This window comes from Herpailurus yagouaroundi, unplaced genomic scaffold (assembly GCF_014898765.1).
Source record: "Herpailurus yagouaroundi ecotype Mexico unplaced genomic scaffold, PumYag 198, whole genome shotgun sequence".
In the NCBI taxonomy this organism is placed as follows: Eukaryota; Metazoa; Chordata; class Mammalia; order Carnivora; family Felidae; genus Herpailurus; species Herpailurus yagouaroundi.
Genome location: NW_024412429.1, coordinates 11,595,043 through 11,739,221, shown reverse-complemented (window position 1 = coordinate 11,739,221; position 144,179 = coordinate 11,595,043). Strand labels below are relative to the sequence as shown.

At 43.6% G+C, this 144,179-nt stretch overlaps 2 long non-coding RNA genes across 3 annotated transcripts; both read right to left on the bottom strand.

The window, feature by feature from the left end:
- Positions 1–29,308: 29,308 nt before the first annotated feature.
- Positions 29,309–142,967, bottom strand: LOC121013268 (uncharacterized). 2 transcript variants are annotated; one of them, XR_005782607.1, is made up of 5 exons: positions 142,137–142,967; positions 141,489–141,606; positions 138,575–138,609; positions 34,326–34,451; positions 29,309–30,828 (listed from the first exon to the last, which is right to left on the bottom strand). It is a non-coding gene; the product is annotated as an uncharacterized LOC121013268 (long non-coding RNA). The 2 variants fall into 2 exon arrangements; XR_005782608.1 differs by lacking the exons at positions 29,309–30,828; positions 34,326–34,451 and adding an exon at positions 87,042–87,834 and having other exon boundaries at positions 142,137–142,966.
- LOC121013270 (uncharacterized) lies at positions 49,573–62,153 on the bottom strand. The gene is made up of 3 exons (XR_005782611.1): positions 61,747–62,153; positions 52,811–53,103; positions 49,573–50,050 (listed from the first exon to the last, which is right to left on the bottom strand). It is a non-coding gene; the product is annotated as an uncharacterized LOC121013270 (long non-coding RNA).
- Positions 142,968–144,179: the final 1,212 nt, after the last annotated feature.

Sequence of the window (144,179 nt, the reverse complement as noted above, 5' to 3'; positions counted from 1 at the left end):
TCTACAGGCAAGATGGCCTGCTGGAGGTGAGGGGCAAAGGACCAATGTGTCCACATCTCATTACATCCACTGAGTGTGTGGCCTCCGTCCCTTAGAATGAGAGAGGACTGGGGACCTGAATGGCACTGCTAACTGTTCCCCCCAAAACATTCTCTTCTTTCATAGCACATAGCTAAAAGCACATAGTTACCCCACAAATAACTTTATTTCCCTCACCTCTTTGTAGCTAAGAGTCTGGATTCAGATTTAGGTCTAACATTAGACTAAGTCGCGTGAGTTTAGAATGCCAGCAGGTGGGGCACACTCTCTTCGGGGTGCTGTTGTTGGTCGCGGGGTCAAGGCTTCACCTCTGCGCCGTGTCTCCCGGCCGTGCCCCAGGTTGATCTGACCTCGTGTCATTTCTTAATCTCAGCATCATTTCCCACCTGGAGAGGGAGAAAATGTTCAAAACCAACAAGTCCTGCCTCCTGTCTGTTTCTAACAGTCTTTCCTGTACTTTCTCTCTCCTGTCTGCTTCCAATGTCCTCAGCTACAGACCAGCCGGTTTGTCGGGTGCACTTTTCACATCCATGTTGATACAGGTGAAAACCTCGCTAAACTTTCCACCACAAAGTAACAAGTAGAGTTTGCAGTGAGGTTTTCCTTGCTTTTCTTTAAGCACCCCGCCTCCCCTGACAGCTTCCCCAGAGACTGCATTCGTTTTATTTTTTAATTACTCTTAATGTTTATTATGTATTGAGAGAGACAGAGTGCGAGTGGGGGAGGGGCAGAGAGAGGGAGACACAGAATCGGAAGCGGGCTCCAGGCTCTGAGCTGACAGCACAGCCCCAACCCGGGGCTCGAACCCACAGACCGTCAGATCAGGATCTGAGCCAAAGTCGGATGCTCAACCGACTGAGCCACTGAGGCTCCCCGAGACTGAATTTCCATGGGACATTTTTTCGTGGCTTTTCAAGCTTTCCCGCACTCCTCAAAGTCTTTCCAGCCTCTGTCCACTGTCCCATTTCAAAGCCACTCCCACATGACCCGGGACAAAGCACAAGGTAGGCACGGGGAGCAGGGGACATGCTGCCCCATCTTGTCATAGAACGGACATGTGTATTCACTCCCACCCCATCTTGTCATAGAAGGGACATGAGGGGAATTCTGGTGTAGATAATTACGCGTGGAGAAGAGGCAGGGAAAAGGTCCCCACGTCCTGGCGTCCCTTTGTTCTGTCCTGAACAAGGAACACGACCTGTCGGGTGTTTGTTCCAGAAGCACCCCACTTCCCCTTCTGTGCAATAAATTAACCTCAAAATGTACTGGTTTAGGGGCACCCGAGTGGCTCCATCGGTTAGGCGTCGGACTCTCGGTTTCCGCTCAGGCCATGATCTCACGGTTCGTTTGACCGAGCCCTACATGGAGCTCCGTGCTGACAGTGCCGAGCCTGCTTGGGATTCTCTCTTCCTCTCTCTTTGCCACAAGTGGGGGAGGCCCCACCTGTGCTCGCTCTCTCTTTCGCGCTCTCTCTCTCAAAATAAATATAGAAACATTCAAAAAGATTAGGGGCTTAAAACACAGTTTCCTTGGGTCTGGAATTTGGGACTTAAATTAAGTGGTTCTGCCTCAGACTCTCTTAAGCTGGCAGTCAGGATATGTTATGGACCCCATGCCTTTGTTCTCCTCAGATGTGTATGTCGAAACCCTAACCCCCAATAGGATGGTATTAGGAAGTGGAGCCTCGGAGAGGTAATTAAGTAGAGATGAGGTCTTGAGAGCGGAGGCCCTGTGACGTCAGCATCCTTGGACTTCCCAGCCTCCAGAACTGTGAGAAGTGAACTTTTGTTGTTCCGGCCACCCGGCCTGTGGTATCTTGTTATAGCAGACCGAACTAAAACAAGATGTCAGCAGGAGCTCGGTCATCTCAAAGCTTGACTGGGGCTGCAGTATCTAATTTCTGCAGAGGGTCCATTCACATGGCTGTTGGCAGGGAGCCCCAGCTGCTTTACCACTTGGGCCCTTCCGTGATTCTGAGGCCAGGACAAAGTAAGTACGAGATGATCCTAGAATATCTTTTAGCGCCAGAAAGAAAGGAAGTGCTAAAAAAATTTTTTTTTTAATTTTAAGTTTATTTATTTAGAGAGAGACAGAGAGAGGGAGCAGGGGAGGGGCAGAGAGAGAGAGAGAGAGAGAGACTCCAAAGCAGGCTCCATACTGTCAGCACAGAGCCCAATGTGGGGCTCGAACTCACAAACCGTGAGATCATGACCTGAGCTTGAACCAAGAGTTGGAGGCTTAACCGACTGAGCCACTTAGGCGACCCTAAAAGAAATTTTTTTTTTTTTAATGAGGGCATGTTGAAAGGACCGAAGAACCAAGCTTAAAGGCTCCCAGTGGCCTAAGCTACTATGACTTGAACAACATAATAAATAACAATATATTGGATTATCATCTCCAAAAAAAGAAGTATCCATAAGCCTATGTTTATATAAATAACTGAATAAATAAACAAAAGAGATAGAACAAATCTTCCTGAAAGAAGAATTTCATTTAACAGATATAGAAGGAATTAGGGAAATAGAAAATCACCACTGGAACATCACCATAATCATTGCTGCAGGCAAGGTTAATTGACAATTATTAAAACTAGTGGGTGAACTTTTAAGAAGAAACAAAAGTGCTTGCATCCATTTGTATCCTTCTTCAAATTTACTAATTACGGCTGTGGCTTGAAAACACAACCCCAAATTCTTTGATAGGCCTCCCTTTGGGAGGTGGGGGTTAATTCCCCTTCCCTTGAGTGTGGGCCGGATTTAGTGCCTGCCTCTAAGGAACAGACTACTACGACAAGGGGGAAAGAGTAACTTTACAGCGCAGAGAGCTAATGGACATCACCTTAACCAAGTGACCAGGGTTAACATCACCTGTCATTAGCCTTCTTGATATGATGTGCTCGTTGAGATGGTACAATGAGAAAGGCAATCACCTTTGTGATATCCTTCCCCCAAATCCATGACCCCAGTATATTTCTGACAACACGTCAGATAAATTCAAATTGAGGGGCATTCTTCAAAATACCTGACCATTAGTCTTTAGAATGTTTGAGGTCATGAAAGACAAAGACACAGAAATGGTCCCAGATTGGAGACCCTACAAAGACATGACGCCCAATTGTCGTATGATATTTTGAATGGGATCCTGGAACAGAAAACGCGGATTAATGGTAAATTCAAATAAAGTCAGTAGTTTAGTTCATGGCATTACCCCAAAATTAATCTCTTAGTTTAGATGAATGTGCCATGGTTTGTGAGGGGTTAATCTTAGGGAAAGCCAGGTGAAGGTGTATGGGGACACTCTAAAATCTCTTAGTAACTCTTTAGTAAATCTAAAATCATTTCAAACTAAAAAGTTAAAAAAAAATAGATCTGGTCTCAAATAATTTGGTGAGAGTTGTGGATGATGAGATCTCTCACCTGTGAGGTAGGGAGTCAAGTCATTTGCTGAGAAAAATAAGGATAGAACAAAGACTTGCTACAACATCTATTCTGCATTTTAACAAATTATCCAAAAAAAGTCACTGTGCCATGCTGCAGTCAGGCAATGTCTCCATATATCTGCCACCCCTGTGCTCCGTGGGCATGCTGTAGTGATGTAAAAGTTCAAACCCATCTTTCCTGCAAAAGGAGAAGTTACCAGCTTGGCGCTCTGAGGCAGTAAATGATGACCTTTCACCTGGGCCAAGCACGAATTCCAATGTCCCTCTCGGCGACACGAGGAAACATTATCTCTGGTCACTGAACCCAGGATCATGTGTTTAACTATGTAATGCCCCTGGCATGCGAGGTGCTAATCATTCACATAGCGCTAAGATTGGTAAGAAAAATATACTGTTTATCCAAGTAACATCCTTATAATACCCTGTTACATTGGCATACAGTTCAAATCTTCCATATTAGTAGGTATGTCACTAACATCTAGTTGAAATGCATAAAAGCAAGTAACATTTAGCACGAGCATTTAGCTTCACGGTCTAACTGGAACGATGTCTTTATTTTTCTTAAATATTTGATATATTACACCATCCAGATAGAAAATAAAACACAGAGTGTATGATACCCACATACTAACCATAAAAACAACCATATTGTAACAGCAAAATATATTTATAAAATTGGTCAAGGAAACTGAATTTAACATATGCTGTTATCATACAAGTATTTTTAATGGAATAACACTTCGTATTTATATAGCACCTTTCGTCTAAGGAGCAAAAATATGGCACAGATATTATTCATTCTCACACCATCCTTGACAGGTGGGTAAGTAGCAACATTTCTAACCAAGTCTTTTAATCGCTAGGAAACCAAGACAGGCATAGACAGAGCAAACAAATCACATACAGGGAGCCAGAAACTTGGAATTTTCCAGCCCCTAACGCCCAATGTGTTCTACCTGCTTTATTTTCTGAAATCTTAACAGCTGGTTTGAATACCAGTGGGGGGAAAGAAAAAAGAACAGCGGGGGGATAAAACAGGTATATGCCAGCCTCTTAGGAAGCTAATGATAGAAATTAAACTGGAAACTGCTGGAAGTTAGAAATAGTGCCCAAACTTCAATCCTGTACTTGGACCATCAATACTGCAGCCCAGGAAAAATTAAATCGTGGCCAAGGTCTTCTGTTGTCGTACCAACTGAAGTAAAGCCCATGTCCCAATCAATTGTCATATAATATGTGGGTTGATCAATAGCATATCAACTAGCAATAGAGGATAAATCGATTTAGGGAGCATGGGAATTTTTGCACAGAACATAACTTCAACCAGATAGGCGATGTTACATGATGCAATCCTGAGAAGCCCTTTAGAAAATGTTTCAAAGGACTAAAAAATTCTCTTTAAAGATAACTGCAACTTCTAGTTGGAGCTTAAGGGGATGTCTTAAATAAGAAAGTCACCTGAGGATGAATTCCTTAAGAGCAGAAATGTCTTCTAAAAGGTTTTAATATATTCAATCTACAATGACATCTAAGATTTCCAAAGGTACAGAGCCCATGTTTTGTTTTTTTTTTTTCAAATAATAGGCAGTGTCTGAGAACATTAATCAAAAATATCTATGGATTCAACCAATGTCGACAAATCCAGGGGAAAAAGTCATACACAGAGGGAAAGATGAAAATGCTCTCAGGGGTAAATTTCTGAGTCAAAGGGTCAACAAAGGAAAGTCACATTATATTCTAATAACAAATTTCAATAATATAAAAAAACCCAAAATAACAGCCCGTATTTACTACACACTTTTTGTATACCAGGACGGGTAGGGTGGCAGGATCACACACACATTATTTCATTTCACCGTCACAAACCTCATTTGAGATGTTGCCATCTTCTATATTCAGGGAGGTTAAGAAACTTGTCAAAGGTCCAGCAGGTGCGAATAGCTGTCTGACTCCAAACCCATTCACTGAAGCTGCCTAGCCTTTTCTCTGGCTTCTCAGTTAGTGCAGAGAACTGAGTCTTATCTTTTGTTTCTTCCCTTGCACTGAGGAAACATCTAAAAGCCATCATTTTGTAACATTAAAAACTGGGAATCAAAAACCCATTAAAATCTTACTTATAGAAACTCTTCCCAAAGTCTGATAGCAAGTAATTCAGATAAAAAGCACATATTTCCACTACTTTGATGTTCATGAGTTTATACCACATGACACTTATTTTGAGCTTCATCATTCCCTATCCAACTGCTTTTAAACCTAGGGTATTGTACCATGAAGCCTCAAAGACTGTTAAAAGACTGTTAAGGAATGAAAAAAAAAAAAAAAGAAAAGAAAAAAACCACAAAGCAACCAACTTCAAGACAGTTGATGATTCCCCCTTCAACAGACTAATTTATATGAAATACAGTGAATTACAATGATACACTTTAATTAATTAATTTAATTAATTAGTTAGTTAATTAATCAATGCCCCTGGCAGATAAAGTTTTCTTATCCAGAGACCTTCTTGGCCACAAAGGAGAAGGAAATGTAATGATCCTTCAGTAGTGTCTGAACTTCAGGACAGCTGGCGGCCCACCTTGAGGGGAGCATGTCCTCTGTGAGGTCACAAAGAAAATTAGGTCTTCGAGAATGTACTGCGCAATCTGCACACGGGCCTCCAATGAATCAATTAGGAGAGAGATCCATTGTTACAAATAAGCGAATCACACCGGTCATCTTTTGCTTGCTTTTAAATCTTACTTCTACCCCTGGATAGATTTGCTTATAATCTGACTAATCACTGAGGTTTAGGACTTCCCTCTTCTTAGGATCCAAAGCAAGAAAAGGAGGAGGAGGAGAGGCCCATCTCCACAGACCGCATCCTTGAAGTAAAGGTCTTTTCCCTTCACCTCCTTGACATCTACTACCACTGGGCTGTTTTCTTGTTACTACCACGTGGGCGCCCCATCCTATTGGGTGGTTCAAGCCTTGGCATTCCTTGGGCCTCCCGCCCAACACCGAACGCCACTGTGTTACATCCGTGATAGAATTTCTCTTCCACCCGAACCACTCTTGAGTGGCCCTCTGGTGCTTTCACTTCCAAAGACTGGAAGACCTTTCTACTGGGTTTGTCCAGGTCTTACGCTTACATTCAAGTCACGAGGCAGGCCCCCCTGGATATCCGTGAACGCACAATTTCCCCAATTCTCATTCTCCTCGCACAAAGACCAGGGTCTTCTCTCCCTTTTCTCGGCCTCCTTTGTCAAGTCTTTTCTGGCATTTTTGCATGTGTTTAATCTCCTAACAAATGTTCAGCTATTTAACAGCCCTCTACTATGGACTAGGCACCCAACTATGTGCCAGGAATCAAAGATGAATAAGACACGTAAGTAAACTCATGCTCTTGTGAGGGAGATCAGTTTTTAGGCCATTAGAGAAAGGGCAGAAGTAGAGCTGAGCCCAGGGCCCTCAAAAAGGGCCAACCCTCCCCCACCTGGGGGCTCTGTCTCGCTCTCCTTATTCTTCAGGTTTTGTGTGCTTCCAGAGCTCAGTTTCATTTAAGTATTTAAATATTCCCCTTTTCTCAACCTTCCCCCACAGACACCAGATCAACCTGCCCACTTCTCAGTCTGAATCCTTCCCAGCCAGCAAGTCATATATACCTCGACTCATCACCTTCTCACGAGCATCAGAACACTCAAACCTCCCGTAATCAAACCCACCGCAGCCCACGGATTGCCTTTCTTAACCCACGGATGATTTGGGGAAGGTGAATTTCCAGTAGAGTGTGCTTGAGATTATCTTTGAAGTCCACAGGCATTCACCTTATCCTTTTTGCCTCAACTTCTGATCTTCATAAAGATGGGGAAAAAAAAGAAAAAGAAAAAGAAAAAAACCCCTCCGTTCATTTTCATTCTGCATACATCTTCAACCACTGGCCTTCCTTTTACCTAGCTAGTTTTGAATTGCATTGGCTAACTTCAGAGAAATCATCTTTACTAAATTGGCTCTGAGAGTAATTGAGGCAGAAGACATATGCGGTCCCTCCGACCCTGTCTTGGCTGTGCCCTCAGTTTTGAAATCAACAGCCTAATAAGGGGTCAGACACACGGGGTTTAAAGCCTCTGTATTTATCATATATTCAAAACCCTTCTTCAGTTTATAAGCCTCACATTAAATGTCAGCTGTCATTCTGTTTCTCACCATGATTCCTTAACAAACCAAAATAACATTATATCGTTTCTTTTCGAGAGAAAAACATGAAATGTGAACGAAATAGAGTGATGGAGATGGGGACAGAAGCAGGGGTCTGACCTGCAGAACCACTTTCAAATCCTGCCCCACCTCTTATCATCCTGTGATCGGCCAGGAGTTATTGAACCTCCCTGAGCCTCAGCTCCCTTATCTAGTAAATGAAGAAAATAATCATTCCTGCCCCATGAGGTGTTCATGAGGAAAGGGGGAGGCCCCCTGGCCGGCCCTTCTCTGAAAGCCTCTGCCCCCTGAGCAGCCCACACTCCCGTCTCCTGCTGCTTCGGCCGGCCTCTTACAGGGGCCTCCACTCTGAGGTTTCCTCCCACCAGATTTCATGTTTTCGCCCAAGACTTTCCCCTTTCCATTTTACAGGCTCTCTGGGAAATATCTCGTCCTCATCGGTGGCTTTGATTTTCAGTTTTGTCTGAAATTTGAATTTCAGACCCTTGGGTGCAAGCATTTACACAGTATCTCCACTCAGGGACATCTCGCACTCAGTAGGTCTAAACCAAGCTCAAACTCCCTCCCAAAGGGAGAGTCCTCCCCCCAGCTGCCATCTTCGTCTGGCGGTTACCACCATTCACCCAGCCGTGTGAGCCAGAAACCAAGGAGTCCTCCCCGATGCTCACTCAGCCCTCAACTCCAACCATCCTAAGCCCCGTCCACGCCGGCTTCTAAGTAGCTCACAAATATGCCTCTAAACCTACCTCTTCTTCCTCCCACACAGGCGGGCGTTACAGTCATGCGTCTCCTAAGCCCTCCCCTCGCGCACCCATTCCAGCACTGCAGCTGGCTCACCCTTCCCCAGGCACCAGTGTCATTGCTCCTGGAATCAGAAATAAAATTCTTTTTTTTTTTTTAATTTTTTTAATGTTTTTATTTATTTTTGAGACAGAGAGAGACAGAGCATGAACAGGGGAAGGGCAGAAAGAGAGGGAGACACAGAATCCGAAGCAGGCTGTCAGCCCAGAGCCCGACGCAGGGCTCGAACTCACAGACTGCGAGATCATGACCTGAGCCGAAGTCGGACGCTCAACCGATTGAGCCACCCAGGTGCCCCTAAAATTCTTCACAGGACTTAGATGATCCCCCCACGACCTGGCTGCCTGGCCAGCCTCCTCTCCTATGCATTCCCTCCCTTGTACACCCTGCCTCCTTGCCACCTTAGCCAGCCACCAGATCTCAGTTCAAGCTCATTCTTCCGAAAGTTCTCCTATGACCCCTCAAACTAGTTTAGACCCTTCGTTTAGATGTCCCATTTCATCACACAATTCTCTTGCACGGCACTTATCACAGGCTATTGTATACTAACGCGTTCCTTTTCATCAGCGTCAGTCTCCGGGGCTAGAATGTATGATCTAGGAGAACAGGAAATAAGTATGTCTTGCTTATGCTTGAATTCCCAGTGGCAAAGCCCCTGTACAATGTCAATATGTATCTATTGCATTATTAATGGAATTATTTATTAAATTATTAATTACTTCTTTAATTAATGAATATTGAGGTAGACCGGCAGAGTGGTTAAGAGCCCTGCCTCCTCAGGCAAACCGCCCGAATCCTATTTGTTGTGTGAGGTCGGTCAAGTTGCCACCGTCCCCAACACTCCCTCTCCAAAACTGGGCAGCTTGCGTAGGAAGTCAGCAGGACAAAAGACAGCCAGGTAAAGCAAAACCCAGTCTTTACCACAGACCAAGAATACATTTTTTTTTAAATGCCCTTAGTATGGGGCGCCTGGGTGGCTCAGTCGGTTGGGCGTTGGACTTCAGCCCAGGTCATGATCTCATGGTCCGTGAGTTCGAGCCCCGCGACAGGCTCCGTGCTGCCAGCTCGGAGCCTGGAGCCCGTTTCCGATTCTGTGTCTCCCTCTCTCTCTGCTCCTGCTCTGTCATTATTTTTGAATAAATGTCAACAAAAATGAAATGCCTTTAGTAAACGTTAGTTGGCTGTAGACGATATTATTTTTAAAAAAGAAAGAAAGGGGCACCTGGGTGGCTCAGTCGGTGGGGGGTCCGACTTGGGCTCAGGTCATGATCTCGCCACTCTTGAGTTCGAGCCCCGCGGCGGGCTCTGGGCCCCCCTGCAACCCACAGGCCGACAGGGCTTCTCCCCCGAGAGCAATACAGCCAGGAACCAGGCCCCGAGCCCCACGCACAGAGCACAAGGCTGGGCCGGGCCCCTCTCCTGCAAGCAATCAGCACAGGCCCTCAAGCATGAGATTTAATTGCTTGTTCATTATTTTAGCTCACAGGGGCTACAAGGAAGCGTGGCACCTCCGAGCACACCATCCAGCAGAACCCCGGGAGCTGTCAAGACTAAAAAACAACAACTGCCTCGACAAAGGGGCCCCGTCTGGAGCTGAAGGCCTCCAGTCCAGGAGCCCCCTGACTCCGCGACAGGGCCCCCGTCAAAACCCACCGCAGCCCCTCGCTGTTGGCCCTGCCCTTTCCGAGTCTATCTGAGCGGGGAGGAGAGCGCCACAAAGGGATGAGAATTTGAACTCACAGCCCCCCCGAGTGCACCCATGTCCCTTTTCTGCCTGATTGTATACTTAAAGTGCCTGTAAAGTCAATAACTTCCCATGGTTTCGCAGCAAAGCCAAAAGATTAAAAAAGAGACACTGTCCTTTTGAAGATGTGGAAAGTAATAAGTGAGCAGGCTGAATCCTCTTTGGGTTTAAAAGCCGGAGCAGTGCTAGGAGTTCTCCTCGAAGGTGTCAAAATTGCCTTAAATCTTTCGCTTTGTTATACCCTACTGCTACACAGATGTAATAGAGCCAGCCTGACGATCTCAAACAATTTGGAGATCATTGTTTCTCTCTAGAAACTTTGTTGAAATATATATATTAGCCCAGACTTTTTTTCTTAAGATTTTCTGTTTGGAAAAAAAAAAAAAAACAAAAAAAAAACAACCCCACACACTCTCTTTTCAGATGCTCCTTCAGAGATCAGGGTAGCCAAGCAGCAGCTAGCTTTAAAAATAAAATAAGATAAAATAAAATCCTATGCCATCTCTCAGGTTTTGAGCACAAAGGTTACAGCCGGTTTTCCTCCCCCGTTTTATTTCCTCCGTTGGAGCAGATTTGACCTCGTCTCTCTAAAGGCAGCAAACTTCAACAAAGGCGGGAGGGCTATTTTAAGTGATGAAAAAGATTCTGAATGAAGGATTATGCCTTTGATGAAGCCTGAAAGAAATGCAGTGCCTAGGAAGTGGATAAAAGTCAATAGCAGCCATTCTCTGCTGTGGATGCAACCTTGAAGGCGCGCTTTCCCCCAGTGATCTTAAAAATAAAAAAATAAAAACAAACAGAGACCGGTGACCCCTCCAGTTCACTGGTATGGGGACGTCCACGTGATGGGAAGCACTGAATATTCCAGAGGGTCCCTGCCAAATGCCAGGCTCCGTGATGGATGGAGAGTCTTTAAGACTCACTGCACCGGGAGAGACGTGAGTCACTAGGTTCTGGGTGGGAAGAGAGAGGTTTCTCTCCTCCCTCTCCCCTCTCAACAGAGAAGGAAAATCCCGGACATACAGACACCTTTCCCTGTCCATCCAGCTCCGGATTTGACTCTCTAGCTGGGGCCCGATGGTTACCTTGCCCAAAAGGAGGCGAAAAGGAAAGCAAGGGCCTCAGACTGTATCCCGTCCGGCTCAACCTTCCGTGCCAGAAAGACACAGGACGGTGTTTCCATGTGTCTACCTGCCCTGTGTCTGTCGGTCTGCGAACCCTTTCGGCACGAAAACTAAATGGTCTGGACAGTGAGATTCCCCTCGTGTTTCTCTCAGGTGCTTCCAGGTGAATATTTACTCAAAAAAAAAAAAAATCATCTCACAAATCTGGTCTGTGCATCTTGAGGCAGAGGAGACAAGGTGCATACAGGAAAGTAACTAGCCTCACCTCCGGCTCCTAGTCGGGCTGTAGCTCTTTGCTTTATTCTGTTGCTATCGTCGGGGTGTTGCGTGCTTTCGCCCCGACGGCCTCAGCCGGCTGCAATCATTTTATGTTCAGACCCAGCCACTCTGCCAGGGTCCGCATTTGTCTGTCCCGCCTCAGAAGTCAGGCTCACCAGAGAGAGCAATTTCTTAATGGAAAGAATTTGTTATCAGTTTAGGCCACGAGCCTGAATCTTTGAAACAGCACGACTCAGATATTTCAGCACTCAGAGAATTAAGGTTTCGCATCCCTTGGTTTTATGTGAGGAATCTTACTCCCTTGAGGATGACGAAATTCAACTACTGGGGCCACCTCGCTGGTCCTTCACGCAGTATTTTCCAGCACCTACTATGTGCAAGAGGTAGCGGGATGCACACAGATTAAATTTTTAATGAGCAACTATCTTCAAGGAGGCCAGCTAGCTTATTGATCTCAGAATCATAAGGGTTAGAGACAGTTTGGAGGGTTTCTTTGTTATCCAAGTGCTTTACTTCGCAGATGAGGAAATAAGGGCCTGGACTATTCTGTAACTTCTCTAACAGATGGAGAGGTCATTCAAAGACCCAGGTCTCCTGACTGAAATAAGACTTATCCCTTTGCTATTTCCTGATCGTCACCAGGCTCCAACATCACCAGGTCACAGAGGCCTGCGTGGCTTGCGAAGTTGGTGCCATGGTGGCCAGTCAGGAGCACACCCCCCCCCCCCACGCGCAGCCAGCACACCCACACGCCTGCCTGTAAGACCGCCCATGTTTGTGGGAGGGTTTCCTATCCCAGCTCCACAGGAAAGAAATCTGGGCACAGAATGCTTAGGCGATCTGCTCAAGGTTAACAGGAATGAGTGGTGAATCAAAGACTCCACCCAGCATGCCCTCACCCCGGGCCATTCTCTGCCCCCCCGCCCCCATGCTTCTGGAGCCTCCCGTGGCATCTCCTTTTGTTGTTGTCTCAGCTCCACGTTATTTCCAGCACCCCTCGTTTCTACCAAGTAATGAAACATAGAATTTTAGAGACGGGTTGTTTTTAAAGACCAACGAGCCCCAGACCTCTCATTTTACAGGTGAGGGAACTGGCCCAAGGACTTGCCTGTGGTCACCTCACTAGGGTTACACAAGGTCCAGAGAGCGCACATGGAGTGAGAGAGAAGCACAACGGGCTCCTTCCCCTCCTGCCCACACCAGCCCATCTGTGGTTTGGTGCAACATGGTGTGAACCTGGTTTCCCCAAGCCTCAGCTACCAGCGGGTGTGAAACAGGTCACATTGTCAAGAAAAATAAATAGGTATAATTCAATAAAATACGTGTAGAAGACATGTACATGTCTTTAAAAAATTTTTTTTATTAGTTTTCTTTATTTTTGAGAGGCAGAGAGAGACAGAGCGTGTGTGGGGGAGGGGCAGAGAGAGGGGGAGACACAGAATCAGAAGCAGGCTCCACGCTCTGTGCTGTCAGCACACAGCCCGATGCGGGGCCCGAACTCGAGCCGTGAAATCAAGACCTGAGCCGAAGTCGGTCGCTCAACAGACTGAGCCACCCAGGTGCCCCATGACATGTACATGTCTTTGTGTGGGTGCAGGTCACATGGGTTGATGAATCTCCCACCCCTCTCAAGAGCTTCCCCTCATTACCCTTGTGTCCTACTGGCTGTCTCAATCCTCCCCACCCTTTGTTGGTGCCCCCTACCTCAGATGCCACTTGAGGATAGCCCTTGATCATGACCACAGTGCTCAGACCCTCCCTAACAGTGTTGCCGCTCATGGGGAGGGCTCTCTTTTTCTGACTCTGCTGGTGTCTTCCTTGTCTGAACTGCATGTTCCTGGTCTTCAAGGAACAAAGGCTACCCTGTGGTCCATGCGTGGAAAGACCTGTCCTTCTGGGTTTCCTAGAAGCCAAGATAAAAAGTAAAACGGGGGGCTCCTGGGTGGCTCAGTCGGTTGGGTATCCAACTTCAGCTCAGGTCATGATCTCACAGTCCATGAGTTCGAGCCCCATGTTGGGCTCTGTGTTGATAGCTCAGAGCCTGGAGTGTGCTACAGATTGTGTGTGTGCCTCTCTCTCTGCCCCTCCCCTGCTCTCTCTCTCTCTCTCTCTCTCTCTCTCAAAAATAAATAAACATTAAAAAGTAAAATGAATGCATTATAGAGTTCTCAACTATTATCCATCTAATAGAGTAATACAGTATCTCATGTAATATCTAAAAGCCTACCATCACATGAAGAAAGAAATCAACTGTATGGCTCTTTGTAGAAAGGAAAGAAATCATCCAGAGAACAAGGTCTTCAGGGGCATTGTCTGAGTGGTCCCCACCACATGTCCCCCAACAGTTTTGTTTAAGAGGCCGAACCAAAGTTCATCTGACTCCTCCTCATGCAAAACACAAGAAAAGTAACATCACTCTATTTAGCAATAGTTCTGAGGAGGTCCCTGAAGGACCCATTGCTCTGTACAAAACAGCATTCATTGCCTGATGGGCCCAGCTCCCTGGGCCGACCACACAGATGGTACAAAGCACAGTATAGCGCTCATTAGAGCCTGGCTTAGGTGATCCTTGGTATTTATTTTCCTCATAATTTGCAGCCTACGCTAGCTCTTCTGTATCTCTAACACATAGAAGGCATGTTTTTAACTCCCACTACTCTATATTCCCTCCTCTACGAGCCCAGAACCAAAGCACAGAAAGATGCTTGGACTCTGGCTCTGGACCAAAGTAACCCTATGTGGCTTTTTGGGTTCAAGGTCACTGCAGAGACCTCATGGCTCACTTAAGCCCAACCCCAGATACCCAGAGTCAGTCTCAAAGGCAACATCTTGTATGGCCAAACGCATGTGACTGGAGGGACATGGGGAGCAGAGGACGGTGCCCTAGCTTTGAGGAGCCTAGCGAGGGAGGCATGGCACGAAAGAACAACCAGAAAACAAGATTGTCCGGCCAGCTGAATAGTATAGGTCAAGAGAGTAGTTCTGGAGTCAGGAAGGCCTGACTGTGAACAATGACTTTACTCTTTACTAGTGTTAAGAAATTAAAGAATGGGGCGCCTGGGTGGCGAAGTCGGTTAAGCGTCCGACCTCAGCCAGGTCACGATCTCGCGGTCTGTGAGTTCGAGCCCCGAGTCGGGCTCTGGGCTGATGGCTCAGAGCCTGGAGCCTGTTTCCGATTCTGTGTCTCCCTCTCTCTTTGCCCCTCCCCCGTTCATGCTCTGTCCCTCTCTGTCCCCAAAATAAATAAACGTTGAAAAAAATTTAAAAAAAAAAAAAAAAAAAGAAATTAAAGAAGACAATTTAGGTGATACAAACAAACCGTATTTAACACATCATGAAATGGACAGTCTCCTTTCGGAGAACTGCCAAATGGGGCAAAAAGAAGGCAGGAAGCTTTTAGAGAAGAAAGAACAAGGAAGAGAAAAACAGGAAATATCTGATTGGCTGGGGCCACATAGTCCCCCTTGTGTGGGGTGAGAAGACCCAGCATCGGCTTGGCATTCGGAACACGTACAGGGCCATGAAAGTTATCAAAGTTTCGGCTTGCTGATGTGGTACCCCAGGCAGGAGTGGCTCCATCTTGGGCCTGGAAATTTATTTCAGCACTAGCTGTATGGCTTTGGGCAAAAGAGTGAACGTCTCAGTGCATCGGTTGCTTCATCTAGAAATAGCAAGCCCTTCGCTTGCAATTTCAGCCCTTTGCTACATTCCATTGGAAGAGCAGACTGAGATAATGGATGTCAGGAATGTAGCAAAGGGCTGGCCATCAAGCAAGCTGCTGGCAAACTTTTGCTGTTAGCATCACTGCTTTGTGGCCACCACAGCTCTCACTCAAGTGTTAGGAAACGTCAGGGAAAGAGAGATCCCTGGATGCCAGAAATACAGAACACTTCAGGATTTCCCATGGGTTCTAGAGTCAGAGGGGCCTGAATTTGAATCTATGTTTGCCTATCTAAACAAATTTACAGAAGAAACTCAATGCCTCTGAAGCTCAGTTTCTTCCCCTGCCAAGTGGGAACAGTAATCCCCACTATGTATGTGAATTATGCGTTTCTCTAAGGGAAAAAAGAATGTGTTTAATTGCATGCATCCATTTGTTCATGCACATATGAGAGAAAGACCCACACAGGATACCAAAATCATAGATGCAGCATACAAACCACCCTTACTGCAGTCCTTGGCCTTAGTAAACCCTGAGCAAGCAAGAGCTGGTATTAAGAATTAAGACGACTAGATTCAAGCATGGCCTCAAGGAATGAACAGAAATAGATGGGAAAGGTGGGTGGAGAGGATAATGCAGGACGAGGGGGCAGCGTGAGAATCAGCACAGAAGGAGGAGTAAGCATAGCAGATACAGGAGGGATTCAGGAGAAGGGCTTGGATGGCGAGAGGGATTCTTTGGGGGAGCAGTGACAGGTAAGATCAGGTAGAGAAACAAAGGACTGACACACCAGGAAGCAGACCGAGGCACCAACAGGAGGCGGCCATTACGAGCCCTGGAGCAGGGCAAAACTGGATGAAATCAGAGTCCTGAAGGACCAGCAGGGCCATACTTCGCTCAGTGGATGGAGCAAGGAGACACTTGAAGGTGTAATCTTCTACACGTAGGGATAGTAGATGAATCAAATTCTGAACGCTGCCGGAATGTACAGCCTCGCTCTCCATTTCCAACTTAATTGGATTTCACGTAGACACCCACTTCCCCCATTACTCCCCTCGCTATTCCAAGACTCGAGGGATTTGTATGTACGGATTCCATAAGGATTCTAGTCACTCACCTTCCACTGATTTTTAGCTTAAAACACGGTGGAAAATTATTGACATTATTTCCTTGAAAACCCTTCCCTGCCTGAACATGTCTGTGTCAATAATTGTCATGCTGGCAATTGGAAATGGGCCTTTGGCAGCTCGCCTAGGAATGTCAAATAGTCTCCATTAGGTTTTAAAGCTCTGAGTTTCAGTAATGGGTTGATACTCTACCTGATATGATTGTACAAAATTACATAATTGATTTCGGGGACACTGCACCACACAAATTTTATAGGTTTCTTTTATTTTGTGCCTCAAAAGGCAAGTGTGCTTACGTTCATTTTCCTGAGTAAGAGGATTTCAAGTCTTGCTCCTGGCTGGTCCAGATTAAACTCCGGTATTTTATAAGGCTCTCCACCTTTTTTTCTCAGTTATTTTACACATCAAAGCCTGTGATTTTCCATTCGCTTCTAGGAGTTGGAAACTAAAATGTGGGTCTGAGACCGCTAAGTCTCACCAACTATAGTTGCACAAAATATATCATTCCTAGAGCAAAAGAAGTAATGAACATCTCTTAATTGTTGCAATACTTCTATGGTTTTCTTCAGCTTTAAAATTGTTACAAATATAGCATTTGTGACATACCTTTAAAGCATATTTGGTGAGTGCAGGCATTCTCTTCTTTAAAAAACTAGTTCTTTCTAACCTCAAGAAAGCCTACAGTCAGGGAACAATGAAAGCTGAGAAAGAATTGGCTTCCGTGCGATCTATTCTCTGTATCGATGGATAGAAGGACTAATGGGGCTCCCATTCAGGCATGACTGCACTGCCTGGGCCAAAGCAGAGAGGAAAAGCTGAACCGGCCACATGCAATGACACTGGGTAATTGTACCTAATATTTAAACAATGGCCATGACAAATCCAGTGCTGGGGTGGGTCGGGGGTTTGTGGTGGAGGAAGGAGGCATTGGGCTGAGTAGGAGCTGGGAGCACTGTGAATGCATTTGAAAAGCAACATCTTACATGAAGAGGGAGAGAAATATTATGAAATACAGAAGGCATATAATAAGAATAATGGAATTCTTAAAGCATGTTGAAAGGCAAGAGGAATTGAATTCAAAAACGAAACTTCTGAATGAAAATTATTTCATTTGTTTAATTAGGCTCACAAGCTGAATGCTGAACTGAGCCACAATTAACCTGTATTCACGTATCCTGATTTTCAGGCATGATTTTCATACTAAGGATGTAAGAAAGCTCCTTTCTTCTCCTTGGGAAGTACATTTATTCTAGATAGAATGTCACAAAATAGCCATCAACAGAAAAGGCCCCAAATTATTTTCCAAGTAAGAAAAGTGATGGCGTGGGAAACACCACATAATCAGGACCTAATATCTACCTTGTTATGCAACGTGCCCACATGCATGCAGGAATCTCTTACCAAAGATGTAATACAATCTTCACTCTGGTGTTGAAGGGAATCTTCATATGACCATCCCCCAAACCGCATAACAGATATGGTTTTACTGTTTGTAATCGTGACATTACCAGAAATGTCACATTATTTTTTTTATGAAAATCAATTGAAATTAAGTTTGTTTTGAGATTTTTCACAACTTGCTAAGAAATACTTAGGACATACGCTGGGATGTTATAAAACCAATGTTCATTCATTTTTCATGCTCACTCATCATTAAATGTTTATTTTGGTCAATATAAATAGATTGACTATTCTATGCTGGGCACATTTGAGTAGGCAATAAGGACTCATGAATTAAAAATTCGTAAGAGTCGCCACCCTCATGGAGCAGAGAAACAAATACCCTAAAACAAAAAGTCCACTCATTTGTTCTTAAAGTCAAGAAAGATCTCCCTAGACTCCCCAATAAATTTTAAATAGATAAAAGAAAATAGAGAAATAAAAATCTTTAGGAGAATTCAGCTCTTAGCCAAAGACCAAGTCACTGGCAATCTCTGTTTTATCCAATTTCATAAACCTTAGAAAAAAATATCCCTTCTTAAAAAAATGAGTGATTTCTCAATGTAGGTTTGAGATGAGAGGACCTGCCTTGACATATTTGCCTGAGACGGCCGTTTTTTTGGTTTTTTGTTTTTTGTTTTTCGGGGTTTTTTTTAATCAGATGGTTTTGCTTTCTTAGGCAGGTGTTTGAAATTCAAATGTAGTTTTGACCTTTGAATCTCTGCAGCGGCTAATAATTCTCAACCACATCCCATTCCCCTGTCATTCTGGTCACACAAAAGACCTACCTTCCTGACCTCCTGGTGGGGTGCTGAGGAAATGGACTATGCCTAGTTGAGACCAACGTGTTGTCCACGCAGGAGCATTTAATTGTCCACGGACATGCTCAGCATTCCCTTTTCAAAATTATACCATATTCTCTTCAGTGGGTGATCTTTCCACTTAGGTCCTGGAGACAGAACAGCATGGAGCAGAGCTCCCATGTGACCTTGCGAGACATAACCTTTGGATGTAATAAGCCACTGAAATTCTGGGGCTATTTGTTACTACGGCATAACCAAGCCTATCCTGACTGATACTTTCTTTTACCTTCACTCTTGAAATGCTCCCGCGTTTTCCGTCTGAAGAGAATCGAGAAGAAGTAGAAAATGAAAGCCCTCAGCAGGCCTCTGCTGGGTTTGGGGGCCTTTGCTGATGTGAACTTTTTGTATGTTTCAAAGAAGACAGATGATTTCTTACATCCAGAGCATATGGAGTTCCGCCCATTACCCTACAAGGGAGAGGAAGATTTTCTTTTCTCCAGTTACCGACACAGCCCTCCTAGGCAGATGGCTCAGGCTGGATAAGGTTGGATCATGAGACAGGCCTGGAAGGAGGAACACCAAAGGGCACTGTCAGGCCCGGAGGAGCCAACACCGGGCATGATGGATGGATCGGCTCACCAGCTATGTCTCCCAATAACCTTTAGGTTGATTCCTTGACATTTTGGAATGCCATGTAGTGCTGGACACCGGACCTGCTTTCCACTATGAAAGCCCCCAATTTTCCTCCATCTTCTGTGTTCTGACTCCCCATAAACACTCACACTGGGCAGGCTTTTCCCCCAATACACTGTTCTTCCAGACTCTTGAAACTCCTCAGCCATCCTGTGCCAGATACAGACCCACCTGCTGAATCCCAGCTGTGCAGCAGCTCACAATGAGTGGTTCTCTCAACACACTGATGGAAGGAGGTTCAGATTCAACACAGCCGGGTGCGGCACACCCCCCAAAACCCTCACTCGCGACTCCCCTGTGCAGGCAGGGTTGAAAACCACTGTTGCATAAACCTCTTTCCTCTCAGGTCACTGAGGAAATAAACAACTAGCAATAATAATTAGTTGTTTATTATTTTATTAGTTGTATTTTGTTATCATATGGTATATGTGGTACATAACATAAATTATCTATAATATTTACTATTATTATTGAGCATATACAAGCAACTTTTAAGCACTAAACTCCCTTAATTCTCATACCAACCTTATGAACCAAATTCTGATACTGTTCTCGTGTTATAAATGTATCCCACACCACATAGGAGTAAGTGGAACCTGAGACCATCGAACTCTGAAGGCTTTCTTTCCCAAAACAGAATCCAACTCCTTCCTTTAAGATTAATTTCTTTGCTTTCTATTAAAACACAGCCACACCCAGGAGAGGCATCAGACTAAGAAAGTTTTCCTGATTCTCCCAGTGGGTACTGGCCTGAGGCTTACCTATCTTACCTGGGGAGACCACGCTCCAGGCCCCCCTTGAACATAGGCTGGGCCTAGGAGACCAGGTGCTGGCCACTAACCGTGAGCCCTGTCCAGACCTGGCCAGAAAGCACCTTCCAGTCTTGTCCACTCTGGCTCTGCTCCTTCTGCATCCATGGAGGTCACATGTGTAACATGGTGGCATCTCGGTTGGACGGGGCAGGACTTCCCAGCTATCTCTTAGAGAAGGGCTTCCCAGAAGAGTGCCCAACCTTCTGATTTTGGAAAGCCGTTAAGATTTCGAGGTTGCCCTTTTGGCAGCTTGCGCTCCTTGTCTTGATAAATATACTCCCCGTGGTAATAAGAGGGAAAAACCCATGAGTGACTTCTAGTTCAATTTTTCAAATGCAGCACAAATATTTCAAATCTCAGCCTCACCAAGAAGTATAAGTTTAGCAACCACTGAGCCAAGACTCTTATTAACTAGCCAAAACAGTCCAACAAAAACTCACCATATATCCTAGGACCCTCTCCCCCAGTGAACTGTTGCTTCTGGATTATTTCTAACATAAGCAGCTTATTCATGTTCTCTGATCTTACCTATTTTGAGTCCCACCTTAGAAAAACACTTTGGAAAATATCTTTTCAAAATTCTAGAAACCACCACATGCGTGAGTTAGTGAGTGAGTCGTGCCAGTTTATTTCAACTGCTCACAGGAGACAGAGGTTGAAGACGCTGTTCCAGTTAATCAATTACAACCCATCTGGGGCTGTTTTAATGAGTGCTTCAAGATGCACCTGGCAATAATTACCTCTCATAGGTAACAACAGCAAGACGATCGAAAGCGTTACCGGACTGTTGCAAATGGCATGTTCATTGTGCATCACCTGAGGTTCTCAGGTGTCCCACAAGCAGGAGCCAGGAGCACGTTCCAAAGGAAATAAATGATTTTTCGTTGCCGTTGTTCTCTTCATTCTAGCGATCACTGTATACAACTCGATTCCCACAGCACGGTGGCCAGGAGAACTGAACTTCCTACTGGGTGATGGCTCAGGATACTCCGTACTCACAGGATAAATTTGTCATTACAGATGTTCATCCACGTGAAGTATTTTTAAAGAAAGTTTGGCAAAGTGCAAGCCTGGGATGTGACAGCTGTATGACAGATCTATCAAATAAAAAAGGTAACAATGGAAACTCTACATCACTTACAGCACAAAAATTAGCAATGGGCTGAGCAATCTGAAGACTCAATTCAGGGTTTAATGTTCTCATATATTTAAGTTATTGAACGAATATTGAGATTTAGTTTTTCTCTTATAATAGGGTGCCCAGAGACGGAGGGAGAAAAACTTCCCAATAGGAGTATTTGAAAATAAAGAATGACATTTCAACCGGATGAATTGTACATGCAGCAGTATGCCAGAAACTAGGAGAACAAAACTGTGTAGACAGCCGGTGCCACTCCAGTGATACCTCATCTCAGGAACGTTTTAAAATAGGCATTAAGTTTGCCATATATGCAGGACTGCCTTATTTAAAAGGTGGCACCTTGGTCAAAAAGGTCCTTTCTCAAAGAGTGGTCCAAGGATGCTATACAAGAGAGTCGCCTTGGGTGTTACATAAAAACCATACCCCTTAGCTTCATCCCAGACCTAATGGGGCCTTGGCACAAAGGATTTTAACAATCACCAGGTGACTCTGAGGACCCCTAGTAGAGACAGATCACTTGTGAGAGATCAAGTAGGAGAAGCATAATGCATCACAGACAGAAAGCATTTTCCCACACGAGAACCCAGAGAAATTAAACTCCGATAGAAGTGGTATTTTTTAAAAACTGAGATTTTCAAGATCAGAACAAATGGGAAGTCATTAAACGTGTCCATCTAAATAAAGCCGAGATAGATGAAAGGGTATTATGAGAAAATCATTCCGCTTCCAATAGAGACAAATTTGATGTTTAACTTTTTTTATTCTACTAAATAGAAATAAAGATCTTAAAATTTATATAGATAATAACTAGAGACATAGACAGACAGATATTACAGTCCCTACTGTGATTAGCAAACAGCTTAAAAGAGTACCTTTTATTCTTTATTTTATATTCTTCCCACTGTTAGCTTCCTTCTGTTTTTAACAACAAAGACTCCATACCAGTCAAAGGGGAAAGGTTTTGAAGTAGCTATTAGAGAGACAGTTTTTCCCAAAAAACAGCCTGCACAATTCATCCCTCACATATCAGAACTGCTCAGTGGGAGGTTAAATTCTGTAGAGCTATTTGGTCAAGATTTAATATTACAACTTTCCATTTATAGCTTGGCGTCCCAATCTACTTCATTTAAGGTACTGAGTACCCAGTCTCTCCATCATTGTTCAAAATCTGATGCCAAGTGCCACTGGAAATGGATGTCGCTTGAGCAATGAAAACCATATTTTCAAAGGAAAAAGATGAGATGTCTCGCACTTTTTAGACCACAGGGAAGTTTCAATATATCTGAACAAGAATATTAAGTATAAGAGCAAGGCAGAAGCCCACAAATGAAAACACTGTAAGAAACCTGATTCTCTGTATGTGGAACAGATTTCAGCAGCTCAGCACAGTTCATGATGGCAAATGTCACAATGCCCAACTGTCTGCATGACATTCTAAGGTGCAGTTGAGGGAAACCTATAAAACATGTCAGTACAGAAATGAGCATATGGTGTCCCTATAAAGAAAGTGACTGAGGACACCTGGGTGGCTCAGTCGGTTGAGCACCCAACTCTTGGTTTTGGCTCAGGTCATGATCCCAAGAGTCATGGGAATGAGCCCCATATGGGGCTACAGCTGAGCATGGAGACTGCTTGGGATTCTCTCTCTCCCTCCCTCTGCCCCTCTCCCATGCTCACTTTTGCTCTTTCTCTCTCTCTCTCTAAAATAAAAAAAAAAAAAAAATTAAAAACAAGACAGTGACCATATCATTCAGCTGTAAGTACATGAGGGTAGGCACATCTTTTTTGGCTTTTCATGGAATCTCCAGTGCCTTGCACACTCCTTGACTCTTATAGGTGTGCTTAAATACACACACACACACACATACATATGTACATACATACATACATACATACATACAATTTGAAATGATAGAAAATGAAAAATCAGTAAAAGAAAATGGGTTTTCCTAAATCTATCTTCCTATCACCTATCTTCCCACTGAGTCTTACCAAGTTACTTCCTAAGTATCTCAAAATGTTCTACCTTTCCCCACCCCCGCCCGACTGACCTTAAGCTCATCCACCATCAGCTCTTCCCTAGATAATGACAAGAAACTTTTTAAAAAATTCCCTGCATTCACTTGAGCGCATCTTCAATCTTCTGTTCTTATTTGAACCACAGTCATCTTTTTAAAATATAAGTCACACACACACACACACACACACACACACGTGCACACCCCACACAAACGACACTAAACCATTTGATTCTCATTGGTCTTAGAATCAAGAATAAAAATTTTAATGTGGCTATCAACATGACTGGGCTCCTCTATGCCTCCACATGGTCATCCTACAGGGTGTTCTGGCCTCCCAGACCGCCCTTAATTTCTCTAACATGCCGTGCCCTCCACCACAGGCTTTGGCACTTGCTGTGCCCCCTTCCCGGGATGCTTATTCCCCTCTACCCTTCCTTTGATTTTCATTTTTTTGTAATAACCATGCTTTTAGATCTCAACTCACATATATCCCCCTCAAGCAAGCCTTGGTCGGCATCCATGTCTAGATCTCGTCCTCCATCACATGGTCTCAAACCACCATGGGTCCCTTCCATGACACAATTACAAGAGTCATATTTTACGTTCACATATGTGATTCTTTTATTAAAATCTATCTTCTTTACTGTACTGAATGCCCTATGAAGGCAAGGATTCTGCCTTTGAATTTTATTCACCAGTGTATCCCCATCATCCAGCAAAGTGTTTGGCATTATAGTACGTTCTCAATAAATATTCATTAAATCCATAAATTAATTAGAAGACCAATGATTCATGAGTATCCCTTATATCTGTTGGTTCCACATTTCTTACCCCAGGCTTGTTGTACTTGTTGTTTTTAAACCATGGAAGGTTTCCTTTTACTTCTCTGACCAATACGTACTTAAATAATTTCACCAAGCTGGTAATGATGTACAAAAAGACCAATCCAGACATCTGTTGGAACCAGAAGTCCAAAGCATTTCCTAGCAAAGTGGGCAGATTAAGGAATTTACAATAACTACATCCACAACATTTTTAGGTCCCTGGGAAGCTTCTTGAGTATTTAGGCTAAAGCAGCTGGTTCTGGAATGGATATCATGGAATCTGATTCCAGAAAGTTCAGAAAACAAAGTGTGGCATTGCAAGTCAAGTAGCAGGATATCAATGGAAATCACTGGTATTTTCATGGGATTAACACAGGAAAATTCATTGCTAAGACTCAGCTAACCAGCTGAATGTCCACGTGCACAGAATGCTTGCAAGGTTTGTTTTTTCTCTTGTTTTTAATAAAATGTCCTTTCTTTGTGTCCTGATCCCACCCATGTGATATTGCTTGACTATTTGAATCAGTTTACCAAGTACCTCTGCAGATATTTTTAACTTCCAAAAATCCACCAAAATATTTACCTTTAATAAATATTTAATAAATAATAGAAGTATATACACACACATGTGTCTACATATAAACACATGCACACATACAGAGAGAGAGAGAGAGAAGATTCGGGACTTTGCCTTGTACAATAACTTTGGAAGATAAATAAGTTGGTGTCATTATTATCACAGTTATATACATGAAAAAAAAACCAAAGGCTCAGTTGTCTGGCTGCTAAGTGCCTCAAGGTGGATTCAAATCTATGTCCATTGCCCATGACCACCACCATTCCTACTTCCCCATAAAAAAGAAAATGTGCTGATCGGCTTTTCCGATATGGTATATTAAACATTTTAGATCTATTCTAAGATGTATAAAAGTGATCAATTTCACACCACCCAGGTTTTTCCGTTAAAGATATTTTTCCATAAAATATTCCTGGAAGAAGTGTTTAAGCAGGGTACAGAATTTTATTCCACACTGAGACAAAGGATGAAATGTCTTCAGAGTTCTAAGCACGTTCCTTGCTATTTCACTCACACAGAGGTCTGCTCTTAATTTTTTTTTTCTGTTTCATTCAAAAAGCAATTCCACTACCAACCTGAGGTTAGCTACATTAATCTAATGTCAACTCCATTATTGTTAATTATTTTATGGTGGCTATATTTTAACAGAAGGGGTACAAAGATCCCTCATGTCATTTGATAGCCCACCAAGAATTATATTGAAATAACTACATTGATTTCCAGATCTCAGCAAGCAACTAGGACATAATTAAACTTTTATCTCTGCAAATTTTGCTGTCTTTTTTTTTTAACCTGGTTACCTATTGTTCGGTAGACTAATCTTATTTTGCTTCTCAGGTGGGCCTAAAATTTCATTCAATGCTTAAGAAATAAATTAAAATGAAAGACATGTAATATCTGGACGTTTCTCAAATGAGAATTTCCATTGGCATATTTTCTCTGGGTTCATTTTTTTTTGCCTGTTTCTTATTTGACTTTAATAAAGCTATACTCTATTGAAGTTAAATAAAAGCACTCCTCTGAGCACTTGGAGTTAAATTAAAATAGCTATAAATCTGAAGAAGCAGCCATTTAAAGATTCTACTTGACCTACCTTAGAAGAAATAACCTGTAGCTATAGAAAAGGTAGGTTCTACTGAGACCTGCTCTGTAAAACCAGCTCAGGGTTCTCAGGTCTCTCCCTCCTACAGAACATCTGTCATGTCTCTTGCTCCCCCAAACAGTAGACCTTAAACTCTATGAGAAGGAAACTTTCCTTAGACTTCTGGAAATTTTTTCTTCCATTAAAATTAAAAAAAAAAAAAAAAAAAAAAGCAAGTGAAGGAGCAGCATAGTAAAGTAGAAGCAAAGAAAAAGTAAGAAACCCACCAGACTGAAAACACACTTGCATTCATATTCTCCTTAATTATCTATGCCACTCTGGAGAAGCCACCTTGAGCTCTGTGCCTCCGCTTTCTCATCTGAAAATCAAAGCAGCTAGATATGAGCCAGGTCCGGGACTCAGCATTCACCGCCCATGCAAAACGTACAGGGGCTCCAAAAATGAAAATTCACGCAAAAAAAAATCCATGATGAACAAAATATCAAATGCTTCAATTCAATAATAACAGGCTGAGAGGGTTACTGATTTTCCTGGTCTTGACACAGGTCTGTTCCCGACCAGATCCTCTCTAAACACCATCTACCTCTAACATTTCGGGGCTAGACTTCTAGTCTCCTCGGGCACATGGCCATCTTCCAGCCCCTGAGACCCGGACAGGGAGGTTCAACCAGCAAAACCCCTTAGGAGCATTTCAGGGCGACCGGTGAGAGAGACTGGCGCCTTCCTTCTAATTCTCCTCCCGTTGTCCCGGGGAGACAGTGACTTCATGTGGCTTCACATCAGGACTCTGCCGTGTGATCAAGATTGAAATCATAATCTCATTTCCCTAAGAGCTTTGGGAGGGCACAGACTTCCAGCAGGCTGCCTCGGGGCGCCACCCTGTACCCTGACTTGCACTGACTTGATTAAGCTATAGCTTCGGACTGAAGACAGCATGGGGGACACTTTCAAAAATTCTGGAAGGCTGTCCTCTCCGCACACCGTGCGCTTCCTCGCCCTGGCCTGTCGGGCCTCGGCAGGGCATTCCCACTCACTGCCCAGCGAAGGGTGACATAGCGCGGAAGGGGAATAAAGCAAAGGCAAGCCTCGACTTCCGACGGCAAAGCTTCTGATCCCCCAAGAGTGGATCAAAGGTCCTACTTTTGTTCCTGAGCCCTGCCGGAGGGGGCGTATAAAATGCCAGGGTGGGCACCACTGTGACAAGGCTAAAGCAAATAAGGCGACGTCTTGGAAATCCCCCAAGGCCCAGGGGGTGCAAGAAAGATATCTTAGAATACCCTGAGTCTGTCAAGGGAGCTGTCAAATGACCTCCACGCTCCCTTTAAGTGCCTTGGTTCTCAGAACTGCAAATGCTGAGTTGTTTGCAAACGCGGAGCAAGGTGTATCCCTTTCCCAAGAGAGTTAATGGCCCCAGGTGCTCTCCTTGAAACCCTGTCTACCCAGCACAGTACGAAATAGGAGCGCACGGCCGTCCGTTTATGTGTTGGAGGCTGGTCTGGATGAAGGTGAGAACTTGAAAGTCCTATCAAGGATGCTGGAGTCCTCCGCGGGTGCCTCGTCTCCCATCCAGGCTGGCACCACTTTGCCGTTCTCCAACAGAGGCCAGTTTCATAAATCTGCAGACGTCACCTTTTTTTCCGAAACTATAGTTACTTACATAATTTGATCTGCTCCCTCTATGGCTCCAGTATTGCTCATGCCTTGTGATTGATAAGGGCCTTCCATATTCTTCTTTCATATTTAAAAACCCTTATGCAAATTCTGCCAGCAGCACAGCAAACTAAAGTTTTTGCATTAATGCTTCGTATTATTCACATACAAAAATTCCATTTAAATCTCATTAAGCTTGTGACATAAATCCAAACAAACTAGAAAATGCCCCGTTAAGGTGGAAAAGTGACATATGTCTTCCAGTCCCCTGGCAGAGCAACACCAAATGAAAAAAATGATAAAAGTGCTCCCCATTTGGGACAATATACCAATGGACACATATGTTACTTTTCTGCCTCTAACTGTTCGCAGCCTTCCTGCCTTTATCTCAATAGCATTTAAATGAAGTATTTGTCAGCAACTGTTTCTGGTAATGTGACGTATGTGATTCAGTAAGGCGGCGAGCTGAGTTTCTGGAAACATAACGGTATCCTGGGAAAATCATAAAAAGTCTGTCTGCTAACGGCATTTTTTTGATTTCCCTCTAGGCGTTTCTTGGGGTTCATGGTATGATTTATCTGTCATGTAGTATTAACAATATACCTTTCAGGGACTGGAGGTTGAGTGGGGCCCCTGAGCTGCCTGCCTCAACCCCCCACCAAAACTGAATGGCCTTTGTGCTGCCTTGCCTCATCTCCAACCAGTTTTTCCTTGAAAACAATTATAATAATATCAGCAGGTTACAGAGCCTTTACAATAGTACCCTACCCTCTTTAGGACCACTGCTAATGGTCAATTTTAATCCTGTAATGTGTTTAGGTTAGAGATTTGGGGAGCTGGGTACGATCAGCTCTGGCCCTTAGTGATTGCAAATCCGAGATTATGATGTGAACAGTACAAGGTCACACCAGTACTTTGAATTTTTTTAAGCTTTATTTAGTTTGCAGAGAGAAAGAGAGAGCACGAGCAGGGGAAGGGCAGAGAGGGAGGGAGACACAGAACCGGAAGCAGGCTCCAGGCTCTGAGCTGTCAGCACAGAGCCCGACGCGGGGCTCGAGCTCACAAACTGTGAGATCCTGACCTGAGCTGAAGTTGGAGGCTTCACCGACTGAGCCACGAATGACGCTATTACCATATCATAATCGGTTACATATTTGCCTCAAAAAAAAAAATAATCGGATTTTGGATTTGGGTTCAGCTCTCAGTAGCTGCGGGACTCAGAAGGCTCAATGGGAGTATCTGAAAAGGTAGGAACGCCCCTGGTTGTCGAAAGGCCAAGGTCTTGGGCCAACACTTATGTCTCTCCACCTGCTTCAAGCCTTCAGAGACTCCAGCGGGAAAGGGTGATGCAAAAGGAATGCCCGCCCTCCAGCCCTTGGGACCCACCTGGTTCTGTTTCCTGAAGTGGTCGAGGGCATAGGCAGAGATGCTCTCCCGGGCCTACCCATTTCAGAGAAAGAGAAGGACAGTGACAGTCGGGGAGAGAAATGGAGAGTGTGACCAGAGACACAGAACCAGGTCTGATGTGAGGCTGCCTCTTTCACCTGCGTGGCTCCTACCCGCCTTCACTGCCCTTCACTTCCCTGAGGCGGCCTCTCCTCCGGGTGGCACCTGCATGAGGCAGAGGGCCCTTGTGACCTGTCTTGGCCTCTGCACCACAAGGCACCTCTCAGTTTGCCACCCGGGAGGTGGAGCAGTGAGCTGGGTAGGATCCAACCCCTGTGGCCACGCTGCCTGGGTTCCGATCTCACACCGCCACTTACTGAGCCACGTTGGGTGAGGTACCTACCCTTCCCTGCCTCCGTTTCCTCATCAGTAAAATAACAACAAAAAAAAATCGGTAAAATCAGTAAAATCTATTTTAATTACCGCCTCACAAATACAGGTGCTCTGTAAGCATAACATACCATTATTACTTTATATATACAATTGACTCTCTCCCCCACTAGACAGACAGCCAGGTAAGTCAGGGCCGGTTTTGCTCAGTGCTTGGCTGAATAGATGTTGATGGATGAATAGATACCAGCGATTTGAAAGTATTCTTAGAATTAAGAAAATGCATGATTCCAGATACATCTGTGGGGTGCCTTCTCTTTAAAAACTTTACAAAAATATTATTGAGTTCTAGACGACACGTTAAAAACAGCACACATTTGAAGTGGACAATTAGATAAGTTTTGACGTATGTAAACAGCCATGAAACCGTGACCACACCAACACAAGGAGCCCTTTAAAATCCTTCCCTCAAGTCCTCTCCCCTCCCCCACAACCTCTGATTTGCTTCCTGTGAGTAGGGATTAATTTGCATTAACTCGAGTTTTATATAAATGGACTTACGCCACGCACTCGCTTTTGTTTGCTTCCTTCACTCGGCATCATTACTTGGAGAGTCATTCATGTTATGTATATCAATGGACACACACTTTCTTTTCTTTGGAGTAAATATCTATTTGTGCAACGGCTGACCATATAGTAAGTGTAAGTTTAATTTGGTAACAGACTGCTTTCCAAAGCGGTTGGAACATTTTACATGCCCACCAGCGGTAGATGAGAGCTCCAGCTTTCCTAATCCTTGCTGATACTTCCTGTGATGAGTCTATTTAATTTTTCATTCTAATAGGTGCGAAGTGGTATTTCACTGTGACTTTTGTTTATGTTTGCCTATTGGCTGGTGTTGGGCATCTCTTCGTGTGTTTATTTGTCATCCATAGATCTTTGGTGAATTGTTCAAATCTTCGGCCAAGTTTTTATTGCGTTGTGTATTTTGACTGTTGAATGTCAGAGTTCTTTACATGGTTAAAAGACAGAGACATATTAGAAATATTAAGCGTTTATTTGAGTAAAAATCAATTCAAATCAGGCAGTGCCCAATCAGAACTGGCCAGAAGTGCTCCCCCAACAGGAGCTAGGGGAGAGACTTTTATAGAAAAGATGTGGAAGCCAAGCAAGGAAATTATTTGATTGACCGTAGCTTCAGTGTGCTGGACTTGGAAAAGCTCAACTGGTTGGTTGTCCTTAGGTTTTGATCTCTTATCCTTGAGGCGTTTACAGCCTTTGGCTTGGGTTTGCTTACCCAAACTCCCGGGGTATTAGAACCACCTCAGTCTCATGGCCTCCTTCTAAGAGGAGAATTTTGTTGAGAATTTAAGAGTTCCCCCTTTTGGTCATTCTCTCATACGTGAGCGATTGGCCCCAAATGTGGCATCAGTGCCACTCTCGGTCACCATCAGGATAAAGTTGTTCTTGTCTCACTGGGAAATTCATGGGTCATGATGTCAGGTGCACGGAAGAGCTGTTTTTGTTGACCTTCTGATTGTTCATTTGTTTCTCCAAGCACAGCGAGGCCATCTGATGTGGCTGCAAATGCACATGCAAGACCCTTGAGAGAACACAGCCCACCAGGGAGACTACAATGATGATTATCAGGCAGATAAAACCAAGGGACTGGATTATGTTCCCCTACCCAGGGCTCCTACGAACCAAACCAGTTGGTTATCAGACAAATCAAAGAATGTGCCTGAAGGGTCATCAGCCCAATTTAGCCAAGTAGGGAGGTTGTTAATTTCTTGCGTTCGCCACAAAACCAGAGTTATTGATCCAGGTATTGCCATGGCACAGACGCCTCCTTGTTTAGCCAAGAACTAATTCAAACCAATTCTATTATCGAAAGCCACCTTGGCGAGAAAGCCTAGGGACTTTTGTTGCACAGCTGTAGCCTTAACAGTAGAATTAGTGATAGCTGCCAGAGTTAAGGAATATTGTCTTCCCACGCATTAACAGAGAGTAAAGAGAGACAAGACATGAAAAGGCAAAGGGAATAATAGTTACATATCAGAGATGAGGATCTGGATCCATGATCCTGGTAGAACTACCCACCTCTCACGGTGTCATCTGCTTCCGGGGAGGAACCTCCTTAGTGTATTTTAATATTGGATCTTCAGTTGGTGGGAGTTCCAAGAGTCTAGAGGAGCCCCGTATAATTGGAAGATGGGGATTCAAGGTTCAAGACCCTGAAGTTGTATTACAATCACAGTAAGGAAGAGGACCAGGTATGGTCCCTCCCAACAAGGCTCCAGGGAAGCATTTGTTCTTAGTGATTGCAAATCAGAAAAATTGGAAAACATAAGAGACATAAGTTTGGAGAGTCATAGCCAGATATTGGAGGAAACTAGAAGAATTCCAGATCCGGACTGGTTTACAGGACGTTAGTACCCACGAGATTGTGTTATAGTTTCCTACTGAAACAAAATTTTTTTTTCTCTACAGTCATCTTCATTTCTACCAAAGATAATCACAGGAAGACTAATTTGTTTGCAAAATAATTCCAGTCGCGTTAAACTTGGCCTGATTATTTATGTAAGGGCAGCAAGAATAGTGATTGACCATATCAGCTCTGTAGAAGTCATCTTTGTTGGAATTTTTTCATAAATACATTGGATTTTTAAAAGCCTCTCATGGCTAAGAAGCCAAGCCAAGGCCTCAGCATCAAACTTTGTCTACAAGACCTATAGATTTGGTTGATTCCTCTCTGTTTTGAAGTCCCCCAAATACCCTGAGTTTCCTATGGCTGCCAAGCAGTGACCTTTCTTCCTCACCTTTCTTGGTAATGTTTGGAACCCTGTAAGCAAGATACCAGGTGGGTTCTTGAAAGAGCTTTATTGGTTCCATAAAGTCAACCTTAGTTTCTTAAAACTGTCTGGTCATATCTGGTTTTATGTATGTCATTCTCAAAGATGACATTTCAGTCAAAACCTTCGTATAATATAACCAAAGTATCCAATTGTGGCCTGTAGTTTAAGCAAAACAGATTCTTTTTTTTTTTTTTCCAACGTTTATTTATTTTTGGGACAGAGAGAGACAGAGCATGAACGGGGGAGGGGCAGAGAGAGAGGGAGACACAGAATCGGAAACAGGCTCCAGGCTCCGACCCATCAGCCCAGAGCCCGACGCGGGGCTCGAACTCACGGACCGTGAGATCGTGACCTGGCTGAAGTCGGACGCTTAACCGACTGCGCCACCCAGGCGCCCCTAGGCAAAACAGATTCTTACTAAACTTATGTAAATAACTACAATGCCCTGAGAATAAGAATATTCAGTAACTTTCTGAATTCTGGAGGGATTGGGTAAAGAGAAAAAATAAATGTCTCAATCCTGTTTATAAAAGTATACCTTGCCAAACTGCTGTAAAGCATAGATAGGTTAAAAAGAAAAGAGCAAAAGATTTTCTTACACCTGGAAAACCAAAATATTAAAGGACCGGCAATGTTTCAAAGAGTCATGGAAAATTATATTCATCCTTACCTGTTCTGTCAATCCATGTTATTAATTCTTATTCTACTTGAACCTAATTTTCCCTTTAAAAAGTTCTACAAATTCCGACCCAGGCCAATGGTACAGTCTCGAGATTTCAGAAACATGTATTCTAGAGTACTTATCAGAGTCCTTTCCACGGCTTTCTCTGAAGAAAAGCACTTTTGCAAAAGCCTCAAAGTAAAACATGGTTAGAAATTTGATGAGAGTTCATATTATAAGGAGATTTAGTTATTTCTATGACATTCGGTAATTTAAGATAATAATCAGAGTATTGACAAATTTCTATGAATTGTAAAAGCTTCCTGAAATACCTATATTAGTAACATACATCCATACACATGTAACTTAAGAAAGTTTATCGTCACTTATTTGACCATGCTTTCCAGGTAATTTAACATACAAAATAAACCTAGTTCATTTAATATCTCTCTTTTATAAGGTGAGAGACAAATCCTTTTAGATTTTCCAGGGACCGTCTAGATCTCCAAGCTAGTTTATGGCCAGAAAGACTCCATTTGGAATTTGGGGAAAGTTTTCAAACTGGAAAAATATTTGAACATTGATCAAATAGGGTGACAGATCATTATGAAATAATAATCTTTTGACCAAAGTGACAATAGATTTTAAAGGCAAATGCAGAAGGCGACATAGTTGTGGGGGGAAATTAGCTCTTTTAATATTGAGAAGACTGTGTTCTCGCAAGTAATTGAAGACCTGAGAAAGACAGCATTAAGCCCAGGAAATTATTCTGGTAAGATAAAACCCTTGCTTTTTAAGCAGACTACCAAAAAGGTAAAGAAAATCATTTCACAATCTCTTATCAAGACCAATAGTCCAAGAAAACTATGTCCTTTTAACAAGAGAAAACCACATTCTGATTTTGTATCAGGATACTCTTGGTATTAAGGCCTATTCTTTAAATAAATCCATTCTAATCTTAGCCAGCTTGATCACACATGAAATTCCTTTCCTAAGGGTCCTTTTCCACAAACCTGCTACAATTTTTTACATCTGTTGTCTTATATGTTTCCTTTTTCTCACTCTGGAACAACCAGTCACTCTACATTAGGACAAAATTACCCGTTTTCCTTGAACAACAAAAACAACAAAAATGCCCTTAGTACCTTTCTTTATCCAAAAAAGAGGACCACAATTTTCCTTATCTGCTTTTCATACACAGTTGTTTCCTTTCACCCTTATTATTTCTACAAGTTTTAATTACATATATTGACTAGAATTCTTAACCCTTAGAAACCTTCATTTCTAATCAAAACTAAGAAGTGAGTGTAGAGGCCACTTTTAGGCAACAGGCTTGAGCAATGGAAACCTGAGTAAGACCCCCTGGCTGATTACACACGGACTTATTTGGTGACCCACCTCAAAATACCCATAAGCCCTAGCTGACCAATGGGCTACTTACAGCCAGGCACAGTTACCAAAAAAGGAAATTCCATACATTCCCATACCTCCTCACCTTCCCCCTTTAAATATGGTCCCCACCCTCTGTCTTGTGGCAGACAGTCTCTGCTTTGCTGTCTTACCTGTCGTTCCCTTGCAGTTTATTCAGTAAACTTCTATCTCCTTTGCTCTGCCTATGGTGAATTCTTTCACCACCCACGCTGCCATCTTCCACCTGATCCATTCACCCCACATTTGGGGGCCTCCATCTGATTGGGGGAGACACCACAATAAGCAATAACAGACCGTCAAACTGGCTGTCCGTGCATTGGAAAATTTATAAATACATTTCATAATTTCTAGAAGTCTATTCTACCTTAGAGTAAATTTTTCAACTTGGTATAAGTTTACAAATAAATGCCAATATGTTAAGTTCTTCTAAGAAGAAGCCGGAAGTAGATAAATCTATGTCCAGAAATTAACATTTAAGAATTTTATCTTATTTGGAAATGCTCTAGACAATCCATAAATACCTTCATTTAATTAACTTACTATAACATTAAGGTTTCAAGTTACCAAAAAGACTTCGGAAACTATTTTTAAGTAGATATACCATTAAATTATTATTGAAATGTTCACTTATAAATTTTTATCTTACTTACGTCTATTTGATTTACTTGCTCTTAACAAATTATGTTTAGCTGACTCACGAAAATCTCACAAAATATTAAACAGCTAACCATCATCAAGTTATTTTTCTTGATGGAAAAATTTGTAACAAGGATAACATGAGCATATTTTACTTTATTTTTTTTTAAGAGAAAGATAGCACAAGTAAGATGGGGGGGAGAGAGAGAGAGAGAAAGAGAGAGAGAGAGAATCTCCAGCAGACTCCATGCTCAGTGAGGGGCCTGACATGGGCTCTCCATCCCATGGTCCTGGGGTCATGACCCGAGCCAAAATCCAGGGTCAGATGCTCAACCAACTGAGCCACTGAGGCACCCCACGTTTATTTGACTTTTAAGAAACTCAGGTAGATTAAGGTCACATTACTGATGTGCTGTTTTTAATCTTAATAACTCTGAAGACATGCATATTCTGATTAAAGCAGCAAATTTAAGTTAGGTTTTATTTACTGAAGATTATCCCAGATCGTGTGAACTTGAAAAACATTTGGGTTAGTTCCTACATTTCTGAGGAAATATTTAATGTATATAATCGCTTATTTTTCTTTAAGCCAATTAAATAGAGATCTTTTACAAATTTTGGTATTGCCATCCAAAGGGAAAAAAAATCACTCATCTATAACATATACATAACATACATATACAGACATAACTAAACAGTCAGATACAAACAAAGATCTTGTAGCTTTCATTTTAAAATTTTAGTCATGAGACAGGTAAGATCATGCAAATCTTGCTAGTTTATAAAAGAACAGCTGAATCCAAATTGGTTTCTGGCAGGTGGGGTAAGTTAAGTTTTCCTGCTCAGAGGGCATAAGTTTTTACTAATATTTGCAGAGAAGACTTTTAACATTTCCATTCATTCACCTAGTTTCCAAATAGCCTGTTGTCCTTGTTGTTCTGATAAGAATTACCTCCCTAAAGTTTGCATTTATAAGAGGTGGCTTTTGGTTCCTGGAGAAACCCCGGTAGAACATTTCCATCTCAAAGGCAGAGAAAAAGTGTAAGTTTCTCCAAGAAGGACTTCTGTTTCCAAAGTCCAGATCTCTTACAATCTGCAAGCCTTCGGAGATGAATAGGAGAGGTTGGGGGATTAATAAAAAGGATAGGTGAGCTTGAATTGCTCCTAGAGCCACATTTCTGTTCTTGTAAGGACTTGATTTGTAAGACAAGTGATTTTTAATTCTTCAAAGGTATCAGTTGCAACCTGAATGATCTCAAAGGATGGACCTACCCATCCAGCTACAGTGTTTTCAATTTGCTTATTAGGGAGAAGATTTCCAATTAAGATGGAAATCGGAAGATTCCTATGTTCTCGTTCAGAGTTGTGTGTCTTTGGAATGTTTTACTAAATCCTTCCATAATGGCAGAATGTTTTCTTTTCCCGTGGGCATATAGTTTCATTTTAGCTCAAAGGAAAAGGCCTAAAAACATTTCTATCAGACTTTTAATATAAGCTTCCAATTTGGTCACCTTTTGACCACGGAACTCATTCTTTTTTTTAGTCCTTTAAAATATCTTATTATCACATTTTAGCTTGGACAAACAATAAATATTCCCGGCAGTATTGAACTCCCTTTTCACTTCCTTTTTCTTTTAAACCAACGGTATACCAACCAAAACCAATAAGCCTTTTATGGCTTACCCATAGACTTTCCCCAAAGAGGGTACAAATATGTAGTCTTCCCAGGATTCAGAACCACTGGAATCTGGACTTAAGTCCTTAAGTCTCAAGTCCCATGAGAGGTGTCAACAGTCCATAGGACACTGGCCACAAATGGAGTATGTGCATGACAGGCAGAAAGCCCAGCTAAGTTCTCAGAACTACATAAGGAAGTGATAGCTGTTCCTGGAAGAGAAAGGATCAATAACCGATGAGTACCCCAAACCCAAATCCGTAAGAGTCTGAATTTGAAAAGTAAGGGACAGCATGAAATGTCATCTTTCTTTTCTCAAACCAGGCACTACAGGCAAAGATCCAAGAGAGCTGACTTTGGTAAGGATATTCACCCTTTCCCGGCTTCTGCCAGTTTTCCCAGGATCTTATCTGCAGGCTCCAGCGTTGAGTGTGGTGTCTCAGCATGTCCCAACCTAGTCACCAGAAACTACAGAGGAAGAAAAGTCATTTTCTCTCTACCCTTTACAGTGTGTTCTAGGCTGAGACCTCTTTTTCTCTAGGGCATCTAGTAAATGGATATGCTTATTCAGGTTAAAAGTTTCCCACTGTGACCACTGTAATTTAAAATTATCTTTGATAGGGACGTCTGGCTGGCTCAGTCAGCTAAGTGTCCCACTCTTGATTTCAGTTCAGGTCATGATCTCAGTTTGTGAGTTTCAGCCCTGCATCAGGCTCTGTGCTGACAGTGCAGAGCCTGCTTGGGATTTTCCCTCTCCCTCTCTCTCTGCCCCCTGCCTCCCCCTTCTCTCTCTCTCAAAAAGAAAAATAAACTTAAAAAAATTAAATTATCTTTGTAAAGTTAACCCACTTGTTCAGACTAACACAGGTCTGGGCCCATAATTTGTATACATACAGTTAGCCAGAGTCCAACAGGGAAGATTCCCAGACTCTTTGGACTCAGAGGAACTGAGTTTTCTCTGTCTCTGACTCTCTCCTCCCCCCACCCCTATCCCTCCCTCTGTCCTCTTTTTTCCTAAAACAAAATTTGAGTAACCTGAGATCTCACACTGGACCCTATCCATGTTAAGTCAAACCCAGTCTGACGCCAGATCTATTCCAGAAAAAGAAATGCTCGTACAAAGTCTAAGAGCTTCTAACACAAAAGCTGTTGAGCTTGAATATCTAAGACGGACTTGACATGATCTCCAGAGACAGTTAGAAAGCAATAAGCCTACAGACTCAGTGGGTACCTTATGACTGTTCATTACTTGTTGCTCCTGGGGGCCATCAGGAGTCTCCATTTGTGACACCAGTTCATTACGAGATAAAGTGAGGTATATTAAAAATTCTAAGAGTTTATTTGAACAAAAATTCATTCCAGTTGGTCAGCACGAAACCAGAAGCCGTTAGGAACACTCTACCAACAGGAGTCAGGGGAAAGACCTGTACAGAGAAAGGACAGAAGCAATATTATTTGGTTGGCTGTAGTTTAAGCGTTTGCCTTATTAGGAAAAGGCTAGTAGGTTCTTTGTGGTTGATTGCCATTAGGCTTTGATTTCTTAACCTAGAAGCACTACCAGGCTTAAATTTTGGTTTGCTAACATCAGCTTCCAAGGCATTAGAGCAACCTCAGTCTACGGCCTCCTGTTTAATTAATTTAACAATGTATCCGCTTACAGGTTCTTTATTAGATATGTGTTTTGCAAATACTTTCTACCAGTCTATGGCTTGTCTTTTCACAGTATTATGAATGAGTCCACGTGTTTTATTTTGGTAAAATTTAGTTTTGTAATGTATCATGCTTTCAGTTATATATTTAAGAAATTTTTTGCTAACCCCAAGGTCACAAAGCTTTCCCCTTAAGTTTTCATAGGGAAGTTTATGATTTTAGGTTTTACATTTAAGTCTCCATTTTATTCGGAAGGATTTCTGTTGGTATACGCTCAACTTCACTAGTTTTGAACTCTCATTGTCTCTGCCATGTCAAGCTACAATAGTGTAATGTGAGGGTAAAATAACAATAATTTCAGGAATGTAAGGAATCAAACATTTTGCTTCCCATGCATATCTGCATTTAGTATGCTTTCATAGGAAATGGAATCTTGGGAAAAGGAGCCAACAGAAAGAAAAAGTAACAGGAAGTCCTAAATTAGGCTTTCGTCAAAGGACCGAGCCAACAAATAGATCAAAGCAAGAGGCATGAGGGAGAAGGGAAATTTCACAGAGAGAAGGGGCCTGGAGGGGGAGGAAAGCTAGTAGATTATTGGATGTCTTTGATTATTTGAAAAAAAATTATGGTTATGCATTTGACAAGTTTTTAATTCCAAAGAGGAAAAATTAGTTTAAAAAAACACATAAAAATAAGTAAATTTTAAAATTGCACGACAGTCAACTCCAGGAAAAACAAAAAGTTGTACGAGAAAAGAAGTCCAGTGACACTATGCTATATGTTCTGGCAACAACAACAACAAAAAGATTTACTTACTCATAATAATATAAAAACCGCCAGATAACCAAAAATGTACTATAACTCAATCAGGAGAATGAGTAGGTTGTAGACAAGGAGTTGTAGGCAAGCTAAATCCTCAAACACCACTAGAGAACATTGAGATATATTGTCTAAAATTAAAGCGTCAACAATATAGGCATATTTCTCCGAAATATGGAATACCTGGAGTTGACATTGGAAGAATCTGAGATGACTGTTTCTAGTGTGTAGGATGGCAGGGAGGGGACGCCTCGTAGGAGGATGAAGCTGAGGCTCTCTCTCAGAGAGTGGCGAAAAAAACAGGAAGTATTTTATTTTTAAAATTATGTACATATGTTATTTCGATGGTTTTCAAAAATTGATTTTTTTTAGAAGAATGGTTCCTCCAAATGTTTACTTTTCAACCTCTTGTCAGTGAGTCCCCTGAATACAGCCTTTGGCTAAAGAAAACCAGCAGGGCAATATGGCCACCCAGGGAGAAGCACTTCAGCAGTATCTGCTTTTTCCTTTGTCTTGTAGGAGCTTCTCTCACATTCCATTTCCTCTTAGCCCTCTCTGACTTCTGTTCCCATCTTTGCAATCTTCTCCATCCTAGAAGAGTCCCTGAGAGGTCACTGTGCTCTAAAATTGGAATGAACTATCGCTTTCAAAGGGAAAGTCATGCTTTTGACGGGATTCCCTGCACGAGTGGAGAGAGTGGAAGCTGTGGATTATACTCAAAAGGGGGCCACATTTTGCCCTAAGTGCTGTCCCCCTCGGTATGAGACTCTCCTGCCAGCAGAGGCAATTCTCCTAGGGCTGCTGTGTGCTGGTGACGTAGCTGTGGTCTCCCTCGGCTGGGCTGCTCTGTTCAGGGGAGGGGATGTTGTTGGGAAAAACAACGCGGCTCAGACAATGCAGCAGCTGCCTTGACTAAGAATAGAATCCCGTGTTCGATTTGAATTAGCCATTTGAAACAAGAGCAAAACAGTCCTGAAAGTAGTACCATCTGTTTTCCTTTAAGGCTGGGTCATAAATAACAAGATGAAAATATATTTCCTGTTCTGGATTTGTGACCTGAGCTGCCTTCTGCTATGTTGTCACTGGCCACTTTTGCCGTAAACGCACATGACATTAATTGGGCAGCTGTTGGCTGGACGGCGGTTAGAATTTGTTGTTGTTTTGTTTGTAATCTCTAGATCTAGGAAGAACTCCTTTATTTCACCCCTCACTTGTTAAACAAGGAAATAGAAATTTCTGTGTATATTTTTTAAAAAGCAATTCACACGCCCAATAGCCAAGGGATCAAACAGTGCGAAACTATTGCTGCAAATTCCTGCACGGTAGAAGGCTATCTTCCAGGTCAAGGTCAAAGTGAATGAGGGAAAGAAGACAGGGAGTTCATCCAGCATGTATTGCTCACCAGGTGCAGGCCTGCTAATCCCAATAAGGATGGAGAGAGAGGAGCAGAGAGGGGCAGAGAGAAAGGGGATGGGAAGTGGGGAGGAGGGGGAGAATTCCACAAAAACAATCATTGTTCTTTCCATGAAGATCACGAGACGAGACAGTCCTCGAGTCCTGCTTCGCTGGGATTTCCAGCAATTGTAAATTGTGATTTATCGGCACTTTCTCTCGTTCTCTTTTCAATTCTCATTCACACTGAAAAAACTCGGATTTTGTTCCTTTGATAACTCAATGGGCCATGAAGGCTGGTAGGCCATCCCATTTGTGTGCTCTGCTTGGTCTGTTGCCGACATTGTCCAGGAGGCATTTCAAATGACAGATCTGCAAACATGAAATGTACCATAAAGGGTGTGTGGCCTCTGGAAGTTTAGATAGGCTGGCCAGAAACTGTGTACCTAACTGTGAATGTTTCCACCTGTTGTTTTTGGTTTTTTTTTTTATTCCCAATGATTTTGTTAAAAAAGAGAGAGAGAGAGAGAGAGAGAGAGAGAGGCGGGGGTGCTTAGAGAAGTAGAAATGTTCTAAGATACATCCATGAGTTAATGAAGGTGTTGCCTTGGAGATGTGGTATAAATGCTGGGTGCCTATGATAAAATCAGACACTTGGCAGTGGTAGAACCCAAGCCCATCAGTCAACACACAATCATCAGCTTAAAAAATCATAATATAAAGACAAAGTTGAGGGGCACCTAGGTGGCTCAGTCAGTTGAGCATCCGGCTCTTGACTTCAGCTTAGGCCATGATCCCAGTGTCACGGGATCAAGCCCCAAGTGACTCCACGCTGAGCATGTAGCCTGCTTGAATTCTCGAGCTCTCTCCCTCAGCCCCTCTCCCCTACTCATGCGCGCACGCTCTCTCTCTCTCCAATTTAAAAAAACGAAATAAATAAAAACAAGGTTGAGAAGAACCTGGTCCTCTCAGGCTCGGATTAACTCAAAAACCTGACAGGCTTTCCTCCTGCAGTCCTAGCCCATCCACAACATTCTGGACCATCAGTCTGATTAATCTTCCTTAAGAAAAACAATACTTCGGGGAGCCTGGGTGGCTCAGTCGGTTGAGCGTCCGACTTCGGCTCAGGTCATGATCTCGAAGTCCGTGAGTTTGAGCCCCGCATCAGGCTCTGAGCTGAGCCTGTTTCAGATTCTGTGTCTCCCTCTCTCTCTGCCCCTCCCCCGGTTCATACTCTATCTCTCTCAAAAATAAATAAACATTAAAAATTTTAAAAAAAGAAAAAAAGAAAAACAATACTTCTAAAACCAAAACAAACCTTCCATTCCTTCCCCAATTCTCCAATACAGTTCTCTCCCCAGTGTGTCCCCAGTCTGCCCCTTAAGCACGGTCTCTGGTGGCTCATCACACTCCTGTCTCTCCTCCTTCCATGCCCTTTGCCCCATCTCCATCCGCTACTTGGCCATCCATCCTTCCAGATACAGTCTCCCTTCACATCTCCCAGAGTTTGCTCCACTACCCCAGCCCATGGGAGCTCCTTGAAAGAACAGAAGGATGAATATGTTGGGGACACTGCATACTGAATCTTCTGTTTGGAGAGTTATTATGTAATTGTCATGAAATGGCCCTGAGAAGTCACACAGTGAGGAAGCCTGTTTAACCTTTTTTAGCCAGTGGTGCCTAAACAAATTTGACTTCAGGACCCTTTTAATCGTAAAATATTAGGAGTTTTTAGAAACCATTCAGGAAAGCAACCTCAAACTCCAAACTCCACCTTTTTCAGAAAAATCACCTCTGGACACTCTCTTCCCTTTCTCTCGCCTCTGGCAACTGAATGCCTAGTTATTGTTTGCACCTCTGGTTTGATGTCCTTGTCATGGCTGGTTACTCTTCTGAGGTATATAAGGATGTATGTCAAATGATAATAATCATAATGGATATTATTTAATAAGAATCACTACCTTCCAAGAATGGTACCAGAGGCTTTGTAGATATTACTTCAGTGGATTTACTTCTAACAACCTTGGGAGGTAGGTGTTATTATCGCCATTTTCCCTGTAAAGAAATCAAACAAACGATCATCAAAACATCATCAATCTCAGAAACATCAAAGCCTGGAGAACACAGCTAGCAAGTCGGGAACCTGTGCTTCAGGTCTGGGTCTGTATACAGTGCAGATACCAAACTCTCTTCTAGTATTCCGTATCTTCAACTAGACTGGCCACTCCTTGAGAATCAGAGACTGGCCAGCCTTTTTCAGTGGCTGGCACATGGCAAATGCTTGGCATCTACATTAATTGGGTATGCTGAAGCGTTTCCAACACAAGCAATAAAATAATGGACTTTCGGGGCGCCTGGGTGGCTCAGTCGGTTGAGCGGCCGACTTGGGCTCAGGTCGTGATCTCGCGGTCCGTGAGTTGGAGCCCCGCGTCGGGTTCTGTGCTGACGGCTCAGAGCCTGGAGCCTGTTTCAGATTCTGTGTCTCCCTCTCTCTGACCCTCCCCCGTCCATGCTCTGTCTCTCTCTGTCTCAAAAATAAATAAATGTTAAAAAAATTTTTTTTTAAATAATGGACTTTCAACAGATTCATGAGCCTTGTAGAATTAATATATATTACTCTATTTCCCTCTCTACCCCTTCTTACAATTCTTTAAAAATTTTATTGAAAAAAACTCTAGGGGGTGCCTGGGGGGCTCAGTCAGTTGAGTGTCCGACTCTTGGTTTCAGCTCAGGTCATGATCTCACAGTTTGTGTGATCAAGTCCCACGACAGGCTCCACGCTGACAGCATGGAGCCTGCTTGAGGTTGTCTCTCTCCTTCTTTCTCTGCCCCTCCCCCACTCATGCTCTCTCAAAATCAATAAATAAATTTCAAAGAATCTATATCTTTATTTTAATTCTTCATCTGAAACAAAGTTCCTAATTCTTCAAAATGTTTGAACCCATTACCACTCATTAGTATAGTTAATAAAGGATAGACATTTTTAGTAAGGGTTGAGGTAGAGGTGGGTGCCCCACAATCTGGGGGATGCTCAATACGCTCCATGCAGACAGGGAATTGATCATTGATAGCCCCCCTGCTCCCTAAGAAGCAGTTGAGTGAGAGTTCAGAGTGGTCCAGAAGAGTGACTAGCCAGATTCCAGCACTGGACTGCCTGGGTTGAAATCCCAGCCCTGTCTCTTACAAACTGTTAGACCTTCTATAACTTCCCATGCCTCTCTTGGCCCCATATGTGAAATGGGGATAAAAATGCTGCCTACCCCATAGCATTGGTGTGAGTGGTAAATAAGATAATACATGTCACATACTCCCAAAGAATGTTTGGCATGTAGAGAGCATTCAACAGTTGTTAGATGTTTTAATTCTATCCATGTGCGTAATGGAGCTCTTGGTTGATCATCCCCTTGACTATTTTTATATCATCATCGTGATAATAATAATAGAAGCTAAATGATATTGAATGTTTACCACATGCTAGACGCATTCTTAGTGCTTTCTAGATATTATCTCACTCAGTCCTCCTCACAACCTTTAGATAATTACTGTCTTTATTCTCATTTTACAGATAGGGAAACTGAAATCCAAGGCAGTTAAGTAATGTGCCCAAGTTGCGTTTCATAAAATGGTGTAGATTTAAACCAAGCTCTTCCTGTGTGCTAAGCCCATGTTGCGCCTCACTATTTTGTACGCCACCTATACATACATATGGTTCTCAATTATAACAATGCTATTGTGATCCTGCCTTCACTCTTGCCATTCCCGGCCTGCTAAGCCCACCCTACAGAGCCCCCACCCATCCAGATCGTACTCCCCAGTGGGCTTCCTTCATGTCCACTCCCCTTGGGCACCTTCCCAGACACCTGTCTCTCGTCTCTGAGCCACACTCAGCACTCATGAACTGAAATACACCATCAGGCTCTTCACTGGTTTTGCATCGCCCCAGTTGCACATTACAACCAAGACAGAAAAATATATGTCACACAATCCTTAAAGGAACAAATATTCATGAATTGATGAGCTCATTAGTTAATACAATACATTGGGCTTCAGCTTCCATTTGGATTTAAGAGAATGTTGTCAGTGATAGAATTTAGAAGAAACATTCTTTCTGATCACTCCCGGGGAGACCGATATAATAAACCACAAATCATCATGCCGGTGGTGAATCTTTACCACATGAGCACAGTAATTCCTCTGTGTTGGATTTATCTACGTGATTTGTTATCAAGTATTCTAGAAAAAGACATGTGTCCTTCATATTTGCCTTTTGTCCAGTTTAGTTTCATTTCGATATATATACTAGGTCCTATATCATTGGTAAGGGAAAAAGGACAAAGTTATATGCAATAGTTATTTTTAAAAAAGAAATAAAGAAAAGAAAAAATGGGAGTATGGGAGTTAAGGAAACGACTTCAAAGTTAATTTACCAAAATCCAACCACATCCTTGACCTACGCAGACCCCAATAAGGTATTAATTACAAAAGGATTAACACTTCTGTCCATTGTAACAATGGAGTCCTCTGTCAATGGGAGATGATAACAATATTTGCATTCATCCATTAGCTGGGATTCACAGATTATGAGAAAGGTCCTAACACTCTTCCTAAATGAAGTTAAGCAACCCCAATGAAAGGAAAGAGCTCCTTTCATAGTCAAAAAGGACTTGGACAATTTTGAAAAATCCCAGCAACACCTTACGCAGTGCTCTGCCCAAGGCTCTGCCCAAAGCATTATGAATGTGTTGACTGGCAGTATTTATCCTACTTGCATCCAACTGGCTACACTGTCAGCAACTGATTCCAAGGATATTGGACAAGAGACTATTTCCTTGTTCTGCCGCACTAGGTACTCAGCCTTCCCCTTTTCTTCTGCCCACTCGCATGACTGTCAAATTTCAGAGCGGATGCCATGACTCAGTGAGAGAATATAAATACCATTTCTTCCCTCAATGAATCAACATGGTACAGCCATGCTGGAAAAGCGAACACCATTACTACAGTACATTTTACTTATAAACGTCTGAGTTATTGTTTCTTAACTGAATTCTGACACCAACTCTACCGCCTACCCCTTGCGATAAGATTTTGTACTTTTTGTTGGAATGACGTGACTCTTTTAAAAATGTAGCAAAGGCAAGGATACTTGGTCCGGGGAAAGACAAAAGGGATTTGTGAATAGTATACACACCCTCAGAGGAATTTTTCTTGCTCTTTCAAGTTTGTCTTCCCCTCTAGGTCAAGTCAGTAACGCTGCCAAAGTCTTTATGGGCATAAGGAAGCCTTTCACATGCTTATAACCTTGAAAGATGAATGGAAAACCATCTAAGACCTTTCCTTACATGTTCGTTTTTCCTCCATGCAACGGACGTCTGGTTGGAAATAAAGCAGAGCTGACAAAAGTGCGAAATTCCGCCACACGTCCGCCACGATTTCAACCAGGCATGTCTTCTTCACACACCCTGAGGTCGGCGCTCTCTGGCAACAGAAAGGGATGTGGCAGCATCGTCTCACAACTTGGTGTGGTAGGCAGAGTTCTAAGCTGGCCCCCTTGGTCTTCATCCCCTTGCGCGACACCCATGGTTATGTTGTGTTACATGGAGAAAGAGACTGTGCAGATGTAATTAAGGTTACTAATCAGCTGACCTTGAATTCCTCAAAAGGGAGATTGTGTGGGAAAGCCTCAGCTAATCAAATGAGACCTTTAAACACTGTGTTTCTCCAGCTGGCGGCGGTAGAAGAAGACAGATCAGGAGAAGGGGAGGCATTCAACAAGAGGGTATCTCTTCGTTGCTGACATGGCAGGAACCGTGGAGCAAAGACCTGAGGGTGTCCTGTAGGGGTGGGGAGTGGGCCCCGCCAGCAGCCGGCAAGAAAACAAGGACTTCACTCCTGCAGCCACAGGAGCCTGGATTCCGCCAATAATCTGAATGAGCTTGGAAGCACTCTTTCCAGAACCTCTAGCTTAAGCCCACTGACCCTCTGATTTTCGTGTTATGAGAACCTAAACAGAGAACCCAGTTGTACCTGACCCACAGAACTATGAGATGCTAAATGGGTGGTGTTCAACATTCTTTAATCTATGGTGATTTATAACAAAGCAATAGAAAATGAACACACGTGGGGCACCTGGGGGCTCAGTCGGTTAAGCATCCGACTTCGGCTCAGACCAGGATCTCACGCTCTGTGGGTTCGAGCCCCGCATCAGTCTCTGTGCTGACCGCTCAGAGTCTGGAGCCTGCTTTGGAATCTGTGTCTCCCTCTTTGCCCCTCCTCTGCTCACGCACGCACTCTCTCTCTCTCTCAAAAATAAATAAATATGAAAGGAAAAAAGAAGAAGAAAAAGAAAAAGAACACACTTGGTATTCACTGAGATTGGGTCCCCAAGCTTTCTCCGTTGTTCTTCAGCTCCAAGTCTCCTTTCCAAACAAAATGTATTTATTGGTTCCTAAACATACCTTTTGCTTTCTCCCACTCAGCCTTTACACACATTAATTTGCCGTGCTGGAAGGCCCCTTTTCTGTTTAGCCAAGGCCTTTGAGACCAACTCCTAGCTTATCACCTGCAGGAAAGGAGCCTGACACAATTTTCTCTCCAAAATCAAATAATCTTCACCTGTATAATTCAATTGACATTCAATCGTGCCCTGCTTTGTGGCACCTTTTCTTACGTGCTCCATATTTTTATTTTATTACTACTTATTTTCTTGTTAATTAGATAGTAAGGCTCTTGAAAGCAAGCGCTCCTAATTTTCATGCCCCACTCTACTAATGCAACCCTCGCACATCATAGGCACCCAATAAATACTTGTTCGTTTGTTTTGTTCTAAAGTATCTCTCTTCAATCTTAATGAGATTAAATGACACCAGAAGTCCCAAGAAAACCTCATTAGCCAAGCAATGGGGATCTCAGCAGTGACCTGCCCCACATTCTGGTTGGCCTTTCACTACCGTGAACCCTAAACACACTTAAGCTGTCAAAATTAAAAACGTAACTGCAAAAACAAGATAATCGCAGAAAGTAATTTTTGCCAATTGATTTGTGTGACTTTCAATGACATTGTAAGCTTCCAACTATTCCCTGAGCTGCCAATTTGCATAGAAAGGGATGCTTTCTCTACGGACCATATTTACCACGAATACACTATCCGCACGAATGTGCAAGAGGGAGAAAGGCCGGCAGAAAATATAAAGAGGGTTGAAGTGAATGTTGTTAACAATTAAGAATGATCAACATAGCAGGCATGAAGAAGCAAAGGCCGGAAGTTACCCGTGGTGTTGCAAGCCATGTAGATTTGGTTTAATCCCTTGAAATACAAATAGGGTTTAAAATCCCAGCTAAGACAGTCACTAAACTAAATGAACCTATTTTAAAGTTTCAAGGGAAAGCAACAAGAATGCAATTTGGGAAAATAATGACAGTCAACGTCGTCATACTCCAGTGCCTTCTTCCTCCGTGATGTTACCGTCCAACCCAGAGCAACATGTCGCTGCATAACCGTTTGAAAATCAAACTCAGACTTTAAAAATATCACTATCTGTTTATTTTTGTTCCTCAAAGGAAAAATGTAAAATAAAAATCAATTTTACCTGTATTTTTCTGTGTTCTCTATTATACAGAATCCTAGAACCGGAGGCCTGGCTGAGACCCTGACAGGCTATTTTGTTTATTCTTCGGCATTAGGCAGGCCCACGCTTAATCCTTCCTTGATAGGAAAATCTCTTTCGTTTCTAAAGACTTTCAGAGGAGATTTCTTATACTCTCTCTAACCCACTAAGGTAGTTAATAACTTTTCTTATTATCTAGCCTAAATCCTTCACACTATGCTTAAGACTCATTTTTTTCTTGTCTAACTATTCACTAGAGGCAAGGGGAAAAATTTATCACTCTCTTTCATATAAGAAATACTCATATACTGATAATAATTATAGAGTCGGCTCTGCGATCTCATAATGAAAGAGTCCAAATGTATTATGGTTCTCTGCTAAATGTTCTGCCACGTCACCTACCTTCCTTTATCTACAAACCTCAAAAATGGGAGCTGACCCCTGTTAAGGATTTAATTACCTGGTACCGAAGTCCTTGGTACTTCTTGTTACATGTTCGACATCTGTCTGGGGCCATATCTCAGGAATATAGGATGACATAAATCAGACTAGGCTTCCCTGACTCCTGCAAATAATGTTATGAAGATAATCCAGTTGGAAGGAGTATTGAGGGCAGCCATGAAATGTGAAAATAAGTCACAGAAAGGTTGTCTATATAGAAAAAGAAGACTAAAAGAAAATATATCACAATGCCAATAGCAGCTATCCCTGGATAATGGTAGCATTGTGTGCATGTGTGTTTTCTCTTTCATTATACTTTCCTATATTCTCCAAACCTCTTATTATGTATTAATTTTTAATGAGAAAAGAATAAATAGTGTGTGTGTGTGTGTGTGTGTGTGTGTGTGTGTGTGTGTTGGAAGGGGCAAGGAGGAGCTGCCATTGGGGTTATACAGGAGTGAGATGGTGGGTGACTAACCATCCCAATTTCCACACTGAAAGCCCTAAAGCGGAGAAGATCCCTCAGTCCCAAGCAAACATGGATGGTTGGTCACCAGAGAGGAAACCAGGTCTGGGGATGTTGCAGATGCTGCCCATGTGGGAGTAATACCGGAGCCACTATTCTTCCTACCAACTGGAAACCAATCACCTCTGCCTGATGAACTGCTCTGGATCCTTAAATTTGGAGGGCCAAACAACCACCCCCTCCCCCACTCCATGTAAAGGTAAGAGTAACTCTGTGTTGGAACCGTGTTTTCTTTTTCATCTATAGAGCCACTCTGCCAACTCAGGTCAAGGTAATAAAGCCATTTGATATCAAATCAGAACAGAAAAGTATAGACTTATTTGCTTTGCTTTCCCCAAAGTAGCAAGACCTCTTGCTACTCAGGTCTTAGGAACTCAGAAATGCCAGGAGCACACCTTTCGGAGCCAACTGAAAGACACAGATGTGGCTTCAGGACGGCACATTGACTCCAGTCCGTACCAGTTTCGACTCACGAGCCAGCTTTGAGTGAAACGGTGCAGGAGAAACACAGTGCTGAGTCTCCACCCTGGTCAGAACCACCCTCCCCTCCATCAGGAGCCCACTGTCAGTCTCGTGGCCTAAGCTGTGGCGAAGCGTGTTTGTTTCCAAAATGGTTGTGGGATAATGTAGATCCCTAGGAGACGGTTCAACAGTTTTTAAGAGCAAGCTTTCAAGCGGGGCCCACGTAGCTCACAGCAAATCCACAGACAACTCTTAACCTCCAAGCCTCCATCTATCCCTCCTCATAGCAGTAATAATCGCGTTCTCTGCCTCAAAGATAATGCACGCAATATGCCTAGAACAGGGTGCAGCCTATCGTGAGCATATGCATGCATATATACACGCACCCATTTATGTACCAGCAGGAAGGGAATCTTCATTCCAGTCTTCCTTAACAAAACGTCAGCCTCAACCATTCATTAAATATTTACTGAAGGGTCACTAAGGGCCAGATTGGGCTAAATATCCAAATGCAAGATGAATAAGGTGTGGCCTCTGTCCTCAAGGAGTTTATAGTCCAGTTCAGGCCACAGATGGAAGCAGGTAACTTCAGCACCTCCCGGTCTGTGCTCTGAGAATTCTCCAAGTAACAAAGCATGTGGGTGGTGAGTGCTGAAAAGAGAAGCTTTCACAGAGGAGAGCTTTGTTAGCACCAAATCCTTCAAACGATATGTTTTTACATTTTTTTTTATTTTAAAAGTATACGACTTCACTGTTCAAAAATTAAAACCACACAGGCAAAAAGAGAAAAAATTAATTAAAAGCGTTTGGGACCCCAGTGCCAAGAGATAAACAACTTTTAAATGTATTCTTGGTGATACATACTATTTCGTGATCTGACTTTTTTCACTTAAAAATATAGCACGAGCATATTTCTATATCAAAACATATAAAAATAGGGGTGCCTGGGGAGCTCAGTGAGCTAAGCATCCGACTCTTGATTTTTGGTTTAAGTTCATGGGATCGAGCCCCGTGGACAGTGTGGACGGTGCAGAGCCTGCTTGGGGTTCTTTCTCTCCCTCTCTCTCTTCCTCTCCCCTTGCACTCTCTCTCCCTCTCAAAAATATATAAACAAATATTTTTTAAAACATATAAAGATAAAGTACAACTTTTAAAAAGGCTGCTTAGTACCCTACTATAAGTGCCTATGTCATTTTCTTTTTAGCCAACCCCTCTCATGATTTCCAAACAAGTTATCCTGGGTATTCTCATTCAATGGGAACTTGAAAATTTAAGAGGAGGAATGGCTTGATATAATTGTGAAGAAACAACCCGAGCAGCTTGGAAGCTGGATTTCAACAAAAAAGAATTCCAAGGGCACCAATATTCCAGCTGGAGTCGAAGAGGGCCTGAATTAAGGCTGCAGTGGGCAGACAGGGAAGGACCCAGCCTAGGGATCCATGAGTGTGAAGTCATAAGCTGACAGTGGGGGACTAAGGCAGGTGCTTTGATGGGGACCTTATCTCCCAGACGCTTATTAACCAATAGACTGAACCCAAGAACTGTGTGTTGGAAGGAAATGTGAATATTATTAATTTCTTTCGGGACACATTGAGGTCAAAGGGCATATGAAATGCTGGCGTGAGGATTATCAATCACCAAATTGATAGCTCCAGATTATATCCAGGATGGAGAACAGCTTTGGAAATTTCCAGCATGATGACCGCAGTGAGGTCTTGACATGGAGAAGATGATCCAGGAAAGCCGTGTTAGTGTGCAGGACCATAGGTGAGGACAGATGTGTGAGGAAGTCTATAAGAGGCGTCAGCCACAAAGTCTGAGAGGAGAGGTGTGCATGAGGAGAAGAGTCTCTGGAAAAGAGTCTTGGGGGAAGAAAGTCTTATTTCTGTGACAGTCCCGTGCTGCTGGATCACAGGGAAAATCCCCTGGGACTTGTTAGCTCTTCTGTGGACATGCCCTTCCCCTGGGGTGCAGCCATTTTCAATGACTTCGTAATAAATGTTAGGACCTTACCGAAGGCCCTCGGTGGTGTTTCAGGCTTAGCTATTTTGATTGAGCAGTAAAATACCCTAGAGGAGAATCTCTCAAACTCTGCTAGAACACACTCATAAAAAATGGGGGGGAAGACTTTTACAGTCACATAAATTTGAGAACACGAAGTAAGCATTTAAATGGGATTCTTCACTACAGGACTTCTCAGAGGCTTCAATATGCTCATGGTAATTGTGCTTCTCCCAGAAAGAAATGTGGTGGATGGCATCTTCCAAACTTCTGTAACCACAGAATTCTTTCCACATGGAACACGTCCTAACAACTCCCCGAGATCACCCGTGTTCCAAAAAGGCAGTGTAGGAAATGCCGACCAAGGGGAATGCCATGCAGATACCACACACAACCCCAAACTCAATTATGTGCAATAACAAAACTAAAGCAGCTAATTTACTTTGTGTGCAACAAAATGGGTCAAATACCACACGGGGGGGGGGGGGGGGGCGGTAAGCTTTAAAGGCAAGGAATCTCTTAGTGCCATATTTCATTAGCTCTGAGAGTCACGTTTCGTTTTACATGTTTACGTCTCCGAAATCCAAAATCGGGACGTGTCTCAGAGTCGGTGTCTGACCGTCTGTGTCTGTCCTGTGACAATCTTGACAGAGTTCTCATTGACCAAGCATCACCAAACATCAGCAACTTGGAGAAGAATTCTCGGGAAATGAGAAATGCACTTTTGTAAAAGAGCACGCAGTCAAGTGTTCGTGGGGGGGGGGGGGGGGGCGGGCCGGCGGGGGTACTAAATGGTCATCGTACCATGGTACTAAATGGTACTGACCTGGGAGTCAAAGCAGGCTTGTACTACTTAACAACAGAGCTGGCTAAAATATTCTGCAGCAATGGCTTTTAGTTATCTCATGGATTCTTTAAGAAACGATGCGTCGTCGGCATCTTCAAAGGCACAGATAATACCCGCAAACGTGGACGGCAATGACAATAAATGAGAAGTGACACAGGAGACCAGGACTCTGGAGGTGAAGAAGCTTTAGGGACACCTCAACCGACTTACTTCCCTTATATCTTCCTTTTTTTTCTGTCGACAAAAGAGTGACGGATGACAAAGTCCCATGTCTACGCTCCAAGGGCTCTGTGAGTATTAAAGAAATTCTAAGTGATGAGAGAGCATGGCATCATAGTTTAATGGGCAGTGATTTTTCCTTCTTAGTGGTATATAAAATAACAGGCCATTTAAAAGCAATTGTGACTTAGAATTAATGAAATGGATAACTGCCTTTTAATAAATTATTTTAGCCAATTCTTTCTCTCTAAAGCATTTTGCGTTTTATTCTTAAATGGCTAGACTTCCCAAGGAAATTCTACCTTTAGAGTGAAATTTTGAGACCTGGCCCCTGGTGATCTTACTTTTGAGGGTTTCAGAGGTGTCTGTCTCCTCTTCCTGGAAATCTCAAGCAGACCTCCTCTCTTTTATTAGGCTTCTGCCTCTGAGCCATCCTGGAGGACAAGGCTTTGTACTAGACCAATTCTCTGGAGACAGCCCAGCTTCCTCTTTGAAGTTTTTGTTTTCCTCTGCGATCCTCTTTTTACAGCTGGAGCCAGTGGCGATGTCATTCGGGCCCAGCTGATCTCAGTTAAACCCTGCGTGTGAAGCAGGGTGTAGGGGAGAGCTCTCACTGCGCCCCTCTTCATGGGAATCTCTGTGAAATGAAGGACTGGGATAAGACATTCTCTGGGCCCCTACAGCATTCTACGATTCACGTTGATTTCTCAGAAAGACCAAACGTATTGTTGACATGTCAATTTGCATTTTATACAAAACAAGCATCTTATATTTACAATTAACCGTTGTGCCTTGATAAGCAGATACGGTTCTGGACAAGTCTCATAGCGTAGTGCCAAAGGCGGAACATATTACAAATTAACATTGTTCAAACAGTCACGTTTACCAGCACCTCTCTGAGTTATTTGACTACTGTGCTTTAAAATTATGTTTGTTTTCTGAGGAGCCTGGGTGGCTCAGTCGGTTAAGCGTCCAGCTCTTGATTTCAGCTCAGGTCATGATCTCACGGTTCAGGAGATCGAGCCCCACATTGGGCTCTGTGTTGACTACATGGAGCCTCCTTGGGATTCTCTCTCTCTCCTTCTCTCTCTCTCTGCCCCTCTTCTGCTTGTGCACACACGCTTTCGCACTCCCTCACTCGCTCTCTCAATAAAATTAATAAATAATAAAATAAATAAAATAAAATAAAATAGAATTTTCTCTCACCTTGAAAGTAACCAGAGTGCTGGTTTGTAACAAGAATCAAGGGTCAGACACTTGCCCAACTGAGCCACCCAGGTGGCTAAAGATAATCATTTCTAAGTTGAGATGGGCAGTTATAATGAACTTAACTACTAATGTGATCTACAGTCACTAGCCTACAAGGCTGTAAGTTCAAGTTCACGTCCCTCTGGTTCACTATGGTGTCTGTAGCACAGAACACGGTGCAATTATGTAGCAAGTACTCAACGCCTATATACTGAATAAATCAATGAATGACTCAGCAGCACTGAGAAACAGGAAATGGGGGCAAAATGAATTCTTAAGTGCCAAACACATGTGTGCGTTGTAAACCACTACAAGCAAGTACAGATGATTTAGTGAGACTAATCTTCCTTCTAAATTTTCTTCACTCCAGGATATAGTCCAGAAACGTAGTAACAGCATGCGTTGTTATTGGTCTTAGGTAGACGAGTGACGGATATTGCAATTTGTGGGATTACTCGTGATATACCTGCACACTCATTTTCTTAACCACTAATTATACACCGGACAGCTTCAGTTGTAACAAAAAGGGAACCCTAATCTGTAGGGTCGAATTGGTCTTTTGGTTTTGGGTTTTTGTTTTTGTTTTTGTTCTTTAGTTTTTTGTTCTGAAGGTGAAGAAAACATTGGATGGAGAGATGGGCCTCTGAACACCAGAACTGACACTCTCTCTCTAAAAAAAAAAAAAAAAAAAAAAGTGGGGGGCACACCAGGGTGGCTCGGTTAAGCGTCCGACTTCGACTCAGGTCATGATCTCGCGGTTTGTGGGTTTGAGCCCCACATGGGGCTGTCTGCTGACATCATGGAGCCTGGATCTTCTGCCTTCCTCTCTCTCTGTCCCTCCCCTGCTCATGCTCTGTGTGTGTGTGTGTGTCTCTCTCTCTCAAATATAAGTAAACATTTAAAAATAATTAAAAATAAATAAATAAATAAATAAATAAATATAAAAATAAATTTAAAAAGTGTAAGTGGCTTCCCAAACTCTAATGAAAGATGTTCTTTGGTAGCAGAACGTTTACTCTGGGGAGGGAATCAGCTGAAGTCCTTGCGAGTTTTATCTGACAAGAACAGCTGAGCTCTCACGTTTGATACTGAGATGCACTCACAGAGCCTCTCCCCAGCCCCTGGAAGTTGGTCAGGAGACCAGAAGGCTGCTCTGAGGCACCTGTCCCCTGGAGAGCAGACGGGAAGGAGTCAGAGAGCAAAACGGCTCAGATCCTGCTGGGGGGGCGACAAATGGAGCGGGAAGGTGCCGGCACTGTTGAAGCACTCCGCAAGAAAAGAGGACGTTGCAGGTGATGAACCCAGTACCTTTCATTATTTGGGGACTCCAAGGCAAAACACCACTGGTGGGACGCATGGGGGTGCTCAGTCGGTTAAGCACCCAACTCTTGATTTCGACTCCGGTCATAATCTCCGGTTCATGAGATCCAGCCCCAGGTCAGGCTCTGCCCTGATAGTGTGGAGCCTGCTTGGGATTCTCTCTCTCTCTCTCTCTCTCTCTCTCTCTCTCTGGACCTCCCACCCCCCCTCTTGCTCTCTCTCTCTCTCTCTCTCTCAAAATAAATTAAAAAAAATCACACACACTAGCATTTTTTTCAGGGACTTGTTTATTCCCAGTTTTATATGTCTTGGAAAGGGAAGAACAAGCAAAAATTACTTAATATTGCAGGTGGACATTCATTTCCTTACTACCTTCCCTGACCAGTTTGATGAAATCCCGGAATTCTTATAAAAGTGATTGTTCTCCTGAAATTCATCCACTGAACTAATCTGGAAATTCTGTCAGAACAAGCTCCTTCTCATATGTCAGCATCTCTGTGTATTTCCATCCTCAAAAATAAAAATGTTGGTGTGTAGAAAAACAAAGAAAAGAAACCGAGGGCTGGTGAGTGGTGGAGAAGGCTATTCTGGTATTTTTCAAACGTGAAAAAAATTATTGGAATCCGGGAAAGTAGCATCTATCGCAACAACAGAAATGTGCACCTTAGGTCTATGCTATTTTGATTCTTTGCATTGCACCAAACACCAGCTATTAATAAGAACCACTCTCTAGAATTTTTTGTCAGGTTGCATGATTTAGCTGATAGTATATAACTAAATACTGTAGGGCTGAGTGATAAAATGTAATATGATGCTAATTACTCAAACCACCTCCATATATCAGAGAGGTACATATTGAATGCATGCATACTCAGGATCCTAAAAGCAGCGGCACAATTTTTAAAGTTATTTGGCGAAACCGGAGAGAGGCAGAAATAAAGCTTCATTTCATCCAACAACTGAGGCTAACAGTTTTCCCAAGGGAAAGAAAATGCAACTGCTGCATGGGTCACAAAAGTTTGGAATATCTACCTTCACCACGATCTTCCCATTCTTTCATGGAGGAAAGTCAGATAGGACGAGACACTGGCAAGGGGCGTGATTACATTATTCTCCATACATGTGCCGACTTTCCACTGTGCCTTCCTCTCTTCTGGATAATGTGGCCCAGACAGGTCGCACCCCATGTTATGCTGAGGGCTGGAGGGAAAGGCTTAACTGATGGCCGCAGACCTGGGCAACTGTCCTTTGTAAACTCATCTCTGGGACTTCCCCCACAGGAGACACGGGGTATGGCCAACTGAGGGAGAGGCTGGAACAGAACACATGCTGAGTGGAAACGCGGCATGCTTGTCTGTTTGAGCCTCGTCTCCATAGTAAAGATGAGGTAACGGTTCAAACTCCTCCCTGAGGAACCTAGGGTGCACACCAACCAGTCTGAGCTAGAATAAGTCAAACGGGAAGACCTTGCCAATTCCGAAGGGCCCGGGGTTTTCTAGACGTAGCATCAAGCGCTTGCCTCCTACAGAGTTTCGAAGAAATTGGTAGTCATGGGGCTAACATTAGTTCATCAAATTGGAAGCAGCAAAATCAAGAAACAAGTCAGAGAAGAAGTTGACAATATCCAGAGCTTAACTCTATCCCAGTGCAGAGATTTCTTTCTCCACTTCCAAAGAATCATAGCTATACCGTATATATATTATTACATATAGACTACATTTATATACATAGTATATACAATATAACATGTATATATTATATATATATATATAATATGTATATGCACAATGTAATTTGATAAGTTCTCCAAGTACACAAATAAATTATACCACCGAAATAAACCCTATCTGGGTGTACCCACCATGAGGAAAAGAATACTAATCCCTGATGAAACAGCATTCTTTGAGTCAGCAATAATCATTCTGTCGACCAAAGTGACAATAAAAGAAAAATAAAAGTCCAAACTGGCAATTATATTTATATATATTGTTATTATATATTAAATACATAATAATGCCTTTAGGTAGGCATGCCCAGAACAGCATGGGAAACCACCAGATATATGAATGGCAGCCACTTACCTCTCCTCTATGTTACTAGTTATACTTCAAGATAGATTTGGGACATTGCAGTTTATTGCATATTTAATATTACTATTAAATGTTTCCATGACTGAAAGACATTTTACATTAAAATATTTTTAAAAGTCATATTTCATTTTCAAACTGTCAGAACAAAACAAGCAAAATGATGGAATACTTCAAAGAAGATAAACTATAGCTCCCATTTCTAAAAGAGTCAGGATGGGAGCTCTACAAGAGGAACCAATTAATTTTTGGAGCAACCTAATTCAAAAAAAAATGCAACTACTGTAAAATGTGCAGTGATGTTTCTCTTCCATTTATTAAAGAGAAAGTCCTGTGAAATGAGATTTATACTCTTGAGCTATGAGTGAAGAAAGGGGGTGAGAGCAGAGGAATATCTGAGTCTACACCAACCATAATGATCCAGCCTGACCTCTGATATTAGATCAGTATGTGATCCTAAAAATGCTAAAATACACTGTGCTCATTTTTTAATGGAGGTATTTTTGAATGCCACATATTACAGCAGAAAAAGGGAAAATGAATGATGTTTTATACATATATATATATATATATATATACACACACACACACAGATATATACTTGGCTCTTAATGAAATATAAATGATTAAATTTACCTAATTTGTTTTTTGTTCTGTTTTCATGAATTTGATCACTTCTTGCAGCAATTAATTTACTTGCAAAACCTTCTCTTGTGATATTTTAATCCAAGCTCTTGTTGTGTGCAATGAACTCCTATTGAAATTCCAATAACAGATTGTAATTTTAAAATTGTATCAATACTCAAAACACAGGGAGTCCATCTCTGCCTTAAACGCATAGCCAGAGTAGCTGTGTGTGACTCCAGCAGGTAATTATACAGTCCACAGGACTTCTGGTTTCTGGTCCAGCATCTAAGGAGCCTGGAAGTTGTCACTCTTGATAACAAGTCAAAGAAGTGGGGTCACAGGGCAAACCACTGCTTCAAAAACTGGAAAGACAGACAGGAGGATACAGAGAATCACAATTACCAGAGCAGAAACCTTCACAGGAACAGGTCCCGGAGTAGGGAAACTCGAACTACAGTTGAAAAATTGCTGGAGGTTCGGTGTGGACAAGTCAGAGAGAGAAAAACTCCAGGGGGACTCAGTCAGAGGGGCGCCCCACACTTTTGTGAGTTTTACCTCCAGGAGATGGACCAGGTTCTTACGGTGACTATCAGAGAAAAAAAAAAAACCCTGTGCTTCTGGCTTGGGAGAAGGGGGAGGACTGATTTAGAAACATGCCAGAGCATTGTGTTCTTAACAAGAAGTTTTCTCTCTTTCTCTGTCCTCAAGAGAAACTATTTAAGGTGCCTAAAAGAGTGGAGTTTTATCAGAGCCTAACTGACCTGGGAGAAGGGAAATACCCAACTCCAGCCCACTCGAGGCATCACGTCCCACCTAAGGACATGGGGACACTGGATATCAACACACTGCTTCTAGTGTTTATATGGAAAGGCAAAAGATCCGAAATAGACAACACAATATTGAAGGAGAACAGAGTTGGAGGACTGACAAGACCTGACTTCAGACTCACTACATTAAAGCTACGGGTGATCAAGACAGGGTGGTATTGGTGAAAGAATAGACAAATAGATTAATGGAACAGAAGAGAAAGCCCGGAAATAGACCCATATAAAGAGAGTCCACTGATGTTTGACAAAGGAGGAAAGGCACTACATTGGAGCAAAGGTAGTCTTTTCAACAAATGGTGCTAGAAGAGCTTGGCATCCTTGTGCAAAATAATAATAATAATAATAATAACAATAAAATAAATCTAAACACAGACCTTACACTCCTCACAAAAATTACCTCAAAAGGAAACTCCTATAACATAGGAAAAAAGCATAAGTGACTTCGGCTTTTATGACAAGGACTTTTAAAAAATTTTTTTTTTCAACGTTTATTTATTTTTGGGACAAAGAGAGGCAGAGCATGAACGGGGGAGGGGCAGAGAGAGAGGGAGACACAGAATCGGAAACAGGCTCCAGGCTCTGAGCCATCAGCCCAGAGCCCGACGCGGGGCTCGAACTCACGGACCGCGAGATCGTGACCTGGCTGAAGTCGGACGCTTAACCGAGTGCGCCACCCAGGCGCCCCAAGGACTTTTTAAAGATAATACCGAAGACGGGATCTATGAAAGAAATAATTGATAAACTAAGCTGCATAAAATAAACACTTCTGCTCTGCAAAAACTCTGTTAAGAGAATGAGAAGACAAGCCACAGATTGGGATAAAATATTTACAAAAGACGTATCTAATAAGAGATTGGTATCCAGAATATACAAAGAGCTCTTAAAACTCAACAATAAGAAAATGAACAACTCAGTTCAAGAATGGTCAAAGGACCTGAAAAGATACTCACCAAAGAAGATAAACAGATGGCAATGAGGCGTATGAAAAACTGCTTAAAATATGTCATTGGGAAAATGCAGATTAAAACCACAACGAGATACCACCGTATACCCATTGGAGTGACAAAATCCTAACACCACAAAATGCTGGCGAGGGTACAGAGCAAGTAGAACTCTGGGTCATTGCTGATGGGAATGTCAAATGGTACAGCCACTTTAGAAGACAGTTTGGCAGTTTTTTTACAAATCTATAATATATTCTTGGTAAATATATACATGGTAAATATACTCTTACCATACAATCCAGCAATCACACTCCTCAATATTTACCCAGATGAGTTGAACACTTATGTCCACACAAAACCTGAAAGTGAATACTTATAGAAGCTTTATGAGTAGTTTCTAAAGCTTGGAAGTAACCAAAATGTTTTTCAGCAGGTGAATGAATAAACTGTGGCCCATCCAAACAATGGAATATTACTCAGCAGTAAAAGAAATGAGTTATCAAGCCATGAAAGGACATGGAAGAAACTTCCTAAGTTAAAGAAGTCAATCTGAAAAGATCACAACACTGTACGATTCCAATTATGTGACCTTCTGGAAAAGACAAAACTATGGAGACAGTAAACAGCTAAGTGGTTGCCAGGGGCTGAGGGGAGCTGGGGGGAAAGATAAACAGGCAAGACACGGAGAATTTTTAGGGAAGTAAAAACAGTGAATATCCTACTAGAACGATGGATACATTTCATTACACCTTTGTCATCACCTATAGAGTATATAACACCAAGGATGAACCGGAAGGCAAGCTATAGACTTTGGATGATAATGATGTGTCAACGTAGGTTCATCAATGGTAACAAATGTACCACTTGATAAACAGCTATTGATAGTGGAGGAGGCTGCCTGTATGTGGGGACAGGGAGTGTGGGAGGTCTCTGATCCGCTCAATTTTGTGACGAACCTAGAACACCTCCAAAAATAGTCTATTTTTTAAAAGTCCTGTTCTGACAAACGCATTGCTTTCTTAAAAATAAATAAATAAAAAGCCCATAGTGAGCCCTTTGCCCCTTTCTCTCTTCCACGGTTTAATAAATGCTTGTTAAGTATGTGATATTCCTTTCCTGGAGCCGCCTTAACTAAGTACCACGAGTTGGGGGGTGTAAACAACACATATTTATTGTCTCAGTTCTGGAAGCTAGAAAGCCACCGTCAGAGTATAGGTAAGAGTTGATTCCTTCTGAGGGCTCTGAGACTTTGTTCCACGCCTCCCACCTAGCTTCTGGAGTTCCTGATCTCTGTTTTGTGTTCACGTGGCTTTTGCCATATGTATGTATCCCTGCCTCCAAATTTCCCCTTGCTGTAAGGACACGAGTCATATTGGTTTAGGGGCCCATACTACCTACTCATCTGCAATGCCCCTATTTCCAAATACAGTCACATTCCAAGGTACTCGTCATGAGGACTTTCACATCGGGATCTGGGGGAGCCACAGTTCGGCCCACGGTACATGTCCCTGTACACAGCACCGCGTCAGGCTCTGTCGGGGATCCCAAATAGGATCAGGCTTCCTGCCCCGGAGAACGCGGCACGACGGACACACGAACATTAGCAATTGCACAGGTATCACAGCAAAGCCCGGGATTCAGGGCAAAACGAAAAGTTTTGCGGCTGCTCCTGCTGCTGCCAGTGGTGGTATGACTTTAAAGGAAGGCATTAGGGACCGCTTACAGGTTGGGCTGGACCACTTATGGGTGGGGAGCTGAAGGGAAAGTCTCATAGAAGCAGCCAGGATTCAGGATTAAGCAGGGAAAGTTCTGATGTCAGGAAGAGGGAAAAGGGTGAGAAGATTTCCGCTACAGCTCTTGGTAGGGCCTGTCCCTCCAGAGCCCGCGGGGAGCTGGATATCAGGCACAGTCGGGGGCTTCTCCGGGGCAGCAGTGAGCAGGTGACAAAGTCAGAAAGCCAGGGGGAGGGGGAGCCCAAACTGCAAAGAACCTGGAATGAGTGTGGGCTCTGGGGGCAGCGGGACCACTGAGGTTTGGGAAGTGATTTGAGAAAGGTGTTCCTGGCAGAAGTGTGGGCTTCCCAGGAGAGGAAAGTCATTCACTCCGTAAACAGGTCTGGAGCACACAGTCTCTGCACGAGAGGAGCGAACAGAGAACAAGCATCCTTCCTGAAGCAAAAGATCACACGCGACGAAAACGCCCATTTGCACGGAGGTAAGGCTGGTACCTGCCTGAGGTTGTTCTGTCAGCACGCTGGTCAGCGGGCCCGCTTTGATCCGGTTGTGTTTTTGTTTCCCTGAGAGCCACGTGCTGGAGTTTTCTGCGTGAAGAACCCTTGCAACCCGCGCACCTCCTCACTTCTCAGCCCATTGCACCTGTCACACTCAGCGGGCCACAAAGGCAGCACTAATACACCCAAACTCACGCTCCAGAGAGGGACCGGGTGGCAAGAAACGGCAGCTCTGTGCGAATCATGACCGCGTCCCCACTCATCAGAGAGGCAGGCTCTCAGGCAGGAAAACCAAACGTAATTAAGTAAAACTGTATTACTCAAATTCGCAATTACATAAATCAGTGATCTTTCCCTCAATACGATACCGTCCGCTGTAGAACACCTAGATTTATAGGTGTTCGGATTGATTGAGTCAGCTATCATCCGTGTTACATCAGCAGGTTCTGTATCACTTGGTGTCAGCAAAAAAAAAAAAAAAAAAAAAAAAAAAAAAAGACAGTGACTTTTACATTCAAGATGAAATCACATTGTATTTTCAAAGCACATGTTATCTCAAAAAATTATGCTTAGGCAGGATTTTTCACATAAATAATTCTCTACTGGGCAATCTATCAGAGGCTGTTTTTTTCTTTCTCCATCTTTTTTTAAAGTTGGCTTAGTATGTTTTAAAAAAAAAGACAAATAAAAGGATAAACCTTGAAAGCTCATCTCTAATAGCACGCTTGGTAAAAAAAAAAAAAATAGCTGAGAACTTTTTTCAGAAATATAATATTCTTTCTTTTTTTATTTTTTGAAACGTTTATTTATTTATTTTTGAGAGAGAGAGAGAGATAGCACGAGTGGGAGAGGGGCAGACAGAGAGGGAGAGAGAGAGAATCCCAAGCAGACTCTGCACTCTCAGCACAGAGCCCGATGTGGGGCTCGAACTCATGAACCATGAGAGCCTGACCTGAGCCGAAATCAGGAGTTGGACACTTAACCAATGAGCCACCCAGATGCCCCACTTTTTTGTTTTTAAATGAAAACATGTCTGCACAAAGATTGGCACATGAATGTTTATTTTTTTGTTTGTTTTTAAGGTTTATTTTTGAGAGAGAGAGAAATTGCAACAGCAGGGGAGGGGCACAGAGAGAAGGAGAGAGAGAATCCCAGGCGGGCTCCATACTGCCAACACGGAGTCTGACGTGGGGCCGGAACCCACGAACCACAAGATCATGACCCGAGCCGAAATCGAGAGTTGGGCACTTACCCGACTGAGACACCCAGACACCCCCTTTCTTAAATAATTATACCTCATCATCCGGGTTCTTGACTCAACAGAGAAATTTTCACCTTCACCTTTTCTTATTTTGCATTAGCTATGGTTGTATATGTGAATTTGTGTTTGCGGAGTGCTACAAACTATCCGTGAACTGAATCACCCTTTCGTTTCCTCTTGACATTTTTGGAGATTTGGGGTTAATAGAGATCTTCATCGGTGCAGAGTTTAACTACGTTAAAAAATAAAACGCATCACCTTTGTTTCGGTGTACTTATCAAAGCAATATGAGAGCGCTACAGAAAAGTTACACAATAGAAAACCTCCTATTGATTTCTACCCTCTAACACGCTTAACTCGATTTAAAAAACTTCTTTCCAGGATTTCCCCACATGTAAACACTTTATTGTAATTACGGTAATTATAAAATTTGGCATCCAGCTTTTTTTCCAAGTCATGAGAGATTGAGCGGCAGTGTTCATTCTCCCTAATGCTTGGCCAAAGTCAAACGGAGAGAATGGAAGCCTTGGCCTTTGAGCGTGAAGCATGGTGGCTTCAGCATCTCCTTGGGGAGAAAGCTGCCTGGTCAGACCAAGAGGAGCGCAGCGGAATGGAAAATCAACCCTGAAAGAGCAGCATGGGGCCAGACTGGGGAATGGGGGGAAAGAACAGAGAGGGGGTGTATGCTGGTCGCAATAAGACACGCGAAGCCACTGTTATGGCCAAGAGGATGCGCTGAAGAAGCCCAGCTGCGGAAAGCCCAGAGAAGTCACTGAATAAGGGGAGCTGGACGAGAGAGTGGCCATGCGGAACCACGCCAGGCACGACGTGTCCACCTTAGGCTAAGGTCACAGACATGGGGATGCTGAAGAAATGTGGCTTCGATACGTTGGAAGTTATGAAGTGACAAGACTGGCCAAAACACTCCTTTTAAAGGCTGAAGAAAAATGCCACCCAAGGTCGCACGTGCCCTCCCTCTTCACCACAGGAACCCTGCTCCTGCCCATTTTCCCTGTGAACCCCCTCTACAGCCCTTCCCCCAGAAAGGATAAGCCTCTAATCATCACACTGCTAGAGTCGCCGGAGGTATTGATTTGAACGGGCCACATGCGCTGGCGGGTGGGGTTGCTGTGCCTCTGAAGGAGGCAATGTTCTTTCTAAAACTTCACTCTTCTTAAGCTCTGCCCCAGCCCCGGCCCCTTCCAGGGCCCGTCTGGCTGGGGGCAAAAGTGGACTTGGGCCCTCCAGGGCTTCAGCCTCTCTGTCTTTGTCCCACTGTGGGCACACGGGAGTGTCTGGTCCCCAGGACTAGACCCCGAGGAGTGGGAACCAGGGAAGGGCAGAGCAGGGAGAGTAAGAGAGAGGAAGACCCCACTTAGCCTCCAGCCTGAGGACCCACCAGACTGTATTAGAGGCCAGGAGCTTGTCCTGCTAATACTGCTGAACTTCACTTCCCATCCAGGTATTATCCCATATCTGTATCTCTACCTTAGGAACCCCAAAGGGCAGAGGAGGGACGGTTAGACAGACCCGGGTGTCCAGTAGTGATTCAGCCATGACACCCAATGCGCCATGACATCCATCTGGTCTCCTATCAGCTTCTAGCTGCTGAATCTGGGCAGCCCACAGATGGTCTCCTTGTTACGTAACACATCTTTAAAAACAGAGTCAACATTTAAAATTAGGAGCTTCCACACAAATCTAGACATACTGGACCCAGATTCACAGGTGGCAATATTTGGTTGGGGCAGAGCGGGGCTGGGGGCTGTTTCCCCCTCAAGGGGTCCCACCTCCAACCTCTCCTGCTACCAAGACCGGAGAGAGTTGCCTTTTATTTTCATGTTCTGGCCAATGGTTTTCTTACGGAAGCTAAGATATGGATGTATTTCTGGTACCAGTATCTCTAGAAAAAGTGAAAAATATGAAAGATTGACTAAGAGAGCCTATGTTTCAAGAAAAATAAAGATATGATAAAAGATGTGATGTGTTTTAATACAATAAAAAAAACACCCTTCCCTCATTTAATTTTCTCCCTTGTTTATTGAGGCATTAGGATGAGGTGATATCACTTTTAATATAATATGAACAAGTGATCTTTTTTAATAGAAATTAAAACAGTTTGTGTTGTTCATGTCTGCACAATAAAGAGGACTCCAAAAAAAAGGTTGGGCCAAACAATGACTATCATTATTATTATTATTATTATTATTATTATTATTATATAATTATTATATAATTATTATATAATATATAATATATATTATTATATTATTATTATTATTATATTACTATTACTAATATTATTTTATTGAGCACTATTTTACTCACGGCTCCTTCTAGAAGCTCTTATATATAAATATCATCTAAACTTTTGAGGTACTGCCCCCTATACTAGTAAAAGAATAGACCAATCACAAAATCAATCAGCAGTGAGCTAGGATTTAAGCCCAGGGCTACTTGGGCCCGAGCCCAAACTCTTTCCCGCATGACACTGCCCTGCTTTAATGCGCAGGGCAGAGCCACGACTGGAAAAGCATCATCACAATATTTCTGTCCATTGTTTCAAAGCTTTATATTTTGTTGTACAAAACCACAATGTGGGTCAAAACCTGAATATTGTAGAACATAACTAGGATGGTGAGGATAATTACTAGTTTCTTACTAGTATACTAGTATACTTTGCCAATCACGTGGCAAGTAGTGAAAAGGTATGTTACCAATGCCTATTTTCAATGGGGTATTAGGATCCTAAATCCTGACTAGCCCAGGCATCTTCAAACTGTGTTCCTTGGAACCCTAAACATTCCTCCGAGGAATTTCAGGGTCATTCACCCTCATCCTGCAGCCAGAGCTGCCCCCGTCCCCCATCACCTATGGAGTGCTCATGCGTCCTAGTAAACGGAAGTAAGAAAACCTTTGACAGCTACAATAAGTTTTCAAAACACCGCGCTGGTCCAATCTCTTTCTTTTTCAAAGGGCAAGAACAGGAGATTGTAGAGATGTGAATTGACTTCCCTCAAATCACACACAGCTACTAGAGTCAGCATCAGATCTAAAAGTCTAGGAGGGTGTTGTTGTGTTTAAGGCGAATGCTCTTGGGTCCAAGGTTATAACAGGAACCCTTAGAAGTGCAAAGTGCTGGTGACATTGCTATTCCGCACTGCGCCATTCCATGCAGTTTTGCTGGTTAAACGCCTCTCTCCCCAGTGTTACGCTTGATTACTTGTGTGGAGGCTCTGGAAGTTGAAAGATACAGCTCATTATTTTCTACGAATGTCAAGGTTCTTTTGCTGTGCTCAATTGTTTTTACTTTGACTCCTCTCTGAATTCTAAATAACGCTCATTCCTTTCTAAATATACACTAGCCTTCATTGTCCATAAAATTTAGTGAGACTTATAGGAGAAGGGTGCTTTCCACTAAAAGTAGCATTCCATGAACAATTAGGTAGTAAAAAGTAACTTGGAATTTAACCAGACAGATGAGATAGATGGGTATAAATATCAATATGGAGAGAGAGAGAAATGGAACAAAATATCAATATAAATTAAAGAACAGGAAAATATCAAATGTGAGTGCAATTGGAATGAGATACTTCATGATGCTTAAATGTTATTATTACTTATCACCATAATGAGTACTATGCAAAATGTAATAGTAATTTTGATCAAAGTCAAACACGCCATTTAGTGATGCTACACACGCATATAACGGTGTCTTTTTGAGTTGGCGAAACAGCAGTAATTTTCACAACTTTGAGGTTGGCTCAGAGCCATAGTATCACAAGGATTAATGGCTTCCAGTCTGGTGATTCAAAAGCCCAAAATGCTCATGGTCCTACCGGAGACTTGCTTCACTGTTATTGCTTCCCGCGCTTCTAATGAAATTAAGTTTCTTCTTTCACTGAAGCATTTTATCAAAGCGCTTTCCACCTTTCGCCTGGTGGTCCGTCAGATAAACATACCCTCCAAAACAACCATATCGTATGACATAAATAAAGCACGTGGCTCAGGATCTACCCTCACCAAGCTACTAGTTTTCAGCCATATTTCTAAACAACGCCAGGATGCCATCGCAACTACAAGTTGAGTCCATCAAATACCTGATTCCTCTGCCCTACTGAAGCAGCTGTTGAACTAAGATGGTCAGCTCCATCGTCTATTGTGGCATCACAAGATTTCAGTTCTGTGCTTACGAAGGAATCTATACACTGAAAATAAAGTCCTGTCCTTAATCAACCTAAGGGATAAAGGTTTCCATTACCTATTATATTACCTCAGTGTCTACAGCTGTAAAAAAAATTTAATTTTTAATTTTAATGATAAAAAATTGTAATCATGCCCAAATTCCTAGAAATAATACTAGAAATATAAATAAATAGTACATGACATGCCCTGTTGGCCTGCTGAGATATTTGTCACCTGGGCATGGCAGGGAAGGGGACTCTCCTTTGCCCTTTCTCCTGTTCCCCCCTTTGCCTGCTGACGAGCTGAAGGAGCCCGTGTCCCCCAGCAGCGGTGACTGGATTGTGTATGGCTGGTAAGAACCAGGGCAGGCACAGAGTAGAAGGAGCCAAGGGGCTCCCTGATGGATATTGGCCCCTGACATGGACTCTAACTTTCTGGCAAGTGATTCTCAGGACCTTGAGGGATGCGGGAAATGGAGGGAGGGAGTCAAAAGCAAATTAATAAGCAGGTGAAGGTCATTTTCAAGACCATTCCAATCACCTCTCGTCCTTTAAGAACCTTCTCAACACCCCCAGGTGACTTCAGCTATGCACAGCCCCGGAATGAATACCCTAAGAGGGTCTGGGGCATCGTGCCATCCCCAGATCTTTCCCTCCTTCCCACCCCATCTCACTGCCCCCTTGGTCCCATCAAAACTCCACTGACAATAGGAATAACTTACAAGCACTTCCCACTTTCTGTTTTGCCTGAGGTTATACACTTGCTTTAGCTTACCTCCTAGACTACAAGGCCTTTGAGGAGAGAAACCCTCCTATGCTCAGTGCCTCACACATATAAACACTTGTTGAAGAAATGAAGGAGGAAATGATCTCAGCTCCTGCCCCCAGGCGAGAAGGAAAATAACATCTGCTGAATAGTGACCATGCATCGGGCACTGGATATACTGTATTCTCCAACACTCTTTCATAACCTAACACCACCACTGGGTTCCTACTGTTTCAAAGATGAAGAAATCAAGACTCACTGAGGCCAGGGGCTTTGCGCTGTTCCTTCCGACTAGTGACACTTCATGTCCAGGCTGGATCCTCTTGTCATTCAAACTCGACACGAAGGCTACCTTACAGAAAAGCCGTTCCCCACTACCCAATCTAAAAGCACCCTCTAGTCCCTATTCCGTCATCCTGATTTACGTATCTCTTTTCATCCCATATATGGGATTTACCTGATCTGAAATTACCTTGTTCATTTATTTGTCTCCCCTCAAGTAACCCCATAGGAACAGGCACCTTACCCACTGGCTCATTGCTTTACAAGAGCTGTGTCTAAACATAGTAGGTGCTTGGGGCGCCTGGGTGGCGCAGTCGGTTAAGCGTCCGACTTCAGCCAGGTCACGATCTCGCGGTCCGTGAGTTCGAGCCCCGCGTCGGGCTCTGGGCTGATGGCTCGGAGCCTGGAGCCTGTTTCCGATTCTGTGTCTCCCTCTCTCTCTCTGCCCCTCCCCCGTTCATGCTCTGTCTCTCTCTGTCCCAAAAATAAAAAAAAAATAAAAAAAATAAAAAAAATAAATAAACATAGTAGGTGCTCACTAAAGGTTTATTAAATGAATTAGTGAGGGAGTGAGTGAGTGAATGAATGAGTGACAGAGGGAGGAAGAGAATAGGATGACTCAACCAGTAAGACCCAGGGAAGAATCTAAAACTGATGCTGTTTGATTCCAAGCCTGTGTTCCTTCTTGCTAATCATAAGAATCACTTGAAGTGTTTGCTTAATACAGATTCCCAGGCAGCTTCCCCTGCGATTCTGATCCCATAGAACCCAAACTGCGTATTTCATTAATACTAGTGATTCCTGCGTTCATGCAAGTTTGGAGAACACAGCAGCATATTACATGTTTTGTGATACATCGGCTATCTCTTACTAGTTAACATACTGCCCCCCAAACTTAGAGATTTAAAACACAATCATTTATGTAGCACATAATTCTGTGGGTCAGCAATTTGGGCTGGGTTCGGTTGGATAGTTCTGCCGATCTCAGCTGGGTTAGGATGTGGATCTGTGGTCAACTGGTGTGACTAAGTTAAGGAGGTGATGTAGGGGAACAAACCGCGGATTAACCATCCAAGCTGATTCGTGTGGCGGTACTCACGGTGTTCCAAAAGCAGTCAGAGAGAGCCAGTCCCAAACACAAGCGACTTTCAAGTCTCCGCTCGACATCATGCTTGCTATGATCCCATTAGCCAAAGCAATTCATGTGGCCGTGCCAAGAATCATCCAACAGGAAAACTACTCCAGGGCTTGGTACAGGGAGGCATGAAAGAATCACGGGGCTATGACTGCAACCTCCCTCTTGTGACCTTGCCCCTGGTGGTGGAATGGAGATGGGAACGGTGAGAAGTGGATGGATTTCTATTATACGAAGCAAGTGGAGCCCGCAGGACCAGGTAACTGATTAGCATCGAGGGTGAGGGGAATGGAGAACCATTGGGTGATTTCTAGGTTTGGGGTCTGAGCAACTATGTAATGACATGTGTTCACGAATAGACAGTAGAGGAAGCAATAAAATCTATCCTTTCCCACCTCTGTGTCCACAACTGTGTACAATAACCATCCTCAAAATGCCTGGTTTCAGGACCCTTTCAGACTCTGAAAATTTATTCAGAACGTTAAATTGCTTTTATTCGTGGGGATGATGTCTAGTGATTAATATATTTAAGTTTTTAAATGATGAATACTTTAAAATACGACTCATTTTTAAAAAACAATAAACATCTATTACCTATCACCATAAATAATACAATTTTATGAAAAATAACTTTTCTAAAACAGAAAAGAGTGATAAGAACGACATTGTTTTGTGGTTTTGCACATCTCTTTTAATATGTGGCTTAATAGAACACAGCTGAATTCTCATTTCTGCTTCTGCATTTGGTCTGTTGAGATATTTATTTTAGTTGAAGCCTATGAAGAAAATGCAGTCTGGTACAGTTACGTAGTTGGAAAAGAGCATTTCATAGCTTTTTTCAGATAATTGTGGATATTCTTCAACACTATACCAAAACTCAACAGTGGTCGTTTCTTAAAAGTTATCTGTGATATGGAATCGGGGACTATATTGATGAACTTTTCCCTGCTTGGTTACATTAAAAGCTATTCATCTATTCTGTACTTTGAATGGATCTTTGACTCATGCATTGATTACTTGGAAAAGATTGGTTCATTAATTTATGCAAGTCTTCCAATTGTTGACTCTGTCATTACATAACATCAAAAAAGTCACATTCATTAAATCACCACCAACCTCATCAAAAATGCCTTTAAGCATTGGGAAGCTGTCAACCTCATAATGGCAGGTACAGGTTTTCCAAAATTCTAATTTTCCCTGAAAGCTCAGATTTTATCATTGGCAACAAATACTGTCAGTTGTTTTCCTAGAAGTGACAGGCTCCCCTCATTCATTTTTAAAAGAAAATGTCTGCCAAATATTCAAGTTTGAATAACCAGTTTGCCTGTCAGACGTTTTCAAGTAAAAACTAGTGTTTCATGAAAAAAGCAGCTCCTTCAGCTCACAGCTCCATCACATACCTATTTCTCCTCCAGACAATATTGTACCTCACTATGCAATAGAAATGTTTTCTGTGTACTTCCTGCCTTTTTAAAAATTTTTTTAAACTTTATTTCTTTTTGAGAGAGACACAGAGAGAGTGAGAGGGGGAGGGGCAGCAAGGGAGAGAGACAGAATGTCAAGCAGGCTCCGCACTGTCAGCACAGATCCCGATGTGGGGCTCGAACTCACAAACTGTGAGATCGTGACCTGAATGGAAACCAAGAGTCGGATGCTTAACTGACTGAGTCACCCAGGCACCCCTGTACTTCCTGCTTTTTTACACCTAGTATTTATTTATTTATTTATTTATTTTAAATTTTTTTTTCAACGTTTATTTATTTTTGGGACAGAGAGAGACAGAGCATGAACAGGGGAGGGGCAGAGAGAGAGGGAGACACAGAATCGGAAACAGGCTCCAGGCTCTGAGCCATCAGCCCAGAGCCCGACGCGGGGCTCGAACTCACGGACCGCGAGATCATGACCTGGCTGAAGTCGGACGCTTAACCGACTGCGCCACCCAGGCGCCCCTACACCTAGTATTTAAAAAGATGCATACTCCACGGCCAAGATCTAGTAAAATAATTTTTAATGCTTTGTTAAAAACATTCTTAGGTGAAATTGGCATTTGGTTTTCATTGGGTTTTATTTTGTTTGTTGTCTTTTGCTATGAGCGTTCAGTGGTAAGGAATGCAATGAATAGTAGCACAGTTTAGGGCCACTGCCTTGATCCTGCTAAGGCACCAATAGTTTGTCCCATCATTGCTTTGGCACCATTAGTGCAAATGTCACAACAAAGACAAATGACACCTAAGGTTATTATGAAAATAGTTTCTACTCCACAGATTTCCCCCCTTAAATAGTCTTGGGGACCCCAAAAGATCTGTGCATCACACTTTGAAAGTCAACCTACCCTGTGCAAATTTATATAGACAACATTAATACAGTTAGAGACATGAATATCTACAGAAAGATTTTGCTTTCCCCAATCCCTCCCACTATGTATGTGCAAGAGGAAATATCCATCTCAAGAGTACACTGCAAAAATAAGTCATTTCTCTGACAAGTATTGGACACACATCAATGAAAGCAATTTGTGTGTATAAAAATAGTCCAAAGCACAGTAAAGGCAAAAAGACAGACATTTGCAGATGAACATCTAGGGGTCAGTTATGGAACGACATTGGCCTGGGTATGAGACAAGACCCCAATGCCACCATGGAGAGCAGAGGGATATGGAATGCGAGAAAGATCCGAATGGCATGGCTATCTGAGTAGAAAGGCTCCTGGAAGCCAAATTTTGAAGGGCAAAAAGAGACAAAGATTGAGCAGGAATGAGGAAAGACCTGTCATATAGAAGTTATTGTGTATACAAAGAAGAGCCTGATATGGAAGATAGAATCATTAGCGGTTACAAATACCAGTTCGGGAGAGCAAGTGACCTGACCTGGAGTTCTGGTTCTGCCAGGTTTTAGGTATGATTATAGATGCACTATGATTTAGGACGAGTAGTATTCTCTCTCTATGCCTCAGTATCCTCTGCCATGAAATGGGTATAACGGTATCTTTTCCATTGGATGGCCATGAGGAGTAATGTGACCATAGGTACAAAATGCTTCGCAGAATGTCCAATCGCACGGCAGGCTCTCTTTAGATGTTCTCATTAGATGCAGTGGGGAGTGGAGGAGGGAGGAGGGAAATTGAGGATTTGACACGGCCTGGAGGAAGGACAGGCAAAGTGAAAGAGCAGAAATGGGATGAAAAGGGCACACAGGTATTCAGAAGTGATGTCTGAAAAGGAGGAAGCTGAGAAGCGGTTTAAGGAGAACTTGGAACAGCTGGCCAAGAGGTTCGGATTAAATATTTAAACAGAAAAAGAGTCACGGAGAGATCCTGGCCGGAAGAGTGAATGATTTTTTTTTTAAACGACGTATTGCAGGAAAACTTCCCCTGACCCAGTCCAAATGGAGGGGAACAGGCGGGGCCCAGAGACCAGCAGCACTGCGGGAGGCTGTCAGTGAAAGCATGTCCGAGGTTGTAACTTTCGGGTGGAAAGTTTCGTAAGTAAAAGAGGTGTCACAAATGAGGAAAATGACACCAAGAGAAGAGACGAAACAACCCCAGTTGCTGGTGTGGCACAGCCTTTCCGTGGCCTGAGTCACCATCCAGCTGCCCGCTTGTAACCCTTACCTTCTAAAGGGATCAGGAGACTTTCATATCACATTCTAGAGAAACACAAGTGGAACTCACCCCCTCTGGGGTTGAAACTGCAAAAGCCAAGCGCACCCACACACAAAGTGTGGCACCAATGACTGTGTAAGCGACTTCAACCTCTAAACTCATCCTAAGGACGTTAAGATGAACTCAGAACAGATTTCCCAGCCCCTGACCACGCACCAACCTCATCCCCTGACACTTACCCCACCTTCTCAGGAGTTTTTCAGTTCAAAGTGACTGGAAACCAATTCGTACTAGCTCAAGAAAGCACGTGTGGTGTTGCTCAGGGTTGGGGCCAAGGGAAAAGGAGGGGAGAGAACACCAAGGCACATACAACGGATAACTCAAGGAGTTCCATCCCAGCCAGATCAAGCTGATCCGAGTTTTCCAAACATAAGCTCTCTCTCTAACCTCAGAGATGGAGGCTGCAACATGAGGCCACGCCCATCTTCCCACAGGATCCCAACCAGGCTTCCTCCTGCTTCCTTTCTCCCACATCACCCGTCTCCTACTCCAGGAAGCCCTCTCCTGATCCCCAGCCTCTTCCCCACTTGCCGAGGTGCCCTCTTCCTTTCTCCAGCCTCCTGGGGCTCTCCTTTCGGACCTTGGCCTCCAAGAGTGGGACCCAGAATCCCTTGGGAGCAGGATAGGAACACAGAAGCTTGGGCCCTGCTCCAGACCAACTAACTCAGAATCTGCATTTTAACAAGATCTCAGGTGATTCCTATTCACATTACAATTTGCAAAGCACAAGAAACGAGAGAACTGGCCAACATAATAGTGCAACAGTTGCTTATTTACATATCATTCTCCTTGAGGACAGCCATTTTTGTGGCTAACAGGTTCCTTGCAGAGAGCCGGCTACATCATAGATGTTTAACGCTTGCTGGATACGTACAGGAAAAACTAAAGAACATGTCGAAGGTGATTTGCTCTTGCACATTTGGGAACAATTTCTAGACCAGAACCCAAATAGTTACCCAGTACAAGATTCATTTTGTCTTTGTCAGCAGCAGAGACATTTAAACATATAGACAATAAATTCATTTTAAAGTCCTTATTTCTAAATGCCTACTTATTTATATCAGCTACACCTGTCCCGTTATTGAAAACTCCCCTTTGGTTTTACAGAGAAATTAAAATATTCTGATAGTCAGAAAGTGCATAGGCTGTAGGAATAAAACCATCAAAAAAAAATATTTTTTTAATTAGGTCTTAAACGTTGACCAATGAATCTTTATGACAATTATTGACTTTGTAAAGCTCCCCCTAGATTAATGTGCAATAGAATCTGTCCATCTTAAATTTTTTTTTCAATCAATGTTTTCATTTGAGGTCCCCCCCCCCCGCCTTTTTTTATCTTTTCAACAAACAGAGGCGGTGGTAAGAGTAGTTTGTCATTTTTAAGGCACGAGGATTAGGCTTTGACTAATTGGAAGATTTGCCCATTATTTAAATGAAACTTGTTTGCAATTTCATCATCCGTGTGGATCTAGAAAGGCGGCCGACTGGCCCATCAATTTGGTTAGAAAAGAATAAATGAATAAGGAGACTGACAGTGTTCTCTCGTGGGAGGCTCTCTGTCGCTATATTGTTTCTCCAGTATTAATTATCCACGTAAAAATAATTCACTACGCTGCACTATTATCTGCCCTGCGCTAAGCTCCCCAGTCAGCTGCCTCCTGGCCTGCCTCTCCCTGCACATTTACATCTCCTGATGTCAGCAAGTGCTGTGCATTGATGTGTTCACTGTCAACAACACCCTGGGAAATCATGGCTCCAGGCAGCCAAGAGTTATTTTGGCTTGAGGCTGCTTCTGAAAGCGAGGTTAGCTCTCATCCACGCGGTGGGAAAGACTCATTTACAATCCTCACACCCCTTCTCTGCTTAGGGTTTTAAAAGATAGGGCCAGCACCTTGTGCGTGAGCTTTGAGATGAGGTGTACGGGGAGGTGTCATTGACAGGTCATTGAGGAGTTCAGATGACTCAGAACTGACTGACGGAAAACGGGAGAGAGGCAGAGAAGAGGAGGAGGAGAGGGGGAGGCTCACTGGACCACCCCCGACTTGTTCTGTGAAAGAGTTCCAAACCATTAGTATTTAAAATTTGACCTGGCCTTGCACGCGCTGCTGAAATGGTGAGGGCGGAGGAGTGGATTCCGATGACAGGCAAATGCAGGTCTGACTTTGGACCCAGAGAACAGAGGGATGCAGAGATACAGAAAGGCGCAGTAAAGGGCAGGGCAATGGGACTCAGAAATGTTCAGATGAGGTTCAAAGCCATAGGGTTTCCGCGCTATGGATGTTAAGGGGCTTTTTCTTTCTGCCCGTTCAGACAGACTTAGGCATTCCCAATTACAGTCTGAGCTCTATATTAAACTCAATCACAAACTCTGTGGATTAGCCCACTAAAGCCATCGTAAGGAAATACCATTGACTGGGTAGCTTAACAACACAGGCTGACTTCTCACTGTTCTGGAGGCTGAGAAGTCTAAGATCAAGGTTCAATTCTGTTCCTGTTGACGGCCCTCTTCCTGGCTTGCAGACAGCCACCTTCTCCATGTCCTCCAATGTCAAGAGAGGGACAGACAGGACATTGGTGTCTCTACCTCTTCTTGTAAAGAACACGAATCCCATCACGATCTCATCTAAACCTAATTACCTCCCAAAGGCCACACCTCCAAATTCCATGATATCGGGGGTTAGAACGTCAACATTCGAATTTTGAGTGACTACATTTAGCCTGTAATTCTTGGCTAAGAGTTTACCTACCATGAGGTAACCTACTAGAACGGCCTTTTCATTTGTTTTTTACCCTTAACCAAAGTCTTTCTCTGGATACTTTGCATAAGGAGCTCTCAACAGAGCGTGGAACTTCATCCCTCCAGCCTCGCGGTCCTCCACTGCCCACGGGGGTCCCACACCCTACCCTTTGTGCAGTGGGCCCACCCACTCACCTTTCACACCAGGACACCCTACTCCCCTCACCTCTCACTTGGCTGCTCCTACTCACCCCTCAGGACCCAGCTTAGGTAACGCCTCATTTTCCAGATGGACATGTGCCTTCTCTGGGCTTCCTAGCACTGGGCCCTCTCCCATTCAAACATTTATTACTCTGTCCTGTAAAGTTGCTAGTCACCTTTGCATCCCAACACAAAACATGGCAACCGCCTCTGGGCAGCCTTCAAAACCCTTCAAAACTACTTCATGAAATAGTCATGATTGTCTCCTGAAACCCAGTTATAATACCTGAAAGAAAAGAGAAGGGGGGGGGGGCAGAGTAATGGTTTTCTTCTCCTTCCTGTCCCCCCTTCTCTCCCTCCGTCTCTCTCTCTCTCTCAATCTCTCTCTCTCTCTCTCTCTCTCTCTCTCTCTCTCTCTCTCTGAGAAAGAATGACCAGGTTTTCTTATTCAGTGGAAAGGAAAGTAGGATGGGGACAAGCAGACAGAAAGTACCAGCTTCATCTTGGTCTCATTCTTTTCATTCTAGGGCTGGTTCTCATCCCCCCACCCCCACCCCCAACGCTCACAGCCCAGCTAAAGAGGAAGGTAGTCCTTTCTCTACACGGGGGATCCCTGTTCCCCATCCCCCAACCCTGACCAGAGCAGGAAGTCCTGAAGCAGGTCTGGGATCTTCAGAGTGTTCATTTCCTCCTCCTACTTTTCCTGGTGGCACACTGCATATACCCTTGGTGTGGGAGAGGTCCCAACCAACAGAGGGGAAGCTTCCAGAGCTGACAGAATGAGTGGCCCAGGAGGCCTCTGCCGCTTTCCTCATCAATTCTACTTTGGGGATCACAGCCAAACATCGCCACCTCTACTCTCCATTCAATGTATTTCAACTTTTGTTTTTGCCAGCTCTCGTTTTGCATCTCCGGGTAAGTGTTTTCTTGCCCATTCTCCAACTTTCACAATCAATATTCATCCAAAAAGGAAGTCCCATTGCTTGGAGTAAAGTCAGGTTCTTGCCCACATTTTCGGTGCCTGACTTACGGTACATTCCAGGGCCTTCCCCCACATGGCCCACCACACGGCCCTCAAAAACCCTGTGGTCTCACGTATGGCAACACGACTGCACTGTATGCTCCAAAATGGGGAAGATGGTAAAATTTCTGTTTTGTGTTTTTACCACAATTTTTTAAATGAAAGCGTTTCTCAAGTTTAACAATAATTACTAACAACAACAATAATAATAACAATAACAACAGCCCCGTAGTCAGAAATATCTGCCAGGTTACCCTCCTGGTAGCAGAGGGCAATTTTCAATAGAAAACTCAACGAATTACCTCTACATGTTGTAAGTTCAATTGTGTTCCCCTCAAAATCTGTGTTCAAGTCTTAATCCCTGGAACCTCTGAATGCGATCTTATTTGCAGACAGGGTTATAGGAGACGTAATGTGTTCAGGTGAGGTCATACTGGAGTAGGGTGGGCCCTTAATCCAATAGGACCGACGTCCTCATAGGAAGAAGACACACACGCACACGCGCGTGCAACATGGAAATGGAGGCAAGGATGGAAATACCGCGGGTGCCAGCCAAGGAACACCACCAGAGGCCAGAAGCTGGAAAGGCAAGGGAGGATTCCACCTTCGATCCTTCAGAGATCCTGGCCCTGCCAACACCTTGATTTGGGGTTTTTGAGGGCCATGCGGTGGGCCATGTGGGGGAAGGCTCTGGAACGTACCGTACGTCAGCCCTTCTATGTGCCGCCTTTGGACCCCAAGTCCCCCAGACTGTGAGAGAATACGTCCCTATTGTTTTCAGTCACCCAGTTTGTGGCCCTTTGTCTGGCAGCCCGAGAAAGCTGGTATACCATGTACATAAACCCCCCAGAATCTTTGGGAATTTGCTTTTCTGTTGCACAAAACTTACTTTCCGCCCCCTGCATCATCCCTCCTCACATAAGCACAAACGTAGTATCTCTGGAGTAGTGATTCTTCATGGTCTCCAAACAGTTGCCTCCGCCTCCATGGCACCAGCGGAATGTTCTCTTTTTTAATCGACAAGGACCTAGATCCTTTGGCTTTTCCATATGACCAAATTCCCCTAGCCCCCGAATGATTTTCACTGCTTTTGCTTTACCTTCTTCATTGCTACAACATCCTTTTTACACCAACGTGATAAGAATTGAAGATGATATTCAAAATGAGACTCTGCTAGCCCTTTCATATAATGGTAGAATAATTCTCTTTGACTCAAATTCAATATATTCTATTCACACCTCTCAAAGCTGTTGGTACATTTTTGTATTGCTTCATCGTTGTGGTTTCAAGTACCAGCTACTGTTACATGGGAACCACAGACTGCTGGGAGTTTAGAGGTTATAACCCCTTTGCTGTTGGCCCCCCACTTCCTCATTGTCTGAAATCACACGCTAATGACATGCATTTAATATGCACTTCATTCAATATTACCGATTTTCTAGGGTAATTAGGTCACGTACACAAAGGGGAAGCCCCTTCCACCCCAAGGCTAGGGCAGAAATGAAAACTAACATTGATCGAACACCAACTATTCCAGGCACTTTCCATCCATGATCTCTACATCCCGGTAAGTTAGCTATTGGTTTTATCATTTCCGTGTTATACCTATAGACTCAGAGCAGGAAGATAACCTGACCAAAGCCACTGTTCGTAGGTATCAGAACCAGGGCTGGAGCCTAAGTTGGCACAGCCCTTCCTCGGGACCACATCACCACACAGCAGAGGACAGGTGACATTATTCTCCTCTGCTTGGGGAAAAATTGAGAACCAAAGAACATAAATAATAAGTCAAAGAGGCTGTGTGTGATACTGGAAACAGCACTGTACTAGGAATAAGGAACCCTTATTCTAGAATCGGAACCAGCTCTAGAATCAGCCTTTCTTTTAAGCTTGTAAAGATCATAAACTGAGCTTGTTTTATTTGCCCATTGCTGTGTGATGTTGAGCAAACTGCTGACCCTTTCTGGACTTCAGACTTGTCATCCGTAAAATGGAGGGCTTGGAGAAGGTGACCTCTTAGCCCCTTGAACTTTCATCTCAATTAGCTCTGAAACGGGAATTTCGGGGAGCAAGGTGGGGGGTCCATCCCTTTGTGCCTTTAGTTCCTATGTACCATCCATGCTCCATGTTCACTGTGTGTGCTTCGTATTCATTCTCGCAGAATACTTTCGAGTTCATATTAATTTCTTTTCATTTTAATTTCTTGGGCTCTTGGTTTTCCCCAGAGTGAAGGACGTATGACAAAACAAGGACCAAGAGGCTCGTTGCCTTTCTGTCAAATTCCCACGCGGGCAGAGCCAAACCACACTTGTCCTGCTGTGTCAGCGACAAGAGGACACTGGGGAGGGGCCGTTGGTCCAGTTCCTACAGCGCAGCCAGTCACCCCTGGCCACGCGCTGCAGTTACCATGGCAACCGTTGCACTGTGCTCCATGGAGGCCACAGGTCACAACTGCAGATGCCACCACCAGCAGACGCATGCCCTCCTCCCCTCCCCAACATGCCCTGACTCAGCAGCACCGGTCACACACCCCGGCCACAAGCCACCAAAAGCAATCACTTAGATCGAGGTCAAAAGTAGACGCCAGCCGGGAGCTCCTCTCTCCATCTCTCTACCAGACCGAGAATAAACATTGGAAATATGGTGGCTCCCTCTTTCATGTGATGGGAGAGAAGCCATCGGACGCTACCCAGCACACCACATGACAAATATATTTGCCCCCAGAGAGAAAATTAAGAAAATGACAACATTTCCTCGAGCTATGAGTTAACAGTTATCCTTTTTTTAGTTTGAAGACGTGGATGTAAGATTTGCAGATCCTGCCAGTGCCTTTAACGTGTAGACATATTACCAGGAGATCTGGTTAAAAATGCGGATTCTGGTTCAGAGGTCTGGAGCAGGGAGGTGGTGGCTGAGCGCCTAAATCTCTTGTCAGCTCGCAGGTGATGCCAGGGCTGCTGGTCCACAGACCACACGCTGAGTAGCAAAGCCTTAGATGACACTAGCTCCTACCACACATCAAGCCGACCCTGTCCGATCACTGCCATTTATCATTTCAATAAGGAATCGGAATAAATATTAGCTGGTTCAGAGCACACATTTCTACAGGGCAGAAGTTACGTCTGCTCGGAATGGAGATAATAGCTACAATTTATCGAGAGCTTGCTCTTTGCCAACACACACACACACACACACACACACACACACACACACAGACACTCCACACAATAGCCTTTGCAATGTATTGTTAATCAAAATTTAAAACTAAGGGAACTGAGGCTCAGATCTGTTCTGTGACCTACCCAAAGTCACACTGTCGGGAAGTGGCGAAGCCAGACGCAAACCTACCTGTGTTTCTCCAGACCCATATGCTTTTCTCCCAGCACGCTGCTTCTCTGCGTGGCGCAAGGTTCCATGGCACAAGGCAGCGCATAGAAGGGCTTACTGCACACTGCTTCCCGACAGCAATGATCTTGCCATGATTTTCTGTGCCCCTGGTTGCCCTTGCTTCAGAGGAGGTCACCAAGAGAAACCCAAACAGGGGTTTTCACCTCTAGTCAGCCCCGTGGCTCTTGTTTTAGAGATGTGGGTTTTCCTTCATGGAACAACAATTTATTAAGTGCTTCCCACATGCAAATCATGTCTTCGGAAGAAGCCAAAGATATAGGCTCTGCCCCTTCATGCTAGCTCTTGTGCCTTTTAACCTCTTCTTCTCTGAGTCTCAGGATCACGGTTTTTACCCCAGTCTGGGCCCAGACTCTCCCGCACCTTGAGAAGGCTCCTCGACACTGGGACTGAACTTCAGAGGTGTCACTGATGGAGACAAACATTCCCATTCGGTGGTAATGCGGGTCCACAGCAGGCTGGTCTGAGCTGGAATAGACAGGCCCGTCTCTAGAGTCAGACATCCCGCTCTTACAGAGTTTCACTCCAGCACTTACTGGAAGCGTGGCCATAGAAAGATTATTTACCCTTTCTCAGCATCAGAGTCGGGATTATTAACACCCACCTCAACGACTGACTGGAAAACTATGCCAGTTTCACAGCCCCAGGCACACGGGTACTCAGTGAGGACTGGTTTCCTTCCTTCCACGATGAAACCGGTCAAGGTATGAAAATGAAAAACTCAAAATGAAATCAAGAAGTAGGAGAAAGGGAAATAATAGCAGGACAGAGCTGGGGCAGAAAGGAAGTGTGGTTCTTTGTAGGAGAGCAGGCATACCTGATCGGAAAAGGGTAGAGGGAGGTATAGAGCCGGCAGGTAGACAGCAATCACACGGCCAAAGTCATGGTGGACAGCCAGGAAGGAAAACAAGGAGTCAAAAGCTGAGCCAGCCCAATTCAGCAACTGGGATTCTTCCAGGGAAGCATGTGGTATGAACAAGCTAGTGAGAACAGGCTTTCCTTTCTCCTCTTCCTCCTTCCTTCTTCCCTTCCTCCCACCATTTACACACATACATGATCATCCTAAAAAAGTGTCCACTTGTGCCACCTCTTGATTTTAAGCGCCATATCAAGGAGGCATACGGGACTCTTACGGGATCCCTAACTCCTCCTTACGGTCTTCAGATGAACTCACCAGCGTGCACTCTTTACCCATCAATTCTAGGACACTGTCAAACTTGTATCCCCCACGCTCACTTATATAGAACACACGCATCAAAATACGTTTACCGCAGACAAATGGGTTTCACCTAAAGAAACACAGGAAAAAGAGATTTTTTTTTTCATCGCTTTCCCAATGAGTGAGGCAGTACTCATTCTTCTATGTATTCAGACAATGTCAGATTCTGCTGGATGGCCACTACATCTCCTCCCTCTCTGCAATATTTCCCAGGCTGTCCTCTAATTCAGTAGGGCCGTGTGACCAGATTCTGGATGATGGGTAGAGGCAATGGACACCAATCAGGCCTGGTCCATGAAAGCATCTCACACAACCCTTGCTTCAGTTCTGAATGAGGTCAAGGTGACCTGAAGCCACAAGAGGACAGAGCCACAGAGAGGAAGCAGTCTGGGTCCCTCAGGCGAAGCTTGGGGGGGTAGCCACCTGACCCACGTTAGACCATGACATGAGCAAGAAATAAGCTCCTATTACTGAGAGGTGGCGTGTCTGTTATGGCAACTAGTCTGATTTATTCTTCTGAAAACAGCAACATAAAGCTCGTGACTGATGCTCACCATAGACCGGGGTCAGCCCCCACCATCCTCAATCTGGCAGAGCCACAGGTACTAAGGACCTTCAGCCTTCATGGAAGTGCAATCCCGCGTGATTTATTTCTAAACCAAGCAGCAGATTCCCTGCAGGTTCGGGCCAAATCCTACCAAGGTTTATTGTCCAGACACTGAGAAGTGACTGACAACCGGGAGAATCCTCTCTCCCCTGGCCCCAACCGGTCCCAAACGGCTCTGCCTCCTTGCTGAGCTGCCGGTTATATCCCAACATAGAGTTCCATATCACACCCAACTTGGGCATTCCAGCAAGTGTCTGCCTACGGATTAGAATCCTAGAAAGAGAGGAGGAAAGGGGAATTGCATCGTACAGTAGAATCTGTCCTTGGCGATTGCTAAGCTTCGCAATGCATTTTCACTGGATTTATGCGGGCCATCACACGCCGAAGACCAATCGTCTACCACCCTCTCCCTCTGTGACAGGTTTCTGATCCGACATGACGGTGGCTTTCAGTATTTCTCAAGAGCAAGACTTCTCAAACCTTCATGTGTACACAAACTTCATGGGAGTCTTTAATACGAAAATGTTGACTCAGTGCATCTAGCGTAGACTCAAGGTCTTGCATTTCTAACAAGCTCTTGGGTGATGCTGATATGGCAGATTTGCAAGCTGCGCTTTAAGTGACAAGGCTCAAGAGGAAAAACAGGACGGATAAAGTGAGACAGATGATAGCCCTGAATTCCATCTCACGCATCTTTGCCTACCATCCTCCAATAAAGGGGATTTCGCCCATTTAGAAACGATTGTCTTCTTGTGAGTCCCCCACATGGGAGCTTCCACTTCTATTTTCCTGTGCTGATAAATCACAGCATGGTACCTAATATGGCCACACCCAAGCGCGAGCACCCCAGAATTTTCCTCTGCCCTCTGTAAGCTGGTCATGAGAGGTCAGAGACGAGAAGAGGAAGGGTCACCTTCCAAATCACGGCAAAGAGGATTTGCAGTCCTCTATCTGGGGCCTCAGAGCCAATTCTGAGATCTAGAATTTTCAAATCAAAGTGCTGGGAGGGAGCATGGAGACAACCTTGGAAATCCTCTAGTCTTGCAGTTTGGGGACTTTATTTTAGTTGTAGAATCCTTTCTTTCAAGGCAGGCATGCATACAAAAAGCTCAAGATTAAAGGAAATTAAATGGAGGAGGTCTCAGGGAGAAGACAGATGACGCATTCAGACTCTGAGCCCATATGAAGGACTTGCCGTGACTTGCACCCCACATGTGGCAGGGGCAGGAAGAGAATGGCATTGTTTCCCCTACTCCCATTCATCAGGGCAGCCCCCCGAGAAAATGGGGGTGGGGTAGAGAGAGACCAGGCTGGTGTTCAGGTGAATCAGGATCTGAATCACGACTTCACCACTAATCATCTGTGTGGCATTGGACAAGTGACTTCCCTCTTTGCACTTCTATTTTCTCATGAATAAACTAGATGGCTCCTATATTCCTATACGGCTGGGCTGCAGCTCCAGAAACTGCAAAGTAGGGAACTCAATTCAACTCTTTATGTGTTGTTAGGTGCTAGGGATTTTTCTTTTTCTCTATGACAGAGCCAATTACGCCGTCAGAGTACATCCTTCCACGCCTAGGTATTTCTCACACCCGGACTCTTCTCCTGCGTGGCCCCACATCATTCCCCATCCGGGGTGCGTTACCTCGGCTGCACAGTTGAATCATCTAAGGAGCTTTTGAAAATAACAATCCCTGGATTCCAACCCCAGAGGTTTTGAATTAATTGCTCAGGGGCGTGCCCTGGACATAGGCAATTTTTTAAAGCTGCGCAGGTGATTTTAATATACGGCCAAGGCTAAGAGTCATTTCTCTAGACCCGAGAACCTCTAGGGTGCGAAGAAACTGATGGGATCGGTAACGCTCAATGCCGACTACACATGAGAGTCACCTTGGGAGCTTTAGAACTCACCGAGTCCCGGGCCCCATCCCACATCAAGTAAATCAGAATCTCCAGAGGTGCCGACCAGGCGTTAGTATTTTTCCGAACCTCCAGGGTGATTCTAACGTGCAGCCAAGATTGAAAACCACTGGTGTAGACCAAAGGTGTGGCCAGAAGCAATCATTGGAGAAAGAATGACTGAATGGCAATTCTGTGGGTAAAAGCAAAGGAATAAGGAAAAAATAGTCTCCACTCACATGGCCATATAATGAGGGCCTTTTTTTTCAGACTCTGATTCTACCTCATCTATTTGCCTACCTTTTCCAACTGTTAGTTGCTTACCTGCCTGCCAATATTTGTGCGTAGGCTCGAAGAGTTTACAGTCAATAAAGTATCCCACCTGCAGACTTAAACAGGGCTATTATCTGGCACAATGTTGGTGTGATTGCTTCTGTATTGCAGAATGATTTTATCTGCTGGACTTTCAGTCTGTCAGTCTGTGGGAAAGAGGAGAGCCTGGCAAACCGAGAGCAAGTTAACAAGCCTGGCTGAGGAAATTTATTTGCGATTTCTAAACATCCGCTGCCTACCGTTAGTCTTTTCTGAACATTTGAGATCATCACCAACACATTTTTTTCAGTATGCATATTGTGTTTATTGTGGATATCTAGGACTCTACATTTTTGAAATTCCTAGAATGACTTTCGAACCTGTTTATCACACGAACCAAGCTGCGAAGTTTATTAATATATTCTGATTTTTAAAATTATTTTAATGTTTGTTTATTTTTGAAGGAGAGAGAAGGAGAGAGAGAGAGAGAGAGAGAGAGAGAGAGAGCGAGCATGAGCAGAGGAGGGGCAGAGAGAGGAGAAGACACAGAATCCAAAACGGGCTCAAGGCTCTGGGCTGTCAGCACAAAGCCCACATGGGGCTCGAACTCACGATCCATGAGATCATGACCAGAAAGGAAGCCGGATGCTCAACCGACTGAGCAAGCCAAGTGCTCCTAACATATTCCATTTTTAAAGAAGCATCTGGCACTAAAAACCAAGGTATATACATGAAGAAATAAAGATCAGGGAGACTATGATACAGTTACTCAAGACTGTACAACTAGATGAAAGAAAAGCCAGAGTAATGAAAATGGCCGACAATTCTTTAATTCCTAGATCCATTGTTTATTCCAATGGTCCTCATATTTATTTTTGTTCCACTTTACTAACTAAAATACAAGACAGTTCATCACTTATGAGAACACGAGGATTTAATTTATGGATTTTGTACTCAGCCTTGATTTCCCTTTATCTCCTCTTTTTATTGTCTTATGTTCAATACTTTTTCCAGAGAGTATGTGACAAGGGGGGGGGGGGGGAAGGGAGTTTCTAGAACCGTCAGTCCCTTTCCAATGTAGTGACCCTTCTGACGAAGTCCCAGTATTGGGGGAGTAGAAAATATTAATTAAATCAATTTGGAGAATTATCTGTAGAATTTGAGTATAATTAGTTCCAAGTTATGTGAGAGTATTATGAACATTTTTGAGTGCCTCCCTAAAATCAATCTCTCTTTCCCGCCATCCAAGAGACAGCATGTCGACTTCCCATTGGGCAATATTCGTCTCTAGCTTTATTCAGTCATATGTGGAATGCTAAGTCTGAACAAAGAATTACACAAACAAGTCATATTTGTAGGAAGCAATCTGTCAATGAGATATGGTGAAGGAGAGAGTCAGACTGTAAACAGGTCTACAATCTCCATATTCTGTTGGCTGAAGAGAAGGAAGCAGTAAAAGACTTTTCTCTCACATACTCCCTATGGAATAAGGAGAACTATTCCTTATTCCATAGAATATCATGGCTGACAGCCATGATTCTGACCTCTCCCTGACAGGAACTCCTTGTGAATAGTTAGGAGCAGTAATAAAAAAGGAATTAGCATAAAAGCTATACAAAAATATTAAGATAGCAGAGAAAAAGAAAAGAATCAGGAAAAAAAATGACAGAAAATGCCAGGAAATGAAATCACCCCAAAGGAAAAGTTTTGGTGTGTGTGTGTGTGTGTGTGTGTGTGTGTGTGTGTGTGTTTGAATTTTGAATTTCTAAATGTTTTTAAAGTTTTTAATTTAATGTTTTAAGAAGAAAATCTCATAGAAATATTTTTGAATGCTTCAGACCTCACCGACAGCAAATGCAGTTTTTTAAGACCTTTGTTCTAAGACACTCGTCAACCAAATAGAACATTGTGATCTGCTCCAGGATTGCCCTAACCTCCACTTGGTGTAACCCCAGAGGAAGAAGGAGGTCACCGAATTTAAACTTGAGCCTCTAACTGGTGGGAATATCTGTTTTAAGTGCTTCTCTCTTCTTGGACAAGGATGGGAAACTTTTATTTCCCATACTGGGAAAAGAAAAAGTATTGGGAATTTTCATACTTACCGCATTTTTTTTCTTCCTCTGAAAAAAAGGAAGGGAATTATGAAATAACTGAAAACAGTAGAGAATGACATCTATTCATAAACCATGTGTGAAGTACTTCCACACACAATTCCTCACACTACCCTTGTCAATCCAGCCTGCAATGCTAGAGCTGTGGCCACGTATATACCCTGGCCAACGCCAAGGTGAGAATGAACCTAACACGGGAAGGCCCATGCTGAGAGTTCACGGTAAGCCCACTTCCAGATTAAGCTGTGACCGAGAGCATTTACAAGCCACAGAGAAGGCAAGGTGGACTGATCCTTACACCGTTGGTCACCAAAATCTTGCTGTCAGTGGGTGATTATGAAATCCAATCCTTGGAAATCTTGCTGTCGCCATAGAATTTTATTTCTGCAAATAAGATCTGGAAGATTCACGCACATGAGTGTGGTGAGCTTGGACAGATATCTAAGACAGGAATCTTAGCCTCCCTAATTGTGGGTTCTATTATTTAAACAGTGAATAAGCCAATTCAAATTATTTCAACAAACATTTATTGAGATTATTCAATATGAAGAGATCTATGGTTTTATAAAACCAAATGTATGGGTGATGGTGAATGTTATTTTATGTTAAGCTAGTTGAGAACTAGGAGAGGTTCTAACGAACCCAGGAAACACATATTTTAAAGGGGAGAGAGAGAACAAAAACTTTCCCTTTTTGCCGAATGACTGGAACAAATATGGTCAGTTCTGCTATAATGTGACATATGGGTTCCTAAATAGCACTGCACTATGCAAAATCACACAGTAAAAACCACAGGGTTTATGGGGAAAATGAGATTAGGACACAACACTCAAAAACTTAGTGACATGGAAAAAAAAAAAAAACCCAACTTAGTGACATGTTTTTCAAAATGTTTTCAATAAGAACCTATGAAATACAGTGGCGCCCAGGGGAGATAGTTAAGAAACAAGCATACCACAGTGAAAAAAGGCATTTTACCATCATCATGTTGTGGGTGTCGAAGGTTGTGAATTACTCTCAGGTGATGGCTGCAGGTTTTGTGAACCGGATGGGAAGGTGCACCGCCATTCTCCTTGTGCATGGCCGTGGCTCATGACACACGAGGCGAACTGAGCCCGGTGGCAGATATTTGAGGCGTGTGCCTTTCGTGTGTCCCGATGCGGCTTGATTCAGCTGGGCACAGTTGCCCACATCCACCTAGTGTCCCTTGCTGACGAAATCGGGCGCAAGCCACATAAACAAAATTCGCTTGGTATTCAACCTGTCCCCTGGTGGATCAATGGCGCTGGAATAAATTCGAGGTTTCAAAACAAGCGTTAGGGCAGAACGGACATATACGCATTCACACCCCAGCTCTTTGGCAACGATGGGGTTCTTCCTCCATTCAAAAAACACCACACTCCCCAAAAAATTAAGAACAATAATACCGATGGGTTTAAACCTGATCCAGAACCAGGGCCCTTGGCCCCCTCCTGCGGGAGGTTTCCTTTGTGTCTGGCAATGAGTGTCGCATCCACTCAAGTACTTTGGGGAGCACTTGTTAAAACAGCATCGCATACTGGGCGGAGGGGCGCTGAACTAATGTCCCGCAACTGATCTTCCTTTCATCCTCCTGACGCTTCTTGGCACAGCCCCTTAGAACAATAGTCCTCCCGTGCCTTAGTTCATCAATTTAACATTGGCCTTCGCATGTCTAATAGGTGGTGGCCGTCTGGGCACAATAAGCAATTAAAGCAGATCCTTCAACATTGATGTAAAAACCTAGCTTTCCCCCTATACCACCTGAATTATTTACCCTGGGTAAATGCACATTAAGTCACAGGCTCATGGGTGACACACTTTTTCCTATGGACTCATATCCCAGTAAAAGCATCATGTCCGTCAGCCAGTGGTGAATCCTAGGGGCACTGTGAAAGAGTCTGTCCGTTCTCTGAAGGAGTCCAGCTTCCCTGGGTTCTGGCAGAAAGAAAAGTGGAAAAGAGAACCCCACGCAAGGGGCGACAGCAGATTCTGCATACATCTCTCTCCCAAAGGACACGGGTCATACAAAGATGGCACTCACCACGAACCCCACGTTTAACACCGAAAGCAAGGGCATTTGCCTCGAGATAACTCCACCAACCTCTCTTTACAGGTTTTGGCTTAATTTTGCTTGGCTGTCCATAAATTACTCTGTGGGGTTTAATTCCTACAAAAGAGAATATAATCCAACCTTCTGCTATTAACGCAGCTGCAATTTCATTCCTGTGCCAAGCAGCAGGGAGAGAAATCAAACAGTTGGCCCCCAGTGACTTCATCTATATGCCCCAGTTTCCTAACACTCAGCGCGTCTCAGACAATAGACTGGGTTTTAACTCTTTCTTGTCAAGTCTCCATCATGAGCAGTCAGATTACATCCTTCCCCTCACTTCTCAGCTCATTACTCACAAAGCATATCTTTTCCCAGGAAACCTGAGCTAACACACTCGGCAAGCAGTGCTGAAGCTAGCAGTAAAAAGTCGGGTCTCGCCATCAGAAGCACACATTAGCATACGAAATATTTCCATAGGAAGAAAAAAAACCCCATCGATTGTAGGAGCTGCCCTCCATTGTCTTAAACGTTGCCGTTGGCAGTTCGCCCACCTCCACCTTGAGATAAGGCACGATCGGATCACGGTAACCTTTTACAGCGATTGTGGGACCGTGTGGGAGGGAAACCCTAACGAACGCGACAGTCCCATTCGATTCTTCGGAAATGAGGGGGAAGGTCCTGTAGACAGAAATCCAGGCAAATGGGGCTGGGGGGACAGTTCACTACTGTAGGCTCTGCAAGAATTACTAGTTGCAGGGCACCCCACTTAGCAAAGGACAAATCCCGGCCCCGACCCTCACTGTGATGTTCCGGAGAGAACTGGGGAAAGGATCCAAATGAAAGGGAAACCGGGGGCCGCTTGACAAGATCCTGAAATTTATCGCGCCCGCCCGGCGGTCAGTTAGGCAGGCAAATGAACAGTTAAAAGGCTCCACTGAACCATAATCCCCAATCGTTATACTTAAGTGGCTCTTCTCAATATAAAGGAGGCTCTTCAATAACCATAGATCTAATTTCTGTTAATTTTATGTAACTCTAACAGAGTGGAATTCCTGCACTAACTAAAGGCTTTTGCAATCAAATCAATAGTTGATGAAAGAGTGGTCCGAAAAAGCCATGTTAAATGCATTATGTTCTTCCATTTCCACGTCCCCCGTGTGGCTCCTTTCATGAGGCTGCGACTGGGGACCCTCCAAATACATCACTTTCAGGGAGTTAAAATGTCTAAGTGTTATCCAGAGGTGGCTATTATATATTTATAAGGGCTCCCCTATATGCCTCTTCTGGATTTATTAAGTGCTCTAAGGATCTGTTTGGCTTATACCAGCTACCACAGACTGGTCTGAGAAATCAAAGAGGAAATACCCAACTGCAGAGCTGGGCAGGAAGGGAAACGCCCATGGGTATCGCGACTGCTACAAGGAAAGAGGCCAGTGGCAGGTGTGATTTAGAAACAGAAATAAGTCGTCTCCCACCCTCTTGCCCTACTCATACCCCCCACCGCTCTGCCCTAATGGAAGAGCCCAAATGCTGTGCTGTCTCTCTTTGTGCTTTTCCACCTATGGAGAGTCTCCAGCACAAAATAACGTGCCTTTGGGGAGAAAGAGATGCTTCGGTGTTGTTGTGTCCTTTGCTGCTATTGGTGGACCGGGCTTTGATGCCTTAATTAGATGAGGATTGTTGCGCCTGGGATGGTTCTATAAAGAAAGCATTTTACCCAGGCCACGTGTGGCGTGCACATCACGGCATTTGCAAACATCCCCCCCCCCCACCACCGTATATGAACATTTGGGGGGCATGTGACCCATGTATATTTATACATGGGTTACCCGGTTCTCCAACAGGGCGGTCAAGGGGAGTTGCAGACCGCCTGATGCATGACCGTGCTGCGGACGTTCCTAGAGGCCAGGCAGGAGACGTGAATTTAGATGAATTCTCTGGATAAACAACCAGAGTCCTCTCCTAAAGGGCTGAAAGCTGAATCCTAATATATAGGACCAGGTGTGCAAACATAGGGCAGATCCCCTAATCTAAGTGATACGGGAAGCACTCACACATTATCTGAAAAATTTAGCCGGCCACTATTTTCCTGCTAAATTGCCCAGATAATTACCTCAATTTTCCATTTCGCTTTGACTTAGAAACCTAGTCGCAGGATGATAACAGGTCACTGTACAGGGCAGAAGCTTATTTGCTTATTTATTCTTTTTTTTTTCTTTTTTTTTATTTTTGGGACAGAGAGAGAGACAGAGCATGAACGGGGGAGGGGCAGAGAGAGAGGGAGACACAGAATCGGAAACAGGCTCCAGGCTCCGAGCCATCAGCCCAGAGCCCGACGCGGGGCTCGAACTCACGGACCGCGAGATCGTGACCTGAGCCGAAGTCGGACGCTCAACCGACTGCGCCACCCAGGCGCCCCATTATTTGCTTATTTATTAATAATGCTCATCTATCAACAAGCAACTCCCGTGTGCCTGGCACTGCCCTCAGGAAGTTTTATTCTAATTGAAGTCGACACTCAGACTCTAGAAAGATCAGTGAATGTGAACAATGATCCATTCGCAGCTGGATTCGGTGAACGTAATGTCATGAGAGCAGAGGAGCCAGAACTCTGGGAAGGCCTTCCTGAAGGAGACAGACTTGGCGCAGACTCTAACCGACCCTCAACTTTGTGTACCTCGTGGAGTAAACAGGTGCCGCTCACAGCCAGCGATGGCCCGAGCCACCAGCCACCTTAGGACAAGGCCTGGCAGCCCCAGGGACACAGGGGATCACTCATCACCCCTGGTCACCCACTCAAAGCCCTCCGGTTCAGACGCTTTGCTTTCAGGCAGGTGCATGTTGGGATTTAATTAGGCAGAGAGAAAGACGGGAGGAGAGAGAAGCAGCCTGTGACGCAAACTAACGCATCGTCCCTTAAACAGAGCCCCAGGACCTCGTGTGGGTTCAGTGGTTAGCTGTCTGGGCTTCAGAATCGGAAAGTTCTGGATTTTCCACTCTGCCCTCCCCCTACCTGGTGTAGGGTGGGGGCCCTTGGGCAAATTATTTGACTTTTCCATGCTTCCTTTTTGTCATCAGGAAAGTAGGGATATCCTAGTGCTTATCGATTAATACAATTGTTCCTACCGACCTACATTGTAAGAATAAAAGAGATGATGCGAACAAGGCACTCTGCACCGAGCCTGGCGCGTGGAATGTTCGAAAAAACCAGCTACGATATTGGTAAGATAAGTGTTGCTATTAGTGTTGCTAAGTGATGCCGAAGCCAAAGGTCAGCAGCTAAGGATGGGTGGCGGGTGAAAACACGAATTTTCAGAAGACGGAGATGTGCGTATATTTCGCGTATATTTGCTGGTGGGTACAGAAACCTAGATGAAAGAAAAAAGAAATAATTACTTCCGACGCAGAAGCTCTGGTCAACTCAGAGGCACAGGAATGTTTTTAACAGCTGTCTAGGGCCAATTAGGACTCGCATTTCAGATGACACATTCAAACGCTTATCTGCACAGCAGCCTCGTCGTCTGTTCTCTCTCCGTGTTTGTGCATTCACTTTTGCAAATGCATGGACAAGCAGATAAAAAGTTGAATGTCATTGCCAAGGGGGCTACCCGTCACTGTCGTTCCAGCTGCACCGTCTTCACGGAGGGATATGCTAAGTGCCATCATATGCTAAGTGCGTCTTCTCTCAACGCAGAGAGAAGAAGAACAAATCATAAATATTTGAGGACTAGCCAGCCAAAGTGCAAGAACTTATCTATTACCCATGGTGCAGCCACATCTAAGGAAAAGTTGGTTGTGGAATCTGAGATCAAGCTGAATTTCTCCAAAATAGAAGAGAACATGGTCTCTTAGTTGTGACATATAAATACGCATAATCTCCAAAAGGAGAAAATAAATGGTAAGTTTTCAGTACCTAGCGGGGCCCCAAGTACAAAGCAAGTGATCGATTTAGGCTGGTGATAGATGGCTCCTCCCTATTTGCAGTATGTATTCATCAAAAATGTCTCAGGAAGAAAAAAGGTTTGCAATCGAAAGACATCATTAATTGTACATTTTCCCATATTATTTAGAAATGGGCATTTCAATGCCTAAAGTGAAATGTCCATATAAAATACACTCATAAAGCATTTCGTTTACAAGTCACTCTATGTCTATTTATCACTCTGAACTTCTCCATCACCCAGGGAAAACTGCAAGACCATTTTTACCTCCATTTTACAGATGAAGAAATGAAATCTAAAGAAATGTAACGACTGACCACGGGCCATGTGATTTGGAAAGCACAGGGCCGAGACAAGAACCCGGGTCTCACAACTAGTATCCACCCCTCATTACATATTCTTCTATCACACCCCAATTATTCTAGGTGCGACGGAAGTCAAGGCCGAGTGTCAGTAAGGACCACTGTCCCCGCGGAGCGGCGAGGGATGCCTGGCCAAGCCGAGAAAAGGCATCAGGCCAAGTTTAGGATCGTGAACTGCACCAGCACAAGGATAGCCTGTCAAATGCGGGCTCCAATTATCCGTGTTTATGGGGTGCGTGGAGTGTGAGCCCTGAGGATCCCTAAAGGACACACTGAGGAGTGTGAGATTTCTCCCACAGTTAATTGAGAGCCATCAAAGGGTTTTCTTAACTAGGGAGTGATGTAATTAAGTATGTATTCCAAAGTCTGGCCGGGGGGTTGGGGCTTGGATTTCAGGGAGCTGGAGAGCTGCCGAGAGGCTGGAGGCAGAAAGATAAGGAGGAGCAGAAGCTTGGGAATGTCTTCCATCATAGCTCAGGGTCAGCCTGGGCTTGCGTTCTTCTAGAATGTGGACACTCAGTCTTCCACTGAGCTGTGAATTCCTTGCAGAAACTCATGTTTTATTTACCTTCACATTCCCGGGCTGCAGAGTAGAGTGAGTCATATATTGCAAACCCTGCCTGTAGGACTTCTCTCCCACACGGCCCGGCATCCCCTTCTCCTCTACAGACACAAAACTCAATTACTACCCTGCACCCAAAGATCGCCTCTCTCACCATTTCTCTCTCCTGAGAAGTACACACCGCCGCCCCTCTGGTTTTCCAAAATCGGGCATTTGCCCTAAGAACCTTCCTCTCCCTCATCCCAGCCTCCATCCATTCATCCCTACACAATGCCCCCTTCTTGAACATCCCCCTGGCCCTTCACTAATTGTGGTTTGATCAGTTTCCTAACTAAATAGTTGTCTGCAAATGTACCCCTTCTGAATCTACCCTCAACACTACTCGCAGAGGCATCATTATAAAATGAAAACATGACATGGCTTAAAACACTTTGTTGGCCCTTCATTGCCTAGAGAACTTCCTGGAGTCCAAACTCTTCAGCGTCACCCACGTGCAAACCCTCCATCATCTGGCCTTCATCTCTGGCCAGTTGTCTCCAGTCACCTGTGCTCCGATCAAATGACCCACCATGGGACACGCAGAGTGAGCTTTTGAGCCCATGAGCCTTCACACACACACACACACACAGACACACACACACTGCACCTAGTGCCACCACCCAAGTGCATTCATACCTGTTACCTGCCTGGACAGCTCTGATTTGTCCCACGTTTGCCATCTTCTCTTCTGAGAAACCTTAACTCATACGGTCCACACCACTCACCCTGCCCCCAAGGCAGAAGTCATCCTTTTCTGTCCACTGCTTACCTCTGCCAAAATTCTCCTCACACTGTATTAAAGGCATTTGTTTTCATGTTCCTTGAGGGCAGGGATGCTGCCTAATTCATTTCTCTTTCCAACACCCAGTATTTACTTAGCACATAATAGATACTCTTTAAACATTTATATGTATTAGTACGTACGTATTTTTAAAGACTATATGATGGAATGAACAAATAGATGAATGTTGACATTTTTTCTTCTCTATCCTCAACTGCGTGATTTCAGTAACATCTATCTGCCTATAGAATGACAACGGACATTTGAGAGCTATAGAAATACATACATATATATGAAGATGTGTGTGTGTGTGTGTGTGTGTGTGTGTGTGTGTGTTCTTGTATTTCATCAACTTCATTATGATATGGTTACACTTTATATACAAAAAGCATTTTAGCATGTGTGTATGAATACATATGCAATTATATTTAAAAATCCCATCATGAAGATGTAAATAATCTGGACATTTCTCTAAATGAATTATAAGAAACTTTCCTTATATTAGTTTTATTTCTCTTCCCTAGATCAAAACATTAGCTTCTGCATCTTGGAAGCAGAATGTTGGAAACATCTTTGGTAACTGGTGAATGAATTAATAGGTGACGATTGGCTTGCCAACCAGAATGTCCAGTTTACCAAGATAGAGTTTACTGGGTGAGGCTATTAAATCTATCACAGTGACTTTCATAGCATTTATTTTCCCCCTGAAAGCTTCAACTTGTGCATTTTTTGAGTTACCTTGAAATATTCTAAATAAAATACGAGTGTACTGTCTTGAACAATACAATACCTGGCACAAAGGAGGCATCTGATATATATCTGTTATCATTGCCTAACTCCTCCCTGCTTGATTATATAATCCCTCAGAGCAGGAAGTGCGTCTTATTAACAGTGCATCCCCATAGAGTCAACCACTTTGCTCAATGTTCGTTGAATAAGCGTGTGCTCATGGGCATTTGAAATTGGGCAAGACAGACACATTCTTCAAATGGTATTTGTGTTGGTTCCACTACCTTAAGAATCGAGTTCATTGGTCTCTGTAGGTACCAGTCATTATTAAATCGAGCACTCTACTTGACTATTACAGGTACAAATCAAGTCCACGCGCACAAATCCTAGCTTCCATCTGGCACTAGAGACCTAAATGTGAAATCCGGTGTATTGTCTAAGGAGAAGTCAGCCTCAAAATCAGGGAATAGAAAGAGTGATCCATAAATGTTGTTTCTTCATCTGCAACAGTGATAAGTCACAAATAAGAAAGTAAAGAGTATTATCACTGTTAACTGTTTCAGATCACCATCTGCAAAAAGAACACAACAGAATGGAAATTGCTTTTATAAAGTATTCAATACAATTTAAACATCTCATGATATGCAATGGGGCTCTCCGAGATGTGCCAGATGCTATTAAATACAGCATGCTCTATGGGAAAATCATGCAAAATACATTCAAGCAATTGAATTATATTGTAGGGCATAAAGGGCTGAATACATAAACGAGCCCCCATTACCTTGGTCTTGGGGAATTTTTTCTTGTAGCTCTCAGATGTAGAACATGAAAAATAAGAACAAATATAACACCTGTATTTTTCGGTCAATGATACACTTTCAAAGCATCCCACAGTTATAACACAAAATATGCCCTAGTGTGTACCCATTTCACATTAGAAAGAATGAGATTTGTTATGCACATTTATAGTGTTTTTGCCTAAGACAGTAACCTTTGGAATTGTTTACTGAAGGAGCCACAATGGGAAAGAAGTAGCTACAAATAATTATAGAGACCTATTCATTTATTAAATATTGATTAAATTTGGGAAAGTTCTTTTAATCCAAATGCAGCATTTAAAATTTGCAAAACTTTTCCTAGTTTTGCAGGAATTTCCCCCTTTTTTAATATTATCCTCTAAAAAAAAAAAGACTTTACCTATACGATCCTTTAAGGTATGGATAGGTAAGGTAAGTGTTATTTACTAGACAAGTCATAAACACGAGGAAACCAAGGTTCCAGGGGATTGAGTGCTTTACCCAAGGGCACCAAGGAAGGAAACCTCACACCAAGGACTCCATGTAAATCATTCCTCCACACTCATGTCCTTTCACACCCACCAAGGCCTCTTCAAGAGCTGCATAGAGAGAAGGCAGGGGCTAGATGGGATCCCCCAGGTTCCCCAGGCTCTGAGGGAGCACTCTGTCTAGTGTATAGACTAGAGTACTCTATACACTAGACTAGATCATTGAGAAAAGCAACCTTAGGGTCAAGAATGTAGAGAAGGAGACTCATGTGCTACAATGGTAAGGATGGGGAGGGAAAATCCAAGACACAGTGCCCCGGGCACAACTAGGTATGAGAACAGGAGCTGAACCAACGCGCCAAAGTCAGGGTTCAGCACATTGTCGAGAGGACTTATCATGAGGACCAACTTCCATGGTTCCCCCTCAACGGGGTCTGCTCTTCCAGCCTGGCATACAGCCAACTCCATCTCATGGGAAAACATTTTGTCTCAGTCTTCTATCAATCACACAAAATCCGTTTGTTTCAAGAGGGTTTGGAAGCCAACTCACGGAGCTGTTGGCACCTTTTTGTGGAGGCAAATGGGAGATTATTTTCCAAAGTTGTAAACATTTATGTTTGAGACCTGGCCTGGCTAAGGCTCTTGCCCACAGACACAGAGTTGAGTAAAAGGGATGTTAAAATGGGAGCAACCCTTTGGTGACATATCAAACACAGAGAAATTGGCCAAAGAGCCCATTCAATGGCAACTATATATTTTATTCATACGTCATCAATCTTGCTTTCTTGTGAGTGGTAAACTGGCCTAGAGGCCACTAGAAGGAGAAGAACACTGAGCATGAAGTTGATGATGTCAGCAGAGGCAGCAATGTTGATGAGATGAATTTACAGGTGTGATTACCTGCAGAAACATCAGTGACAATGACAAGTTTAGAACCAGGCGGGACTGTTAACAAATGTAATGATGCCAGGTCAGTGAAACTGTTGGGGGAGGAAATACACAGTCTTGATGGGACATGGGTGTCAAAGCTGCACTGTCGAAGTCATAGTGTGAGGCTAGAGAGGAAAAAAAATGGTACAGATGCTCACCATATACTAAGAGCGAGAGTCAAAGCCTAGGAGGAGAGGAGATAGCCTGGAAAACGTCACGGTGAGTACAAAAGGTTATCAAAATGGTCCAGAACTTGGACTTCAGAGTCAGAATGCCTGGCTTTTTTGTTTAACCTCTCCACGCCTTAGTATCCTCATCTGTAAAAGGGGAGTAATGGTAGTCACCAAGGGTTGTGGTCGTTATTAACTATGCTAACATATGGAAAGCACCTGGAGGGGTGTCTGGTGGATATTTAGGGCTCAAGGAAAATATATTACTAATAATAATCATGGCAATACTAGTAACATCATCATCATCATCATAAACAGATGTGCTCATTTGGGGAAGAAGAGAAAAGAAAAAAGAAGAAAGAAAACAAAAAGGGGAGAACCTATAAAATGAGTTGCCACGGAAACAAAGAGCAGAGAGGATTTAAAACTGGAAAGGCTAATTAACAATATCCAATGCTAAAAACAAGGTCTGGGGAACTTATACCTGAGAAAAGATCATAGATACGGAAAGTCAAGTTCATTCATGGCCTTCAAGAAAGAAATACCAATAGACGATTGGAGGCAAAGCCAACGTTTAAGGGTTAGAGTGATGAAGCACAGGATAAGGAACAGGAAGAGCTGGCCAGTCATTCAAGAATTCTGGAGGCAGAAAGAAGAGGAATTTAGAAGAGTTACTCAAGGAGATGGCAGAGTACAGGGAAGATTTACGATTGGGAAATCTTAATATATATAAAGACAAAGAACAGGCCCTGGCAAGAGAGAGGTTGAGGAAAGGGGTTAAAAGTGCAGAAAACTGATGGTGCCAGCTGGGCTAGGAGGTAGAAGGGAATTCAACCCACAGCTTGGGTACAGGAGGGTGTAAGAGCGAACGGCAGTTTCTTCCCTTGACCCAGGAAAGGACAGGAGAAAATACAGACAAGTGCTGGAGAGGAAAGATGTTGAGGGAGCCGAATGTAAATGGAAACACTCTTGGAGTGCCTCAGTGGCTCAATCAGTTAAGCATCTGACTCTTGGTTTCGGCTCAGGTCATGATCTCACAATTCATAAGTCTGAGCCCCACGTGGGGCTCTGGGCTGACAGCTCAGAGCCTGCTTAGGATTCTCTCTCTCTCTATTTCTCTCTCTCTCTCTCTCTCTGCCCCTCCCCTGCTTGCATGCATGCTCTCTCTCAAAATACATAAACTTAAAAAATAAATAAATGGGAACACTCTTCACATTAAAGTTGAATCAAGGCCATTTTCCATGGAAGCTTGAGGGGCATTGGGTTGAGAGTTTGAAAAAAAGAATTTAGCTAGGGAAAAAGAACACTCCCACTTTCTGTATGATGTAGCAAAAGAACTCTTAGGAGACTCAATCAACACATTTTGGTGACACTCTTCAGCAACTCTGGGTTGCATAGAAACAGGAAGGAGAGGGAAAGTGAGGTATGGCTGAAAGTCCAGGATAGGTCAGATAGTGGAACTATGGGGCCAGAAGAGACTTCAGGGTTCAGAAGAGCAGAGACAGTACAGGACTGAGGGCTATGTTACAAATAAAATACACAGTGGCACCTGGGTGACTCGGTCGGTTAAGTGTCCAACTTCGGCTCAGGTCCTAATCTCATGGTTCACGAGTTCTAGCCCCACATCGGGCTCTGTGCTGACAGCTCCAAGCCTGGAGCAGATTCTATGTTCCCCTCTCTCTCTGCCCCTCCTCCACTCACACTCTGTCTTTCTCTCAAAAATAAATAAACATGAAAAAAATTTTTTTTCAAGAATAAAATATACAAAAGCAGTATTTGGAGAATAAATGATGAGCAGGGTATTTCTGGCTGGGAAGACAGGTGAGGGCAGAACTGCAGAGACTGAGACCCTAGAAGTCAAACTACCCATCTTCTGGCTGGGGGGAATAAGCAAGAGAGTAGTGGATGCCAAAGAGCTCTCAGGGGTATTCTCTTTCTTCCAAGGAAAATTCACTCACTCTTTTACTATTTATGATTTTTTTCTTTACTATGTGCAGTGCTAGAATTCTAACCTAGTTCTGTAGCATTTCAAAGCCCAAACTTTTTACCTTTTATTTTTTTTAATTTATTTATTTTGAGAGAGAGAGAGACAGAGAGAGTGCACAGGAGGGGCAGAGAGAGAGGAAGAGAGAGAATCCCAAGCAAGCTCCATGCTGTCGGGCACAGAGCCCGACGTGGGGTTTGATCTCACGAATGGTGAGATCATGACCTGAGCTAAAATCAAGAGTCTTGACGCTTAACTGACTGAGCCACCCGGGCACCCCTAACTTGCCTTTCTTTTCTGTATTATAATAGCCATTCTAATAGGTGTGAGGTACTATATCATTGTGATTTTAATTTGTATTTCCCTGATGATTAATGATGTGAGCATCTTTTCACATACTTGTTGTCCATCTATCTTACTTCCTTAGAAAAGTATCTATTTAGACTTTCTTCCCATTTTTAATTAGATTATTTTTGTTGTTATTATTGAGTTATATGCATTCTTTATATATTTTCAATATTAACCCTTCATCAGACATAATGACTTGCAAATATTTTCTCCCATTCAGTAAGTTGCCTTTTTGTTTGGTTGATGGCTTCTTTTGCGGTGCAAACGCTTTATAGTTTGATGTGGCCCCACTTGTTTATTTTTGCTTTTGTTGCTGTTAATTTTGGTGACAGGTTCAAAAAGTCATCACCAGGACCTATGTCAGGGAGCTTATTGCCTATGTTTTCTCCTAAATGTTTTATGGGTTCAGGTGTTACATACGATTTTTTTCCCTCAGATTTCACTCCAGGAACTATAATTTAAAAATATAAAGGGTCAGGTCATAAAAGGCAATTCCTACATTTTTGTCATTTGTTTCTGTATTATTATCATTATCGTTGCTGTTGCTATTCCTTTATTGTCATTTGAAAGGCAACTTTTGGAGAGAAGAAAGAGGCATGCACAAGTTCAGAGTCTGTCTTAAATTGGAGCCACACATTTTGATTTTCAGCTCATTTGTGCTGCCTGGTTTACTCTCAACAACAAAAGCCAACTCTTGTCCAGGACTTTCTGAAATAACAGAGACCAAAAACTCTTTTTCTGAGCTTATCAAACTTGTGTACTTCTAGGACTTTGAAAATATTTGTGCTTTATCCTGGAATGCTCTTCCTATGCTGGTCTACTTAGAAAATTCTAGCTTATTCCTCAAGTCCCAATTTAAGAATTACTTGTTCTGAGGGTACCTAGGTGGCTCTGTTGGTTGAGCATCCAACTTTGGTTCAGGTCATGATCTCACAGTTCATGAGTTCAAGCCCCACATCAGGCTCACTGCTGTCAGCGAAGAGCTCACTTCAGATCTTCTGTCTCCCTGCTTGCACTGTCTCAAAAATCAATATTAAAAAAAAAAAAAAGAATTACTTGTTCTGTGAAGCTCCCACTGATTCTCCCAGATAGCATGTACCACAGAGATGGTGATTCAGTATTCACAAGATGTGTGCCTTTGTACACATATTGGTAAACCGTGGTAAACCTCGTTCTCTCCCTGCATACCATCTACCATTGAAGTCAGGCCAAAAAAACTTATTTCCCATGGCAAGAATGAGCATATGTCAATGAGGATGTCCTTTCCAGGGATAAGAAGAAATGGAAATCCTGACCTTTCCAGCCTAGCAAAGGATAGAAAGAAAAAAGAAAAACTGGAGGAAGACAGGGTACAATTGGTAAAATATACAGATTATGGCTTCTCACCTGTGGATTGAAGGCTTAGGTTGAGAAAAAAAATAAAAGAGATGGGCTTTGTGCCCCAGTTTCTATCTGGAATAAAAATGAAAGAGGAAATGCTTGGCAGGCTAGCCCGCTAGCAATGTGGGGTATCTATCTGCGCTGAGTAAAAATGGTACACGCCGTGGTAAAGGAAAGAGAACCTGACTGGTTACCTCCATGGTTCCCTCTACCTCTCTAGGCAGAAGAAGCTCCCACCTGCCCCATCAGGAGATGGAAGGTAGCTGCTGATGGTGCTTCTTAGCAAGGTGAGGAGATGGGGGGGGGCGGGAGGGGGCGGGCGGTAATGTGGGAAAGTAGGGGGAAAGTCACTACATTGCCAAGGCCTGGGGGAAACACCGGGAAGCACTGAGGAGGAGCCCTGTCATTGAGGGAAGAGCACCGGGCCAAAGTAACATCTGTCCCAGAGAGAAGATAGTACATGAAGAGGCCAGGTGACATAAAGGACCACAGAGGGACCAGCACAGAAGCCTATGAGCCATTTCTCTTCCCCACCACCAGCAACCATGTGCTCATGCCATTTTAGAATGGGTGGCAATGGGGGGAAGAAAGCAAAAAGGTTAAACATATAACTGAAAAGGAATTAAATTACTCGTAAGAGATCACTTATGCTAGAAGAAAGTGAGACAATTTACCTAACTGGTAGTATTTTGTATTTAGTTTACTATTTAATTTAGTAACTAAATTAACTAGCTAGACGGAGATAACTGGCCCGTTAGAGTCTAAAACACATAGAGACACACAGACACAAACACAGATCGAGTTGGATGGGGACTTTATTAGTCATGGTTGTCTAGAGAAACAGAACCAATAAGATAGATGATAGATAGATAGATAGATAGATAGATAGATAGATAGATAGACAGACAGGTGACGGATAGATGATAGATAGATAGATAGATAGATAGATAGATAGATAGATAGATAATTGATAGATATAGACAGACAGAAGATAGGTAGATAAGTAGATACATAGGTAGGTAGGTAGGTAGGTAGGTAGGTAGGTAGGTAGGTACAAGAGATTTATTATAGGAACTGGCTCACACAATGATGGAGGGCAAGATGTCTCAGGACCTGCCACCTGCAAGCTGGAGAACCAGGAAAGCCGGTGAAGTTAATCAGTCCCAGACCAAAAGGCTGAGAACCAAGGACCAACATAAGTCCTGTTCTGAGTCCAAAAGCCTGAGAACCAGGAGCCCTGATGTCCAAGGGCAGGAGAAAATGATGATCTCAGCTCAAGTGGAAAGAGAGCAAACCCTTCCTCTGAATTTTTTTAAGTTTATTTATTTAGAGAGACAGAGAGAGAGAGAGAGAGAGAGAGAGAGAGAGAGAACAAGTGGGGGAGGGACAGAGAGGAAGAAAGAGAATTCCAAGCAGGCTCCCCGCTGACAGCACAGACTTTAACCTACTGAGCCACCCAGCTGCCCTTCCTTTCCTCTGCATTTTGATCTATTCTGGCCCTTAAAGGATTGGATGATACCCACTCACACTGGAGGGGCCATCTGCTTTATTCAGTTCATGGGTTCAAATCTCATCCAGAAACACCTTCACAGACACACTTAGAAATAATGGTTTAATAATGTTCTGGGCATCCATCCCATAGCCCAGTCAAGTTGACACATAAAGTTAACCATCACGGTGACTTACAGAGAAGACACTGGTGGAACACAGAGAAGCTAAGTTTACCCTCCTGAAATATTTGTAAATTTGTGGTCCTGCTATGCGAGGCTCACACTGTATGGTAATTATGTATCAATCTATCTATTCCCTCGCATTAAATTGAGGTTTTGAGAGTTAAGACTGGATTTTCAACTTCCAATTCTAACACAATATTGGGCATACAATAGGCCCCTAATAAACATTTGTAAAATGAAGGGATAGAAAAATCAAGGTGGGGGAGACGGCGTGAGAATGACCACTGAGCATTCTTGACACACTTAATAGCAATGAAGATTCAAGAAGGCGCCCCAGAAATCTACCTCTCACTCTTGGTTTCTGATGAGCCTTCTTTCTAACTTTTCTTAGTCTCTGTTCTCCTTTATTAATTCTTCCTTTCTTGTTCCACCAAAGCTTTCAGGAGAAAAAAAATTAGGAAAGCTGGCCTGTAGAGCTCTATAAAAATATTTTTGAGCAACGCCTCTCCATCTCTGTATGTTCTGATGTTACGGTCCATAGCAGGAGAGTCTGAAATTCAATCAGCTAGCAAGTTAAAAATCAGTGTCTCTATTTCTATCAATATATAAATATATATAGAGAGAGAGATGTATAGATACACAAATGTACAGGCTGAAAACACATATAGGGCAGGTACAAATGAGTCTACCTCCAACCCAATAAGCTATTTCGCCAAATTTTCTATCCAGCCTTGCTCCGTAAGAGGAAACAATAAGAAACACCGCTGAATGGTCTTTAAAATTAAATTCTTCTTTGCAACTTCGATGGAAGTGCCAAAGTGGATTTTGACCAAACTCTGCTAAAAGAAATCTTATAAAATATGGCAAGGCTCTCTGTAGGAATTGCAACTGGAATTGAAAGGAAGGAAGGAATGACCCACATGAATCGGTCTCTGTTGCCCTTATCCCCCCGCGTTTCAGAGCCGGATATCTAATACCTACAATTCCAGAATCTCTGTCTGCAGGACTCCCGGCCAGATTCTACCCAGGAGGAGCACTCATGCATGCTTTGGGAAGCACCAGAGAAACCGTCATCATGGTAGTGCTCCTCTGACAGGCGGGGCGTGGTGAGTGAGGGCTTTGGCAAGACAGGGATTTTTTTTCTCTCTTTTTAAACTTTCTGTGCTGGAGGCAGCTGCCTCTGATGGTTCCTGGAGACGCCTACAACCTCCCATCTCTCTAAAAGCTAAGTATTCCCTGTATTAAATATCTTCCTTCTTGAACACCCTAGAGTCATTTCTTTGTATTTGACCATCATGATGATAGGAGAACAGCAGTACACAGCATTATACTATGGAACAGAGAACACACTTTCGGGAATGCCACAGGATCACCTCTTGTGAACCCCTCCCCTCCCTCTCTCATCCAGCACATCGGCAAGTCCTTCCGCCTCACTTTACCAGTTAGCTCGCCTATCTTCTTCCCAACTCCATGGTGATCACTCCTGGGAGGGGGGCTCTCTCAGTGCCAGGCTCTCCAGTGGCGGGGGAAGTTCCTAGTCCCCAGCCAGTCCCCATCATCAAGCACAATGGCAAGGTTCCCCTTCATCTTCTATGCGGCTCTCATAGTCAAAAGCCTTCTGTGGCTATTTCCTCTGACTTCAGAACTAAATCCTCTTGCTGTCCAGTGTCTCCAAAGCCTGGCCATACCCTCCCACCTATGCAGCACGGGCCGAGATTCATCATCTCCAGTTGGACTGGTTTCCCACCCTATGACCAACACACCATGTGCATTCACCCCTCAGCTTCTTTCTTCATGCTTCCCCCTCCTCCCGAAGGCCCTCACCACACTGTCCACACCCACCACATCTGTCTGAGAGAGTCAAGTATCAGCTCCCACATTATGCCTCTCTACCCACACAACATTCATGAATACCTTGCCCTTCTGATCTGAAAGGTTTCAGCACAGAGGAGACGACCTGCCAAGTTCAGCCCACATTACTATCGCCCAGTCTTGGGAGCCAAAATGCATGGCTATTGCCTTAAACTGTTACATCTTGGGATGGTTTATCTGCAAACACTAACAAATAAACACTGTTCCCAGTCGTGTCCTCTCCATAGGACATCCTCTCCAGAGGACAGCAGGCCGTCTTTTTAAACTGAAAACCAAATAAATCGCACCTTTCCCCTCCCCGGCTTCGTCTCCTACATCACCAGCCCCGACACTCCATTTGGTCACGCCAGCCCTTTGCTATTCCTTAAACCACCCTGCTTGTTCCCACCTCAAGACACCTGACGTTCTCTCCATCTGGAAAACTCTTCTCTTAGAAACATACATGACGTCCTGTCTTCCTGCATGTAGAGTCCTTACTCAAATGTCACCACCTCCCAGAAGCCTTCTTGGAGAGCTGTCCCTAAAGTACCGTCTCCCTCAGTCTCCGCTCCCTCACCCTGCTTGTGTGATGCCTGTGTGACACACGCATTTGTTCACTGGTTTATTTCCCATCACGCTAAAAGAGAAAGCTTCTGAGAACAGGGACTTCTGTGCCACACTGACCACTGCCTCTGTAGGGCTGGAAACCATGCCAAACATACAGCAGTGGCTCAGGAAGCAGCTGAGGATTGAAAACATTAATGATTTGATTACCACCCCTCAGGGATGATTGGGATCCACCACGTTTTGTGGGTTAGAACTCCAGCGAGGCCTGTGTGACTAGAAACGTTTTCTGTACCTCAAAGCATGTTGCCAATAATGAGTGAATGAAATCAAATTTAAAAGCCGTTTTTCTTTTATATGGCTTTGTAGTCATTTTGATGTGACATCGACATAGTTCTTCTTATGTTGTTTCCTTTTTATAACACAATTTGCATAATTTAAGGACAACTCTGTAAGATTTGCGCAATTGAAGGCAATGCCAGAAAATGTGTTTCAAGAGTCTTAGGATTTGCAATCCTCACCGGCTCTGTATAAAGTCGACATCTCTTACGGTAAAGGCGTGTGATGCAACGTGGACACCATAGGCATTCCACTCTGGAAAGAAGAATAGGAGCAAAGGTTTAAGTGTCCTGACACAGACTGATGTAAACCAGCGGCGGTCCCTTTGCTGCTGGCAACAAAGGCTGGCTGCACACGTTCAGCAATACTCAGGAAACTAACAGAACTAAAAGGGAGCCCAGCCTCTTTCTAGGCACACCCCACACAATGGGGCGCCTGGGTGGCTCAGTCAGGCAGGCTTCCAACTTCGGCTCAGGTCATGATCTCACAGTTTGTGAGCTCGAGCCCCACATCGGGCTCTGTGCTGACAGCTGGGAGCCTGGAGCCTGCTGTGGATTCTGTGTCTCCCTCTCTCTCTCTCTCTCTCTGCCCCTCCCCCACTCACACTCTTGTCAGAAATAAACATTAAAAGAAAATTTAACTAGCCACATAAATATCCAAAATCCTTTATTGTGTCTCTTTCTAGAACCAAAATATGCAAATTTTCATCTATCTGAAGCTAAGGCTGCCCCCCTAAATGAGGCCAAAATGTGTTCAGCTCAAGTAAAATAACCAAATTGAATCTCAAGTAACAAATAAATGGCAACAAAAGTGGGGCTTGGGGAACAGAGCTACTTAGAAATGTATATCATCTCTCTACTAGCTGTGAGCTAAGGCCAGTCCTAACAGCTTCCTCCACAGACAAAACCACATCATTATTTATGATCTTTTTCAACATTTTATGAATAAGTGGAAAAGCAGGTATAGACAGTTTATATTAAATAAATTAAAATATAGTTAACCAGAGTCAGATACTCCCTAGTTAAAAGTAGACCTCACCTATGTTGTGATAAAAGATCAAGAATTTATCTTAACATCAAGACAATACAGGAGTTTTACAGAATTATAAAGCAGTGTTTAATTGTTCCACGAGCATAATAGCAACATTTGTAAAATTATATGATAAAAGATTATTTCTCCATCTTTCCATTCATACAGATCCCTCCATTCACACTAAGACACACAACTTTATACACAGTTGCCTTTACTTTCTCTGTAAGTCAAGAGCATATTAAAATTAATATTTGCTTTATTGTTGGGTATGAAAATGGCCCAGATGTAATAAAAAGAGTTGGTCAGATGTCACACAAAAAGCAGCTAGATCTTAAGATAAAGGAGCCCAGGGACACAGAAGGATCTAGGCTCAGCAGACTAGAAGGCTCCACAGTCTGAGTCCCTCTTTAAGAAAAAAGAATACAAAATTAACATTTTCTATGTAAGCATATTTAATATATAAGTGAGAAAAGAAATCTCAACAAATTATGTAATTTAATCTGACAAATACCAAGGATGAAAATCCAACAAAACCATATTTTTTTAAGCCAAATAACTAACATAACTCTATAATACTTTCTTTTTCCTTCACTTTTTTTTTTTTTTTTTGGGCTGGATGTTCTTTGAGCACCTCTTCACAAGACAAAAAGGTTATATGTATTCTACATAGAGAATGATAGTTCGATCGTTCCTCTAGCAGAGTTGATAGGAAGGTGCTGCCTTAACAGATACATTCCTGACAGAGAGAACTTCCATTTGACGAGGTGTTAATAAGGACCAACTCTTCCACTTACAAGGTCATACATCTGATGAAATTTTCACTAACTGGCCTCTGACTCCATACATTTCAAATCTGGTTTCTGGGGCCGCCCCCCCCCCCCCCCCCCCCGAGCCACACACTTCGGGAAGCAGGGAAGGAGAACACAGTCATATGGCTGGGTTATGTCCACCCCGGCACATCTGGGCCACAACCCGGCACATTCCTACACCAGGATAGCTAAGAGTGCTTGGTGATACGCGGAGCGACCGCAACTCATAGACGTGAATCCCACGAATCCCACTGTAAATGTGCTCCCGTCTCCTTTCCTTCAAATTATCTCAAGACTGCCCAGGGCTTTATAGCAGTTTTGTTCATAGTTGTCGGAACGTGGGAGCAATCATGAGGCCCTCCGTAGGTGACTGCAGAAAGAAGCTACGGTACCTCCAGACGTTGGCATGTCCTCGGTTTGAAAAAGAAGCAGACTATCACGCCATGGAGGCCATGGAGGAGCCCTAGATGCGTATTACTAAGAGAAAGAACCTATCTGAAAAGACTATATACTGTATGACTCCAACCATATGACATTCTGCGAAAGGTAAAACTGTACCAAAAGGAAACAGGTCGGTGGTCGGCAGGTGTCGGGAGAAGGGAGGGAAGAATAGGTGGCACGCAGAGTATTATTAAGGCACAGTTATTTTGTGTGATACTATAATGGTGGATCCATGTCATTATCCACTTGTCCAAACCCAGAGAAGGTACAACGCCAAGAGTAAACCCTAATGTAAACTATGGGTTTGGATATGTTGACATAGTCACTGGTTGTAACAAGCATCCCACTCGTGAGGGACAGTGGGGGAGGCTGTGCATGGGCAGCAGCAGAGGGTATATGGGGAATCCCTGCACTTGGGGCTCAATTTTATTGTGAACCCAAAAGAGCTCTAAAAAAAATTAAGTTTTCTTTTTAAAAATTTGTTCAGGGCCACCCCAGTGCTACCCAAGATGAGGGAAAGCGTGACAGAAGTTGGAGAGCAAAGAGATGGTGATCTTAATCTGGCCGGGATGAAATATGTTATTTCTGCAAATTTTACAAAAACACATACATGTTGGGGAGCCTCTCCCAGGGCCTTGGAAAGATCCCTTACAAGTGGGGGTCCTGACAGGTAAGCTTCGTGGTACATCTATTACATTCAGGAGGTAAGGATTTGGAAAGAACTTCCAGCGCTGAGACCGATGAATGCCTCTGAATGCAAGTGGCAAAAGGAGTCAGTCCAGCACTCTCTCCTTCTGCGGTTAAGCAGAGCCTGCCTCTTGCCGGTTGCCCAAAGCAGGGATCTGTGTCAGGGACAGAGAGCATCTAGCCGGAGACCACGGGAAGTAAAGGAAAGCAAAAAAAGGTTAATTATATTATATCTGCATTTTTTATAGGGCAAAATGGTCAATATCAGCAATTTCGTGTGGATGAACCCAAGAATAATTATTCAAATTTGATGAATGCTTACCACGTGTTGTGTTATTAACACCTCTTCCTAAACATTATTACAGTTTGACCTGTATCCTCCAAAAAAGATACACTGGTCTCTGAACCCTCTGCATCTCAGAATGTGACCTTATTTGGAGGTTTCACAGGGGTAATCAAGCTAAGATGAGGTCATTGGTGTGAGTCCTAATCCAATATGAATGGTGCCCTTATACAAGGGGAAATCGGGGCACAGAGATTCAAGTGCACAGGAAGAAGATGGTCTGAAGAGACCAGGAACACCATCTACTAGCCAACGCTATCAGAAGCTGGGAGAGAAGCCTGGCTTCACGGACTTCTCACAGGCCTCAGAAGGGAGCAGCCCTGCTGCCCCCTTGATCTTAGACTTCCAGCTTCCAGAACTGGGAGAAAGTGATTACTGCTGTTTTAGCCACGCAGTTGGCAGCACTTTGCTATGGTAGCTCTAGGAAACCAATGCAGGTGATTCCTTAAATCCTCACTATGCTCCCATCCGGTGAGTGCTTTTCCTGTTCCATCTCAGAGAGAAAACTGAGGCTCAGAGAGACTAAGAACAGTGTCTGAGGTCACAGAAGCAGCAGGGGATGAAATTGGGCCTTGAATGCCACAGTCTGACTCCCATGAGGCCCATGCTCACCATCACCACACAACACCTACTCAGTGGAGCTGCCTCGGCATTCAATAATACCCATTTTAGGGGTGCCTGGGTGGCTCAGGTCATGATCTCACGGTCTGTGAGTTCAAGCCCCGTGTCGGGCTCTGGGCTGACAGCTCAGAGCCTGGAACCTGCGTCAGATTCTGTGTCTCCCTCTCTCTCTCTCTCTGCCCCTCCTCTGCTCGTGCTCTCTCTCTCTCTCTTTCTCTCAAAAATAAATACACAAAAAAAATTAAAAAAAAAAATAATACCCATTTTAAATCAGCAACATCCCCAGGTAACATACGGAACGTCTGAGAGTCCCTAAAACCACTTGTCCTCTGAAGTACTATTTCTCAAAACCCACCGTTCTCCCTTGAGGATAGTTAATACCAGGGGGGAAAGGGCACTTAAAATAAATGCAGTGGCCCAAAACTCAGTGGTCAAGGATGATGAAGGTGATAGCTTTGAAGACTTCATTTTGGAGGTAAACTAGGAAGGCATGAATTCTTAGGATAAACAGCAAATGACCCTTGAGCAGACCAATTTTACTAAATTTCTGATAAAATTCTCTGATACCCTTTATTTTGCATTTGAGTTCCAAAGCATGAATATGAAGAAGGTCATCTTGCAAAAACATATTTAATGGAATGATGGATTTTGCCTGCAGCCTCTCGAATTCATTGGAGATTCAGAACTTTTTTTGCTGGGAAGATCCGTCTAGTCTTCATTCTTCCTGAGTTTTTCTTCTTTGGCTCTTATGTAGGTTAACTCTCATGGAATTTCATTTGTAGGTGGCTTTCCATAAGCTTTGAGCTGTTTTCCAACATCACTTTCATGGACTTCATGAAATCCCGGCTTTTTTTGCAGGAACTGCAGTTTCATTTTGTGGTTAAAATACATTGTCTTGCCAGTTGTTTATAACTTGGTGCGATCAGAGAGACTATGGACCAGAAAAATACTGAGCCCTCAAAGTATCCAGATAAAATGGATGCGTGTAGATGTTCTATTACGTGGAGACGGATGCGAAATGCAGGCTGACTCCATGGAGAATGACAAAATACGGTTTTCCAGATAATTTTACAGTGTCAGGGGCTCTGAGAGTCCCCCCATGTCTTTGCTTAGAACATCTTTTCCCAAATAACTCCCAGAATGTTATTAGCTGATTATATATATATATGGAGAGGTGGAGGGCAGGATAGAGAGGGAGTAGAGGAAGTTATGGTTAAGCACGTTTGGGAAATACGGAGTTAAATAAATACATAAATTCGAACTCTGCAAGAATGCTCTGAGCCTATAATGTACCAATAATGTACATTTTGAATCTCTTAAGAGCTAGGCATAATACATAGTGGTTCCCAAACGTTGTTTATTTGATGATAAAACTGTGTTTTCCAGCATTTGACAGAATAGCACACCGTAGGAAATGCTGACTTAGCAAACCCTTTCTATATATCTGGCACAAGATTACACTTTGGCTAACTAAAGGTGAGTGACCATAAATTCTAACTTTAGGACACCTGAATTATTATGACTTTGCTCTGTGAAATAACAATGGCCAGAACTCAGTTTCAAATGGTTTGGGAGTTAGTCCCGCAGAGTATTATAGGAAGGGCATCAGACCGCAAGAAGAATTTACAACGGTCCTCATGCTTTGGGGGCCTTAGTCCCATTATCCAACGGGAGAGGATGGGTAATCCCCAAGGTTCCTTGTGGCAGATAGAACTAGAATTAAGGGAAAGAGAAGCTTCAGTGCAGCAGAAGATGCTAAGGATAGAAAGAGGAGGACCCAGTCAACACTGGCAGCATTAAAACCAGTCATCTCAGAAACTGAGGAACTGAACATGATTTCTGCTCTCCTGGAGTGCTGTTTGTAACAAGCGTAGGGACAGCCAACAGGCAATCTTCTTTGCAAAGGAATTAACCTATTTCAAGGCTTTGTGGGTCTTAAAATTATCGAAGCTTGGGCAAGGGTACAAGTAGAATTGGAGAAGGGAGAAGAATACTAACAGTAGGAATGGCAGAGCGCATCCAGTCCATGAGAGATGAGCAAGGCAGATAAGAAAGTATTGCTGGGGAAGCCATTCACATCCATGGGAACCACTCACATCCTAAAAAAATTACACAAATGATCCATGATTTCCTTATTCATACCACAGCTAGCAAAAGTTCCTGGTTAGTTTTGTGTTACTAAAAAGGCATTAACTTTAAAACTTCATATATTGGGGGCCTGGATGGTTCTGTTGGTTAAGCATCTGATTTTGGCTAAGGCCATGATCTCACAGTTCATGAGTCCAAGCCCCGATTTGGGTGAGCACAAGCCCCACTTTGGGTGAACCCTGCTTTTCTCTCTCCTTCTCTCCCTCTCTGTCTCTCTCTCTCTCTGCCCCTCACTCACTTGCACCCTCTCTCAGAAAACAAACGAAAAATTTCATATCTTTTTTTTACCTGACACTTACTTATCCTTTCTACCCTGCTCACATTCCCAAGTAGATAAGTTGTCTTACATCATTAAATCATGTAGAAAAATTCAAGGTTTAAAACAACAACAGAAAACAAAAAACAGATCAAAACCAATTAAGGGGCAGGCGTCTGAGTTTAATCAGTTGCTACAACCGTGCATTCCAACTGGCTTTCTATTAGCTAACACTGGTTTCCTAGTAGAAGGAACTATCCAAGTTCACTGAAAAGAGATTAATTGATCTTCCAGGTACCATATTCCAGGATGATGCTACTGCTGGCATGCTTACATAAAAAGTGATAGGTAAGGGATGTCTCCACCTCGAATGTGGGTTCCATCCCACACCCTACTCACCACCTCAGCCCAAACTCCGCACAAAGGCCTCTCAGAGAGGTTGTAATGGCCTCATGTTCACCTAATGCATCCCGCAGAATCTTCAGAAGCAAGCTGCGGGTTAAAGAAACTTCCAGCTTCCTCCGCCTTCTCTCTGGAAGATGAAACTTGGGACTCAGGGTCTGATCCCTTATGAAGAGCTTTGGGTCTGGATACTGGGCCAGGCCAGCACCTGGGGTTGGAAAGGTAAAGGTCTAAAGCTTCGAGGCTGGGTCTGGTCCAGGTTATGAAGGTCACTGAGGTTCCTGTGTCACCTGGGGAGATTTAGTAAGTGTGGAAAGCAGGCTTGGAATCTTCCTTGTGCTGTATCTCTCAGGAACTCAACACTGTTAGCTTGTAGGATACATACAGTTATACATGTGGGATGTATAAAGTCACAGAAATCTTCCTCATATGAAGGCTTCCTAAATACCGCCACAGAAAAAGCTATAAGAAAACCTTCCACCATCATCATCAACAGGAGACTTAGAGAGCACTCTACAGTTTTCCTTCATTAACTGAGCCCATCCTAGGGGCTTATCATCTCATCACCTCAATTAGGAAATATTTGGAAAACTAATAATAAAATGCACATATGTTGAGTTTGTCTGCTTGTTTTCTCTCAACATCTATGCAATGCAGGGAAAGATTTTAGAGACTCTAGTGGAGTGAATGGGCAAAATTTTCCTTGGACCATACCACTCAAATCAAAACTCAGTTGACCTTTTGGCAAATTCTGAATCGCTTTTGGAGTGAACGTCGCTGATAAGGTCTTCATTATCAGTAAGTCATGGAGGGGATGCCAGCCCAGAACCACACCCAGTGTGGTCCCACAATGGACTAGAATAGGGATTCTCCACTGTGGTATTATTGACACATAGCAGGGATAAACTCTAGGACATGGGTGGGGGGGAGGTGGGTAGGGCAGGGAGAAGGCTGTCCCCTGCACTGTAGCATGATTAGTATCCTACTAGATGCCCACTAGATGTCAGTAGTACCTCTGCTCAGGTGTGACAAGCAAAACGTCCACTGTCCCTGGGGGTAGGGAGAATAACCCCAGTTAAGAACCAATGGCCTAGATGTTGGGCCAAAGACTTTCACAAAAACTGGACTTTTAACCTGCCAAGTGCCCATAGATTTGGGGTTGCAACTCCCAAATTTCTATGTCAAAAAAGAAAACAAAGGATTTTGGTCTGAAACTTTTTAAGGTTAAGTCTTACTGGTTGGCTACCTCAATAATTTTAAAATCCCAACATGGCCCCAGGAGGATTTCTGATTTTCGATAGCTCTGAATTCTGATGAGCCCACCACAATATTAGCTCCCATAGGTAGACCCAAGAATACAAAAACACTCTTTAATGTGACAAAACCTTCATTCATTATCATTATTTAACATAAAATGAGTTGCTTTTTCATTTAAAACTGTCCAGTTATGACAAAATCCGGCTCAACTCTTGAGACATCTCGGCCAACCACAGCAACTTCAGTTTTCATTTAGTTGATAGTGATTCTTTCTGATAATAATCAGCCAACAGGCTCATCAGTGTTTTACAGCTGTTCCAATAAGTGATATTAAGATTATGTCATCAACATAAAAGTGGGTATGTGTCTTCTCAGTTCCCATGACAGATAGAGAAGCATCCAAATTATCTAATTCCTGCATCACTACTTACACATGCTTAACCAAAGAACGGCCTTGTTTTATATCACTTAAACTGGATTTTGACTTGACAAAAAACACGTCTCTCCCACTTTGATTTTGGCAATAGCATTACGAATTGGACTTTGAGAAACCTTCATGGCCTGAGATACATGTTGAGGTTTTAAAAACCGTAAAAAAAAAAAAAAAAAAAAAAAAAAAAAAAATTCCTGTCTAAGTGTTAAAGACCAATGAAACAGCAAGAAACCTTAAGAAAAGTTTTGTAATTTTCTTACATTATTTTATCAGCGGCTTGAAAGAGAGTACAGCAGTGATCAGTACTAAACTAGCTTTGCATAAACTCTAAGCCATTTTAGGATTAGGTTAAACACTGGGCTGCAAATTACATAAGGGACCCACCGAGTACGGACTCTGTCATTTGTGAACAATTGAGATGCCCCTTCTTGAGGAATAATACCTGAAGAGCTAATTTAGCAAAGATTGAGGCCCATTCCTCAGGCAAGTCTCTAAACTCTGTGGGACAGAAAGAAATAATCTCCTGAGATCATTTTAAAGTGAATGAAGGGCTTTTAATAGGCATCTAGCTTATTGCATTCCAAATAAGAGGCCACAAATATGTGTTAACACGCAGCTGGGCCCCTACAGAGAAGTCCAGTGTAATTGTCATCTGATTGTCAAAAAGATTTGCGCTCTAACGATGACAGAATCCGTTGCTTGGGTGGCAACGTCCCCAAATCTACATTTGGTATCGCTTCTGACAAGCAAACCCAAAGACTTCCTCTCAGATCTATTATAACCTGATTTTTGGAAAGGACAAGTTGCTTATGAAAACATTTGAACTTAATAAGTTTACATATGACTCATCTGGGTTCCGTTTGCAGTATTATCTCAATGACACAGCCAGGCTGCATGGTTTCCTGGCAGCCCATCTGCAGGAGAGAGACAGCCGGGCCCATCCACCGCCTAGAAATGGAAGCTTCTAGGCCAGTTGTTTCCAAGCTGGGTCTGTAGACTCACTATGTCAAAATAACCTGGGCACCCGCTAAAAATGCAGACTCCAGTGTAATGAATCCAAATCTTGGGGAGAAGAGTTCCTGGAATCTGTATTTGAACAAACATCCAACGGTGATTCTCCAGCTCAGTGTAGTAGTCTGATCTCAGAAGACTGATATACGAACCTTGATATGCATCTTAATTTCCTGATGTCCAGAGACCGTCCGTGTTGAGTTGTGTTTGGTCAGTCCCGGTCACCCCATATGAGCGCCAGAAGGCTGGGGGACCACCTTTCAAATCCAGTGTCCACAGCCACTTCCCTGGTCCCACTCTCCACCATCACCATCCTCACTGGAGGTGCTATTTTCCATTGAATCCATAAACACATATGCAGCCGTGCACTTATAAAAGAGAGTAAAAGTCCTTACCTGACTCTCTTCTCCGGAGAAGCCTGTGCTGTGACTTTTCTAGAGAAGTTAGTTTGACCCTATGAACAAGTGCTGCATTTATCAGAGAAAAACAGGAGCCCCGCCTCTTCTCTCTATACTTCCAATAGCAATGATTATTTTGTTTTTAAGAGCCTCTCTGTTCCTCCATGAAAGTCTTACAAAAACTACTTACCATGTGTGCTTGACATTGACACCACTCTCAAACATCCGTTTATACATTCTGATAAATAAACAGCACCGTCTCTTTTCTCTGTCTCATTGGCCATCCTCCAATCTACCATTATTGTTACCAAATAGGGAAATACAGAACAACAACAACAACAACAAGAAAGAAACCAGGAGAAATCTTGGTGAAGAGAAAATATTCATGAGGAAGGAAAAGAGCTTATCTCCTTGTCATTAAACCTTTCCATTATGTCATAGGGCAAACCTTTCACTAAAAAAGAGATAGTATGCTCCAGAAGGACAACACAAGGTCAAGGAAAAGAAAGAAACTTCTACTCAAAGCGAGGATTTTAATACAGATCTTTTTTGAAAAAGAAATATATTGCATGCCTATCTAAATCTCCTTCCTAAGTTCAGGATTAAGTGTCCACTTTATAGCATACATATTAAACACCATCTCTGACTCCCAGGGACTCCCAACTAAGATTGTGTGGTTGTAGAAATCAGAGTCTTCCATAGCTTATGAAAATCCAAACTAGGACCCACCATTTTCTACAGCTTATCAGAACATGAATGTGGGTATGAGACACAGCAGAGCTCCCAAGTGTATGGATGTGTGTAAAGGGCAGAGCACACAGCACCAGTCAGTCTGTCCCTAGGAGGCATCTGCCATGCCCAGCAGTGCCAACAATTCTTGTAGCCTAAGGAATGACAGCAGATGTCACCTTTGGAAATTTTGTTGGTTCAAAAGAGGAACTGTATGGTCAAGTTCATTGGAAAAACACACTCAAATACACCCCTGTATTTGTTTGCTAGGACTGCCATAACAAAGTACCACAGGCTGGAGGGCTTCAACAACAGAAATTGATTTTCTCACGATTCGAGAGACTAGAAGTCCAAGAGCAAAGTGTAGGCAGGGTTGGGGTCTACCAACCATATTCTTCATATTCTCCCAGTGTCTTCACATGGTCTTTTCTCTGTGCAGGTCTGTGCCATAATCTCTTCTTACGAGGACACCGGTCATTTTGGATTAGGGCCCTCCATATGACCCCAGTGTAACTTAATAGTGTCTTTAAAGACCCTATCTCCGGGTGCCTGGGTGGTTCAGTCAGTTAAATGGCCAACCAAAACCACGAAATATCTAGGAATAAACCTAATCAAAGAGGTAAAAGATCTGTACTCTGAAAACTATAGAAAGCTTATGTTAGAAATTGAAGACACAAAGAAGTGGAAAAACATTCCACGCTCGTAGATTGGAAGAACAAATATTGTTAAAATGTCGATACTACCCAAAGCAATCTACATACTCAGTGCAATCCCTATTAAAATAACATCAGTGTTCCTCACAGAGCTAGAGCAAACAATTCTAAAATTGGTAGGGAAGCAGAAAAGATCCCAAATAGCCAAAGCAATGTTGAAAAAGAAAAACAATTCTGGAGGCATCACAATTCCGGACTTCAAGCTGTATTACAAAGCTGTAATCATCCAGACAGTATGGTACTGGCACAAAAACAGACAAGTAGATCAATGGAATAGAATAGAGAACCCACAAATGGACCTACAAACATATGGCCAACTAATCTTTGACAAAGCACCAAAGAATATCCAATGGAAAAAAAAGACAGTCTCTTTGGCAAATGGTGTTGGGAAAACCAGACAGTGACATGCAAGAGAATGAACCTTGACCACTTTCTTACACCATACCCAAAAATAAACTCAAAATGGATGAAAGACCTAAACGTAAGACAGGAAACCATCCAAATCCTAGAGGAGAGAACAGGCAACAACTTCTTTGACCTTGGCTGCAGCAACTTCTTACTTGACACATCTCCTGAGGCAAGGGAAACAAAAGCAAAAATGAACTCCTAGGACCTCATCAAGATAAAAGTTTCTGCACAGTGAAGGAAACAGTCAGCCAAACTAAAAGGAAACCAATGGAATGGGAGAAGATATTTGCAAATGACCTAGCAGATAAAGAGTTAGTATGCAAAATCTATAAAGAACTTATCAAACTCAACACCCCAAAACAAATAATCCGGTGGAGAAATGGGCAAAAGACATGAATAGACGCTTTCCCAGAGAAGACATTCAGATGGCTAACAGACACGTGAAAAGATGCTCCACGCCACTCATCATCGGGGAAATACAAATCAAAACCACAATGAGATGCCACCTCACATCTGGCAGAATAGCTACAATGAACAACTCAGGAAATAACAGATGTTGGTGAAGATGTGGAAAAAGAGGAACCCTTTAGCACTGCTGGTGGGAATGCACACTGGTGTCGCCACTCTGGAAAACAGTATGGAGGTTCCTCAAAAAATTAAAAATAGAACCACCGTACAACCCAGCAATTGCACTACTATTTATCCAAAGGATACAAAAATACTGATTAGAAGGGGCATATGTACCCCACTGTTTATAGCAGCCCTATCAATAGCCAAATTATAGGAAGAGCCCAAATGTCCACTGGCTGATGAACGGATAAAGACGTGGTATCAGCATACAATGGAGTATTACTCAGCCATCAAAAAGAATGAAATCTTGCCACTTGCAACAACATGGATAGAATTAGAGTGTATTATGGTAAGTGAAATAAGTCAGTCAGAGAGAGACAAACATCATATGATTTCACTCATATGTGGAAGTTAAGAAATGAAACAGATGAACATAGGGGAAGGGAAGAAAAAATAAGGTAAAAGCAGAGAGGGAGGCAAAAGGCTGTTAAATAAAAGGCTCTTAAATACAGAGAATAAACTGAGGGTTGCTGGAGGGGTGTTGGGTGGGGGGATGGGCTAAATCGGTGATGGGCATTACAACTGGGTATTATACATAACTGGGTGCTATATGTAAGTGATGAGTCACTAAATTCTACTCCTGAAATCATCATTACGCTGTATGTTAACGTGGATTTTAATTTAAAAAAATAAATATGGGGAAAAATGAAAATAAATGACCAACTCTTGATTTAAGCTCAGGTAATGATCTCATGATTCATGAGATCAAGCCCTGCATCAGGCTCTGTGCCAACAGCAGAACCTGCTTGGGATTTTCTCTCTGCCACCTCCTCCTCCCCTACTTGTGGCATGTGTGCTCACTCTCTCTTTCTCTCTCTCTCTCTCTCTCTCTCTCTCTCTCTATATATATATATATATATATATATATCTCAAAAATAAATAAACATTTTGGGGGAAAAGACCCTACTCCAAGTGCAGTCACGTTCCACAAGGGGTCAGGACTTTAACATATGAATTTGGGGGGTATACAGTCTAGCCATCAGAACCCTTTTTATGCAGATTCGCACACATATTACACTATCGAGGATCTGAAAACTCATATAGTGAAGAAAATGCTAACCTTGTTTGAGACGCCATTCCTCCAACATATCTGACCCCAGAACATTTTCCATATCACATCTCTTCATATGTTGTGGACACACAATTCCACAGTGCACATCATTGGGCAGCTCTGTGAAGGCTTGGGCCGACCCAAAGTACATGCTGACTGCAGAGAATCCTACCCCAGCATGCTTCCATGGGGTCTGGTCTCTCCCAGCCAACAGGAGCTTTAACTGAGTCTCCATACCACAGAGAGCTTATACCAGACAGTGTGAAAAGAAATAGGGAAATAGGAGATATGCTTCTGAGGCATTCCAAGTCCAACTGGGAAAGGACATAAGGTAGAGATAAATAATAATATAAAACAGAATAGAATAAGAAATGCATGAATACTATGAATATCCTTGTTATAAGAGTTGGGCAGATGAATTCAGTGTGGATCCCAGTGTCCACAGAACATTGCACAGAGCAGATAGGTCTTATACTGAATGGGACCAATCGGTGGGGCATCAACATCAAGGTGGGAGTGTATTCTAGGATCTATGAACTGGAACACAAGTGACGTCATCAAGAAGGGAACACAAATGTATATACTGAACATTTGAACCTATGGGATCATGGATAATGATAACTGCCCCAATAGAATTAGCCAAGTCAAAACAGAGGAATTAAGTACACTCTTGGTTGTGTTATGATAAATTTGAGGAAAAGCGATACATTTGCAGGGAATTTCTGCTGCTTTGCACATCAGCATCCATTCACACTTCTTTCCATAAAGCAGTGCCCAGATATTAAGCTGTGCACTGTGGCAAAACGGATTCCCATCAGAAATAAGAGACAGAGGCTCTCCCTTCTCCATCAGTAGTATGGTAGGCAAAGAAGCATGAGCATTTTGTTGATTCTAGCTCAGCTCCTGGCTGTCAGACAATGGATCCAATCACAGGGAAGGCCAGAGCAAACACGAGAAAATCCAGGGCTTTCATTATATCATGGGGGCCCCTGGGTCAAACCATACCTGAAGCCATATATTCTGGATTTTCCAGCTAATTAACTGACAAAATATCCAAATGCTATGTACTGGTATCGTGGGCTGGTCACACACATTTGGGAAACCAGTTCAAAGAGGTGATACATGAAGTGAGAGAGCAAGGGCGGTCCAGGGAGAGAGGAATGAGGGATAAAAGATAACAAGAATCAGGTTATGTAAATCATGTGTAAGGGAAGTGTGAGGCACGGAGGAGTCAAGAGAGAAAAGAAAAAGAAGAGAAAAGAGAAGAGAAGAGAAGAGAAAGAAGGAAGGAGGAAAGGAAAAAAAAGAAACAAAGAAACAAAGAGGTAGGTAAGAGGAAAACCAAGATAATGAAATACTGAAATCCCCAGGGCATGCATAAAGGGAAGATTCCAGCTTTCTAGTTTTTCCTTAAGGAAAGTCCTCAGTCAAAATAACAATTACTGTTTTTGAGGGAGGGTGGGGAGAGCGCGAGCATGCATGCACACGTGTGTGTGCACAAGTTGGAGCGGAGTAGAGGGAGGGAGAGAATCTTAAGCAGAGTGTGGAGCCTGACACGGGGCTGGATCCCATGACTGTGAGATCATGGCCTGAGCCGAAATCAACAGTCAGACCCTTAACCAACTGAGCCACCCAGACGCCCCAACAATTACTATTATCTGTTGAGTACCGGCTTTGTATCAGGCAGTAGTCTGGGTACCAGACATTTAATAAGTCATTCAGTCTCCTCACCATTACTATGAGATGGGTACATTCATTGTCATGTCACAGATGAGGATGCTGAAGCACAGAGAGATTAATAAACTTGCCCACACTCACATAATGAGTCAATGAAAGACCTAGAACCAGACCCTGGTATTCTGCCTCCTGGGTTCTTTCTCTTACCCAGTATACTCAATACCTCTCAGCCTTTAGCATCTAAGGTGAGTAAGTCTGATGCTTTCATGGATAGGTCTAGGAATACAGGGAGGATTCGTTTAACCAAAACTATTTCCTACGTTCAGTCTGACTTGGATGTCTGAAATTCTCCCATTTATTTGAGTAAGCTTTGATCTCTCATTATGGTGCTCTGTTAAATAGACTAAGGACAGACAGTTTATTCAGCCATTCACATGTTAGCATGAATTAGTTTGATAGAAAACTTTCTTGCACCAAGACCTGGGGCCATAGAGATTTGTTAAGAGTATGAGGTACCACAAATCAAATAGCTCAAAAGAGAGAGGTCTGAAAATAAACTTTCCTCTTCCCAGGTCTCCTGTGAATCACATTTTCCCTCTTATCCAGCTTCTGTCACCACCAAGCACAGGTTTTAAATGTTAGTCTTCCTGTCCATGAACCTAGCCCCACAAGATACGTCTAGAAGTACAATCTTTGGTGTTTATTTTAAACATGCATCTGTCTCACGTAGGATGAAGGGTTCTAGAAGTATCAAAATTTTACAAGAAAAACCTAATTGGATATGCTTGCCAAGCAAAACACCAAAGGTGGAAAATACACATGAATATAAACATTTATAAATTTTACTCATTTAAAAACCTTGAGATTTCAACATGGACCATGAGCCAAGTTAAAAAAAAAAAAAAAAAGCGAAGAACCAACTAAGGAAAATGTTTCTCCACGCCTGAAACCCCATTTGTATCTAGCTTAGTCCTCTTGAGTTTCTCTTCACTCATCGCCGTCTCCAGGAAGTCTCCCAGGATGGTCCTGTCTTCCTCCTTCGTCGCAGGTTTTAATTATTCCTTTAATATCCACTTCCTCCCTGAACCTTACATGCATGAGGGCAAGGACCTGGGACTGCTGTCTTCACCACCGGCGCCTACCCCAGCCCCTGACTGCGGAGCTCACGCTCATGAATTAATACCTGAAGCAAAGGGCTGCGTCTCTAGATGCGTGAACATCGTCCCAAATCCTCAATAACAAGGCAAACACTGCAGAAGCCTGGACAAAGTGAGTGCGTTTACGAAAGTAAAAGTTTACAAAGTAAAATAAAAAGATGGCACTTTCACCCATTTTTTTCTTCTGTTTGCATATGAGGCGCCTGGGTGATTCAGTCGGTTAAGCGGCTGACTTCAGCTCAGGTCATGATCTCACGGTTCGTGTGTTCGAGCCCCGCGTCGGGCTCTGTGCTGACAGCTCAGAGCCTGGAGCCTGTTTCAGATTCTGTGTCTCCCTCTCTCTGACCCTCCCCTGTTCATGCTCTGTCTCTCCCTCTCTCAAAAATAAATAAATAAATAAAATAAAAATAAAAAAGCATTTGAAAAAAATATAAATTAAGATAAAGGAGAACTAATGCGCCCCTTAGATGTGGAGGATGGGCATTCTCCTAGACTGTTACAACCTTCTACTGGGCACGTTGGGTTTACATATCAACATCTTTAAAAGTAAGTGTCCTTTAGCACAGTGATTCTGCCTCTAGACGTATGCCTTAAGAATAGATACAATATTTATCTATGAAACAATCAGTGCGGCATTGTGTATAATTGCAAAGGAAAATCTAAATAAGCAATAATAGAGAATTGGTTAAACTATGCACGTTAACAAAATGAAATGATATGCAGAATTCTTAGTTACCATTTATTGGGTCCTTGCTATGGGCCCTTACTAGGCACTGCACTGAATACTTAGCATGCACTGTCTGATTTAACCCTCAGAACACTTTATGAAGTGGGTATTATTATTATGGCCATTTTCCACGGGAGGACATTGAGATTTAGAGAGGTGAAGTGATTTGCTCAAGGTTACACAGCTAGTGAACAGCAGAGCCAGTGATAGTCGCCAAGGCCAGGCTCTTGATCACTAAGTTATCTGCCCCCAAGTTAAAGGTGTCAAATGTGCATTTAGTGCCCTGGAAAGGTCTTCCCGTGTTCCTGTTATATTAACCAAAAAGACAGATCATAAGGTAGCACACAGGACGAACACCTTTTGGGAAAATACTATCACATTAAAATATATGAATTTTTATGTTTATGTGCACACATCCAAATCTGTGTTTATCATCGCATAAGAATGAAAAAAATTATATTTAAAGGTCATCTCAGGGTGGCAGGGTCATGGGATAATGAGGTTTTTCTTTCCTTTTTGCTTACCCCAACGTTTTATGGTTTTCTACAGTAAAAATAGGTCAAGTGTCTAACACTTTAAGGTTTTTTTTTAAGTTGAACTCAAAGTAGCCTAGAACTTCAGAGGACCTTACCCTTACTCAATCTAATCGTTTTAGCAGCAAGAAAACCAAAGCCCAGAGAAATCAAGTGAGCTAATTAAAAACAGAGCTGGGAGTAGAATCTGTCTGCTTATCACCAGCCCATGGCTCTCGGCCCAGCCCTTCCCCAGTGAAGGTGCCTACATTCTTTTGCACAGTGAAGGATGACGGAACTTGCTGAATACTTGTTTTCCTGAGTGAGCACCCACCGGTCCGCCCTCCAGCACTATGTCAGGCGCTCTGAGTGAGAGATACCTTGATGCCCTAGGAAACAATGTGTGCCGCAGGGGATGAAAGCCGGGAGGAATACCCCCACACCCAGATGTCCGATGGCCTCCAGACAACTCGAGGGGTAATTTTTTCTAAACCAGTGGCTCTTCAATGTGAGGTCGGCCAGCATCCCCCGACAACTTTTTCCAAAGAGGAGGCCCCCATGGAGATTCTCGGTGGAAGTCGAGAGGGGTCTAGGCTAGATTCTAAAACACCTTTCCATGTGATACTAATTGACAGCCCCCCACACACCCTCGGTTGGATCTTCATTTAAAAGTCTTCCTGACTTGCAACCTATCCGCCTGGAGACTTGTAATAGCTCTGAATTCCCTTTGAGGTCTCCTTTTGAATTCGAAAGAGAAGAACAAAGGAAATGTTGGCACCATCCATCACATTGGTCAGCTAGACCTGGCCAAGCCCCTGATCGGGGAACTCAGATCCCAAGGCAGGTCAGCAGTGAATGCCACGAAGGCTGAAAGCTACCTGAGGCTTCAGGTGCCGGGGACCAAAGCATTATCCTCGAGGGGGGACCACATCCACGGTCGGTTGAGATGGTTCCACCAGTCGTAGCTACTAAAAGAAGAGTTGAGATGTCATATACAAATCAAGGACCTTTACATTGAGGGATCCAGGCCCAAGGTGGACAGGAAGCAGAGAGGAAAACACAGAAAGATGGCCCATTTGGGGCGCCCGGGTGGCTCAGTCGGTTAAGCGTCCCACTTCGGCTCAGGTCACGATCTCACAGTCTGTGAGTTCGAGCCCCGCGTCAGGCTCTGTGCTGACAGCTCAGAGCCTGGAGCCTGCTTCGGATTCTGTGTCTCCCTCTCTCTGACCCTCCCCGTTCATGCTCTGTCTCTCTCTGTCTCAAAAATAAACAAACATTAAAAAAAAATTTTTAATAAAAAAAAAAAAGAAAGATGGCCCATTCAGAAAAGAACAGAAAACTTGTACAACTGAATGGGAGGCAAAGTCAAAAAGCAGAAGGAAAGAAACACAAGAGAAATTAAGAAGCACTTGTAACATTGTGAAATTCATCATGCTATATTATCAGTAATCTTAGTGACTACTCACTTAGGAAAGCTGTTCTTTCAAATGAAAAATAGAACAGCTTTTTCTTAGTTGAATAATAATAGAATTTTAAACATGGATTGTGTTTCTTGCTTTGTGACATTGTTTATATTTGTTATTTGTATATACTAATACATAAGTAGAGTTTAAATAAATCCAACCCAGGAACCCGTTTTAGAAATTTTAACTTTTTTTGATTTTTTTTTTTTTTTTTTTAACCAGACTGTTTAACTCTGTAAAAACTGGTTAGGGATACATTAGGATTGTTAAGAATATTACAGCTAACAACAAAAATTAAAATAGTGAGTGTTCTCTTTGAAATTATATCAGATTCCCCGAACTCAGGCAGTGCTCATGGTTCCTTCCATTAAAAGGATTTGCTGCCCTTATCGTGAACATTCACGATTCAGGGTATTTTTAAATCCTTACTTACTTTATAACACCCAGGGGCTGAAGCTAGGAATACCCAAATCCAAAGGAACGTCATGCAAAGGTCACCTCAAGCCCAGGTGTGGGTCTCAGCTACCTACACCTGTCCAGATCCAAGGCCGCGTTATTGAATGTTCTGGTCTATACAACGTCCACAAAACAGCTTGAGCCAATCCCTTGGGCGAAAGCCCAAACCCTCCTCTTCTCTCTCTGCTAAAATCTCTGTTGACGTCAAGAATGTTCAAACCCAGCCATCTCAGCCTTTCTCTGACTCAAGGCTTTTATTGCACAGCTAGAAGCATTTGCCCCAGGGAGCAGAATAAGCCAGCAAAATGTTGCGGAAAGAGCGCTCAGAGCAGAGTCAGAAAGCAAAGGTTCAAGGCCCGGTGAAGTCTCCAACTTGCATTTGTGCTACGAGCCCTCTGAGCCTGTAGACGGGAATCACTCATCTGTACACAGAAATCCCATCATCTCTGCATTCTTCCTAAGGCTGGTGGGAAGCAAAAGTATGTTCAAACATGCATGATGGTATCTACAAATACAGGTGATGGAGAGATCATTGGAGACGGACATCGGGGCCACATGGTACCCATATCCCCGCTGGTCCAGAGCCTTGCCTGCCACACAAAGTGCCTCTGTCCCTACACGGGCAGGCTCTGAGACCCTCCACGAGGAAACCCAAGAAGGCCGGTTTCCCGGCCATCCACCGGCGGGAATGGCGAGCTGCCCCTTCCGTGCCAAAGACCCTGTCTACTGACCCCAGGCAGCAGCCGCTGAGTTTTCTCCATCTCCCATCTGCCAGCTAGCAGTGCTCCCGATTTCTGGATTTTTATTCATTGTAATCTTTGCTTTCTGCAGCTGGGATTGGTTTAGTTGGAAAAAAAAAAAAAAAAAAGGCTCTGCAATAACAGTGTTAAACAAATAGCAGCGGGCCTGGTATTTTTAGATACGTTAAAATTCTCTTTAAGCACAATGTGAGGGCCTGAAAAACTCAGTCTGTTTCCTATGGCTGAGCGAATACTGATAAGAGCTTTATCCAATTTATAAGGCAAGAGAAGGAAATAATCATGTGTGATGGAATTGGGCAAATAATCCAGCTCCAAACAATTATGAAATATAATGCAATTACAGAATACCGTGCCAGGGTTCTGGAAGTACCAGATTCTTCTCTTTCGTGAATCAACGATAATGCAGAATTTTAAGGCACACGGGCCTCGTGAGTAACCAAAAACTGTAGGCAACCCAAACTCAAGACAAAACCAATATAAACACATGTGCGTGAGGCGGGCACACCCTTTATTTCGCATGTTTGTGAACTGATTTCACAGCGCCCCGCAGACACACCCTGCCCTCGGCATCGAGCTGGCAAAAAGCATTTTAACTCATGGCAGCCAAAAAGAAGTCCAATTCTGTAGATCAGGGGGACATTTATATTCAGCTGATTTTTTTTTTCTTTTGGAGAAATAGGGGAGGAGTCTCATTACAGAAGCCGCCCAGCAGAAACGGATAAGATTTTTTTAATGTTTATTTATTTTGAGAGAGGGGGACAGCATGAGCAGGGGAGGGGCAGAGAGAGAGGGGGAGAGAGAGTCCCAAGCTGGCTCCCACTGTCAGCGCAAAGCCCAACTCGGGGCTCAATCCCACCAACTGTAAGAACATAACCTGAGCTGAAATCAAGAGTTGAACACTCAACCCACTGAGCCAACCCAGGAGCCGCTGGATGAACTTTCTCAAAGGCTTTTCTCCACTTCTAAGCTCCCGCTCTCCCACCGCTAACTGCCCTTCTCCCTGGGCCTCATCCACTCGGACCCAGAGCAGGCTGTTTCTCCTCAAGTGCAGAAGCCTAATAACTAAAAACAAGGACTCTTTCTTCCTGTGATGTCTGCTTAATAGAGTGAGGTCCTCCCTGCAGAGATCAAGGTGAGAGGCATGCGTACACCTAAATCCTTCCTTTCATTTCGCTGGGTTGTGGTGTGGACTATAGTTAGGTACAATTAAGGAAGGACCAGAGGGGGTTGAAAACAATGGGAAGGAAATGGGGGAGGGGGCTTAGGGAAGGAATACCCCTCCTTGAGGCTGGGGTGAGGAACAAACCTACCCTCCCTCTTCACCACCTTGATCCTCACCGAACTTCTGAGAAGCCAGGAAGCCAGACTGAAAAGATGAGGGTTAGGGGCACAGACTGAAGGAAGCCAGTCTGGTCTCCATTCACCTGACATCTCTCCCGGGTGCCTCCCACCCACAACTCAGGAAGACCCACGTATGTACCTGTCGTCACGTCTATCTCCTCCTCCAAATAGAGCAATCCTTGCCTCTGGGGTCACTAAGACCCTACTGTCAGGTGGCTTCCCAGGTCCCTAGGAGAGAGCAAGACAGTAGAGGGAACTGACCAACGGTCCCAGACCTCAGGTGCCGGCCCCTTACCATTCTTGCCTGAGTTTCCTCCGAACAAGCCCCGCCTGGTGGGCAGGTGCACGCTGAGCTCTCCTGCAGTGCTCTTACTTCATACCCAGTGACCCTGAGAGACTCTCAGGACAAGCTCTGACCAGACAGGCATGCTCTCCACCGCCCCTTCCAGGGCCAGGCTCCCCCACCATGGCACCCATCTCAGGGCTGGACATATGAATCCTTCTTCACATTGCTGCCAGGGTAATCTTTCTGAAATTGAACCTCCTCTTTCTCCCTCTCTCCTCCCCTCTCCCTCTCGCACAAAAGCACGTGCATGCATACACACACACACACACACACACACACACACACACACACAGGCACACTTTTGTTTTATTACTTTCAGAGTAGAACTTCCCTTTGCTTTTAGGGACAAATTCAAATCTGCAAATGGCTTGCAAAGCCCTTCAAGATCTGGCCTCTGCCCTTAACACTCTCTCCACACCCCAACTCGTTGCTGCTTCTTTAGGTTCCTAGAGCACGGACACCCTTGCAGCCTCTGACGCCTGCACCTGCAGCTGTCTCCTCTTCCTCTTCCCTCGCCTCTCCCTCCTCCTTCTCTTTCTCCTCTCCTCTTCTTCCTCCACTCTTCCGAGAGCCGCAGCTTCTTACCATCCTTCAGACATCACTTCAATACTGTCTCCCTAAAGAGGCCTTCGTGACAATCCTATCTAAATTGGGTTTCCTACACACAAACCTACCCAAGGCATAACTCTCCAGCACAGCGCCCCATGGCTCTCAGCTTTGTGGCTGAAATTTACTTACTGAAATTTGCAATCACTAATCTCTTTGTCCTCTTTTTTCCCGTCCATCTAAGCAGCTTACTGTTAGCCCCAAGATGGCAGAGACTATGATTCATTCATCCAGCATCAGCACTCCACATATCCTGAAATCATGATGTTATCGTATTACCATAAGTTAGATTTCTCTTGTTTCTTTCAGACTGACCAAAAAGAATTATCATTCCTATATGTAGGGAACAGTGAAGAGACAGCCTGAGTTGGGGGGTTTGTACTGGGAAGTCCTGGAAGCAAATGTGGATAAGATACAATAGGCTGGCAGGGCAGCTCTCGGAAGCTGGTGAGTGTGGGTTTGATCTGGCTGTGCACTTTGAGAGAAGCAATGGTGAATGAAACCGTCCCCAGGGCTTTCCTAGTCTTGCCACCAGACATGTGAAATAGTGAAAGGACTCTGAGCCCACATCAGTGAGAATAATGTAAGACAGAGTAAGGTCTTCAAATATCACATCTAAAAGAGAGCAGATATTGTGATAGTTGCTCTCATGGGCAAAATCGGGTCCAACTGGTACAACCTTCAAGGAACTGAGCTCACCACAATACAAAATCAAACATGTTAATACCTCAGACTGCCTAATAATGAAGCCAATTACTTCATGAGGTAGTGAAGTCCCTAGTGCTGGAAACGATAAATTGGGGACAGAAAAAAAGATTACTGGGGAGGTGATTTCCACCTTCGATGGTCCCTCCCATTCCGAGATTCAAAGGGCAATGGAGAATCATCAAAAGTCTTGAGACAAGGTGATGGGACAAAATGTTGTCTTGAAAAGATCTATGAAAAGTTTTGAAAACAGAGAAGTTTTCAGTACCAAAGAATTAGTAGTGCCTTGAGATATCGTAAGACCAGGATGGACAATTATTACTCCAAATGAAATCTGCCTTGACAAAATCAGTTCAAGAAAATAGAGCTTTCAAGATTTGTATCAACTATCAAAGTCTCCAAGATAAGAACTTCCTTCGTGACTAACATCTTTAACAAGGAGACGAATGCTTCTGCATCAGAGATTTTAGAATATATTTCAATAAGAATGACCCCTCACCTTAACATTCTATGTGGGATACTCAATTACAGCAATGTTCAAGATCAAAAACTGTGGGATGTCTGATCTGTTTACATATATTTCAACCAGCAGTCGAAGAGCTTTCTTTCCTGTAAGTAATTAAAAGAAGGCTCTCAGAGCAGAAAGGTCTAAAGGGGCCTTAAGCTACCTGGGCCTCACATAACGCTCTTAGTACAAAACCCTTAGTTAAAAATTTCAGGGGCACCTGGGTGGCTCAGTTGGTTAAGCATCCAAATTCGGCTCAGGTCATGATCTCGTGGTGAGTTTGAGCCCAGATCATGATCTCGTGGTTTGTGAGTTCAAGCCCCGCGTCGGGCTCTGTGCTGACAGCTCAGAGCCTCGAACCTGCTTCAGATTCTGTGTCGCCCCATTTCTCTGCCTCTCCCCCACTTGCTCACTCTCTCTCTCGCTCTCTCTCTCTAAAAAATAACTCAGCATTAAAAAATAAAAATTTCAAAGATGCCAACCTTCTTTTTGGTTCCTCATCAGCTGATAGTTCTTTACCAGTTTTGGTCATGGAGGAAAAGGCCATCTTCCCACAAACTCTGTAACAATCAGGCCTGCAGGTGCTCAACCCTGAGCAATAAGCAGTGTGCCTGCTGGATAGCCTCCCCTTTCTTTTTCTTCTCCTTTTCTTTTCCTGTGTGGCTAAGAGAAGGGTCTCTGCAGCAGAATGCATCTGTGAAACCCTGGGTAGTGATTCAAACAGTTGCCAAATGAGCCAACTGCTGGAACTAAATGGGCTTTGCTAGGGGGTTGGTAGTGGTTATGATTTCGGCTCGCCCTAGATCCACAGGCAAAGGCCCACGTCAGCTGGTGCCTCCCTCCCCGACGCATGGTAGAATAGACACCTGTTGCCAACGGACTTAAGTCTCCTTTACCAATTAATGAAAAACCAATAAACATGTTTTTCACCCCTTGCGATTAGAGACCTTGCTTTGCCTTCCAGTATGGAAGGGAGGGGAAAGATGACGACAGGTGTGGCGAAATAGTGGCTTCCTCCGGTCTGGCTGTGACCGGGTCAATCAACCCTACAGCAAATGGTAAATTCAAGCCTACGATGCCAACCGCCGCTAATAAAGCACAGCCTCACTGGCTGAACACCGAAATATGTATTTCAACCCTCTGCAAGGATTGAAAAGAGAAGGCACGACAAAAGGAAAGCCCAAGCTTTCTGCATTTTCTTTTCGTATTTCAGCCGGCGGAAAGATATTTTTTTCAACTTAATAGAGGGTGACACCAGATTTATTTAGTCTGGAGGAACAGCCAGCCCCTGAGTACATGAAGTAATACTGTGCAAACCACAGCACAGGTGCCTCCGTTGTCTCAGGCAGCTGACTTTTGGAAAGAGCAAGAGGGCTTAAACATCAGAAAATATTCTTACTCGCCAGACGTCACAGCCCCTGGAACGGGGCTGAGCGAAAACGTTGTGGCAAAGCCAACGTGCAAATCGAAGCCGGTGATTTCGGCTAGGGGCTTGGGTTTGGGACGCTTCACGGCTTCATCTCCAAAGCCCCGATTTGAAACCACGGTGCACAGCATGTGCGTGAGGCTTCACGCTTTCCTCTGACACCCAGGCCCGCCAATGCATCTCTGGATGCAACTGGGGGGTCTTAGAATCTTCTCTAAAGAACCGAACTAAGCCATGGAACTCCAACTGGAAGCCCTGCTCCTACCCAGAGAAGCGTAAGTTCCATTGAAAGGTTCGGGGAAAAAGATGAGTGGTGGGGAAATGCTCGCCGGCCCAGGACCTTAGGTGCTCCGTTTAAGCCCACACCACAGTCTCCCAACGGGACTGTCGCTTCGGAGGGAAACCTCCATGGTGGGAAATGTAGCCCTTACTGGCCTATTAATATAGGATGCTCGTGGCTGTGAACGAAATTCTCCAAAAGAGAGGTGGGGGGGTTCTCGCTGTGAAGGTAAACTGAGCTTTTTTTTTTTTTTTCCACCTGGGAAAGAAGAAAGAAGAAATTTGCCGGGGCACCATTCTGTCCATGCAAAACCTTACCGATGGACCCCAAACAAAAGCTGGAAAAACAAGCCTGATGGGTCTCCCCCCACCCCACCCCCCACCCCCGCCACCCCGACCATTTCAAGGCTAGAAATCAAAGAATGTTTCCAATCCCAGGATTAGCGAGGAACCGAGAGCGAAAACGTGAGGGAGGGAAAAAAAGAAAAAACATGTTTAAAAGACTCTAGCTCGCGACCTTCAGACACCAGCGCTGGAGAACGGAGTCGGCGGCTGTCCCCCCCCCCCCCCCGCGTCCCCGCACCCCAGGACTGCAGCCGCAGGGTGAGCGCCTCCACCCGCCCCGGATGCGAGGGGAAGGCTGCCAGGAGGTGGTGCCCACACGCCAGGTGAACTCCACGGGGGACGTCGCCACCCCCCACCTCCAGGTGGCGGGGAGGCCGAGGAGCCTTCCTGCGTGAAGAGAACTCAGAGGTGCCCTGGGACAAGGAGCCAGCTTAAAACAAGGCAGTGGAGACATTCACCTGTGCTTAAGGACCTGCTCGATAAACGGCGAATTCCTCAGATACCCCAAATCGCGGGCAGAGCCGGAGAAGGATGAACCGCTTGAAGGAGAGGGGAAGGGAAGGGGGTGTAGGTCGGGAGGATTTCTGCAGAGCCTGCGGTTGGGGGGTAGGTGCTAACCAGGGAAGGTAATTCTGCAAAATTGGAACACAGGCAACATATCTGTAGGCAACTCTGACAAAGGGCACAATCTAGGAAATTGAATAGGGATTTGTCCCCTGTCTCTCAGCCTACTGACCCACTTTCCTTGGGCTACATCTCCCCAGATCCCTGCCCCTCGCTGAATCTTCCTGTTAACCAATAGGGAGAAAAGAGTAGGTCTGGGGATCACAACGTAGACAGAATAAGCAACAGGGGCCTGCTTGACAGTTTTTTGAGAGAGAGAGAGAGAGAGAGAGAGAGACTCAGGTCTCTCTTTTGGCCTGGAAAATCCTTTCTGAGCCATTCCCCCTGTGCATCTGCACACACACACCAAGATATCCCCTGCTCCCTGTCAAGGGCCTGAAGTTCCTATCTTTGGCTAAAGCACTGAAAACATCTGCATCTAAAAAAAAAAAAAAAAAAGTGTGCGCTACTTTGGAAGGAGAATCCTTTGATCCTTAGTTGTTAAAGTTGTGGCACAAAGAGTTTTCTCAGGGTATCCAGCCAGTTACTCGAACGAGGCACAGGTAAGTGTGTTAAGTACATATTGACGGTAAGTCCCGGGGTGAGAGATACTGTCTAGTTGGAGTGCCACCAAAAGAAGCACACACACACACACACACACACACACACACACGCCACACTTTGAGACACGCAGACTCTCTACATTTTGTCCAGGATTGGACTTAGATGTCAGAAGCCCAGGTTGCCCGCTCATAATCTTGTCCCATCCACTGGCGTGGCCATGAGGACATCCAGTCTGATCGTTGGCTGCTACACTCTCCAAGTGTGAGTGCACGCCCGTGAGCGGCTGCACCAGCGCCAGCTCCAGCATCAGGCACCCTTAGGTCTGACTCCTAACATTCCCCCCTCCTGACACAACCGCTTGAATTCAAGTTCGGCTCTCACCCAGAGCAGCTACGCGACCTCAGGCAAATTATCTGCCCTCCCGGAGTCTCTCCTTCCTCATCTACGATCTGAGCTCGGTCGCATCCCACAGCCCGTGGAAAGCGCTGGGCACGGTGCCGGGCACATCAGGTCAGGACACGCTCCATGAAAGTGAACTATTTTTACTTCACTATCAATCGCTTTTCCTGCTCTGAGCTTCCGCTTCCTTATCTGTAAAGTGGCGACGATCATATGTACGTTTACAGGAGCCCTGTGAGGTCTGCAAGAAACAGACGTGGAGCGTGGAGCGCCCGTGCCTTACGGAGCGAGGAAGTGTTCAGCACATGATGGTTGTGATGCTGAGGATTGAGATGAGGGGGAGGAGGAGGGGGAGGATTTTGATGTTAGTGCCCCTGGAGCCAAGCCAGGAAATTCACAGGCATCAGCCCTAAACACCCATTTGCAGCAAAGGTAGACCTCCCCCTGGAAGCTCCCATCCCCCACGGCTGGGCCTGGATGGCCGCATGTGCGCTCGCTCGCGCTCTCTCTCTCTCTCTCTCTCTCTCTCACCAGATTGCTTCTCCTTTGCCAAACGGGTTTTAAGCCACAATAGCAAAGAGCAAGCGATCCGGTCTGCAACTGCATAGAAAAGAACCCGAATTCAGGGGCTCTCCCATATTTACTTGTGCCTTTCCTTTCCCCCTTTTTTCTAAGCTCTGATGTGAGGTGGTGTCTTGGAGAATTGACTCATCTGCCCGTATTTGTTCATTACAGCTGTTGCTAGGAAGTTATTATGTAAATGGCTCTGCTTCTCACTCTCCATTATGCTTTTTCTCTTATTATTGTGAGATGGAATTAAGTGCCAGCCCTGTGCTGAGTTTTCATTAGACTCTTTCCATACTCTTCCGTATTTTTCTCTCTGGCTTTATCAGTCACTTTAGAAGTTAATCCTTTTATATTTTAAGGACTTTAAAGAAGATATAAAACCTCTCTCGAGGATCCTGGGGGAGGGGCTGGATTTCAAGGCGGCTTGAGCTCTCCCTGTTCATTGTGTCAATAGTTACGCCTGGCTTTTTTAATTTTCAAAATTCAAATTAAAACATCATCATGCTCCTATAAGCTTCACTACCTCTAATAATCAAAGAACAAGTTTCGGCTTGACACACGGATAAGGCAGTGCTGAGCCACATTCATGACTGTCCCCTCCACTGGATTAGGTCATCAGGTTTAATAAAGATGATAATCTTTCAAGAAAAAGGAAAAAGCAAACCCTAGTCCTAAAAGTGGGTGTTTTTCTGTTTGTTTGTTTGTTTGTTTGTTTAATTAAGACATTACTACAAAATCCATTTTGGAAAACATAGGACTAGGTGGCTGTTCTATTTCTTGCCACATTCCGAAAGATATTTGTTACATGTTCCAAAGTGCAGAGTCAATATAATTTTTACCCCCCGAAGGGACACCAAACATATATGAAGATTTCAAAACCAGCCCAGCAGGCTTTGCAACAGATGGAAAGTGAAGTTGCACATTTCATTTCGGTTACCTGCCTCTAAATCATTGATTTTTGTAGAAATGTCACACCGTGCTTGAAGAGAAGTCTCTCTTTCTCCATAAACATACAGCAGACTTCGCAGAAAATGCCAACATTTTTAGTTAAGAGAGAAAGCTTCAGAAAAGCCCATGAAATTCAACTCACTCTCCCATCTTAGGCACACAATACCCAGCGACTTCAATTACACACCACCTTTCATCCCTACATGTCAGGAGCAGTTTTAAGCCTAAAACAAGCAGTGAATTGGCCTCACCCTGCTGAAAACTTGTGGGAAGAACAGTGGGGATCAACTACTTACTCTTTAGTTTCAATACACCGAGGAAAAAGGGTCAGACTTATTGCTTGAGGTAATAAGGCCAAAGCTGTAAGGGGTAAAAAGACTGCAGGTTGACACCTGTAGGTTTATTTTTCACGATGCTTTAACCTTCCGGCCAAATCTTCAAAGACGAGAACCAGCATTCTAACATAAAAACACAGGTTCAAATTCAGTACCCCGCCCAAACGATCTGCATTCAGCCTAATTTTCTGCTACTAAGAAAGGGCAAAAAGAAAGAGGAGGTGGGGAAAAACTGTCACAGAAGGATTGTCACAAGTCTAGATGTCCCCAGCAGAAGTAAGGTCACATCGCAGAGAACGCTGAGTTCACAGAAGGGAAATTGAGGAAAACACAAGGAAGTGACATGGGGATTTCATTTAACTCCCGATTCAAACTTTAAAAAAGGAAAAAAAAAAAAATTAGGGAAACAAGTGTAGTACTGGGCATTAGATGATACCCATTATGGTTAATTTTTTAATTTTGTTAGTAACATGAGAGAAAATGGCCATTGTTTCTTTTTTGTTTAAGTTCATTTATTTTGAGAGAGAGACTGAGTGTGTGGGAGGGGCAGAGAGAGAGGGAGAGAGAGACAATCCCAAGCAGGCTCTGCACTGTCAGGGCCGAGCCCGACGTGGGCCTCAAACTCAAGGAACTGTGAGATCGTGACCTGAGCCAAAACCAGGAGTCAGACCTTCAACCAACCTAGCCATCCAGGCGCCCCGAAAATGGCCATGTTTTTAAGAGCTGCATATTCACGTATGTATGGGTGAAATGAGAACTGGCTGGGATTTATTTTAAAACACTTAAGCAAAAATGAAAAGAAGTGAATGGAGGAAACAAGAAAGGGAAACTCTGGACAACTGAATCTGAGTCAAGGGCATATGAAGATTCATTATTACTGTTCTCATTATTAAGACATTGGTGTATGTTTGAAAATCTTCACAATGAATACTTAATGGAGTTCCCCTTACTCAGAAAGGTTGCAGATCCATAAACCAGGGGTCTAAGAGTTTCCTGGGCGTTTATCTGGCGGAGGGAGAAAGAGCTCACTAACTAAGCTCCACTTAAAGAGCCCTGAGGTCTCGGGCATTAGGGTAAAGATGATCGATGATCTTTGGGCAAGAAGACTACCCCTCTCAGGAAGCGTGTTGACTGATTATGACTTCTCTCTCCCTAGAGGCTGAGCTCAATGCTTTTATTAACCTAGTGACACATAAAGGAAAAAAAAAAAAAGTTGGGGAAGCCCATTAATTATGGCTAACTGTAGCACAAAGCTCAATGCGGAAGTGGATGAGGCAGGCTGTAGGCGTGGAGACGGGTGGTATTTCATAAATGCACCAAAGTGAGGGAGGTGCCATATTAGAAGGAACAGTGGGATGCGGAGGGGTGCCGTCTACCTGCAGGATCAGGAGGGGTTTCATAAAGTGACTTTTAAGGTGACGCTTCAGCCTCTCCCTGGCCTCGCTGCTGCACCTGTTCACTATTTGTAGCGTATGTCGGTCATCAACAAGTACTTATTGAATGTTACTGAGCTCTCTTGCCACTGTCCTCAAAGATGGCCAGTAGCTCAACTTAGGTGCAAGATGAAATCCAAGTTCTTCAGCCAGTCATTCGGGGCCCATCACGGCCACACCCCTCCTCTGCAGTGGGTCCGGCCTCACCTCCTCCCAAGCCATCCCAGTAAGCCCCATCTCTCCAAACCTCCTCCAACCCTGATCACTCAACATATCCAGGATGCACCTGTGCCCGGCCCTAAAGTAGGAGGAAAAGAGATGAATGTAGGTGCCTGAGAGGGGGGGGGCGGGGGGGGGTACTATCATCAGCCACGGGCAGGGGTGGGGGTCATCAAGAGGGAGATCAACGGCCTCTGCTACTGACCCTAACCAATAAGTAGGAAATCTGTCAATCGTTAAGAAAAATATTGGGTCTCTGCATCCAAATAAAATCTTCAATAATGGCACTGCGACCCTACTTGGAGAAGGGCTTTCCACACCATCTCTTAAAAAAAATTTTTTTTAACATTTATTTATTTTTTGAGAGACAGAGAATGAGCAGGAGAGGGGCACAGAGAGAGGGAGTCACGGAATCCAAAGCAGGCTCCAGGCTCTGAGCGATCAGCACGGAGCCCAACACAGGGCTTGAACTCATGAACCATTTTGTTGTTGTTGTCGTCGTCGTTGTTGTTGTTGTTATTTTCCCACAGCCTCGCTTAATGAGGAGTTTCTAAGTCATCACATGGAGGTGAGTTTATGTCCTTCATGTCCCAAATACCGTCTTGGTTTGCATTCCTCCAGAAACGAATGTTAATGTATGGGTTTGAGTACAAGGTGGTGCTTTAGGAGATAAGCGTGGACGTATAGGCGAAGGAGGTACGGGACACAGGGGAGGAAATAAGCCAATAAGAGTGTGTTGTGAAGCAAGGTACAACAGCGAGCCATTGGATTTAATCCCACTGGGGAGCTCAGACACAGTCCATGGAGCCCATGCTGAGAGGGAACCCCCCCCCAGGGGGGAGGAGCCCAGACACTCCTCCGCCACATCTAGTCAGTCACTGACTGAGAACCTAGGGGAGGGGAGAGTCACGCCTGCCCCGCTCCCCATGCATGGCCCATAGCTCTGGCAGACAATGAGCTGCAAGTGTGGGAGAGGGAAGCGGGGCTCCCACGCCTAGAAATTGTAAGCGCTGCAAGGATATGAGCAGTTTCCTGATGCACGTGCCCAGGTTTAGACATACACCCCCATATACAAGTCTGTGAAGTCACGTTCGTAAAAATCCCAAAGATGGGAAAAAGCGCCACAATGAGTTAACCAGGGTGTTTGATGAAGTTCATCTTTGCAAATCATCTTTGTGTAGCAGGAGTCATCAAACTAAAGACTGCAAGCCAGCCAAAGCTGGCCTGTTTCCACAAATAAAGTTTTATCCGAACACGGTCACGTATGTTCACTTACCATTGCTGCCTGTGTGCCACGTCGGAGTAGAGTGGTTGTCACAGAAACCAAGTGGCCCGCAAAGCCAAAAACATTTACTGCCTGGCCCTTTATGGGAAACACTTGTTTCCCTGTTAGCCTTTTTTCTCTGAACCATCACGTAGGAAGTCCAGAAGCAACCTCACTTCCCCTGAATAGTCCTTTTACCCCTAAAGAAATGGCTTCCAAATTTGTGTGTCTGTCATTCCATATCCATTCTCCAATATGTCTCTCACTACACTGCACTGTCCATATTCACCTTTGTATCTAGCTCAACACCGCCACCGGAACCGAGCTTTATTCACATTTAGATGCCTAACATCTAGATATTCAACAAATGCATATTTAAATAAAATAAATTCATTCGGGGGATTTGAGCTCCCTGGTCATCGATCTAGTCCGGGTTGGGTTCCAGAAAATGCAGACAACTTGCTCAAGATCACATACATGGCCAGCATCAGACCCAGGTAGGTCCTCTTGTTTCCCAGTCTAGGGTTGTCTGTTATATACGGACACGATCAGGCCTCATTACTGCCCTTGAGACACACGTGCTCCCTTTAACACGTGGCATTTTCCGAGAAGCAACTCAAGGTGATGACTTTACACCTTCTCTGGTTGACCTGGATTACTATACCTAGCGGTCGCCTGGTCCACACAAGCCTCACAGTGTCCGTGACCATGATCTACATCTCTGAAAACCGTCCTCCATCTACTAACCATTGTTCCCAAGATCAAACCTCGAAAGTCTCTCACGAGGCTCCGTGACCTGTTATCTTTCAAAACCACCTTAGGTGTCAGTAATAAATCTCTCACCTTCTGAAGAGGTAAATCAAAGCTTTGGACATAACCAACAAAAAAATGGCTTTTCATTGTTTCTGCCTATTATAACCACAAGTGTTCAGATGGCACCTTTCAGAGCTGCTGAAACAGTAAACAATAACAGAACATCTTTACTGCCTGATAACGAGAAGCGACTTACCTTCATCAAAATAAATCTCAGCAGATTTCAACACCCTTGGAAAAAGCTGGAGGAAAAAAAAAAAAAGAAAAACGTTAGTGAAATGATATTTTATTTATATCTTTTATTTATGTCCTGCTTTTTAAAAATAGGCATCGCACACCCTAAATACAGGCAAAAGCTGCATCCAACCAGTTAAGGAAATTTGTTACCTGCTTAGTGACTTTTTTTTTAATGTAATTCAGAAAAAGTTAAGCCAAGCTACAGATGAAAGCCTTTGCCACAAACTGCCTATCAGCCCTAGTCCATCTGAGGCCTGCCTGCAGAACCAAAGGAGGAATTTTTTTTTTTTTTTAATATCCATGTCAACATAAATTTAAGAGCTATTTTTCTCTCTTCAGGAAAGATAAGTCTTAATTTTTAGGATTTCCAAAAATAACTGCCTCTCCCCTCTTCATGTCAGAATCCTACCTTGAAATCCTATCTTTTTTAAGGTGGCCAAGATCCATGTCAAATCTCTTAAAGGCAATGCTTTGCATTCGATAGATATTTAAAGACGCTTTTAGACTTGTTTCATATGTTTAAACAATTCATGGTAGGACACAATGAGGGGGAACCGCAGTTGGAAAAGTGATCTAGCTCGATGTGCAGGTAGAGATGGGCCACACCAGCATATCTCCACTTTGCAGATGAGAACATAGCCCTGAAATGTTCGGCGCCTTCCCCAGATTGCAATGAGCACAGAAAAATGATGAAGTGTAGACCTTCTACCTTCAGGTATGAGCCCTTTCTTTGGCCTGAGGCTGACATCTGTGCCCAATGGTGCTAACTTCTCTTAATTATACTCTTCGTGCATTTCATAAATTTTAATTAAAATGAAAAGAGTGAGAACAGACAGGTAAACTAGTCCCGTCAAGCAGCGTAAGGTTATCACAAGAGTTACAAGACGACATGGCCGACCGTGACCGACACCTGTAGGCAAGTCTTCTGTTCTGTGGCAGGTTTGCTACACTTCTTCAGGCTCTTGGTCCAGATTTGGCAAGAGAATAATCGGAAGAGGACTGCATCAAGTTTGAGAGGTTAACATTATCAAGTTCAGACTCCCGTCCAACGTGATTGCTTACTTCCGCCCCGGCCCCCCCGCCCCCCTCACGGCGCACGGGATCTGCGATCATTTGAGGAACCACCCATGATGCTGATTAACCTGAAACACAATGTTTACAGGAAAAATTATAGTCTCAAAGTGCACTTAAAATCATTCAGTCTAGTGCCACTCTCTGGACAATGGGTAAGCTAATATTTCAAGATAAGTGTAGGGAGAAATTTATCTATCCTAGGAGAAAAAAAAAAAAAGTACAATATCCCCGTGGGAATTTTTGTCTCTCCCTATATATCTGTCTTTGGAAAAAGATTTTTATCTGTAGGATTGAAAACAAGAAAAGATATCCAGGCATTAATAAGCATAGGCAGAATCCAGTGTTATTCACTTAGCTACAAATAGTAGCCCCTGAGAAAATGATCCATTCAAATAATAATCTCTTAAAATGATATTTGACTATTATATACCCAATGTGATTTGTGTTGAATTTAATTATCTAAATTTAAAATACAAGAGACATCTAAAGCCATTATTTCATTTGGAGTTGAATGAAGTAAGTCATTTGGAAGTACAGTTTAATTTTTTAAAGTCATAGCATAACTAAGGGAGATGTCTCGGTCTATTTCTACTCTGGAAACACACAAGAGCAGCCTGCGACGCTTAATTGTAAAGTGCGATCTTATAAAGGAGCAAAATTAAGTAGTCGGATGTATTTGCTACATTAAGGCAAAACGAAAACTACTATGATTAGAGCAGTTTGAGAAAAATGGATGTAAAATACTTTCCGTTTAAATTATAGCAACGGCTACAATTAAAAGAGCACTTTGCGCTACTTGCTGGATGGCAGGAAGATTGTTTTCTTATGCAGTTTGGCGTTTGGGTTTTGTTGTTGTTGTTGTTGTTGTTGTTGTTGTTGTTTTTTGCATGCAGCCCTGCTCCGGCCCATCTCCGGGCTTCCTGAATGGCTCTCCTGAGAAGCAGGGGCCTCTGCAGAGCTCCCTGAAAAGGCCACAGGAAAAAAAGAGGCTCGGAAAATCTAATCGTGGCCAAAAAGGAACCAGACACAGGAATGAAAGCGTCAGTCAAATTCAGTTCACAGAGGGGTGGCCTCAGCTGCTGTCTGTGATCAGTCGCAAATGGCTGTGCTGGCCTCCTGAAGGTGGAGAAAGCTTAACAGGCTGTTGCTGAGAAAGGTGACTGTCTTTTTTAAAAACTCTTATTAGTTCTAAAAATAGGGACAATATTTATTGTGTATTGCAACGTATGGGTAGAAGACCATCAAAGACTGAACTACATAGACCACAACCCAAACCCATTCCGCACCCCAGTAACAGGGGGCTGTGTTCTCACGGACGTTTCCGTGAATTTCCACACATACGAGAGGAGATCACACCAGGCATACTCTTCCTTTTTTTTTTTTTTTTTTTTTTAATGTTTATTTTCTTTTTGAGAGAGAGTGACAGAGCATGAGTGGGGGAGGAGCAGAGAGAAAGGGAGACACAGAATCCGAAACAGGATCCGGGCTCTGAGCTGTCAGCACAGAGCCCGACGCGGGGCTCGAACTCACGGACCACGAGATCATGACCCGAGCCGAAGTCGGACGCTTAACCGACTGAGCCACCCAGGTGCCCTGCACACCAGCTTGTGCAGCCTTACCTTTCCCCCACTCCGTGTGAAGTCCAGCAGTGGATAGAAAAGTGGAGAGGGACTTTTACTTGGTGCTAAAAGCCAGTCTCTACTATGTTTCCCAAGTTTGTCTGATAATATAAATTACCTGAGCAATTATTTAAAACACAGACAAGCAGACCCTCTCCTCTGAAGAGGCTGACGTTTTACCTCATGAGTGGGGCCTTTCGATCCATATTTTTGCCCAGAGCTTCGGTTATTTCCTATAATTTGGTGGTTCGGCAAGCTGTGTTCTGTGCGGTTGGGCAAAATCAGGATTCACCTCATCCTAAAGAATAGAAGGGAGGGGTGTGGACGGAAATAACTTGGAAGGAACGCACAAAGAAATAGGCAAGCCCTAAGAGATATCCTGCCTCACTTTTTATTTCTGTGTAGACCAGGAGAGAAGGGGGGACCATTACTCCACTTTTTTTTAGATTTCTTATGAGCTCTCTGATTTGTCATTTTATACTATACCTATCTCTCTCCCTGTAGTTATTAGCAAGACAACAGCTTTTATTTATTATTTTTTTAAAAGAGAGAGTGTGTGAGCACAAGCGGGGGGGGGGGGGGGGAAAAAGAGAGAGAGAGAGAGAGAGAGAGAGAGAGAGAGAGAGAATCTTAAGCAGACTCCACACTCAGCACAGAGCCTGATGTGGGGATCACGACCTGAGCCAAAATTGAGTCTGATGCTCATCCGACTGAGCCACCCAAGTGCCCCTGCCAACAGCTTTATATACTCAAGAAAGGGGAGTCTGAATAATTAAGAGTAGTAGACGGCGTATCCTCTTTTGTGGAGGACCCAGAATAAAGAGGTACCTGCGTTCTGAGGTCAGCGGAGAGAGAGGAAATACAGGTGAGGGGCCCAAATGCAATTCTGGGAATTTGTGCCCTGACAGAAATTCCAGAAAGTTCTTGCAACTGGAGTGCCTTGGAGAGGAAAATAGTGATGGAACCTGTTCTCACTGCTCTTCATTTTGATGTAAAAGTGATGCGAGGCCCCAGGAATCTCCCAGCCACCCTCACTGTCCTGGGGCCTCTCCTGAGACAAGCAGAGAGCACGCTTCCCGACCACATTTTGTGAGCCGACTGTGTTTCTGGAGGACCTGACCGTCTCCACCGTGGAAGATGCCAAGCATCTATGTTTCCTACAATCTAAATATCGCCCACTTGCCAGATGTTTCACCTAAACTTATAAATGAAGGTCTCTCTTTCCCTTATTATTTATGTAGGTGGCTCCACACCCCCCCCCTTTCAAGCCTGAGGGCCTAGGATATAACTCATTTTATGATAAAAAGGAATATCTGTTCATTTCAGCAGTTGCTGCTGCAAGGATATATATCAAACACATTTGCGGTGAATGGTCACACTATATGACAGAGTCAAATTGATATGTGAAGTTCCCAGAATAGTGAGCAATTAATACAGAATGTACTACAAATCATGGGGCTCGGGCTCAAGATGGAGGGCTGTTTCCATACCCCTAGAAATGAATTTGTATGCCAGACGCGTTAAGGGAAATGCACTAATGGTCCCGGGCTGGATCACTTAGCCATGTACAACTGAGTAATGTTAATAATGGCACCCAGAACACGGCAGTGAAGCACTGGAGAGGCAGACAAAATCCAGAGTTCGGTCACCTTTTCCCCCATGAAGGGCAGTGTTTGAGGAACATGCTGGAATCCCACAGACTGCCCCAGACCCCAAGTTGTAAGAGGGCTCACCTTCAGAGAAAAGACTTTGTGCTTTTATTAAAGTCCCATGGGATGGCTCACTTAACATTCACCTGTCTCGTGTTTTTAAATCTGTAAATAGGTCACCTTTTAAATAGAGTTCACTATTTATCTAGAAACGCTGCTTCCTTCAGCATCTATTCTGTCTACACCACTGCCCAAGCCTAGCAGGATTAGACACACAGCTAAAGGAAAGTGGCATCATTTTATATTAAGTAATGATTGCTTAAAATGATTATTTGGAAGTTAATCAGTACTGGCTTATGACCTCAGTTCACATAATAGTGATTTAATACATATCCTGAAGGAAAAAATACTCACTTCTCAAGAGTTTAACCTACTCCCACGACATAACTCATACCTTTAAATAATCTGGTTAGATACTTGTGGTTAACTGTAATGAATAATCAAGTAACTATCTCCTCTCAATGACAAGACACAATTATTATGAATTCCAACACTGAAAAATAAAATGTAATAGACTAAAGATGCACATATATATCACATAGTATTTGCAGTTATACTAGTCATATAACTTATCATTTTTAAAGTAATGGTTTTTCTATATATGAAATGAATTTATTAGAGGATATGAAATACGTTAAAATTGAAAAAACAGTTACAAAAGATATCAATATGATCTTAATCATATTGCTTTTTTCTATGTTTTCCATCCTTAAGAAAAATCACCGTCATTTTGACATGTCTGTTTAATCATTTCACCTTAAATAGAATATAATAATGAAAAAATTATACAGTATATTTTCAATTCACATTAGCATTATTAAAAAGAATATTACAGGGGTGCCTGGGTGGCGCAGTTGGTTAAGCGTCCGACTTCAGCCAGGTCACGATCTCGCGGTCCGTGAGTTCGAGCCCCGCGTCAGGCTCTGGGCTGATGGCTCGGAGCCTGGAGCCTGTTTCCGATTCTGTGTCTCCCTCTCTCTCTGCCCCTCCCCCGTTCATGCTCTGTCTCTCTCTGTCCCAAAAATAAATAAAAAACGTTGAAAAAAAATTTTTTAAAAATAAATAAATAAATAAAAAATAAAAAGAATATTACATGCCACTTAAGTGTTCATAGATTTTCAGCTACATTTGTTCTTTATAATTACAAAGTAATACGTGCTCA